Below are 121,896 nucleotides of genomic sequence, written 5' to 3'. Positions count from 1 at the left end.
GGTGCTCTCAACTGCCCTTCTGTTGTTGGGCAAAGTAGTTAGATCTTCTATCCAGGGATATCTGGCATGCCAGTGGGGCTTCTCACTATGGTCATCTGCAACTACATATGTAAGGCCATTTCTCACCACCTCTAACTCTCTTTCTTTGGCAAGGGTCATCTCTTTACCGCCTGGCTGGCAGTTTCCACAGCGGCAACCTCCACACCTTGGGTTACATGCAGCACCAATGCTGTCCCATTTCCACCATTTCAGAAATTCACAGGCAGTAGCTGCAGAACTGGACTCCTGAGTTTGGATAGATAATGGAGTTTTCTGATTTAGTGGGGAATGACTGGAGACAACAGAGGTAAGTTCTTCATACTTTACAGCAGCGGTTCTCATAGACCTTGCAAAATGTGTTCTGGATGTATGAGCTGATACGGCGATCTCTTCAAACAACTCAGGATGGGTACCAGCAACCGTCTTTCCTAGTGGTCCACCCCACAACACAAGGTCTCCTACAATGCGAATCTTCTGGGGAGCTAGCTGACCTTCCTTGTGACTTATCAAGAGGTGGATCTCTTTTGGCCTCACCAGTTCATTGAGGGGAACATCAGGGAAGAATTTTTGCAGTTGCTCCGCTGTTACATGTCTATGAACATCGGCAATGCTGTCCAGACCATAGCAGACCAATTGATGGGACTTGAGGGTACCTCTTGGAGTCCCGACCCGTATCTTCAACAGGTAACGCTTTGTCTTGACAAGAACTTTCATGCCTCCAACACCATGGACAACAAGTGTGATATCTTCACTCCTGAGGTTAAGTCGATTAGCTGCCTTGTGGGTAATATAATTAGTGTCTGAAGCAAGGTCAATTAAAGTGCCGATCTTCTGTCCATCATTAGCTTTAACCTCCAGCAGCATCATAATTACAGGCCACTCCATTAAGCCATTTTCCGCCAGAAGGCTTGATTGACTTCCTGCAGTATTGAAGGTCCTGGACACTGTATTAGAGAAAGCATCTCGACATTGTTGGGCAAGTTCAGGTGAGAGTTTTCTAAAGAATTCTTCCTGGGCCTCTGTATAGCTCCTTCTGTCTTCATTTCCCACTATACTGACTTTACTTTTTCCCCGGCCCGTGTTACCTCTAAACATTTCGTTACTGGGGCACAGATAATAATGGTGGTCTGAGGCTCGCTTACACTCTGGATTTTTGCATAGGAATGAAGTCTTGCAGTGATCATCACCATCATGAACTTCCAGACATTTCCTGCAAGCTCCCAGTCTTTTTACTGCATCCTTCTTCTCTGTAAGTTTAAGCATGCGAAACTTTTTGCAGAAATACAGCTTTTCTTTGTGCTTACTATCTCCACTGACAACACATCCTGAAGGATGGCTACTTGACTGGTTTAAAGTCCTAGTTCTAGCTTGCCTTGGCTCGATCCTGGTCTCTTTCCTTGATAGATCTTCATCCTTCAACTGGTCCAGTTGCTCATAAATAGTTTCCTGACCTTTGAGGAAAGCCAGAAGACTATCAAAGCGCTTGTCTGGCACTAAAGCGATGTTATTCTCAGCTGCATAGAGAAGCCACTCTTTCTTCAAGGCATCAGGAAGTTTGCTTTCGATTGACTTAGTCACTAATGGGTTCTTTATAGCACCAGTGTCACCAAGGTCACTCAGATCCTGAAGGGCTTTCTCCACAATTTGGATGAGTTCCACTATCTTCTTTGGTTGGTGACCTTTAACAGCTGGAAGCTTCTGGATCTCCTCTACTATCTCAATAGCAATGGCAGTTTGACATCCAAAGCGGTTCTCTAAAACACGGAAGATATCGTCTGCTGTATTATAAGACATGAAGCGAAAATCTCTCGTTATTCTGTCATCCAGGCTGTCAAGTAGCTGAAACTTTTTAACTTCTTTTGATCCAGTTGGATCCCCTTGTCTCTGAAGGGCTTCCCAATCTCTTCTCCAACGATGAAAGTCACGCTTAATGCCAGTAAACTTAGGAAGGGATGTTGGCTTCAGCTTAATGGCTGGTGTTGAGTAGCTACCAATAGCTGCAGCCCCCATTTTAACAGCATCTTCTTCAACCTTTGCTTGAATAAAATCAGCTTTCCTTGCAATTAACTTGAGAAGGACTTGCTCGAGGTCTCGTACACGGAACTGGAGGTCTTTCTGTTTTGGAGGAATCCAACACTTCCACTGTACATACAGCTCTTTTGCTATTTTAACAAGTCTTTCTAGATGGTTGAACAAGAAATCAAAGGCCTCTTTATTACCTTTTGATCCAAGGGATGACACCTGCCTTGCTTCCTCCTCTGCAGCCATTATTGCCATAGTTAGTTCCTCTTCTCCAAAATTAGTCCAAAGTGTATTTTGGATAAGATCTTTCAACTCCTTTAGTTTCGCCTCACACTCGCATGCAGTCTTTTCTATATCAGCCTTTTGCTGCTCAGTCAGCACAGAAACATCTTCATTTCCCTTTAATTCTGCAATATACCGGGCCTCTACATCATCATTGGCTTCTATGACTTTGTTGGCCTCAATTGTGAGTTTTTTGAAACTGTCTTTGAGCTCCTCTTCAGACAGCATTGAGCACATCCTTACAACATTGTTGACTAGACGAGAGAATTGGCGTTTTGCTGTGGTTCTACCTGCTTTAAGTTGCTCCAGAGACTTTGAGTCATCCATCTTTTCTTCAGCAGGATATAAGTAAAGCAAGTGATAATTTACACCTCTGTATTCAGAGTCTTAGCAGCTTTCTGTTCCAGGCCTAGTTGGTTTTGGTTCCCCTTCGAGGGAACTCGAGCTGCGTCGCCGAAGCTACGCTATGGGAACGCCCTCTGCGTGATTGCGTCTGAAGCACGTATGTCAAATCAGTCCAATGGTCAAGTGACACGTCATAGGCGGGTGACGTGGGAACCAGGAAGCTATAAAAAGAGCACCCAGCAAGCCAACTTCAGCTCTTTGTGCCTCAGCAAGCGAGTGTGTGTCATTATCATGTCTAAGTCCAAACAAAGTTTTAAGGAGTGTGCTTCCCCGTGTCCTCGTTTCATTACGAGCGAGGACTCGCATCATCTCTGTGTTATGTGCCTCGGGGCACAACACGCACGATCATCTCTTGAGAGGGGTGGTTGTGCACATTGTGATAGGATGCCGCTCCGTACGTTGCGCTCGCGGCTCGCACTCTTCGAGGAGGGTGGGGAGCCGCGTGTTCCCCACGGTTCTGGCCCCGCTGCTGCCGAGGCAGAGCGGAAGCTGCGATCGTGGGGATCACAACTAGATCTCGCGGACGAGCTTGAGACGGGTCTCCCCCTTTCTCAGCCTTCACCCGCGGGATCTAGTGCCCCGTCTCTGGATTCGGAAGCACGCGCTGCGGTTTCTTCCGCCCAGGGTGGGAGCCCAGATTTGCATTTATCGTCGTCCGAGGAAGTCGATATTATGTCTGTCGACGTGGTGGACGCTGAGGAGCCTTCTCATTCGTCCCCCGCGTTCGATGATTTGATGGAGGTTGTTACTAATGCCGTGGCTCGCCTAAAATTAGACTGGCCGGCGGAGACTCAGAGCGCGCGTCCTCAGAGTATGTTAGATGAGCGCTTTTTAAAACAGAAACCTCAACCTTCGCGGCGCAACATGCCTTTCTTTCCTGATCTCCACAGCGAGCTGTCGAGATCATGGAAAGCTCCGTATTCAGCCCGTGTTCATACCCCTCACGCCACCATGTATTCCAACATTGTGGGGATGGGTGAGCACGGATATTTAACGATGCCCCGGGTGGAGCAGACGCTTGCGAGCTATCTCTCCCCCGCTGCGGCGTCATCATTAAAATCGCCTTCGCTTCCCACGAAACCGGTTAGGTTAACCTCATCTTTAGTGGGTAAAGCTTATAAGTCTGCAGGGCAGGCTGGGGCTTCACTGCATACCTTAGCTGTCTTACAGGCGTACCAAGCAGAACTGCTTAAAGATTTAGATGCCGAGGCGGGGGGTACATCTGATTTATTTAAATAGCTTCGTCGAGTCACTGATGTGTCACTCAGGGCGATTAAAGAAACTGCGAAAGCCGTGGGTAGATCGATGGGAGCTCTCGTAGCCACGGAACGCCATTTATGGCTTAATCTGTCCGAGCTTAAAACCTCAGATAGGGCTTTTCTCTTAGACGCGCCCGTTGCGCCCTCCGGTCTCTTCGGCGATGCCGTTAATACTGTCGTCGAGAGATTTGCGGAGGCTCGTAAGCAGTCGGCGGCGTTCGAACGCTATCTCCCCCGCCGTGCTCTTGATTATAGGGCTGCTGGGCGGGAGCAGCCATCGACATCATATAGAGCATCGCAAAAGCATAGTGTTGCCACTCGTGGTCCCCCTCAAAAACACTGGGGTTCGGGCGGTCGCGCTCAGACATCATCCAAGCAGAAAACAGACCTGAGGGCTGTTATTATGGCGAGGAAGGCGTCGGCTAAAAAGAAGTCCTGAGGGATGTAGTGTCATATTTCCGAGGGCAGCCCCCAATCGGGGAGAGCCGGCAGTCACCTCACAACACGGTGCCCGTCTCTCCTCGATGCCCTCGGGATGCCAGTGTGTTAACCCCGCCGCAGTGTGTGTTTCGGGGCACAGCGGCTTCATATTCTTGTGTGCCTCGTGCGCGGGGCACGCAACACCTCTCTCCGAGGAGGGAGGCATTAATATCACCCAGGTTGAACCCTGCCAGTTTGGTTCAGGGCACCGGGAAAAGTTTAAGCAGTACACAAAAAGCCAGTCTCGAGAGGCTGGTCCCCCTTATAGAAAATTTGGCAGCGTGGAAACTCCTGCCAAACGTGTCTCAGTGGGTTCTGCAAATAATAGAAAAGGGCTACAAAATTCAGTTTTGCAACCAGCCACCCCAATTCAACGGCGTGTTATCTACCATAGTGGGTGCTGGGCAGACTCTAACAATGGAACAAGAAGTAAAAACTCTCTTGTGCAAGGAAGCCATAGAATGTGTTCCTCCTCACAACAGGGAGTCAGGGTTTTACAGCCGCTATTTCATAGTTCCAAAGAAAGACGGGGGGTTACGTCCGATTTTAGATCTACGTCATCTGAACCGGTCTGTTGCAAAACTAAAGTTCAAGATGTGAACTATAAAGCAGATCGTCACACAAATCAGATCCGAGGACTGGTTTGTGACGATAGATCTAAAAGACGCGTATTTTCACATATCTATCCTCCCGCAACACAGGAGATTCCTGAGGTTCGCCTTCGGGGGCGTGGCTTACCAATATCGGGTTCTCCCTTTCGGTCTATCTCTGTCACCCCGTACATTTACAAAGTGCATGGATGCAGCGCTGGCTCCATTACGACTCCGGGGCATCCGTGTCTTAAACTACATAGACGATTGGCTAATTTTAGCCCAATCAGAGAGTATGGCAGCGCAGCATCGAGATGCTGTGCTGACCCACATGAGAGAACTGGGGTTAAGGCTAAATGCAAAGAAAAGCATGCTCTCTCCAGTACAGAGGACAGCTTTTCTTGGCGTTATATGGGATTCAACGACAATGCAGGCACATCTGTCCCCTGCTCGTGTGGAATCCATTCTTTTGGCTGTAGGCAGAGTGAAGTTAGGCCAGTCACACACTGTAAAACAATTTTACCCCTTGGGCTGCTTCACATGAGACCGCTACAGTGGTGGCTCAAAACCAAAGGGTTTTCCCCGAGGGGCAACCCGTTCCGTCTGATCAAGGTCACGCGCAGATGTCTTCGTGCCTTAGATCTTTGGAAGAGACCATGGTTTCTCTCCCAAGGACTGATGTTGGGGGCTCAGTTCCGTCGAGTTACGCTGACAACGGATGCTTCCCTCACAGGCTGGGGAGCAACTATGGGGAGCCATCTGGCTCATGGATTATGGGGGGCCAGACAGCTCAGCTGGCACATAAATTGCCTAGAGATGATGGCAGTGTTCTACGCCCTGAGATGTTTCATCCCTCACCTGCGGGGCCATCACGTGTTAGTCCGGACAGACAACACGTCGGTAGTCGCGTACATCAACCACCAGGGGGGTTTGCGTTCACGCCCTTTGTACAAATTGGCGCGGCATATCCTTCTGTGGACACAGGGGAAGTTGCTGTCCCTCAGAGCAGTGTACATTCCCGGGTGTCTGAATCAGGGAGCAGACGTCCTGTCGAGACAGGGGCTGAGGCCCGGGGAGTGGAGGCTCCACCCTCAGGTGGTGGAGTCCATCTGGACGAGATTTTACCAGGCGGAAGTGGATCTGTTTGCGTCCAGAGAGACGACACACTGTCCGCTATGGTTTTCTCTCACACATCCAGCACCGCTGGGTCTGGATGCCATGGTTCAGCCATGGCCGAGGCTACGGCTGTACGCTTTTCCCCCGATCGCTCTGCTCCCGGGAGTTCTGGAAAGGGTTCGTCGCAACAACGTCCGCTTGTTGCTGGTTGCCCCACTCTGGCCGAACCGAATATGGTTCTCGGACCTGGTGTCCCTCCTCGACGGCTCACCTTGGGAAATACCCGTCAGGAGGGATCTCCTCTCTCTGGCGGGTGGCTCGATTCTTCACCCCCGCCCAGAGTTATGGAAACTGTGGGTCTGGCCACTGAGGGGGCCAGACTCATAGAATCTGGTCTCTCAGCTGAGGCTGCTGAGACCATTCTTCACTCCAGAGCTCCCTCCACGAGGAAGCTTTATGCCTTTAAATGGAGAGTCTTTACTTCCTGGTGCAGCAAACACCTGCATGACCCTGTGAACTGCCCAATTGGTACAGTCTTGGAGTTTCTGCAGGAAAAGTTCACAGCAGGGTTATCTCCTTCTACACTGAAGGTGTATGTGGCGGCCATCTCGGCTTACCATGTTCCTTTGGTTGGGCAATCCCTTGGGAGAGACCCGCTGGTGGTTCGCTTCCTTCGTGGCACTCGGAGGCTGAGGCCTGTAGTCCGACCCAGGGTCCCAGCATGGGACCTGGCCGTTGTGCTGGAAGGTCTGTCCTTGGCTCCGTTTGAGCCCATTGAGACCGTTCCAGTCAAGTTTGTGGCACTTAAGACAGTACTTCTGTTGGCAGTCACTTCTCTGAGGAGAGTGGGTGACCTTCAGGCCCTGTCGGTTTCCCCTACGTGCCTTGAATTCGCACCGGGGATGGTTAAGGCTTTCTTGTACCCAAGGCCCAGCTATGTGCCTAAGGTACCGACTAATGTGTCACGACCTGTCGTACTTCAGGCCCTCTGTCCTCCCCCATTTAGGGATAGGAATCAGGAAAAGCTTAACTTGGTGTGTCCAGTGCGAGCACTGGATGCCTATGTTCACAGATCTTCTTTGTGGAGGAGATCTGAGCAACTGTTTGTGTGCTTTGGCTCGCCCAAGAAAGGCCTGCCGGTGACCAAGCAGACACTCAGTAAGTGGATAGTTGAGGCTATCTCTCTGGCTTATGAGACCACTGGACGGCCTTCACCCATCGCCGTCAGGGCTCATTCTACTCGGGGTATGGCAGCCTCCAAGGCCTTGTGGCTAGGGGCTTCAATGCAGGATGTCTGTGATGCGGCAGGCTGGTCCTCTCCGCTCACATTCGTTCGGTTTTACGAGTTAGATGTTGGTGCTACGCCTGGAGCCCAGGTGCTCATGTCTTAAGCTGTGCGCGTTTTTACACACAGACAGGCATTTGGTAGTATGGTGTTTTGGTACATCGTTCCCATAGCGTAGCTTCGGCGACGCAGCTCGAGTTCCCTCGAAGGGGAACGTCTCGGGTTACGAATGTAACCATTGTTCCCCGAGAAGGGAACGAGACGCTGCGTCTCCCTGCCATACTCCCTGCATCCCTGTCTCGCCTTGCTTCGGCACAATCTAGCTGAAGTTGGCTTGCTGGGTGCTCTTTTTATAGCTTCCTGGTTCCCACGTCACCCACCTATGACGTGTCACTTGACCATTGGACTGATTTGACATACGTGCTTCAGACGCAATCACGCAGAGGGCGTTCCCATAGCGTAGCTTCGGCGACGCAGCGTCTCGTTCCCTTCTCGGGGAACAATGGTTACATTCGTAACCCGAGACGTTTCTCTTATCCAAACCAGCAGCGGTTTTTCACTGTCAAGTGCTTCCTCACTGTTTGCAAGGTTAACAATATGCAGAATTCTTTCACTTGAAAAAGTCAGCCCACTACAAGAAGAATCCAACTAGGTTTCACTCATTGACCACACTTTTGCTCTCCTTTTCCCTTTTTTATTTGGAAATTCAATGCAGTGTTCATTCAGTCAACCAATTAGGTGAAAAACCTTTAAATACAGATACAAATATTATTATTTTTTAAAAACAAACAGACAAATACCATTTCATACAAACATGATTATACAGTGATCAAATGCTTAATTTTAAATTACCATAAAGCAGACCATTTAAATAACAGCAGATATTTGGCCACTTACACAGTAAATACATCTAAATTCTAAAGATTTAATACTTTAAACATTTGTCTTTTATACAAAACAATTTACTTTAGAAAGCTTAATACCTCAACCAAACAAATAATGTCCAAATGCACTTTAAGAATGACCCATAGAATAAAGATATAAAAGCTCACCGGCTACATCTTCATTGTTTGTAGTAGCTTAATTCTGCACAAAGGATCTTTAAATCCAAGAAATGGCAGGCTTGCAGTGCTTTGTTCTCAGTTAGTTCTGCTTTGTTTCTTGTTATCACTCAAAACTGCTACTCTAAAGCTACCTCTGCGTCTGCCCTGCTAATTAGTGAATCAACTTCACCTGGTGCATGCTGGCTGATGCATTCGAACTGGTGCATTCTAACTAGTGCAATCTGGCTGAGAGGGGGCGCCAGTAGCTTGCCAGAACAGTGTTTCCATCAGACCCAATCAGAGGACCCATGGATATGGAGGAACTGTCATGAAAATCCAGAGATCTGCCGATCCTCTGATGATAACCCAGAAAACAGGGCTGAGAGAGAGAGAAATAATATAAGATCCTCAAATATTTGTTTGAAGATTTGAAAACTGAATTTATTCAACATAGAAAATATATATTTAGTCAATAACAAACAAATGAAATGATAAATATTACATATATTATTTATTTGTTGCAGTGGAACATTATAATGAAAATAATTTCAATATGAATTACTTTACTTCAGAAACATTATATGGGTTTATAAACTCACCGCTGAGCAGTAATTGTTGGCCTGAATACAAAGATGAACAGAACAGTGCAGATAAACTTTAGTGGAGTTTGAGTTGAAGACAAACATCCTGAAGGAGAAACGGCTGGATGTTGAGACACCATTCTGAAGAAGTTTCACTGTGTTATCATGTGGATTTGGACACCTGAGGATAAGGAGGATTATTTATTTAACCCTTTAAATGTCTTTAAAGACGTTACAGCAAACACAAAGAAATGTTTGTCTCTTACTCTCCAGTGATGAGATCCCAGCGCAGACTGTAATCTGGATCATTCACAGGTGTAGCCCAACATGTGTCAATCACTGTCACCAACTGTCGACTGTCAACCCCATCAACACGAACCTCAACAAAAATCTCCTGGTTGAGTTCTGCATCCACACTACCATTGAAGGGCCGAGAAAACCCAACATCATGATATGGGATCATTCGGACCTGATACATCCCTTGACCAACAAGATTCTTGTTCACACGACTGCACAAACAACAACATAGATCAGCGATATAGTTATCTTATATAATGATTGACTTTTATTAACTGTATGTAGCAGAGTAGTAATGCAGTCTGACCTCTCCAGTGGGTTGATTTCTATCATAGAAAGTGTTTGGGTTTGGGGGTAAACACAGCTGAAAGATATCTGCAGAATTCTCTCTCTGCTAATGAGACCTTCAGATGACCCTGGGGCTCCCAAAATAAAGTTCTCATAGATGATATGAGTGCCATTGGTCTGTGGGTCAGAAACATTTTTTAGGACAGAAACTGACCTCATTTTTGTTCACTCCGATTATCCTATAGAACCCCTCCCTCTCCAATTCTATCTTCAGTCTAACATAAGGATACATAAGGATATCTTGTGCCACCTGGCTGACGTCTCACACAGCCAACTAAGGTTTGTGGTGGAGTTGACTGCATGTCAGGAGAGGACCGAACTTGAGTTTGAACAGCTTTGTCTAGATACCACCCAACAAGCTCCCCTCGCCAGCCCAAGCCATGGCTAACCAACTGCTCACAAAGTTGACAGAACTTGACATTAGAGGTGGTGGCCGAACAGCAGTTCTTAGGGTGGACATATGATCCACAGCCTCAGTATGAGTGCAAGCATTCTAGATCTTCAGGTTAGCCCATTTGTGGCTTATTACTGGCCAATCTATCACCCTACAAGTTTTGGAGAAAGTAATAATAGATAAACTGCTTTGATCTCTGCCACCCTGAGTACACCAGAAGGCAGTGGGGATGCATAATCCAGAATCACTTAGTAAGTTGGTGCAGAGGGTGGAATTGGTGGAGGTGGCTCAGGCACGAGGTGTCCCAGTTTGATTGTTATTGGCAGCAACATTCCAAAGGATCATGGACATGGTGCGACATCCACACTGAGTTTATGCCAAAGCCTATATCGATAAGGTGGTTATTCACTCAGAACATTGGGAGGCCCACCTGGAATGGCTGAAGAAAGTCCTGATGGAACTACAGAGAGCAAGCCAACCCAAAGATGTGTCACCTGGGCCTGTCAGAAGCACAGTACCTGGGTTGTAGGATTGGTAGAGGGATCACCAGGCCACAAGAACAAAAAGTAGAAGCAGTAAAGTAGTTCAGCACAGCTACCATCAAGTCCCTGGTACGTGCCTTTCTCTAGTTGGCGGGCTTTTACAGTTGCTTCATTCCTAACTTCTCCTCTAGCCTGTCCCATCACAGACCCGACCAAAAAGGCCTGTTGGAGAAGTTACACTGAACCGAAGATACAGAGTGTACTTTCCACCTACTTAAGGTGGTATTCACCACTTTGCCAGTTCTGCATGTCCATGATTACAGCTTTCCCTTTATTTTACAGACAGATGCATCCAACATAGAAGTAGTCATGCTTTCCCAAATCCAGGAAGGAGAAGAGCATCCCATTGTCTATATCAGCCACAAGCTCTCCCCTGCTGAGTCACAGTATGCTGCAGTGGAAAAGGAAGGCTTGCCATTAACTCTTTCCCCGCCATTGACGAGATATCTCGTCAATTAAGAGAAAACGCTTCCCCGCCAATGACGAGATTTTCCGTCTTTCCGCAATACCTTTCCGCAACTACCGGAAGTATTGCTCTATGGCAAGCTGCTGCATGTCCGTGTCTGTTTTAAAGATGGCTCTGAATGGGATCTCTATGAAAAGTCCGTCACAAAAATGGAATTATCTCTGCTTTTTGCTCAAAATGTGGTGTTTTTGCAGAAACCTACCCATATTCAAAAGCTGATTACAAAAGAACCACTGAAGGTAGGATGAAACGTTTTTTTTTTTGTTTGAAAGCAGAGGGTCTGTTCTTTCATTTGGTATATTGTATGTTTATATATTTAAAGAAAAACATTTTCTGGAAGTCATTAAATTTTGGTGAAAATCATGAAAAACGCTGGCGCTGGCTGGCAACTTTAAAAAAAAAACGCTGGCGGTGAAAGAGTTAAGTGGGCTGTCCTGGAGCTGAGGTATTATTTAAAGGAACGTAGCTTCACCGTGGTCACCAATCATGCTCCACTACAGTGGATTCCAATGCCTGGGAGACCAGGTGGTCCTTGGCACTCCAGGACTACCACTTTACAGTACAGCATTGAGGGGGGCAGCACACAGTAATGCGGAAAATGGTGCAGTGGCCAGGTCTGTGTCTCTATTGCCCCCCTCCTTAGCGTTGTCATGGAAGCAAAAATGACCCAATTACCAGGAGGTGAAGTGTGAGAATATGAGCCACCTGATGGCCATCAAGAAGAGATGATATAACAAGAGGGAAGCTTAAGGGGAGCTAGATCTCCCAATGCCAAACTAACAGTTTTGCTGGTCCTTTTCTCCTGTGGGCTCCAGTGAATATTAAAAGACCCATGATGCAGTTCTGCAGCAAGTTTGCACATATTCATCAGTTCTACTACAACAGCTCATTGGACTCCTGCACTAATTTCTATCTTTTGTCACTGAATAAAAGCCCATTCCGGGTAATTTTACTGCAAGTTGTGTCTTATCCTCTTTTCTCCTGCCACATTTGAAAAATAGAAAATGATAAAAAATAATACAATTTGTTCAATTTCATTTATAAAAGTTATTCAGGTATAGTTTGAGTGTATTTGAACACTATGTAGATATTGAGTCTTACCACAAGATTTGTACCACAGGTGTGTCCATTGTTATCAAATCTAAACTCCACTCGGCCGTTCTGGATGATTCCTCTGCAGCTGGGATCATTGAGGTGCAGGCCATCAGCTGAAAAACCAGCTTCAAAGAGCTGACAGCGAGATACAGATATAGATCCTGTACTGCTTTCACAGGTTTCAAAACAATCTGAGAGATATAAACATATTTACAGCATTAGGAAATAAAGAAAAGGGTTATACTGTATTTCAGAAATTGTAAAGGGAAGATTCAAACCAAAAGAGTCAGGATCAGATCTGGTTTGGTTCTCATTGCAGAAACAGCCGTAAACACCGTTCATCTCTCCACACCATTCATCTTCAGTACAGTTCAGTGCAGAACACGGATCAGTCGAAGCTGAGAGGAGAATGTAGACAGTTGATTTATTTGTTTGTTTTTAACACATTTTTATTTACTAAATTTAACTAAATATACAAAATAAAATTATGACTAGAGTCCCGATTTAGATGTAATATAAAATGTTGGAGAAATTTTGACTTTTAATTCATTTCATATATGAAATATGTCAGTGGTGTTTGTCTTCTCTTCTACTTGTCAGTGCTGTTTATAATGTTGAGTCTATCTAACAGTTTGTGATGTTTGATCTCATCCACAGTGCTTTATAATACTGTATATAATCATTCTGTGCAAAATCTAAACAGGTTCACTACTTTAGTTTTTGGCGCAGATAAGCTCACATGATCCGCTCTGTGCTATCGCGCTGGACCAGACCTTTGTGTGCATGCTAAAGTGTTTTAGAAACTGTAAAAATTCAACATATTATTTTCCTCAGTCTTTTTTTAAATTGCAATTTGTAAAAAAAGATCTTATTCTTGTTATAGGTTCATCTGTCATGAATATCAATTACAGTGTTCAATATGCACAATATTTTTGCAACTTAAATGAGGCTCAGCGGAGCTCTTTGACTGGCGTTGTGTTTGTACTGAAACTCATATGTAGGGGTCCATTTTGATTTTGGGGCAGACTGACACAAATAAATAAATGCACCGGAAACACTGCATTTCATGGATGCTCTGTTGCTCCCACTTTATGATGTCCCAGGAGTAGGTAGCGCAAATATAATGACACGCCTATAATCCCACCCAATCCAAGGCGGTACTCAACTCAATGGAAAAGCAAAGCGAGCCCAAGTAAGGTGAGATGAGTCGAGCAGCATGGACCGATCAAGACAATGGAAAGCGGCTTATTATAATATAATTTTACTTGGATCTTTATAAAATTATTATATCACAAATGTACTACACTTTTATTCAAATATGAAAAAAACAGAAATGTTATGTATATGAGAGCTCATGAAGGAAGCACTAAATTACTTTACCAGTGGTTGTGAAGATTGGAGAAATGAATTCAGTGGGTGGCTTTGTTGTCTGTGTTGTAGAGGTAACTGTGGTATATACATTTGTTTTTTATTTAATATAAATGTCAGTTATTTAAAACAAATCAGAAAAGTAAAACTTTAAGGTATATATGAGTAAATTATCTACCTGCACAGTAAGCTGAGCAGTCCATTGGTTTGACAAACTCATAAACGTAGTAGTTTCCTGGACAGGCTTTCACTTGTATGGGATGAGATTCATAACCACAGCAGCTGTCCCATGTGGTCAAACAAACATGTCGTGTGACCACTCCATCTTCCGGCTGTGGATGAGGATCTTTGAGTGACAGAGGACTTGATGTTCCACACCTACCATACATAGCACATGATTCTGGCATCTGAGCGCTCTGACCATTGATGAAAAGTCTGTACCAGCCGTTCCAGTCGATATTATAATCACACCTGTAACTATAGTATCCATGGTAATCATTATAGAGATAATAATAGGTGGCTCTCCAGGGTTCATCCAGACTGGTGTAGCTGTCACAGGGGTCAACACTTGAGGTGCTGGAAGAAACTATTAGGAAAATAAAAGTAATATTGCATTGTATATATTGCAGATTAAAAGCAAGATAATCAATATCAATTATTTTTAACATGACTGCTAAGGTTGTTGTTATATAGAAATCACTCCTACAACGCTATTTATTATAAACATGATGTCTATAAGCAGAATAAATGTACCTGCGCAATATACAGGGAGTGGGATCACAACATTTGGTCTGGTGAATTTGTAGACATAATAATCTCCAGGACAAGCTTTGACTTGGATTGGGTTTGATGTGTAATGACTGCACTGATCATACAGAGAGCCGTAGACTTCACGAGTAACAACTCCATCTTCTACTCCAGGACGAGAACCAGCAAGCCACAGAGAACTGAAACCTCCACATGTCATATAAGGAGCACACCAGTCAGGCATCTGAGCACTAGATCCAATGATGAAGAGTCGATACCAGCCTTCCCATATTACACGAGTGTCATCACTTTCAGTTATGTATCCATGCATATTAAAGTCATTGAGTTTGGTCCTCCAGTAGTTGTCCAGTATGTTGTAGTTTGAGCATGGATCACCTGAGATCAAAATATGGGGATGTTTTTAATGAAGACTTTTGATCTAGTTTTTTTTAATATTACTTTATGGCATATATACTAAAGTCTTCAAAGCAACAGTTCTCCCAAAATTAAAAATATAACATGATTCCCTCACCTTAATGCTATCCTACAGTAGGTGTTTATAACTATGTTCAGTCGAACACATTTGAAGTTATATTAAATAATATCCTGACTCTTGTAATGTCATTAAATAAAATACATTGTTTGAAGCCCATCCATCATTTTAAAACTGAATCCATAATGCATTTGTGAGAACAACATTTTGTATTTTGAGCATATTTAGTGATCGATATGTTTTTATTTAAATAAAAATGGTGGCATGTTGGCCCCACATCGGTACGTAAGCCGATTATTGCTTTTGCTTCATAAGATAATAAACCCACTGGAGTTGTATGGATAAAATTTTCTGATGATGGATGGGCTTAAAAATTGGTACAATTTAATGGCATTTCAATGCCAGGAAGAGCCAGGATATGATTTAATATAACTTTAAATGTAGATGGCTAAAGAAAAAAAAAGAATGGTATATACATGACATTAGGTGGGTAAATGATGGGATAATTTTCATTTTATGAACTGAAATAAACAAAATCACAAGAAATAATTTCTTGATTTTAACATCAGATACATTCCCTAGTTGTAACAACTTGATAAACTGACATGTTAACATGACATTCCCCACCTAAATGACAGCGAATGGTAGGCTTGTCTCGGACGCTGAATGCCGGCCCTTAGATTATTTTTTCACGACTCTGAAAACATATCGGGGAGTCCCTAACTCGAGGGACCCAGCGGAAACGTTTACGGATCCCTCGGCCCGAAGGGGGCCACGTGAAAAATTCCTGAAAAATGCTGATGGAACGGCAGGTCAGGGGTAATTCGGGTCTTCGCCACAGGGTGGCACATGACCTCCAGGGATCAGCTTAGACGACAACGTCATTTAAGTGGTGGCCATCCTTCTTGGCTCGCTTTTGGAAAGGGGGGCCTATAGTAGTGGCGTAGCACCTCCAGGGGGCACCTTACCTCCCCCACATCCACCGAGCGCATATCCTCCCCCTTGGTGTGCTTTTACAAGGGGGGTTGTCCAGCTCCCGCTGGGTGCTTTAACGTCAGCCTAGCCTCCCACTGGCTGCCTTCCTCTCCCACGGAAGGCCTATTTATCCTCAGACCGACTACATGCCGAAAGCAACCTAAATGATGAACTGTCATCCCCTGACTGCGTACGACCTCCCGTGGAAGGCCTGTTCATCCAACTGACCGCTTATCTACAGTTGGCTGCCAAAACAACGCCCTGGCATCCCCCTGACCTCATACGGCCAAAATAGGCTACAGTCGGGATGCACAACAACAGCAGACAGGATGATTTTTTTATTTGTATCCCAAATGTAACTTATTTGACATGGTTGATTAGGTTGTCATTGTACATCCCAACTGTAATGTATTTGACATGAACAAACTAGGCTGTTGTTGAACATGCAGATTGTAACTTATTCAATGCAAATTATCTAGGCTGTAGATGGAAAGTGTGTTATTTCATCATAATTCATAAGTCCAATCTTATTTTTTTGGTTGTACACATACAGGAAGTCATGTCTGACATAATAATGTAATTTACATATGTTAAACTTCACAGAAAGTTGTGTCTCGCAGCCCTAGACTTCAGAGGCGGAAACACAAAAGCGGCCCCACGTCTGCCCTATTTCAGACAGGGAAGGTCGCAGAAATGCAGGACTTGGGGCCCCAAGGCCGAGCATGCTGAATCTTGAGGTCCTGCAACCAGACAAGTGGGGGATGGGTAGGTCGTCAGGGACTATGGAATGTAGGCTGTCAGGGGGATAAATAGGCCGTCCGCGGGTGTGAGGAAGACAACGGTGAAGTTATGTGGTCAGAGGGAGGTTAAGGCGCTCCATGTATGAGATGAACAAAAATAAGCAGTCAGGGGGATGAATAGACTGTCCGTGGGTGCGAGGAAGACTACGGTGAAGTTAGGTGCTCAGGGGGAGGTTTAGGCCCTCCGTGTACTAGATGAAGAAAAATAAACATCCAGGGGGATGAATAGGGGGGTCAGGGGGAGGATATGGCACTCCCTGGACGAGTCAAAGAAGGTAGGTGGTCAGGGGGCTAATGTAGGCTTCCCGCGGGAGAAACGGGTGTACGGAATGACGTGAGCTTCTCTAGAGGCATCCGTTCAGCTCCTTTGCAGGAAAACCATCAATATCGATGGGCTGGGGACATACACAAAAGGTATACAATCCATCCCCCTGTGATGTAACCATGCTATAAGTTAAAATAGTTCAAGCTTAAAAATAATTCTCTGTAATCCAATATAACCACTCAAATTATAAATCATTAATATATGCAATTCAATTCAATTAAATTTTATTTATATAGCGCTTTTCACAAAAGTCAATTGTTTCAAAGCAGCTTTACATAAATAGAAGCAGTGAAAAGAACAGAAAACGACAGATAGCACAACAAAATACATGATAGCATGAGCAGTTAAATTTGCTGCGGCTATGACTCAATATTATAATTGCACGTATTACTAAAGCAACGTATAGAAGAGGAAGCTAGGTAAAGCCCAAAAAGGCTGCCTCCCCGGGGTGAAAAACCCCCTAGGAGAAAAAAAACCCCGGGCTTTTATCCAAGGAAAAATAAGTCCTAGGAGGGAAAAACCCTTGGGAGAACGGAAATGGAGATTTAGTGGAGATTAAGCGGTTCTGCCGGTGATCGTTGGTCAGGTATCAGCTGGGCATAACGTTGAAGGACAGCCAGTAGATCGGAGGTGTGCCGACTTTCACATCTACCGGGACTGGGTCTGTTTGTCCCGTCCTCGGGTCGAGGACGAGACAGGGAGAGAAAAACAAAATCGTATTAGCGTAGCGGCCGTTCATATGTATTGAAGTGTCACACAGTGATGTGGTTTAACTCAGCTTAGTTCCAGACAGACTAAATATTGCGGCATAATTATGTTATCCACAGTTGAGGATTTAGCAAATTGGGGGCCCAATGCGAGGGTATATATGGTAAATAAGGGTCACCTTCCGATCTTTAAGAGAAAATGAAACCTGACGACCCGTTTGACTAAGGCCTAAAGCCCCACTGTCGTCGTTAATGCAGGTTCAGTGGCAAACGGGTCTATATTGTATACCATTTACAGGACCAGGAGAAAACGCCAAAAACATCGCAACCCGACCATACGTGTTAACCCGTTTGACTAAGGCCGGAAGCCCCACTGTCGTCGTTAATGCAGGTTCAGTGGCAAACGGGTCTGTATGGCATACTATTCATAAGACTTACGATAGCGCCAAAATCGCAACCCGACCATACGTGCCAACCCGTTTGACTAAGGCTGGAGGCCCCACTGTCGTCGTTAATGCAGGTTCAGTGGCAAACGGGTCTGTATGGCATACTATTCACAAGACACACGAAAGCGCGAAAAACACAACCCGACCATACATACCAACCTGTTTGACTAAGGCTGGAGGCCCCACTGTCGTCGTTAATGCAGGTTCAGTGGCAAACGGGTCTGTATGGCATACTATTCATAAGACTTACGATAGCGCCAAAATCGCAACCCGACCATACGTGCCAACCCGTTTGACTAAGGCTGGAGGCCCCACTGTCGTCGTTAATGCAGGTTCAGTGGCAAACGGGTATGTATGGCATACTATTCACAAGACACACGAAAGCGCGAAAAACGCAACCCGACCATACATACCAACCCGTTTGACTAAGGCTGGAGGCCCCACTGTCGTCGTTAATGCAGGTTCAGTGGCAAACGGGTCTGTATGGCATACTATTCACAAGACACACGAAAGCACCAAAATCGCAACCCGACCATACGTGCCAAACCGTTTGACTAAGGCCGGAAGCCCCACTGTCGTCGTTAATGCAGGTTCAGTGGCAAACGGTGGCAAACTATTTAATGCAATTCATTTTAAGTGTTCATGCAGAAAAGGTTTTTATTTATTTATTTGGTTGGTCTGTGTTATGACCGTGAGTGCTTTGTTCCGTGAAAATAACTATTGCGAGTTAAGAACCTTTACTAGACAAATTATGCGAATGCTTTGTTGAAGAGAAAAGTTTTAAGTCTAGATTTAAAACGATCGACTGTGTCTGATTCTCGGACATCGGTTGGTAAATCATTCCAGAGCTTAGGGGCTAAGTAGGAAAAGGATCTTCCACTTTTAGACACTTTTGATAGTCTAGGGATAATCAATAGGCCAGAATTTTGCGACCGTAGTGTGCGTGATGGATTGTATTCTGATAGTAATTCTCTAAGATATGAGGGTGCTAAGCCATTTAAAGCTTTGTAGGTGATTAGTGATATTTTAAATTGGATGCAATATTTAACTGGTAGCCAGTGTAAAGATGCCAGAATTGGGCTTATGTGGTCATACTTCTTAGATCGAGTAAGTACCCTTGCAGAAGCGTTTTGAACTAGCTGAAGCTTGTTGACCTGATTTGAATGGCATCCCCCGAGTAGCGAGTTACAATAGTCTATTCTAGAGGTCATAAAAGCATGAATAAGCTTCTCTGCGTCAGATGTAGACAGTATATGGCGTATTTTTGAGATATTTCTAAGATGGAAGAATGCTGTGCGGCAGACGTTGGCGATATGACTATCAAAGGATAAGTTGCTGTCGAACATCACACCTAAGTTCCTAACCGTGGAAGATGGCACCACAGTACAGCCATCTATGTGCAATTTGTAATCTGACATATTATGTTTGTAGCGATTTGGTTCAATAATAAGTACCTCTGTCTTATTGGAGTTGAGCTTAAGAAAGTTATGTGCCATCCAGTCACTAACATCGCTAATGCAGTCTTTTAGCCTAGAAAACGTGTGTGTTTCGCTGGGATGCGAGGAGATGTAAAGCTGGGTATCATCCGCATACCAGTGAAAACTTATGTTATGTTTCCTGATAATGTCTCCTAGGGGTAACATGTATAACGAGAACAGGATAGGACCTAAAACTGATCCCTGCGGTACACCGTATTTAACCAGGGAGTGATATGAATCTTCCTCATTTACATAAACAAAGTGATAGCGATTGGTTAGATATGACCTAAACCAGGCTAGCGCCTGACCACTGATACCAACATAGTTTTCTAGTCTATTGAGTAGGATTCTGTGGTCTATTGTGTCAAATGCTGCACTAAGGTCTAGTAATATAAGAATTGAGATTTCACCACGATCGGATGTTAATAGGAGGTCATTTGTAACTCTAAGCAACGCTGTCTCTGTGCTATGGTGGGGCCTGAATCCTGATTGGAACTTTTCATATGTACTATTATTTGTCAAGAATGTGCGTAACTGGCTTGCCACTACCTTTTCTAATATTTTCGAAAGAAAAGGGAGATTTGAGATTGGTCTAAAGTTATTAAGTTCTCCTTGGTCAAGCTGTGGTTTTTTAATCAGCGGTTTAATAACTGCTAGTTTGAAAGCTGTTGGAACGTATCCTATTTCTAGCGATGAGTTAAAGATATTTAGAACCGGGGTTGACACTACAGGGAATACTTCTTTAAGTAGTTTTGTTGGAACGGGGTCTAATATACAGGACGATGATTTGGATGATGTGACTAGTTTAGAGAGCTCATCTATTGTAGTAGGTTTAAATGAATCAAGATGTTCGTATGGTAGTCTAGTGTTAAGTGAACTAATGGGTAGAGTGGTGGCTGCCTGGGTAGCTACGATGTTTTCCCTAATAGCCGAAATTTTGTTAGAAAAGAAGTTCATGAAGTCGTTACTATTGTGTTGAAGTTTACTATTGGTTTCTGTTTGTTCTTTGTTTCTAGTCAGTTTCGCAACTGTGCTAAAGAGGAAACGAGGGTTATTATGATTCTCATTTATAAGCTTGCTAAGATATGTAGATCTGGCGGTTTTAATAGCCTGTCTGTAGTGTTTAACACTCTGTTTCCATGCTGCGCGCCATACTTCTAACTTTGTGCTTCTATAATTTCTTTCCATTTTTCTAGCTGCCTTTTTAAGGGCTGCTGTGTGATGGTCATACCATGGAGCTGGCGGTTTTTCTTTGAATCTCTTTTTTCGAATGGGAGCAACGGCATCCAATGTGTTAGAACAGACATTGTTTAGGTTTTCTATTTCAATATCTAGATCGTCACAGTTATCTGCTACATGTTTCATTTGGGACAGGTCTGGAAGAGTGCTAATAAGGCTATCTTTAGTGGTGGAAATTATTGTTCTGGCTAGTCGGTAGCATGTTGTAGATTGAGTGATCCTATCTAGAAGTACAGTGTATGACACAAGGTAATGGTCAGAAACTGCATCACTCTGAGGTGATATTTCGACGTCATTAATTTTGAGTCCGAGTGACAGAATTAAGTCTAATGTGTGATTACGAGTATGCGTGGGCCCTGACACGTTTTGTCTAAAATTGAGAGAATTTAGAACATCTATAAACGCACGTCCTAATGCGTCTTTTGGGTTGTCCACATGGACATTAAAATCACCAACAATAAGAGCTTTATCTACAGTGACTACAAGCTCAGATAGGAAATCTGCTATTTCATTAAGGAAATCTGCATGGTGGCCTGGTGGTCTATAGATTGTCGCTAAAGCAAAAGAAAGCTGTTTGTGGTTACGATCAGTTATATTTAACAACATTACTTCAAATGATTTAAATTTTAGCTCAGATTTTTGGTTTACTTTAAACATTGTGTTGTATATTGTAGCTACACCACCCCCTCTCCCCTTTAATCGAGGTTCGTGTTTATAATAATAGTCTTGTGGGGTGGATTCATTTAAACTAATGTAGTCGTCTGCTTTAAGCCAGGTTTCTGTTAAACAGAGTACATCTAAGTTTTGGTCTGTAATTATTTCATTGACAATAGGTTCTTTATTGGTAAGCGATCTAATGTTAAGAAGGCCGAATTTTAAGATTCGAGATTCATCTGTTAATGTATTGTTTTCTAATTTTATTTGAATCAGATTTGTACCAGATGTAACAAGCGGTGCCCTGTATTTATTTGTTCGGGGAACAGATACAGTTGAAATGTGCTGATATTTCGGTAAGATTGACTCGAAGTGCTGGGATATAAGTGGTCTTGACATATCACGACAGTTAACAGATGGACGGTTAAGCCGATCCGTCTGTTTCCTGACCTGGGCCCTGGATAGTCAGACTATATCAGAATTAAGACTATTGATCAGATTTTTAGTGAGTATAGCACTTCCTTCCGATGACGGATGAAGGCCATCTCGGGTTAGGAGAAATGGTCTTCCCCAGAAATGCTTCCAATTGTCTATAAACCCTACGTTATGCTGAGGGCACCACTTTGACATCCATCCATTGAGAGACACTAATCTACTATGTGTTTCATCTCCCCGGTAGGCGGGGAGGGGACCAGAGCATATTACATTGTCTGACATTGTTTTTGCAATTTCACACATCTCCTTAATATTATCTTTGGTGATTTCCGACTGGCGGAGCCTAGTGTCATTCGTGCCGGCGTGAATAACAATCTTAGAAAACTTCCGCTTAGCATTAGCCAGCACTTTAAGTTTGGATCTAATGTCAGACGTTCTGGCTCCCGGTATACAGTCGACTATGGTGTTTGGTGCCTCAATGTTAGTGTTCCTGAGTATAGAATCTCCAATGACCAGGGCACTTTTAAAAGGTGTTTCAGCTGGTATACTCCTTAGGGGATCGAATCTGTTAGAAATTGTCGTTACGTTATGGGTCTTAGAAGGACGCCTTATATGACTATGCCGCCTAACAGTCACCCAGTTTGACCGCCGACTTGACTCTGATGACAGAACCGAGCCATGTGTATTTTGATAAACACTATGCGCGCTCGATACAGTATTTGTAATATTTATATTAGCATCTGATGTCGGAACCGAGCCATTAGTCTTTTCGCTCGATAGATTATTTGCGACAGTAACATTAGCGGTTTTGCTATCCTCAACTAGCGTTCGGATGTGCGATTCTAGTTCAGCAACCTTCTCAGTTAACCTTAATACTTCAATACACTTAGTGCATGTAAACCCCTCTATGCTAACAGCAGAGGCTAAACTATACATGTGGCAAGTAGTACATGTTACAATAACAAGCGGAGTCTTACCGCTTTCATGCTGGGCGATGGCGTCTTCGTTTACCCGAACGCTGTCCCTGGAGCTGCATCGCGTGGGGTGTTCGGTTGTGACACGCCTCGGTCGCCTGCGAACGTCTGGGGCCAGGGTGATGTTTGGCTTGCTGAATCTGCGAAGGCCAGGCAGCGGTTCCTCCACAGCTTCCCGATCGCTTTCATGTCGTTCACGGTCCGTGAAGCTGCATCGCGTGGAATGCATGTTTGTTGCTCGCTTGTGGACGTCGGAAGGCAGGGTGAAGTGGGCGCTGTACCTCGCCTTGGATCTGCTAAAACCGGGAAACAACTCCTCCACAGCTTCCCGCTCAGGTGAGGATAGGTCAGAAAAGCATATATCAGATGAATCCGCCATTAGATCGGAAAATGCTAGCTTCAGCCTCCACCATATGCTAACACTGGGTGTTTATTAGTGATAAATAGTTTCACGTGGTAGTACTGCTCAATAATCGTCACGGTAAAGTATTCCTATGTAAAACTAATAAGTTATATTATATAAATAGGAATAAGATGGTTAAAAAAAGCTTTTAGATGATGAACTTGACGGAGCTACGATGCACGATCTGTTCAGCGTGATTCATATGCCTACCATTTAGAATCAGGGTAAGTTAAGAAGACGTAGATTTTTATGCATTATTCAACACCTGATTTTAGTTTATTTTTACCTGAAAAGGTTACAGACTGCAGCTTTAATAACCTTATAATGGATACCTACTCATGGTGAAGCTGGATCCAAGACTCATAGCTGGAGTTATTGTGGAAATTGTCTGTGATATAGTGCTGACATCTAAATAAATAAAAAATATTAAGATCTCACATACTTAAGTTATTTTAAATAATTTGACTTTGAAGAAAATCTGTACCTGTGCAGTATCCTGAACACCAGTATTGTGGATTTATGAGCTCATAGACATAGTAATTTCCTGGACAGGCTTTTACTCTGATGGGACCTAGCTTGTAATCACAACAATCACCACTCCAATAATTTGCTCCACAGACCTCACGGGTCACCACCCCATCTTCTATCTGAGGATGAGGATCACTGAGTGACAAACTTATGACTGTGTTACAGCTAAATGCATTAACACAACTCTCTGTCATTTGGATGTTCATCCCATAATGATAAAGTCTGTACCAGCCATTCCATGAGAAAGATTCATCACAAATGTTTAATCCACTTTCAGTTGTTGCTCTCCAGGGACGATCCAGAGACTCATAGTTGTAACAGGGATCATTGATGATGCTGCTGAAAGCAACTGACATGAAGAAAAGAGTTTTTAAAACCACTGCTATACTGTATGTACACGAAAAAGCAATTTAGAGTTTTGTAAATTAGGTTATTAAAATGTTATGAAAATGGTGTTACATTTAAAAAAAAAATTTTATTACATTTAATTATGACAATGAATTACTGTAGTCATCTTATTACTGTGTAGGTGTGCCACACACATTCTGAAAAGTGAAGCAAACCATTGCCCCCAGGTGGCTGGCTGCAGCATATGTCTAGCTCCACCCTCTCCATGTAAATGAAAGGGATGTGAGCCAAGCATAAAAACACTTCATATAAATCTCCCCAGAATAGTTTATTTTTTAAGTTGTTATCACGTTTATGATTATTTAAAGGTGCAGTGTGTAATTTTTAGAAGCATCTGACAGGAATGCAAAATAATATACAAAACTATATTATCAGAGGTGTACAAAGACCTTTCTTAATGAACTGTTATGTTTTTATTACCGTAGAATGAGATGTCTTTATCAACATACAAAGAGGGTCCCCTTATGTGGAAGTCGCCATTTTGTGCCGCCATGTTTCTACAGAAGCCCTTAACGGACAAACTTTTTTTTACTAAGTGGTCTCTGTTAATTACATGTTTTTCCAGTGGAGGGTACCATAGCTTATCTATGCGTTTTAACACGAGGGGTGAGCAGTGGACTGAGCCGTTGGTTGCAATTCACAACCTCACCACTGGATGCCATTAAAATTTACACACTGCACCTTTAAGTATTCATTTTTCAAATAAGTTTAAGTTTTAGTTTGATGCTGGGGTGATGACGATTTGTGTGTTTGTGATCGAATCAAACTTGAATATGGACAGGACTTTAATACCATGTCACGATCACTACTCTGGCTCCAAATGAAGTGATCAAAACAAAATGTCATCAGCCATTTTTGGGAAATTCTGGCAGAATTGTTTTAGTCTATGGAGACATGAAATCCATCTTTTTAAGCCAATTTAATAAACTAAACATAACAAGCAAAAATTAAACTGTACTATACATGTAGCCTTAAGTCGTCACTGTGATGACATATACCAAGTTTTGCATCAATACATTAACATTTAGCCAGGTTCAAAAATGTAAAGGCTCTTGGCAAGCACACCAATTAATTTGTTGATGTAAATGAGAACAGGTCAGTGTATGCAAAATCTTTAAAAAACTTTTTGTCTTGTGTTTCTCTAGATGATACATACCACATTTCCTGCAAATATGATTCTATAGGAGGAGTAAGAAAAAGTAGGCTTTTCAAACAATTCAAATTGGTGAGAAAATTTATAGAAAATGTCATCATATGGTGCAATCTAATCATCAAGTTTCAGAAAAACACTAGTACAGTATGTCTTGTAAAGAAACACGTATTTTGCATCATCTATGGCAAACGTACCACTTCAGGCAATGTGCCAGACAGGACAAAGAGGTTTAGCTAGACCGCACAAAAATATAACTTAAACATGTTAACAAATTAACAAGCAAAGTTAAATAAACTCTTATCATAGCACCCAAAATGTACAAGATAAGCTGGTCACTGTGTAGTGATAAGCACTTTAGCAATGTTTCATGTCATAGTATAATTTTTCTTTAAGAGTAAGAAAAGACCACAAGTTAGAACTTCACCTGCACAGTATGAAGGTCTGTAGATTGAAACATCTGGGGTGACGAGTTTATAGACATAATAATCTCCTGGACAAGCTTTGACTTGGATGGGGTTGGCGGTGGAGATGCCACACCGCTTGGAGTACAACACTTCAGCTCCCAGGACCTCACGCGTCACCACTCCATCCTCAAGTCGTGGATGAGAGCCGTTGAGATACAGTCCAATTTCACCACCACATCCCATATAACTCACACACCATTCAGACATCTGAGCATTTTCCCCATTTAAATACAGTCGATACCAGCCGTTCCACTCAACAGTAGTGTCATCATGGTCACGATCCTGGGGTGGGTTCAGCCGTATGTCTCTCCAATATTCATCAATAGTGTTATAGTTAAAGCACGGGTCAGAGCTGAGCGTTGATGTTTCTATGACAGAAGTTAGGGTAAATGTTAAAGTTTCTTCTAACATTTGGGGGAAATAGATTAAAATTAAATAAAAAAATAACAATTAGCACTTTTGTATGCAAAGAAAGCATGTAAATGCAGGAATTATCTATAGCAGAAAGGGTCAAAAGCAGATGAGATGAAAAACAATTTTACTTAAGTTGTACAAAAAGCATGTGCAAATAACATGATCACATGAATAACAGTCATGATACTGTACAGACATGGACAAATTAGTTCGCTTACGAAAATTAACCATGGTTTTACTACCAAAAAAACATGCATTACTGTAGTAAAACCATGGTTACCACAAAATAGCCTACAGTAAATTTTGCTAATAGTAATCAATACACAAAAAACATGGTTAATTTTCATAAGGGTTGGTACCCTTCCAAACAAGAATCCACTTAAAAATATATTTGCAATACTGACAAAAATGATTAGCATCCATCATTAGATTTAACTTAAAAATGTAAAAATCAACAGAACATTTTAAATAACAAAAAGTCATAGACAAAAATGCTTGGTACCCTAACCCAGTGGTTTTCAAACTGGGGGCCGGGGCCCCCAGGGGGGCCGCGAGATGGTGCCAGGGGGCCCCAGTTTTATGACATTTTAACAAATACATTCATTTATCATGAATTATGTGTAATTAAACCAAAAAAATAATAAGCCAACTAACAAACAGCACTACTAGGTATAATTTATATGTTTTGTTTAATTAAAATATTACATTTTAAAACGGTTTTTGTCATAAATTTTCTTTCGGGGGGCCGCGAAAAAATGCACTGTACACAAGGGGGGCCGCATGCTGAAAAAGTTTGGGAACCACTGCCCTAACCCGTTATATTTAATTATTGCACAATAATTCGAAGCAATCAATGCTAAATGAGCTCTCAGCGAGACACCTGCACCTGTCAACAGCTATTTTTTCTCCCCAAACTGCTTCAGCTGTCTTGGGTTTTAAGGATGCCTTCTCCATTGCTTTTCTATTCGTAACTTTTTAAGGCTAAGCATGTTAAAAGTCTAAATGTGATAAGTGTTCACCTGTATTTATACAATCCAAAGAAGTGATAGGCCTAATCCAAAGTCCATGAAATGTAACATGAATGGAAAATCCACAACCAAAACTCCACACTTCAGCAGCTTGGCTAAGCTAAGCTAAACATATGCTCATGCTGCCTCCTTTTATGGCTAGATCCTTATTCAGACCAGGTAAAAAAAGACATCCACACATTAAACACTCGAATAAAATGGAACAGACAACATGTAAAGCTTATTAAAACTCAAATATACTGAGTGGTTAAAACTAGGGTGACCATACGGGCCATTCTTCCCGGACTCATCCCGTCCAGGATTTTGTGTTCGTCTTCCGGAAGTCGTATTTGTCGACCGCATACGTCATAGACGATTATTATTATTATTACAGAAAAGCATTACAGAAACTACGATTGTATATCTTATGTTTTTAACTGAATGGCGTATGCGGTCAACAAATACGACTTCCGGCAGACGCACCGAAATATGCGTCCGGGAAGAATGGCACGTATGGTCACCCTAGTTAAAACTGTGTGACAGCGTTAAAAGGGTACCAACAAATCACATCTGTAATGTTTCTCCTTGTTTTCACTTCACAAAGTGTAAGTTTTTCATTTTTGGGTGAATTATTTCTTAAATAAAAATATGTCACATGTGAGCTCATAAAAGAAGCAGTACAATACTTTACCAGTGATTGTGATGGGCGTAGTAATTGACTCTATGTGCGGAGTCTCTGTGGTGATGCCTGTGACTTCTGTGATCAAAAACATTTATTATCAATGGCAATTATTTTCAAACAGAAAATGAGAAATTAGTTAATTATTTTTTTTACCTGCACAGTAAGCAGAAATGCCTATTGGTCTGACAAACTCATAAACGTAGTAATTTCCTGGACAGGCTTTGACTTGTATGGGATGAAATTTTATACCACAGCAGTCATCCCATGCAGACATACAGACAAATCGTGTGACCACTCCATCTTCCAGCTTTGGGTGAGGATCTTTCAGCCACAGTGGGCAATAAGTGCCACAATTCCACTGAGTAACACACGTCTCTGACATCTGAGCACTCTGACCATTGATGAAAAGTCTGTACCAGCCGTTCCAGTTGACATAATAATCAGACATGGTTTGGTTGCTGAAGTAATAGTTGTAATTATCAATGGATCTCCAGGGTTCATCCACACTGGTGTAGCTGTCACAGGGGTCGACACTTGGAGTTTTGAACGCAACTATTATGAAAAGCAAAAGGGGTGCATTAATAAATAGAGATGCTTTCAAAAATGATGCCATATTCTTTCTTAATTATTGGCATGGTATTGTTAAAGGTTTTGGCTATTGGCTATATGACTAACTATGATATCTGTCTGACCTGATATCATTGTATCATTGATAACACAGTTTCTTGACATACCTTTGCAAGGTCATGTCTGCAAATCAGTTCATGATAATCATGTAAAGCCAATAAGCAATATGAAGTACCTGCACAATATACAGGGTCTGCAATTGATACATTTGGTCTGGTGAGTTTGTAGACATAATAATCTCCAGGACAAGCTTTGACTTGGATTGGGTTTGATGTGAAACGACTGCACTTGTCAAAATAAGAGCCGTAGATGTCACGAGTAACAACTCCATCTTCTACTCCAGGATGAGAACCACCAAGCCAAAGAGAAGTATAACCCCCACATGCCATGGAAGAAACACACCAGTCGGGCATCTGAGCACTCAATCCATTGATGAAGAGTCGATACCATCCGTCCCATTTTACCATAGTGTCATCATGTCCAAATGTAAATCCATACCAATACCAGTAATGTAGTGTGCTCCTCCAGTTGTTGTCCAGTATGTTGTAGTTTGAGCATGGGTCACCTGAGATTCAAATAAAGTTATATTTTAAAGAGGTGTGCCACTGCATGTCAGGATAATTGGCATGTACAGGGCAGTCGTGGGCTAATGGTTATAGAGTCGAGCTTTTAACCTAAAAGTAGCTGGTTTGAGTCTCACTGGGATGGGTCACAGTCTGGGTAAATCACATCACGGTAGCACTTTATTTTACAGTATGTGTACTTACCTTGTACATATATGGTAAACAGACAAATGTATGATACTTACTTTTGAGTATCTATTATGTAACTAGAAAAGTACTGGGTAATACCAGATACACACTTATCGTGTAGATATCCTTCAACTAACAAGAAACACGACTGTACTTACAAATTAATAGACAATATAAGTATTTAGAACTTACAGGTATATGTGGATTAATGACAGGTACTTATAATGTACATGTACATATGTGATTACTTATAACAAACACTACTGTACTTACAAATTCGGTTTCAGCAGTAACAACATAAACAAGCGGCTGTCGCGGTCCGCACGTAACTTCCGGTAAACTCCGCTAAGAATAAATAACAACAAAGTTCTTTAAACGTAGTTTATTTATATAACAAGCAAAAAACAACACATAGATTACCTAGGACACCAAAACATTTGTTATTTTCGACGAGGCATTCGTTCAAGAGATTTTAGTAACTAGTCAGACCATTAAAAAAAACGAAACCGGAAGTAAGGTTCGGATCCAGATGTGTATCATGCGTCCGATGAAACCGTCTATATAAATGACAAGTGTGTAGTACTTACAGGTCAGTGTCAGTTAAGTATATGATAACTAATAACAAACATTACTGATGTGCCATTTTTGTACTTAATATCTTATATTGTACTCTTTAAACCCAAGCATTTAATACCGTACGCATTACCTACTGGGTACATTCACTAGTAGGTCCATAGTAACTGGCTGTAAAATAAAGAGCTGCATTTTACACAGTTATTAAACAAGACCTACCACCTAAGTTAAAGCATAGTATAAATATACCCCTGTGACTTATATTAACTAGTAAGACAATAAAATAAGATGCATTGCTGCGGATAATTTATATTGTACATTAATTTGTAAGTACAGTAGTGTTTCTTGTTATTTACTGTATACCTATACTATAAGTATGTATCTGGTATTACCCTGTACTTATTTAGAGTAAGAAAATAACTACCAAGTATGTACCACTGGTAAGTACAGTAATGATACCATTTAATTACCATTTACATACTTAAAAGTAAGTACCACACATTTGTCTGTAAGTACAACATATTTACAATATATGTACAAGGTAAGTACACATACTGTAAAATAAAGTGCTACCCACATCACTTTTATATTTCAAACAAAGTATTGAAAAGCATTTAAAAATAAATAATTTCTTAGCCCTTTATGTATGTTGGCTAAATTGTCTGATCTTGGTGTGAGATAACAAATCACGTGTTCCATTCGCTTCCACCGAAGTTGAATCACTTTGCTTCCATCAGATAGATCCTTCACAGCCTTGGCTATCCCAAGATTCAAGTGTATATTTCGCAAATGAACGGTCCTTGTTTTAGTATAATAAATTATATTTTAATGAGGTGAAGTAATATTATTGCTGCAATACTGTGCATGTAGGTGACGCTTCGTGGACTTTAGAGGCTGCGGCCTTCGAATTAGGATGCACCCAGTCATGTGAGGTGCTTACACATAGGAAACTGATTGAGACATGTAACAAGAACTGACAATGACATTACGATAAACACATTCTGGAAAACAATTAATATAACAGGCAAAGAACTAAAATAGGACAGGACAATAACACATATCATCTGCAGATGTGATGCTTGCTTTGTGAATCAACAACACACACAAAAAAGAAAGATAATATTTAAACTTGCATAGTGGTGCCTGTGCCGACTCGTTGATGCATCGCAGCAGAGGGTTAATGCTTCATCTACGCATGTATGTCTATGGTCTACACTTTATACATAAAATAGTAACACTGAACTCTTGCACTCATATCAGCTTAGCTGATTAAAATGGGAGCTGTTGAAAAGTTATGTTGCAGTGTTGTTTAATTTGCTTGCAGTGTTTATAGACCATTGAAATAAATTTATTTAAATTCAATTCCTTTATTTTAGAGAAATGTAAATAGTTTTGAACTTCAGACAGAAAAAGGCTGTCTTTAATCCAAAGGTCATTTAATCTGTAAGAGTTAAATCGAATAACGAATACCTACTCAAAGTGAAGCTGGATCCAGTAATCATAGCTGGTGTTGTTGTGGAAATCGTCTGTGATATAGTGCTGATGTCTAAAGAAAACATGTCACTTAGGTGATGACTCAATAATTTTTAAACACTTGACAAGAAGACTTAAAAGAAAAGCTTTACCTGTTTACCTGTATCCTGAACAATAGTATAGACCTGAATTGTATGGATTCACAAGTTCATAGACGTAGTAATTTCCTGGACAGGCTTTAACTCTGATGGGTTCGTACTCTACATCACAGCAACTACCCATATAATTAGCCGCACAGACCTCACGGGTCACCACCCCATCTTCTATCTGAGGGTGAGAACCATTGAGCCACAGACCGAAGCCTGCATTACATCTGAATGGATCAACACAGCTCTCTGGCATTTGGATGTTCATCCCATAATGTTAAAGTCTGTACCAGCCATTCCAGTAGAAATCGCTGTCACAAAGCCTCAAATCACTTTCAGTTGTTGCTCTCCAGGGACGATCCAGAGACTCATAGTTGTAACAGGGATCATCAATGATGCTGCTGAAGTCAACTATCATGAAGAAAAGAGGTGTTAGTAAAAGCACCGTTAGAGGATTGATGACAAGGTGGTGACAGAAAAAAACAGCACCTCACCTGGTCAACAGAAACAAAAATAAGAGAATCGGCCCCCTTGTGTACGGTACATTCCTTCGCCCGCCCCCCCCCCCAATTTATGACTAAAAAACTGTTCTAAAATGTAACATTTTAATGAAACAAAACATATTAAGTTATACAAAGTAGTGCTGTTGGTTAGTAGCCTTTTTTTAGGTTTAATTAAACAGAATTCATGATAAATTAATGTATTTTATAAAATGTCATAAAACTGAGGCCCCCCTGGCACCATCTTGCGGCCCCCCTGGGGGCCCCGGACCCCAGTTTCAGAACCACTTCACTAGACGACCTGTTTTAGCCGCACTGCCAACTGCAAATGAATGCATTTTAGAACAATGCAAAAACATTAAATGAGCCAGTAGTGGAGAAATAATAACTTTTAAGAAATAATGTTTTTTTGAGTAACAATCCAATATGTCCTCCTTGCTGAAGTGTGACATGATTTGCGTCACGTGTGATGGATCGCTTATAAACCAATAGGGAGTCGGAATGGTATATACTTCTCATCCAAACACGCTACTTTCTTGGCAATTTAGACACATTGACTTCTGTCAAATGCTAAAGAAGTATTTTGCTGTCCATTGATTCTGGGTTAAACATGTGACATTAATCTACGTGCTTAATTTTTAGCTCTTCATGTCAATGCACTGACATAAAGTAAAAAAAGCAAAACTTGGTTTTACAAGTAAATTTAACCTACTATTTTAAGTTTTGACTTAAAAAAGTTGACATAACTTATATAAACAAGTTGAAATGTTCTAACTTATTTTTTTAAGTTAAAGTAATATAAAAATATATGTTGATTTGACAAAAAATGCTACATTTTTTACAGTGTGGGTGTTTCTCAAACGGGAGGATGCGTCCTGCATATCTCGGCTGCCATTGTCATCATCGAAAGACATCTCAAGTCGAAGGATGCTTCTAAGGCAACCTCTTTTGATGGACGCATGAATTGTATCCTTAATAGCCTCAAATCACTCTCAATTCTATGCACACGTTGCAAAAACATTGCAAGAAACGAATCAATTTGGGCATACGGCCAAAAACTATATAATAAATATTAAAAAAATATTTTATATTAATGTTACATTTTGCAAATATATTTAGTTTTTTTACTTTCATACATTAACAAATATTTCAAAATGTATTGCTGGGGCAACAAATACATTTCTAATTTTACAACCCATATGACAAAAAATCATCCAGTTCATTATGACTTTTACTGTAAGGCAAAATTATGTTTTTAGACACATTTATGTTATAATGAAAAACACCCTATGCAACAGTAAAATTATGAGAGTATGTTACCATCTATTGGATTTGTATTTGTATTGCATCAAATTAGTCATTTTGGAGCAAAAGTTTCTCTTAAAAGACATTTAATACAAATGAAAACTCATGAAAGTGTTTAGCAGCGCAAAAGGTCATAGGTTCGAACCCAGGGAACACACGTTAAAAAACACTTTTTTAGGCTTACTTCTTTAATGGAATCTTCCTGATTTAATCATGTAAAATTAATGCTTTTCTTTACATATAAATATATACTGTACCACATTATAATGAGCAAGTAAGAAGAGACTGGCATTAGCACAGTTGAGTGAATTAACACACATCCTGATTTTCCTTGTGTCACCTACAGTCTAAACACAAGCAGCACTCTTCTGAATGATGGTAACTACAAAACTCTTTAAATATCAAAGGTACATGCACATTAAACTTTTAAAAAAGTGTTTATTTCTAGTTAAGTTTCAAATTTTACTTTTCAAATCCCGTCCCATGCAAAGCATGAACTACAAGTCCAATGCCTAGTTAGTTATATCTACCAAAAACATTATAATGTAGGTTGAACACAAACTTATTAAGTTAATTTCCTTCTTACAAAGTTGAATTTAAATTATTCCGATTACTCACAATTCTATTTTATTTAAACTCAAATTGTGTTTAATAAACAAGAATACATTTTTTATATAGTTTAGTGATTTTATTTCGTTAAATCTACTAAGAAACATAACCATTTTTACAGTGTACGTGATGTACAGAGCCGTGTCATGGGAATGTGTCCAGTTAAAATTCTTATCTGCACTTGCAGCAATGTTTGCTATGTCTTTCAGTACTGAAATGTTCGCTGTACTTTGGAATTTGTTCCTAGAAAGATTTTAACAAGAAGAATTTTTTTTCAGTACTGCACTTATTTATTTTTATCCGTTCCGTGTGTAACCTCAGTTTCTAAGTATACCAAAAACAGACAATGTTGTAAAATCAGAGACTGTGAGTCCATAAAAATATCCATGTTTTATACTCTTTACAAGTAATAGTCTGTAGTAACAGAAAGCAAGGGATCATTAAAAAGAAGTAAATGTTATTACAGTAAAGATTATATGAAGTAGAAGATTGATTACAGTACCTGATGTTTCTCCATTGATAATTCCACCTGTTAAACACAAATATAACCACAATGATTTAATGTCTGGAAATGCTAGTCCCTTCACATTTATTATTACAGTGTCTTTCTACATCACAACACTGGGTCTTCAGTTGTGTATTTAAAGATGTGTTAAACACTCACCACAAATCAACAACAGCAGACACACAGACAATGAGATTAAAATCCTCATTGTGACAAACCTGCAACTCCTGCACCTGCACACAAATGATGTACATATACTGCACATATATATTAAATGCATCAAAGGCTTTGAACCGGCTCACGTAACGAAAACAAAAACCAGAAACTTTTGATGTTTTGCAAGGAACAGAAACTAAAATATATATATGTTCTGGAACAGAAACGTTTATTTAAAATAATGGTAACCGGATAATGCCGTTATTTTTTTAGTTCTTCGACAAGATTTCTGTGCAATTCTTAATGAAGTTCACTTCCGGTCGTCGTTGAGTCATCAGAGAAATAAAAAACTTCCACCAGCAAGTAGCTTAAGCCCAAGTCTCTAATGCTCAATCATAAGAGGTCAATATTGTAGGCAACCAAGTGTCTCAAGATGTTTGTTTTTTACTAATTAGTGGTGTAACGCAGTTGATCCGTGATCCATACAGATCACGACCCACGGTTCGAATTTTTTTGTTCTAACCGGTTTAGGAACATTAATTTTAGGGTTGTTAAAATACTGTTTCTGTTCAGAATGAACCAATTGGGAAAAAATTCTGGTTCAAAGCCCTGAATGTGTCTAAACATGTTTTTATGTATTTAAATTTTAATTATTTGCTATATATTTTAATATTTAAATAAAATATTTACAAAAAAATTATTCTTAACATTACCTGAGATTAAATGTTACCGCAGAGCAAATTCAAGGATTTTCTGTCCTCCATGTGCAGTTGAAGTGCTTTACTGGAACCAGAAGTCGTCTCTTTATCATACTGTAAACTAGTTTGTCTTCACGTGACATGAAAACATTTGTTTACTTGAACACTTTGCTTCCTCATTCACTTGCTTTTTGCATGAATAGATTTGAAAAGATGGACTGATGACAGTTAAATTATGAAGTTAAGTTTATATCAGTTTTTAGCAATGAAGGCTATCGGGCTACATTACCTTAAGGCTCCACCAGACGGGACGAATTTAAAATCGTCGGCCGATTTTCCAACTCTGAGAGACCCCACACACGGCGATAAAACATCGCGGGTCTAACAGTTTTGGTCGTACAGTTAGTGGTGCGCCGCCACATGGCAAAATCAACACATCACACACGAACCGATTTGACTCCCGAGCAGTCCCAGGTCAGACGGTAAATCTCGCAAAATCTCTCGAGATCAAACGTGATTTCAGAGTAAACAATCATGGCGGACGAAGAGGATGCTGTGGCGATAGTTTGCAGTTTGTTTTTATCCGAAAAAAAAAACGTTCTCAAAAGAAAAGGCGATGGTCAAAGAAGTGGAGACAAGACAACGCGAGCATGGACTATACTTGCTTCATCATGATATGGAGGTGAGTTGTTGTGACCCGTGATTTTGTTTACATGACACCGGTACATCCTCGCTTCCTCGTCACCTCGCTTTCTGATTGGCTACACGTCACAGTCCACAGGCTGCATGCTCGTTTGTCCCCGGGAGACACCACACACGAGAAGAAATCGGGCCAAAAAAATCCAACATGTTGGATATCCCCGATTTGAGATCGGAGCGGTCCCGAGGTGCTTCCGAGTAGACGTGAGCAGTCTAAACACACCACACACGGCAAGAATATCTGATCAGTTTATTTTACGATTATCGGAGCATCCTTAAGATTGTCGGAAGGGGTGAATCGGGGCTAAAATCGGCCTAATTATCCTGCCGTGTGAACCAGGCATTAGGCGCTGTTTCCCAGACATGGATTAATTCAGGTTAGGGAATTTCAGTAGTTTACCTTACAAAAAACAATACTGCATGTGCATCTTCAGAAAAAACAAGGCCATTGATAAGATGTCAGTTCAAGGTGTTTTTAAAACTAAGGCATCTCAAATATGCATTTTAGTCTGGGACTAGGATAAGCCCTTCCAGGAAACCACCCCATAATGACATAATTTTATCATATCTTTAATAATAAAAAAACATTATTTTAAAGCAGCTTTACAGGTAATGGTCCAATGAACGAGCCAAAGATGCATGTTTTTGCTAAATGTCACCAAGCCAAATATGGGACCCTGACTGATTATCGAAGTTTGATTTCAGTCATTGATTTCACTTAAATTGTTTATCTTCTGCATGATCTTACTCAGTCTATATTAAAGATATCAATGTTATATTTTTCACAGAATATCTTGTATCTAGGATTTTATGTTTGATCTATCTATCAATGTTTTTCAAATTGTTTTTAAACACAAAGTACTATACAAAAATTATGTTGCATTTAAGATTTATAATTGTTTATAATTTGTAATCATTCATTTATCAGACATCTATAGAAACTTTTTTATTTAAAGAAATACATACTGCATATTCTGCCATATGTTCACTATTTAGGGATTTTCCACTTTATCAACATTCTAATACTGTCAAAAGTTTCATGCACTTTTCATGCACAATTCTTTTTTTAACATTCACTGCACAAATACAGAGTAACAATCATAAACACAGTAAATAATACTAATATTTTTTAACCTTACATTCACCTTACATCTATGGCATCTTGAATACAGAGTGCATTATCTATTAATGTTAAATTACATTTCTTTACTGAATATTTTAATAAAAGGCAGTATAAACTTTGATATCTCAAACATCACTCTTAAATTATTTTTGTGCATTGTTTTATAATTAGTCAAAGCTATTTGAAAGATTTGTTGACTAATCTGTTTTGCGTGTATCTCACTGGAAAGAGTGCAATGCTATTTAAACAACACCGCCTTTATATTTTAAACATTTTTTAAATGCTTAAATATAGTTCACATAATCTGTTATTTAAAAATATGTGATTTATGAATATGCTGGAGGCTATTTTTATTGCTGCATTATATCTTATAAAGTTGAACTTAATCAGCAAATGCACAGAAAGAAAATATTTTTTTTTAAGATATCGTAGCTGATGAGAAGAACAAAACAAGAAGGAAACAAATATACAGTTATTTTTAGAAACTTGTGCTTATCAGTGACTGAAAATAGGGTTTAACTGGTTAGTCAACATTTCTCATGTCCAAGTACATGACAGTGCCAGAATATTTTCTTTGCAACAATAACTTCTCCACTTACTAATCTTTTATTATTTAGTATTACAAAAATATCACCACATCAATTCATCAGTTAGAATAGATTTGCATAAACTGATATTATAATACACATATTTATCTTTCACAGAACTTCAGCAAAATCTTTTGAGATTTTCTGTTTTTGCATGAAGTCAATTAACATGAGTCTGATGATCTTTATTCCTGCAATTCATCTTTAAAAAAACTATAAGGTTATTTTTTGTAAAATAATAATTATTATAATCCTTATAAGTCATTATCGATGAATATAAGCAATGAGCTTAGTTACAAAATAAAAAATCTAGACAGTTTTAATAAGGCAAGAATTTATTAAATGAGATTAGATGATATGCATATAAAAGTTTGTTCTGTATTTTGTAGAAATCTACTGAAGGAAGGGAAGAAAACTCAGAGAAACAAGCAACACCATCAGAGAACTACACAAACATGAAGCCACAGACGTCCCTATTTGATTTGAGATACCTGTGAGGAGGAAATATAATGTAACAGTGAAATGTTATTAATCCACAGATAAAATAAATAAAGAAAAAATCATCTGAAATCTTCACCTGTGTTTCCATCAGACCCAATCAGAGGACCCATGGATATGGAGGAACTGGCATGGAAATCCAGAGACCTGCGGGACCTCTGATGATACCCAGATACACAGGACTGAGAGATAGATAGATAGATAGATAGATAGAGAGAGAGAGAGAGAGAGAGAGAGAGAGAGAGAGAGAGAGAGAGAGAGAGAGAGAGAGAGAGAGAGAGAGAGAGAGAGAAAACATTATCCATTTGTGGCTCACCATATTAAGAGCAAACATAAACATTACTACATAAAACAAGTAATGTTTAATGTTACATTTTTTTTCACTTTTATGTAATTTACTCAGCATCAGAAGCATTACAGTACATAAGTTCTGTTGAAGTTTATAAACTCACAGTTGTGCAGTTATTGTTTGCCAAACAAAGATGAACAGCACAGTGCAGGTAAACTTTAATGGAGTCTACGCTGAAGACAAACATCCTGAAGGAGAAACGGCTGGATGTTGAGACACCGTTCTGAAGAATCTTCACTGTGTTATCATGTGGATTTGGACACCTGAGGATAAGGAGGATTATTTATTTAACCCTTTAAATGTCTTTAAAGACGTTACAGCAAACACAAAGAAATGTTTGTCTCTTACTCTCCAGTGATGAGATCCCAGCGCAGACTGTAATCTGGATCATTCACAGGTGTAGCCCAACATGTGTCAATCACTGTCACCAACTGTCGACTGTCAACCCCATCAACACGAACCTCAACAAAAATCTCCTGGTTGAGTTCTGCATCCACACTACCATTGAAGGGCTGAGAGAACCCAACGTCCTCATATGGGATCATTCGGACCTGATACATCCCTTGACCAGCAGGAAGGGTCTGGTGCACAACACTGGGAAAATAACAACATAGGATCAGTTATAATGCGATATAGTCGTGTGTCATTCTTCTACACTAACCCTTAAGGATTATTAGAAACACCATACTAATACTGTGTTTGACCCCTTTCTCCTTCAGAACTGCTTTAATTCTACTGTATGTGGCATTGATTCAACAAGGTGCTGAAAGCATTCTTTAGAAATGTTGGCCCGTATTGATAGGATAGCATCTTGCAGTTGATGGAGATTTGTGGGATGCACATCCAGGGCACAAAGCTCCCGTTCCACCAGACCCCAAAGATTCTCTATTGTGTTGAGATCTGGTGACTGTGGGGGCCGTTTTAGTACAGTGAACTCATTGTCATATTTAAGAAACCAATTTGAAATTCAAGCTTTATGACATGGTGCATTATCCTACTGGAAGTAGCCATCAGAGGATGGGTACATGGTGCTCATAAAGGGATGGACATGGTCAGAAACAATGCTCAGGTAGGCTGTGGCATTTAAACAATGCCCAATTGGCACTAAGGGGCCTAAAGTGTGCCAAGAAAACATCCCCCACACCATTACACCCCCACCACCAGCCTGCACAGTGGTAACAAGACATGATGGATCCATGTTCTCATTCTGTTTATGCAAAATTCTGACTCTATTATCTGAATGTCTCAACAGAAATCGAGACTCATCTGACCAGGCAACATTTTTCCAGTCTTCAACTGTCCAATTTTAGTGAGCTTGTGCAAATTGTAGCCTCTTTTTCCTATTTGTAGTGGAGATGAGTGGTACCCGGTGGGGTCTTCTGCTGTTGTAGCCCATCCGCCTCAAGGTTGTGCGTTTTGTGGCTTCACAAATGCTCTGCTGCATACCTCGGTTGTAACGAGTGGTTATTTCAGTCAAAGTTGCTCTTCTATTGACTTAAATCACTCTGACCTCTAGCATCAACAAGGCATTTTCGCCCACAGGACTGCCGCACACTGGATGTCTTCGCCTCTTCACAGCATTCTTTGTAAACCCTAGAAATGGTTGTGCGTGAAAATCCCAGTAACTGAGCAGATTGTGAAATACTCAAACCGGCCCGTCTGACACCAACAACCATGCCACGCTGAAAAACTTTCCCATTCTGACATTCAGTTTGGAGTTCAGGAGATTGTCTTGACCCGGACCACACCCCTAAATGCATTGAAGCAACTGCCATGTGATTGGTTGATTAGATAATTCCATTAATGAGAAATTGAACAGGTGTTCCTAATAATTCTTTAGGTGAATACTGACTGTCTTTTATATGTCTAGCCAGTAGATATAGAGTCTCACCTCTCCAGTGGGTTGATTTCTATCATAGAAAGTGTTTGGGTTTGGGGGTAAGCACAGCTGAAAGATAACTTCAGATTTCTCTCTCTGCTGATGATGTCTCCAGATGATTGTTGTCCACTCAGAATAAAGTTCTCATAGATGATATGAGTGCCATTGGCCTGTGGAACACAAACATAATTATTAATACAAATCAATCAAAAAATAATTTTAATATTAAAAATATGAAGCAATGTATGGTGGTTTTATATATTTAATATATCATTTAATATACACTGATCTATGAATATGCAAATTCACCAGTGATTGTGTACATAGATGCAACATTCTGCATATCCAGACACATAGCTGATGGTTTTACAATGCACACCTGAGTTGCATGTTTGCAGCATATTTTTTTGGCGCTCATGTTAATATATTAGAGCATTTACACTGTGCATGGGAGCAGGACACAATACTGAATTGGAAGTAGAGCTTTACCAATTAGATTTTCACCACAGATGCTAAACATGTAATTTTAACAACTAGAGGTCGCTACACAACAAAAAAATGGTGGCAGCTTAATGTTGAAGTCAGTCTTCACTGTCAATATGCATCAATCCAAGAGGAATCACAAATCATGTTTATGAATGATCTATTGAAATAAAGTTTTATAACTGTTACATTATAATGCAAGCTACACATTTAATGTGTTGTCCTTAACTTGACACATCTCTGTGCTATTTTTGAAACAACACACTTTGTGTTGTTTTAACAGATCTTGTGTTGTCCCTTATTTATTTGAACACAAATAAAACATGATGGGTAAAATAGAATAAAACAAAACTATATGTAAAAAAGTACACATTCTTTTATAGAGTGTACTTTTGTATTTTGTGAACTTTCATGTATGTATTATTACTGCAGGTTCTATTGATTCTATTGATATTGATGGGCACAAACTATTCGTATCGTGATATGAATTTGCAGGTCAAAGAACTTTGCTACGGAGCGACCTGCAAATTATTGTGGCACGTGCGTTTTCAGCCTGACTCATTCACATGCACCTGAATAGAAGTCAACGGGACGAAAAGTCTAGTTTGATGTCATACATCTATCAATCTGTGCAATACCACATGAAGTAGTTTTGGATATTTTAAAAATCATATATGGTGTGTTTTTAATAAATCATAAAGTATTTTAATAAAACTGTTTTAACATAAGACAAATGTTGTAATTATTGTGTAAGGTTAGCTTTAAGACACCCCCAGTTCCCAAACACCAAAAAACAACCTTGACCACACCATTACCCTTGAACGTTTTGGTAAAATATGACCACTGATTATAATTCACAAACAATTTGTCCAGAAGTGCCTAGTAAGTTTTAGATCAATGCTGGAAAACCTGCTTTCATAATCAGATGGCATCTGCAGTGTTTCAAAAATCTAACTCACCTTCATTCAAAACATTGATACCACGATTTAAAAATAATGGAAATCACTAACAAATGTTAATAAAACAATAAGCCCCAAGAAGCAGTGGGTTACCAGTGCATTTTATAACAGCTAAGGGGCGTTGTTAGGAATGACGCGAAGTGGACTTAGATCTGGATATCGCCATTAATTGTGCAATTGTAGACAAATTAAAAATATGATTAAAGACTCTGGTGTTTATTTTCATAAATCAGTACGCAGCAACAGTGGCACAGTGATACTTATGTAATGTGGTCTGAACCGTGGGGTTACCGGGGTATTTTATCACGGCTTATTACACGGCTCTCTGGAATGCTTGATTCTGATTGGTCAGTTGAGACATTTGCAGGTTCGTTCTTTTCAAATAATAACCACTCCAAATGTAATAACGCATAGCCGGTACTACTTGTACGATTAAAATCGCTCCGCGCCAATAAAGATTACTGTTTGGCGCCATCTTGTGACAAACACTGGACAACCACAATTAAGAATGGAAAAAGTTTGACATTCATTTTAACATACGGAAAAAAACAAAACATTTAAACAGTGGATAGAAGAACGAACAACGACAAGACACAGAGAGCTTACTGAGACTGAACTTGACAAAATAGAGCATGACAGCTACGAAGCCAACACACAAAAAATACAGAATGGGCTTTAAAACTTCTCAAAGACTGGCTAAAAGAGAAAAAAATGGAGACAGACAAGTATGAAGCAGAGGATCTTGATAAGGTATTACGATCATTTTATGCATCTGTGCAAAGTTTCGCGGAAGGATAAAATTTTTAATTTAAAACAAATATGCCAATAAAATGTTTCAAATTCATATTCATGTCCAGTTTTTTTCTTATGTGGCAAGTAGCCGTGTAATAAGCGGGATAATGTAGAGGCAGCCGGTAGTTATCGGGAAATAAGCCCCGACAGTGTGATACAAGACCCTTACTTAGAACGCATTTCAACCAATCAGAATTAAGCACCAGAACGGGCTGTTTTATAATTTGAAATAATCTGTATAAATGTATTAATTAATTAATAAAATCACCCATCACTACAGCAGCCCAGTCTCACGAAATTTCGTTATATAGTCACGTATTTTTTTTATTCTTTTTTCGTGCTATTATCACGAAATTTCGTGTTTTTTCGTGATCGTATAACGAATTCCTGTTTTCGTGTGATTATCACGTATTGGTTACTCAACTGTTTTGTCCTATTTTCTTACCATTGTCGCTTCGGTTTAGGGTTAGATTTACATAAAATGACATCCCTAACCAAACCCAACTCTAACCCCAACGCCAGGCGACATATAAAAAAATAAATCAGAAAAAATAGTATAAACCAATATATAAAGTGACTTTCTAATGCAAGCACCAAATCTAACCCTAAACCGAAGCGACAATGGTTTAAAAATAGGAAAAAGCAGTTGAGTAACCAATACGTGATAATCACACGAAAACAGGAATTCGTTATACGATCACGAAAAAAGACGAAATTTCGTGATAATAGCACGAAAAAAGAATCAAAAAAATACGTGACTATATCACGAAACTTTGTGAGACTGGGTAGCTATAGATATTGAGTCATACCACAAGATTTGTACCACAGGTGTGTCCATTGTTATCAAAACTAAACTCCACTCGGCCGTTCTGGATGATTCCTCTGCAGCTGGGATCATTGAGATGTAGGTCACTTGCTGAAAAACCAGCTTCAAAGAGCTGACAGCGAGATAAAGATATTGATCCTGTACTGCTTTCACAGGTTTCAAAGAAATCTGAGAGATAAAAACAGATTGTCAGCATTAATAAATAAAGTTGTTTTTATCAAAACTGTTGAGAAATGATTCTAACCAAAAGAGTCAGGATCAGATCTGGTTTGGTTGTCTTTGCAGAAACAGCCGTAAACACCGCTCCTCTCTCCACAATATTCATCTTCAGTACAGTTGAGTGATGGACACGGATCAGTAGGAGCTGAGAGGAGAACAGAGGCAGAAAGATGATGTCACACAGGTTCTGGGTCCCCTGAATTAGCATAGTTTATATTCCCACAACTTAAAAAAAAAATGCTTGGCTGGTTTAGATGTTGCCCAGTTTGGTTTTAGCTAGTTTAGCAAACTGGTTTCAGAGGGACTTTGGCCACTTTTTAGATGCTCAAGCTGGCCTTAACTGGACACCAGCTGACCCACCAGATCAAATCAGCTAACACCAGCTTTACCAGACTAGGAGGACCAGATAAGACCAAACAACCAGCTAAGAAGTAACCAAAACCACTCTAAAACCAGCCTACTAATCCATCTTAAACCAGACTGCCAGATTTGACAGGTTTGGGCTGTTTTGCTCCTGAGATATGACTGGCTTACGTTGCTATTCGGTTCATGATTACTAGTAAAGATATTTAATATTAAGATATATAATATTTCCTTTATAGTGTTATGATCCTGAGATATCACTATAATACTTTCTCAAGTCTGTGATTGCAAGGATGTGAAGTTGCCTGAATATAGGGATCAGACAAACATTTAATATCAATGGGACTTGTTTTCAAACAGAAAAGTTAAAGTGAAAAGAAGTAAATTCTCTACCTGCACAGTAAGCAGCACAGACCATTGGTTTGACAAACTCATAAACGTAGTAGTTTCCTGGACAGGCTTTGACTTGTATGGCATGAGATTCAGTACGACAGCAGCCGTCCCATGAGGACAAACAGACATATCGTCTGACCACTCCATCTTCCAGCTGTGGATGAGGATCTTTGAGGAACATTGGGGCATAAGTGCCACACATCCCTCGACTTACACACGACTCCGGCATATGAGCACTCTGACCATTGAGGAAAAGTCTGTACCAGCCGTTCCAATCGACATTATAATCACACATGCCATTGTAGTAGTTGTAGTAGTTGTAATAGTTATTTACAGAATTATCAATGGCTCTCCAGGGTTCATCCAGACTGGTGTAGCTGTAACACGGGTCGACACTTGGAGTGCTGAAAGCAACTATTATAAAAAAAAGTGCATTAATAAATGTAGACTGGATGCAGATTACATTAATTCAGGACTGCACACCCCCGAACTCCTTACATGCAAAAATCGTTTATGTGCAATAACATTATGAGCACATTATTTCATTTAGATGCAATATAGCCAATATTACTAATGGGATATACTACATTCACGTAAATATGCACCTCAACTATTCCTAATTTTATATATTTTCATGTAGTGTAAATTAAGATTCTGTTCGTAAAATATGAACGTGAGTGTATAGATGAAAATATTTATCTACTTTATTCCTACAGGTATTGAGTCTGGTCCCTGAGTGCACCATAATTTCATTGTATGCCATGACAATTATTTTAATCTCAACATATAACATCTATAGCAAGTCTGCTAAATTGTTACATATATATTATGCCTACAACAAAATTAATTATAAAACATAAAGAAGTTAAACAGGATGAATGTACCTGCACAATAGCTAGGCAGTGGGATCGCTAGATTTGGTCTGGTGAATTTGTAGACATAAGAATTTCCAGGACAAGCTTTGACCTGGATTGGGTTTGATGTGTAATAATTGCACTCATAATAATAAGAGCCGTGGACATCACGAGTAACAACTCCATCTTCGACTTTAGGGTGAGAACCAGCAAGCCACAGAGAACTGAAACCTCCACATGTCATGACATTAACACACCACTCGGGCATCTGAGCACTCGATCCATTGAGGAAGAGTCGATACCAGCCGTCCCATTTTACACGAGTGTCATCATGTCCATTTATATATCCAAACATATTCAGTACATTGTGTGTGTTTCTCCAGTTGTTGTCCAGTATTTTGTAGTTTGAGCATGGATCACCTGAGATTAAAATGAAGTAATATTTAAATAAGAGATCCAACTTGTATTGTATGTATCATGCATTGTAAAAAAATATTTGCCGTCTTAATTTTTTTTTAAATCAACTCAGATTTACAAGTCATTTTAACTTACTATTATTTATCTTGACTAGAGATTGGTTGTTTTTTATTAAGAAATGTCAACATGCCAATCTTGCTTTAAAGTGACTTGACTGCATGAAACAACAACAGCATTGGTTTGTTTTCACTTAAAAAAAATGTATCATCATTAGCTGAGAAGAAAGTTAGGACACCCCATGCCCTAATAGCTAATGTCCCCCCTTTGGCTAAAATAACCTCAGTGAGATGTTTCTTGTAGCCATTTACCAGTATATATACTGTATCTAAATATAAATCTATAAACATGATATATTGTGGAGACCCACTCATGGTGATGCTGGATCCAGTAATCATAGCTGTAGTTGTTGTGGAGTCTGTCTGAGAGACGGTGCTGACATCTGAAGAAAATATGAAATTTTAAGATATCACTGCAATTTTAAGAAAACACTTGAAAGAGTTAGACAATGGAAAAAGTCGTACCTGTGCAGTATCCAGCACAGAAGTCTAATGGTTTTACAAGTTCATAGACATAGTAATTTCCTGGACAGGCTTTAATTCTGATTGGTTCTGACTTCACATCACAGCAGGAACTATACCACAAATTCCCCCCACAGACCTCACGGGTCACCACCCCATCTTCTATCTGAGGATGAGGACCACTGAGTGACAGACTAATGACCGTGTTACAACTGTATGCATAAACACAGCTCTCTGGCATTTGGATGTTCATCCCATAATGATAAAGTCTGTACCAGCCGTTCCAGGAGAAATCACCATCACAAATGTACAATCCACCTACAGATGTTGCTCTCCAGGGACGATCCAGAGACTCATAGTTGTAACAGGGATCATTGTTGATGCTGCTGAAAGCAACTGACATGAAGAAAAGATATGTTACTTATAATTAGTGCATTTATTAGTATTAATCATTATTAGTACGCCACGTGTGAATGTAAAAAAGAGTCAAAACTTTACCTGCGCAGTATGAAGGCTTGTTGAGTGACACATTTGGTGTTACAAGTTTATAAACATAATAATCTCCTGGACAGGCTTTGACTTGGATGGGGTTGGAGCTGTAGTGACCACACCGGTATTCCCACAAATTACCTCCAATAACCTCACGGGTCACCACTCCATCCTCAAGCCGTGGATGAGAACCACTGAGATACAGTGCAGTTTCACCACCACATCCCATTAAACTCACACACCATTCAGACATCTGAGCACTTTCTCCATTTAAATACAGTCGATACCAGCCGTTCCACTCAACAAGACTGTCATCGTGGTCACGATCCTGGGGTGGGTTTAGCCGTATGTCTCTCCAATATTCATCAATGATGTTATAATCATAGCACGGGTCAGAGCTGACTGTTGTAGATACTGAGAGAAAAGAGTGTAATGTAAAAAGTACAAAAATATGTAATGACATACACTTATTCACTAAATAAGTAATAAATACAACTATACCCTAGTCTAGTGTGTCTATTATACCATATAAAATATTATTCTATGTTTTTACAACTTTGATGATAAATCTATCACTCATATATGTATTTTTTTACAGAACAATGAGGAAGACAAGGCCAAAAACGCAGATCATGGGAAAGATAAAAATATTGAAACTTACTGCTTAAAAGTGCTGTTTGTAAATTTTAGTGGTGAGATTGCAAATTGCACCCAACGACTTAGTCTATAGCTCACCCCTCCTTTTCAAAACGCATAGAGAAGCTACGATAGCCACCACAGGACAAACTTGTCGTCGTCTGAGACAACGTAGTGATGAAACACGTTCTGTAGAGCGTTTTGTTCGTGTAGGGCTGCTGTAGAAACATGACGGTGCAAAATGGCACATTCAATCTAAAGAAAGCTTATTTTAAAAAAGATCAGTGGCGGCCGTTGACTTTTTTTTGAGGGCTAACGACAGGAAGCTTGTCACAACATGTATTTAGCCCATTATGTGTGTGGCTCGTCATGTGTGTTCGTTGCTTCATGTGAATCATGTACATCATGGGTCATGTCAAAATACAAGCCTGCTGCACACATCGAAAGGGTTTATGATAAAAGAGACGCTCACATTTGCTAGATACTCACATGTCATGTGTAATCAGAGTTTAGTGTTAAGTTAGTGTCTTGCGCGTATTTTGTCAAAAGTGAGCGTCTCTTTTATCATAAACCTTTTAACTAATAAACCTCAAATGAGAGCTAAAACTCCTTTCACAGCTTTGCAAGTGCGCTCTGCCTCAAGATGTATGCGTCCTGTGCTGACACATACCAACAAACACAACCTATATACTGTAAGTTTAAAATGCTTAACTCTTTCCCTGCCATTGACGAGCTATTTTGTCAATTAAGAGAAAACATTTGCATAAAAAACATGTTTCTGAAGAATTTTATGTTAATCTGCAATACCGCGATTATCCATTAGACGGATCCAAGCCAAAACGTTATTTACTCATTTTAAACTCTATGTATGTTTTGTTAATTATTCTGAACCTGATCTCTAAAAAAATTCTTAACAAAAATGCAACTATTTCATCATTTTGCAAAAAATAATAATAATAATAATAATGAAAAATACCCATACTGTATTTGAGAGTTTATAAGCAGAAAAAAAATATGTAGATAGGATGAATTTTTTTCTTAAAAATGTTTCATTTCGTTTGTTTGTTAAAGTTTTTGTTCTTTCATTTGACATTTTTTTATGTTTTTATATTTTTAAAAGAGAATTTTACTGGAAGGCATATTGTGAAACTTTTGGGAAAATCACAAAAAATGCTGGTGGGCAACTTTTCAAAAATGGGCTCCAGGGAATGACTTAATATGAGTTTATTCTTGTTTGTTGGGAACGCAAATTAAGCTTGAAAAGCAGAATGAAGATTTACTATATACCATCAATGAAACCACAATCTAAATATTAGGTAAAGTTAGGTACATGTAAGTAAGTGATGAAGTTGGTTGTGATATTGGGCTGACTGCCAAGTTTAAAGAAGAAATGTGAGAATCTGTGAGTGATGAAAGCAGTCTCACCCCTCCACCCCTGCAGCAATATAAGTTAAACGTTTCAGTGACTGTTGATCATATCTTGAAAGAATTTTAAACCATTATAGCCCAGAGATGTTTTTGCTATTTTTAGCATCTTGTAACTAACAAACTTATTCACACCATGATTCTGTGTTTATGAAGAGGTTATAATATAAAGCTAATTATGCTTAGACAAAAACATTCCTAATATAATTTTAAAATGATTCTATATAATTTCATATCACTATATTGTTTCGAATTAAGGTCCTCCATCCACATATAACAACCCTTAAAAAAGTAACAACACTGAAATAATGTGTTACTACGGTAAAAAAAGAAATAAATACAAAAATATAAATTTATAGTTTTTACAAATAATTCTCAACAAAATATGACAGAGTTACTGATTGTAACCTTATTTAAACAAGAATGTTGACATTTAGGAAAGAGAACAAGGAAACAAAAGATGAAGTGAATGTCACAAAGTAGAAGATTGATGATAGTACCTGATGTTTGTCCACTGATCATTTCACCTGTTAAGCAGAAAATATATTCACATTTACATTTAAGCACATTAAGCAGATATTTTCATCCAAAGCGTGGATGAAAATATATGTATTATTGTCTTAAGGAGGCAATAATGCAGAAGTGCTGTACTTACATATAAATTAATAAGCTTTGAACAAAAGTTTTTTATGTAATTCTTTTCTTATACATACATAAATGAAATAGTATTATTCTCAAGTATAAACAGATTATGTATTTAAAGATGTGTAAAACACTCACCATAAATCAACAACAGCAGGCAGACAGACAATGAGATTAAAAATCTCATTGTGACAAACCTGTACTTAAAACACATCATACACAAAATGTATAAACTGTATCGGTATATAGAATTTTTAGAAGATATTTTTACTGCACATTTGTAAATAGAAATGTAATGCAATATCATAACAGTATTTTCTTTAACAAACTAATAGTTTTTACCTAATAATAGGTAAAATATAGACCTTTAAAATATTTTTAAAAATGGGCTAAAATATGGAGAATTTGTTACCTGAGATGAAGAGCTACTGCAGAGGAAAAGTAAGATTCTCTTTTCAGAAGTTGAAACGGGTTGTTTTAGTTGTTTAGTTAGTCTGGGTCTTTAATCATTTGTTAGGGGCGGAGCACTGGAACCAAAAACTTAACAATACTTTAAATATTTTTTCTGCAGGTGAGAAAGATGTGTCATTTAAAGAGTTTGCTTCCTCATGTTTAGTCTTTAAATAAACAATTGTGAATGCTAATGAAATGAATGAAGGCAATTAAATAAATGATGAAGTTGTTTCCACATAAACTTCCACATTCTTTACCATGTATGGAGTATTTGAACTGTTTACAGTATGAACCTACAATAACCCGTAAAAATTCCTAATAGCTTTCTTGAATGCAAAGCAGCTTTATAGAAAATGGCGGCCCCTTAAAACATCACAATGAAGAAGCCAAAGATGAAAAAATGCTTTAGCCAGAAGACTGGCAATGAGAAGAAGAAACGTTTGTTGTAACTTTGTGTAGTTAAAGTTCATGGAGTACGATTATCATTTCAAAGCAAAACGAAAATGTGGTTACAACAAAAGAAATAATTAAAATGCTGCACAACAGCTTTAAAAAAAGTTCATGACCTGAAGTTTGTGCTCCAGTTATTAGTCAATGTAGTTTTACGGGCAGGTAATCGATGAAGCTGGCTGATCAAGATTCCTTTAGACTTACTCATGACTCATCACTGTGACAGAATAATTGCTTTTTATTTTTAATTGTCCTTAGACAAATGTTTTTTTTATCCAAACACTGACATATATTAGAGAGACTCCTTAGTTACAGTCTGAACTCATTTTACCAAAAGGCAATTGTCAAGTAAATATTTCACCCAATATCTTTCATGTGAGTAATAAATCATTTTATGACAGTATTATGAAATAAATATGATGCTGTTTTCGGACTGTTGAATGAATGCAAGAGTGGACTTTATTGGTGGAAATTGTATTTACTATTTACTATATTTAATGATCATAAAAAATTTAAATCTGATTAAACTATATTAAGGACTGAAAGAGAAAAAAAATTAGACAAACATTTAGAGTTAACATGATAGTATTTTAAGGGTAAAAGAAACTTAAATCAAAATATTCATTAACATCATGACTTTCAAAATCAGTGAGTTTATATGAAGATATAAAACCTTTATGAGAAGGACTCCATTAATGATATATATTGATCAATTATTTTCTCTATGTCAGGGACAGGAGACAGATAAACACAAATGCAAGCAATGTTGGAGGTAAACAGAAAACACTTTAATAATTAGACAAAAACAAAGGCCCACGAGGAAGCAAACAACAGTAAACAGGATATATAGACACAAGACAGATTTAACACTTGACTTGACTTGACTTGACTTGATTTGACTTGGACACTAGACTTCAACAGGCAAAACAAAACGGACGAGCACAGGACAAGAAACACAAGGGCTTTAAATAAGGGAGTAAATCAAGAGGGGACCCGGTAATACAATCAAAACCAATGAGAATTACAAGGGAGCGGGGTAAAAGAGACGAGACAAGAAAAACACGTGGCCAGATATCAACAAGCAATGGCCACGTGTTCCCACACATAACATGATACTGTCAGAACCCTGTCAATTTAAACTAGACACTAAAACAAGAGAACAATCTGACAGGATCCTGACAGTCTATAGGTGAAAAGAGGTAAATAATATCATACAGGTTTTTGATAACATTCTGACACAATACAAAATACAATCCTTTTTTTTCAACATTTCAACGTTGTTTTGCCTTCACTAAAATACCAGACGCTCCTCAGGGAAACACACAAGACAAGAACAACATCACAGATAAAAACAAGACTAGATAACAAACTCAACCCCAAAAAATAAAACTATAGTGAGACCAAGGGAAAACAAAAGATTAAATAAAACAAAAACTAAACTAGACAAACATAAGTCCAGGGGGGTACACAAGACAATCAGTCCACAGGGGTGCAGCACGTGGACGCAGTTGGGGCAGTGCAAAGTGCGCTGACTTCGGTAGCGCCGAACACGCAGGCTCCGGCTAAGGCTGGGTCGAAAGCTGAGGCTGGCTCCGGATGAGTTCACAGGGACTCTTAAACTGGGGGTCTTCTTCCTCCGCTTAGTTTTTCAGTTTACAATGTCTGTCATCTAAATAGGGATTAGACATAGCGCCAGTGCAACAGGCTTTAAAAGGGGACGAGAGATAAGACTCTCATTGGTTTATTGCACGTTACGCCCAAAACACACCCATTACTCATTAGGAAAATATGGACAACCCTTTTCGACCGTGCGCTTGGCACACAAACCATTTTCCAGTCATTAAATTAGCAGAAGTGGCATCGGACACGCCCATTTATAATGTGCACCGTGCGCTTTAGACAATGCGCTTAGATCGTTTAAATAGGGCCCATGATCTTTCTTTTGAAGTAATGGATTCATTCAGGTATTCACCATTATTACACTTTACTCTGAGTCCTGCAGATGCATTACTCAAAAATATAGCATTATTTATTCACAATGTAAACAAACAATCTAAATTATTATATTTGATCTGTTTATTTAATCTTCTGCTAACCTCAGCAACAAGTTTGGCAACAATGTAAAGAAATACATAACGTAATGAGAAGTCCCCTGTTGTTTTGTTGTAACTAGAGCATCAGAATAACTTCATGTCAAAATGAACAGGAGAAATATGCGGTTACAGGAAACAAAAGCAGATAAAATGCTACTAAGAAACTTCAAAGTCAAGTTTCCAAACTGAACTTTGTGCTTCAAGGTAAATAATAAATGAAGTTTACAGGTAATTTGTTGAAGCTGGTTGATCAAGATTCCTCCAGACTTACACGACTCTGTACATCACTGACAGACTATTTGCTTTTTAAGTTTGCATCGACAAATTTTTTTGTAGCTTTTATCCAACCGTTGACATACTGACAGTGACTTTTATAAATAGACAAAATGTCTATAAAACTGTTTGTTTATTTGTTATTTAAATCTGAAACTAAAATGAATGATATTGTATAAGTTTCCCTACATCAGATTGAGTGTTATAACATTACAAAATCATTATTTTACTCGCTATGTAAATAATATTTTAACCATTTTAACATTATTGTTTAAAAATGAAAGATGAAGAAGATGTCTGTCTTGTGTCAGTAGCATCGCCATGAAAAATAATAAAACCACAGATTGTACAGAAGTAATAATGACTACACGATGATCAGTATTAATAATGTTCTTTATACCCAAAAAAGAAAAGATTTAAAGACAAAACTACAGAAACCTCCAGGTAGTTATGATGCAGAAAAACTCATAAGATATCAAACAGACTCTTTTAAGATCTTCTGCATGATTTAAACAAACATGAGTCTGATGCTCTTTATTCCGGTACTTCATCTGAAGGTTAATGCATTATAAAATGATTAAAATCTTACTCCATACACATGTTATTACTATTGATTATAATAGCTTAGTTACAAAATAAAGAAAACTTTAGAAAGTTATGATCAGAATCACATTAATCAAAATGAGATTAAATGATATGTTAATGTTGTTCATGTTTTCTGGAAGTCTACTGAAGGAAGGTGAAAAAACTCATGAGAGAAACAAACAACACCATCAGAGAAGTACACAGACACGAAGCCCCAGACTTCCTTATTTGATTTGAGATATCTGTAAAGAAGAAATATAATGTTACACAGTGAAATGTTATTGATCCACAAGTAAAATAAATCAGAAAATCATCTGAAATATTCACCTGTTTCTCCATCAGACCCGATCAGAGGACCCATGGATATGGAGGAACTGTCATGGAAATCCAGAGACCTGCGGGCCCTTCGCTGATATCCAGAGACACAGGACTGAGAGAGAGAGAGAGAGAGAGAGAGAGAGAGAGAGAGAGAGAGAGAGAGAGAGAGAGAGAGATTATACAATCAAATTAATGTTTACCAGAGAAACATTATAATCAATCTAATATTTATACTCAAAAACTAAACTACTCAGCATCAGAAACATTACAGTACATAAGTTCTGCTAAAGTTTATAAACTCACAGTTGTGCAGTTATTGTTGGCCAGACAAAGATGAACAGCACAGTGCAGGTAAACTTTAGTGGAGTCTGAGCTGAAGACAAACATCCTGAAGGAGAAACGGCTGGATGTTGAGACACCGTTCTGAAGAATCTTCACTGTGTTATCATGTGGATTTGGACACCTGAGGATAAGGAGGATTATTTATTAAACCCTTTAAATGTCTTTAAACACATTACAGAAAACACAAAGAAATATTTGTCTCTTACTCTCCAGTGATGAGATCCCAGCGCAGACTGTAATCTGGATCATTCACAGGTGTAGCCCAACATGTGTCAATCACTGTCACCAACTGTCGACTGTCAACCCCATCAACACGAACCTCAACAAAAATCTCCTGGTTGAGTTCTGCATCCACACTACCATTGAAGGGCCGAGAAAACCCAACATCATGATATGGGATCATTCGGACCTGATACATCCCATGACCAGCAGGAAGGGTCTTGTACACAACACTGGGAAAATAACAACATAGATCGGTTATAATGCGATATAGTCGTGTTTCATTCTTCTATATTGATTGTCTTTTATATGTGTAGCAAAGTAGAGTCTCACCTCTCCAGTGGGTTGATTTCAATCATAGAAAGTGTTTGGATTTGTGGGTAAGCACAGCTGAAAGATATCTGCAGATTTCTCTCTCTGCTGATGACGTCTCCAGATGACTGACGTCCACTCAGAATAAAGTTCTCATAGATGATATCAGTGCCATTGGCCTGTGGATTACAAACATTTACATTTAGATATTAATACAAATAAATCAACTATAATAAACATGTAATCAAATAAAACACACAGTGGTAAACTGTGTATAGTTATTATAGTAGTACTGAATATAATTGGGCTGAGGGGGATGGCAACAAAATCTAGCTGTTTCACACAACGTGTAAATGATTCACAATAGCGGTTTTTAAACTTGAAATACTAACTGCAACATAATTAAAAAAAAAATTCATTTTATTAAAAACTTGCAAAATATTATATTATACTTGTTATATTTCTTCCACTTTTATCTACTTACAGTATATATAGTCAACTGAATTAAAGTAATATCTACAATAGCTTTCATAAATGCTTTGTTTTACATTTAATTTAGTAAATAATTTACTTTACTCAACAGGAAGTCAATAATTCAGATTACTGAGGATAAGTCTTAACAGATTGGTGTCTTTATTAATGTAAGCCTGTCTGTGAAAACATGGTGAAAACCCAGCTAAAGTCTTTTATTTTGAGATGTTTTCTATTTTAAAGTGATTCGCTGAGCTCCAAATGATTCACTGAGCTCCGAGAGATTCGCTAAGCTTTGAGTGATTCACTGAGCTTGCTAAAATCACCCATCCCTACTGTACAGATATTGGCCCTCATTTATCAAAAGTACGTACACCAAATTTCCAGCGTACACCTGGCGTACACCCAAAACCACGGTGACTTTTAGATTTATCAATATGGACGTTGGCGTACGGCACGCTCAAATCCTACGCCTGCTCAGGAGGTGGTGTACGCACATTTTGAGTTAGTGCAGAAATGCGCAAACACTTCCTAACACCACAAAACGCACTGACAAACTAAAATATATGATATATTATGACCCACTGTAAAAAAAAAAACATAATACTTACAAACTTCAGTGTTTATTTTTATGCAACATGGACTTCAATGTTTAATTTGAGAGACTTTACCAAAGCATTTGATTTGTATGCATATGTATTCCTTCAGTTGAGAGCCTGGGCGCTTTACCTGACGTTTCAGGGCAAAGCATGTGAGCAGAGCGGAGCATTGAGCGGTGCGGTAATATTACCATCAAAGCGCCTTTCTAAAAAGTCCGCTCGCTCAGCACCGCTCGTTGAACCCAGAACGCCCTTTGATAATTTGCTAGTTCGAGAATCTGTAAAAACGTCTAGCAATAAGTTGTGGAATTCAAGCCTTATACATAAATGTAAAGTAAAAATCAAAGTTAAGGTTGGACAGGAAGAAAACATTAAAAGGAAGTGCGGAGAGACTGTAAAAGTTAGCATATATTCATCCTGGAATCTGAAGCGGCACATTGCAAGAAAGCACAAGGATGTGCTACGAAAACATGGTAATAATGCATCAAATGGTAAGCTAGTTACATACCATTCGATGATAAATAAATAGCTACACATGAATAGGTAAAGTAAAATGTTTGTGTTGAATGGAGCCATAAATCCGATCATGATGACATGCGGACAAAATCATGGCCACGAATTATCTTTTATGCTACATATGGACACTTCTTTTTCTTATTTAGTTTAAAGTATGGCCATAAATATAAAATTCGTTCCCAATATTCAACAGTTTGTTCCTTGGAATTAATTATTATAATATTTCGTAATTACTATTACAATTATTATTACTTCAAATCATGAATTAGTCTAGTAAAACATGTGGATGTCGTGGAAACAAATTGTTAATTTGAATTATATCCGGAGCTCCGTATCAAACTGGATCTTAGCTAACAAATAACTGTATGTAAATACAGAAAAACACACTACAAAAGTTACTACATCATTTTAAAATATTATTTTAAAAAAACTTAACCGAACCATTAAGCAGACATATAATTTAGATGTAGGCAACATTAAATAATAATAATAATAATAATAATAAATCATTATTCTTCTAAATATCAATTAAGCGTCATTAATAATAAAAATAATAATACAAATATTACAAAACGTCATGCAATTATTAATGTGTTTTTAATCCCGCTCTTTAAACTCCCAAATAAAACAATTTTGTTTCTTTCCACTTCCCTGGTTTCTCGTCTTTGCCGTCTTCCATGTGTCAATGTCGTAAAATGAGGGCGTGGGGGAGGTGGAGACTTGAATTTATATGGGCGTGTTATTCTAATGACGATCGTTTTCAGCCGCCGCATTTATGAAGGGCAGATATTGCGTACACCTGAATTTCAGAGGTACGCACAGCTTCATAAATCAGGCGGTGAGACGAGTGTAAGCATAATCTTACGCCAACATATACGCCCGTTTCTACGCAAGAATGATAAATAAGGGCCATTGAGTCTTACCATAAGATTTGTACCACAGTTGTGTCCATTGTTATCAAAACTAAACTCCACTCGGCCGTTCTGGATGGTTCCTCTGCATCTGGGATCATTGAGATGCAGGTCGCTTGCTGGAAAACCAGCTTCAAAGAGTTGACAGCGAGATATAGATATATTTCCTGTACTGCTCTCACAGGTTTCAGTGATATCTGAAAGATAAAAAATGATCGTCAGCATTAGAAAATAAAGTTTTATATTAGAACTGTTGAGAAATGATTCTAACCAAAAGAGTCAGGATCAGATCTGGTTTGGTTGTTTTTGCAGAAACAGCCGTAAACACCGCTCAACTCTCCACAATATTCATCTTCAGTACAGTTGAGTGAAGCACACGGATCAGTGGGAACTGAGAGGAGAACAAATATGAGATGAGAGAGATGGATTTATACAACACACAGATACAGTCTTACATTCTGAGTCCTATTCATTTGTCAATAATAAAGTTTAAGGTAGGAAAGAAATCCCAGAAAGTGCATATGAGTAAATTGTTTACCTGCACAGTAAGCAGCACAGTACAGTGGTTTGACAAACTCATAAACGTAGTAATTTCCTGGACAGGCTTTGACTTGTATGGGATGAGATTCATAACCACAGCAGTTGTTCCATTCAGACATACAGACGTGTCGTCTGACCACTCCATCTTCCAGCTGTGGATGAGCTCCATTGAGTGACAGTGGGTAATAAGTGCCACACATCCCATACGAAACACATGATTCTGGCATCTGAGCACTCTGACCATTGAGGAAAAGTCTGTACCAGCCGTTCCAGTTGACGTTATAATCGCAAGGGCTAAAGTAGTTGTTGTAGGGTTCATAATAATTGTAGTAGTTATATACAGAATTATCAGTGGATCTCCAGGACTGATCCAGACTGGTGTAGCTGTAACAGGGGTCGACACTTGGAGTGCTATAAACAACTATTATGAGTAAACATAGAGAGAGTGCATTAATAAATGTAGATTATACTGGATACACATATAAAATTGCTTTCAGAAAAATAATACATGTAGGCTACAGAATCTTTAATAAAGTCATAAAGTCTATAAACACATTGAATGTACCTGCACAATATGTAGGGAGTGGGATCTCTAGATTTGGTCTGGTGAATTTATAAACATAATAATCTCCAGGACAAGCTTTGACTTGGATTGGGTTTGATGTGAAACGACTGCACTGTTCATAATAAGAGCCGTAGACTTCACGAGTAACAACTCCATCTTCTACTCCAGGATGAGAACCAGCAAGCCACAGAGAACTATAACCTCCACATGTCATATAAGGAACACACCAGTCAGGTATTTGAGCGCTTGATCCATTCAGGAAGAGTCGATACCAGCCATGCCATTTTTCAGTGGTGTCATCATGTCCAGTTATATATCCATACCAATACCAGTAATCCTGTGTGTCTCTCCAGTAGTCGTCCAGTATGTCATAGCTTAAGCATGGATCACCTGAGATCAAAATAAAGTTATATTTTAACAAGAGACTTGATGTCACCGAGCAATTGGCATATCATAAATTTTATTAAAAAAAAACTATAATAAAAAAAACTAAATTAGATATTTTCATAGTTATTACTCAGTTAAATTGATTGTCTGATATGTGTCTGGAAGCTCAGCAGAGCTGCAGAGAAAACCTCTCACATCAATTCATTAATGCATGTCACTGCTCAGCAATTTCAAATACAACACATTAACTTTTTTAGCTGTCAATAAACTCAAACAAGCTCAGAACAGAAGGGTGTGATGTACTACGGCGGCTTGTCTCACAAAGACGTGTGTTTGCCTGAATGTGGCTGCACAGACCAAATTGGCGTATTACATCAAAGTAATATTAGAGTGATTTGAGAACAATGTCAAGTCAAAACTAGCCTGCATAAGGTGTATATTACACATGCTTTTTATTGAAACCTACCCGGAGTGGTGGTGGATCCAGTAAATATAGCTGGAGTTGTGGAAATCACCTCTGAAGTAGTGTTAAGATCTAAAGAGAAAAAGTAATTATAGACAAGACTACAATAACTTTGAAGTATTTGAAAAAGTGGGAAATGTTATACCTGTGCAGTATCCTGAACACCAGTTTATTGGTTTCACAAGTTCATAGACATAGTAATCTCCTGGACAGGCTTTAACTCTGATGGGTTTTGATTTGTACTCACAGCAACCACCCCAATAACTTGACCCACAGACCTCACGGATCACCACCCCATCTTCTATCTGAGGATGAGGACCATTGAGTGACAAACCGAGGTCTGTATTACAGCTGTATCCATTAACACAGCTCTCTGCCAATTGGATGTTCATCCCATAATGATAAAGTCTGTACCAGCCATTCCAGGAGTTAGAGTCATCACAAATGTACAATCCACTTTCAGTTGTTGCTCTCCAGGGACGATCCAGAGACTCATAGTTGTAACAGGGATCATTGATGATGCTGCTGAATGCAACTGACATGAAGAAAAGCACCATTAGAATAATTAGGATTCATTTATATTATAAATACACATAAAACACACAGAACACATGCTGTGTGTTGAAGTGATACTCATTATTTGTTTGAAACATAAAGTTAACTGACAAATTTCCTAGTCTGTACTCTACTTCCTTGACAAATTCAGAATATCTTTCACTGTGCTTCACTTTAAATCTTTTAATGCACATTTAACTCCTCATATTAGTAAAAAAAATTATATATATATATATATATATATATATATATATATATATATATATATATAAACATCACAAGAGTTAGATCTTTACCTGCACAGTATGAAGGCATTGACAGTGACACATTTGGTGTGACGAGTTCATAGACATAATAATCTCCTGGACAGGCTTTGACTTGAATGGGGCTGGATCTGAACTGACCACACTGGTTGTAGTACCACATATAATTTCCCACAACCTCACGGGTCACCACTCCATCTTCAGGTCTTGGATGAGAACCATTGAGATACAGTCCAGCATAACCACCACATCCGATATTATTCACACACCATTCAGACATCTGAGCACTTGTTCCATTCAAATACAGTCGATACCAGCCGTTCCACTGAACAGTAGTGTCATCATGATCATAGTACTGGTATGAGCTTTGGTGTATGTCTCTCCAATAGTCATCAATAGCGTTGTAATTATTGCACGGGTCAGAGCTGACTGTTGTAGATACTGAGAACAGAATGAAAGTCATGAGAGGGTAGACATTCACTGACTCTTGAAAGTGACCACAAACAAAGGGGTTTACTAAGACTTCTAAACATTTAAAATATCTAAAATTATCTTTATTTGCATGTTTTCTGAGAGATCGTTGCTTTAATAATTCACAAAAAAATGCTGTTTTTAAAATGAATTATAAAGATTAAAAATTAATCGATTAAAAAACATAATTTAAAAGGTCTAACATACATATTAATGCAGAGTTTTATTGTAGGCTAAATAAACAGCATTCAGATCGTTTAACCCCGATCTCAGCGAGACATGTCATTTGACGTGGGTGTGGATGGCGGCTAGCCCTTCACAGCCTTACGCGAACTGGAAACAAACTTTAAACAATTTTTTCACAGCACGTAATATGTATGAACATGAATGTAAAAATATCCTGCAACTGTTTCTGCCATGAACTTCTCTCGGCGTCTTATAGTGACATCATGTGGTAAACATTGAGGTAGGAGGAAAGATATTTAACTTCATTATATCCAAAATTCGAATCGTCTGGAACGCAGCATATTGATACCTCCCAGACAACTCTGATTTTTGTATTTTTTACCTCAATCCGGAAATTATGTCTAAAACCCAGAACGTTTGTTATTAAACACTTTAAGGGCTCTATCATACTCCCACTGCATTGCAAGTGTCTTTTGCTAGTTTCAACACGGCACATTTATAATTTCCGTTTAGCGCCACATTGTTTAAGTAGCAAATGCATTTGCACCCATGGGCTTTCTGGTTTGAAAATGAGGTGTGTTCGGGCGCATTGTTGGCGCATTGCTATTTTGTTTTTGCTATATAATGAGCGCGTAAGTAATATGCGACTATAAACATGCATTTGCTTATCACATGGATGAGCAGCAGCACATAAACGTTTAAAAAAATGAAAAATCTAAGGATTAAAATGTTAAAGATTATTATTGAGTCTCTTGGACATAAATGAAGATTGACTATGATACATTAGAAGGGGTTAAAAGCAGCTTCACCTGTAAATAAATGTTTTGCATTAATCAAATGAAAATCTATTGCATCTATTTTTAAATGTTTTTTTTAATGCTACCCACCGATTTATTGTATATGATGACTTTTTACTTGTGGATATGATGAAATGTAATGCTTTTCAAAGCACTCAAGGGACTGTTCGAGTGTTGAAGGCTCTCCAAACGTTTGAAAATTCTTTGGGCTCTATCATACACCCGAAGCAATGCAGCGCAATGCGTGTCTTTTGCTAGTTTCAACCCAGCGCAATGATCATTTTCACGTTAAGCGCCACGTTGTTTAAATAGCAAATGCATTTGCGCCCATTTTTGCGCCCATGGGCATTCTGATCCAGGGCTGGGTTTCCCGATAACGATTGAACTTAAGAGTGCTTTCTACGAGCTACTTAACAAACATTCATTGTTCCTTTACGTGCGTTTCCCAAAGATGCACGTATAGCCATTGTTCGCAGCTGGGTTTTTAGTGCCACTTACGAGTCGCTTTCCGCTTGTCAAGTGCTGAAATGTCACCAATAGAATGATTCGAATTTGTAGCAGAAGCTTGTTTAGGCTAATGATCTTTAGCCGATGTGCACTAATATTTTTAATATTATTATTCATTATTGTTCAATGACTTGTTTTATGAAATGTTTTAATAATTTGTGCATAATGAAATATTCTATTCCGTATTTAGTTAGGTCCCACCGCGAAATGCCTTCTGCCTTTTATATTATAGTTTAGATAATTATTATTATTATTTGTTTTTATTATCTATGTTTATTTATTATTATGGATTATTGCATTGTACTGTAATTTATTTGGTTTCTTTAATTAGATGCCATTTCCCTTCAAATTTTTTTTAGATGAATTATAGCAGCAATCGGTAGGAACCATTTATCAATTTGCTAGTACCAACTTTTACCAAAATACAAAAAATACTTTTACCAACTTGTACCAAATACGTTTTTCTTGTTTATTAATTTATGTTTAGTCGTTTAAATTTGATTTCCCATTTGATTTTTTTTAATATATTATATTATATATTTAATATAAAATAAACAAAGAAGAACCCAATAAATAAATATAGCATACATTTAAAACATTACATTATCGTCATTGCAGGAGTGCAATATGCTGGTTGTCCTGCAGGTGCAGGTGACCTTGTAGCTCTGTTGTCTTACGATGCACTTATGAATTAACGATTACTCCAGAGCACTCATAGATCTACGATGATTTTCAAGTGCTACTTAAGTTACAAAGCTTTTGGGAAACGGCCCGTAATTCTAAGATGATTCGTACGATCGTTTTTATGATCTACTTAGCCTTACGATGCTTTTGGGAAACCCGGCCCAGGGCTGGACTGGCATACCGGGCACTTGGGGGCCGGTTGATATAATATGATTTTTAATTGGCCAACGACCGGCCCATTAAGAAGGAACAGAGGCCCATTGGTTCATTTTCCATACTGACACTGGGTTGGCCCAATCATCTCTTAACAAGCTCCACCCCTTCCAAGTATCATACACACTATCATACATCTCACACTATTTTTGTATGACCAGCCCATAACACTAGTAATTCACGCAACGCGGCCCGTTGCTTTCTTTCTTTCTGTTTTTAAGTAATTCATTAAAGGTAGATTCCGAAGCCGCCGCCAGGCGCCGCCATTTGCGCCAATTAGAAGTTCAGCCGCAGCCAGCCAATTATTTCCTAAGCCAAATTGAGCTGCCAGCTGATAAAGTTTGGCTGAGCCGGCTAGAATTATTTGTATCATATAATAATTCTATCACATAGAGACATACACACACAAAATATATAAACAATACACAAGATCTATTTTCAGACTGGTTTCATAACAGCACAGTCTTGTGCTCGCTCGTTGCTATAATACACAGAGGCCGTTTCTAAATCCAAAGGTTGCAGCCTACGGAGGTCGCATATGCAGGCTGCAAACGTCATCAAGCCTGGTTTATTTAAGTTAACTGAGCATTACATTCACAAGCCATACGCATATTACATCAATTTACGATTAACTAAGAATAAGAATACGTCTTGATGACGTATGCAGCGTAAAAATGCGATCTCTGGATGCTGTAGTCTTCGGATTGGGAAACGGCCAAAGACTCACAGTGAATTGACGACCAATTAAAATTGCTCGTTTTCCGTAAAGAATAAGCGATGCATTTTTTTCTCGCACTGAGGTGAAATGGTGGAAAGAAGCAAGCAAGGTAATTTTGATCTTACTTCTCACATACTTTCCTAATTCCTACATACTTTTTTTTACTTAGACCTACCCAGACTTTTGTTAAATCTTCAGGGCACGGTTGTACAAACATCTGAATCAAAGATTAATGTTATTCTGGAACGGAGAGATTTATAGCACTGAACTTGATATTACTGCAGTAACAAAACACCGTTTCCACATTGCTAATTCACGACACATGCTTCAGTATACATTGAAGTAAAATGTGCAAAACTTTGTCCAAAATAATACTGATAACCGTGTGTGTTTATATTACAGTTTTTCTCAGTCTCATTTTCTCATTGCTTGGAAAGATTGAGATCTAGTTAATCAGTATAACACAGACATCTGTAGACATGTAGAGGCAGCTTCAGCCATCTGCAGCTTTGAAAAGTTTGGCGGCTGCAGCAGGCATTAAGGTTTTTGCTGATCCGGCTAGCCAGCCAATAACTTCATCAGCCAGCCATTATTCTCAAAACAAATGGCTTTGGGCTCTAATTAATGGCGCTAAAAGACGTGGTTGCAATGTACTGCATTTTCCAAAAAAAGTTAACGTAAGATGTTTTTTTTTTTTCGGACAGACCGGCCCAGGAGACACCTAATCAGCAGCCCATTTTTTATTTGACATTTGGCTAGCCCAATCACAACTTTTCGGGCTTTTTTATGAAGCATGCAGCGTCAGTGTGCATCTGTCAAAATAAGGGACGACTGAGAACCGAGCTGACACTGTTGTTAGATATCCTCTTAATAAAACGCAGTCAAAAACACAAGTGCTAGACCAATGACTGTTTGCAAAATGACAGTGATTACACTGCAATAAAATACAGTGTGGGCAGAATTATCAGGTAACGACATAAACTCTTGATAACAGTTTTTATCAAACATATTTTACTCATTTCAAACCAAATTAATCTTAATAACTACCATTCATTTTGTAAATAAAGCATTTATAAGTAATACATTATTGTTAATGATGGCTGGCTGGAGAAAAAAGCACCTTATATTCAAGTGTGCAAAATTATGAGAATATTAATTATTTTCTTTTACATTTGAAATGGGCCAAAAAAAGTTTAACACACACACACTGGGAATTCATTATTTGATGTCCATAAGAAAGATGCCATGCATGGAAATTGCTAAATTGAGGTTTAGACAAGAAATCCTGATTCGGGCAGTAAGGTCATAAAATAGGATGAAAGGAAAATACAGTATATATACAAAAAGGAATGTTAGTTATTAGAATTACTATGGTTTGGAATTGGTAAAAGGTTTTCAGAAAAAAAAACGTGATCAAAACATTCTGCACACACTATAACGGGACTCGTGGCTCTGCCGTGAGACTGTGACTTGATTGTAACGTTTATCAGGTCTCAGTGTTATCATAAGGTGGTCAGAATGGTTAGTTTAAACATTGTGCTCACTCACTGTCTAAGACAATTAGCAGATTTTTAAAACCTGCAAAGCCTTTTACATTTTTATAATGTCATGTGTCAGCTCTTATAGTTTTCTACTTAATCATTATGGAGTTGGTAGTCAAGATTGCACAAAGATTTGTGATCCTATGTAGTGGGCCGGTCTGGGCCAAAATGCCAGGGCCAATTTTTCGTCCCAGATCGACCCTGTTCTGATCTAAAAACGAAGTGTGTTCAGGCACATTGTTGACGCGTTGCTATTTTGAGGCAACTAAAATAGACTACGCCATTGACCTACAAAAACAATATGTTTTTGGCTTTTAAAGGTTTTAATACAAAAAAATTTAAGTTTCAATAAAAATTTAAACAACTGTAAGGGTTTTTGTCTTGTTTTCTGTTTGTTTTTGTTATTAGGACTTTTATTCTGACACCCTGTTCTGTTCAGGCTTTTATTTTAAAATATCATCATGCCATGCTTCACTTCCCACTTCCTGTTTGTCTAGCATAAAGCCACTTCCTTTTGATCATATCACTGCTGATTATTACTTAGCCTGTCTGTATCTATACGTTTATCTGTTTTACCTGTATCTTGTTCTTTGTCTGCCTGTTTTTGACCCGAGCCTGATATCTGGATATAGATTGTTTTCTGCCTGCCCTGACCTTTTGCCTGTTTATTGGATTACGTTTTGGATTGCCCGTTACTGGATGTGTTTGCCTGCCCTTTTGGGATTTACTTCAATAAACCTCTTTTGCACATGGATTCATCTCTCCTTCGCTTTCTTTAAAGCACCCACGTTACAACAACACAATTTTTAACATCAATCTTAAACTGGGCGTCTTCTTCCTCCGCTTAGTTTTTTTAGTTTACAAAGTCCGTCATCTAAATATGGATTAGACATAGCGCCAGTGAAACTGGCTTTTAAAGGGGATGAGAGATAAGACTCTCATTGGTTTATTGCACGTTATGCCCAAAACACACCCAATACTCATTAGGAGAATATAAACAACCCTTTTAAAGTGTACGCTCGGCGTACAAACCATTTTCCCGTCATTAAATTAGCAAAAGCGGCATCAGACACGCCCGTTTGGACTGTGCACCATGTGCTTTAGACAATGCGCTCAGATCATTAAAATAGGGCCCTAAATGTTTCAATCAGTGGCGTAGCGTCTGGGCATGCAGGGTATGCACGTGCAAATGGGCCCGGGCCAATAGGGGGCCCGCCCCAGCTTTAAATTAACTGTTACAGTGTAATTATACATTTAAGTACTAAGTAATAATCATTAATAACATGTACTTACTATAGGGTTGGGGTTAGGATTAGGGTTTGGTTTAGGGTTAGTTGCATGTAATTATGCATAATTAACTGTTATTACTATAATAATTACATGTAACATGTGTAATAAAGACACCGTAAAATAAAGTGTTACCCATTTTTTTTTCAATTTTTTTTTTATTTGTGGCTGCAATAAATATATTTTTGTATGCATATCATGTGTAGTGATTTCTAATTTCTCCATAATGTCTAATTTCTCCGTCATTTCTTGTTTGCAGGGCTGGACTGGGACAAAAAATTGGCCCTGGCATTTTGGCCCACACCGGCCCACTACATAGGATCACAAATCTTTGTGAAATCTTGACTACTTACTCCATATAATGATTAAGTAGAAAAGTATAAGAGCTGACATGTGACATTACAAAAATGTAAGCGCTGTAAAAGGCTTTGCAAGTTTAAAAAATCTTAGCCAGTGAGGGTGCAATGTTTAAACTAACCATTCTGACCACCTTATGATAACACTGAGACCTGATAAATGTTACAATGAAGTCGCAGTCTCACGGCAGAGCCAAGAGTCCCATAACAGTGTGTGCAGAATATTTGATCACTTTTGAGCACCTTTTACCAATTCCAAACAACAGTAATTTTAACAACTAACATTCGTTTTTGTGTATATTTTTCTTTTCATCCTATTTTATGACCTTGCTGCCCGAATCAGGATTTCTTGTCTAATGCTCACACCTCAATTTTGCAATTTCCATGCATGGCATCTTTCTTATGGACATCAAATAATGAATTTCCAGTGTGTGTGTTAAACCTTTTTTTAATCCATTTTAAATGTAAAAGAAAATGTGCCTACCTGAATATAAGGTGCCTTTTTCTCCAGCCAGCCATCATTAACAATAATGTAAAACTTATAAATGCTTTATTTACATAATTACTGGTAGTTATTAAGATTAATTTGCTTTAGAATTAGTAAATATGTTTGATAAAAACTGTGATCAAAAGTTTGATGTAGCTACCTAATAATTCTGCCCACAGTACTGTATTTTATTGCAATGTAATCACTGTCATTTTGCAAACAGCCATCGGTCTACCACTTGTGTTTTTGACTGCGTTTTTATCAAGAGGATATCTAACGAAAGCAGTTCTGCTTACCGCACGTCAATTTGCTTCTCATGCACACTGACGCTGCGTGCTTCATAAAACAGCCCGAAAAGTTGTGATTGGGTTAGCCAAATGTCAAATAAAAAAGAACCAATGGGCTGTTGATTAGGTGTCTCCTGGGCCGGGCTTTCAGAAAAAAATCTTACGCTAACCTTTTTGGTAAAATGCAGTACATTGCGACCGCGCCTTTTAGCGCCATTAATGAATTATGTGAAAACAGAAACAAAGAAAGAAAGCAACGGGCCGAAAAAAATCATATAGGCTATCCACCGGCCCCCAAGTGCGTCGGCCCAACGGGCATTTGCCCGATATGCCAGATTACCAGTCCAGCCCTGCTTGTTTGCGTTTATTATTTTTTTACACTCCGCGGCTGCCGTAGACTACTACGCCATCATTTTTTTCCATGACGCATTGCCGCGAAAAAAAAAAAGAAAACACAGTGTGAGAGGTTAATATAGCGGCAATCTACATGAACATTAAGGATGGACAAATATAAACATAAAACTGGGGCCTTAAAGAGAAAAGAGAAGGCAGAGAAGTTAGTCACGCGTCAAAAACTACCCATTTCGTTTTTCTTTATTTAAATCTACCCTTTAAAGTAAAAAAAGTAAAGTACAAATATTTGACTACATTATTAAAAGTATATGTTGTTAACAGACCTGCGCGCCACAGTTAACGGGCAAGGTTGGGGGGGGGGGCTTTGGCTTAAGGAGACCCGTAGATTTTTTTTGCCAATAGGCCCGGGACTGACTTGCTACGCCACTGGTTTCAATGTTACGAAGTCAATTGTTACATTAAAGTTTTAATGCTAATTTATTCAAACATTATTTCTGGTTTTGAGGTGGGAAATATATGAACAACATTCAATGGTCGTGACTCGTGTTCATTGAATGTTAATTCACGGCAATCTTGCTTTAACTCTGAAACACTGGGTGAATGAAAGATAGACCTACTAAAAATAATAAATATATAAAAATAATGTATAAACTTGTTTGTATTTATAAAATTAAGCTTGGCAAACAGAACTGCATTTTATGTTTAATAATGAAACCAAAGTAATAATAACACTCAAATATTAAATTCAAATATTTGGATTATTATTTTTATTATTTATATATAATTTAATCTCACTGTATTTTAAAATGTTTTAATCAACTAATAATTTATACAATTAATGACTCATTGACTTTTGTTTCAGTTTAAATTTGAAGAAAAAACTTGAAATAAATAATTTGTTGCTGTAAAATTAAAATGCAAAATTAAAAGCAAAAACAACAAAAATTTAATTTTGTCCAGTTACAGTAAATAAGAATGTTTATTAGTCTTTTGAAACAAAACTCTGTTTTGGACTGGTAAAAAATAACAAAGTTTAATTTCAAATGGAAAATCAACAACACTTTTTCAAAAATAATATTTTTTAACATAATATATATTTTTAAGAATGTTTCATATTTGAAACCCCATTTAAACAATTTGTATTGTATTGACAATGGTTAGCAAGGAAACAAAATATGAAATAAATGTCATTACAGTAAAGATTATATAAAGTGTAGAAATTTGATTACAGTACCTGTTGTTTGTTCAGTTGTTGTTCCTTCTCTGATTAATCCATCTGTTGATTATTGATTATTTCACCGTTAAAATATAACAAGGTTTAATTTTAAATGGAAAATCAACAATACTTTTTTTTAATTATATTTGAACAATATTTTTTAAAGAATGATTAATATGATTGTTAATAACCCCCTTTAAACAACATTTCTTTGACTAGCAAAGGAGAGCACGTAAATGTCATTACAGTAAAGATTATATTAAGTGTAGAAGATTGATCACAGTACCTGTCCATTGTCCATTGATTATTTCACCTGTTGAATACAAAATATGTGTAATGATCATAAGTTATAATATTTGAAAATAATACTTTACATGTTTTAATCATTTTCAAACACAAGACAGATTAATCAGTTGTGTATATAAAGATGTGTTAAACACTCACCGTTAAACAGCACCAGTAGACACACAGACAATGAGATTAAAAACCTCATTGTGACAAACCTGCACCTGCACACACATCATGTTTGTATATTTAATACACTGTTTAAAGAAATTTATTTTACACCGATTCATTAAAAATAATAAAGTAAAAATGATGAGAATTAAATTAACCTGTGATGAAAAGCTACTGCAGAGCAAAATCACTGAGTCTCTCTTCAACAGATGAAGCAGAACAGTGACGTGACAGGTGTTCAAATCTGTGTTTTATACATAAATCTGGGTGGAGATTTACTGGAACCATAGACAATCACTCAACAATACTTTAAATACTTTCACTTCATAAGACAAAGACTTTTGTTATTTAAAGTTTGCTTCCTTGTTCTTTGTCTTGGCATGAATAAAGGTGATTGAATAAATAAATAAGGTACTAATTCCTACACAAACACACAAATATTTACCATTGAAGGTTATCAGGCTTACTTTGTTTGTCATTATAAACCTGTAATAACCTATGTAGAGTTAAAGCACATCTATTTAATTATCTCTTTTAATTTTATAAAAGCTTTCAATCTTGTAAATAAGTATTGTTTTAAAGAAACGTTATAGGAAATCTAACCACACATGTCAGCACCGCAGGCGTCCACACAGACACAAACAACTCACATAAACTCTTCATCATCATCATGCTGTCTGTCAGAAGATATGATTTAGGTCTGATTAAAATGACAATAAAGCGACTCTGAAACTGATCCCTTCAATCCTCAAGTGAACAAAGCAAATGCAGAGGAAATCATGTATGCATTTACCAAATGTTAACTGTTACTAAATAATGTTTTTATTAAAAAAATATATTTAAAAATTTTCTGCCTATATTATGTGATTAATCAGTAAGGTCTTGTTAATGATCTGCAGAAACATCATTTTTCTTATGAAGTAATCATTCAGGATTCTGATCTTGAAAAGTAACTAACCCCACATTCAATGATATTCACCATTATTACCCTTTATTACTCTGTTTGTGTCTTTCACTTTCTAAAAGTCAGTTTTTTTATGATCAATTGCTAATATGATACACATGAAATGTAAATGTACCAATCTAATACCTAACAAATAAAATGTGTCAGAAACTGATTTAGCCTCTTATTAATATTGATACATAAGTTACTTGAAACTACAACAAACTGCTTTATGAAATCCATTTCTTTATGTACGCTCATTCGAGTTGTTTGTGCAGCTGTGTGTGTTTTGTGCATGCATTATTCAAAAATATAACATTATTTATTCACAAATATTTAGCAGATATATAAATATACTATATAGTTGCATGTTTCTTTACAAACAATCTTTTAAATGTTGTATTTAATCTGCTTTGGTTTAACCTCAACAACAAGTTTGGCAACAATGTAAAGGACATAAAGAAACAAGTCCCTGTTGTTTACTTGTAACTATAGCATCAGAATTCAATTGTGATGTACATTATGTTTTCTTTGCTTGTGTGGTTAAAGTTCATGGTTAATTGTGGTTTCAAATGAACAGAAAAAAAAATATGTGCTTACTTCAAGAAACAAAAGCAGATAAAAATGCTGCTAAGCAACTTCAATGTAAAGTTCCCAAACTGCAGTTTTTGCTGCCAGTTAAACAATAAATGAAGTTTACAGGTAATTGTTGAAACTAGTTGATCAAGATTCCTCCAGACTTACACGACTCTATACAGCATTGTGACAAACTATTTGCTTTTTAAGTTTGCACTGAAACATATCTGTTTTGTAGATTTTACCCAACCATTGACAGACTGACAGACACTTCTTGGTTTTATCAAAATCCATTTTGATGTTAAATCATAAATAATTTGTATCCAAAGCAAATGTCAAAAATCTGACCCAATATTTTTAAAAAGCAATAAATGTGAATATGAATAATACAAATATGAATCTAATGAAAACTTTTATTTATTGATTGAAAGAGGGATTTTCTGAGATAAATAGTGCTGTGTTCAAAATATTGATATGACGGTATATCGTCATGACAATGCATACATCGATACAGCACCTTCTGTATCAATTCGGATGCACTTTTGAAAGTAGCGTGACGAATTGCTGTTGATCCGTGATCCATATGGAAAGGACGCATGTGACTCGCGGAGTACGTAGAGTGAAAGGTAGAGGGTATAGACGGATTCAGTAGTAAAAACATAAACAAGCAGCTTTCGTGGTCATCACGTAACTTCCGGTAAACTCCATTAAGAATCAATAACAACAAAGTACTTGTTATATAAATAACGCAGTTTATTTATATAACAAGCAAAATAAACAACAAACAGATTACCTATGAAACCAAAACATTTGCTATTTTTCAGGTATTTGTTCAGTTTAGCAACTAGTTGAAAAAAAATGAAACCAGAAGTAAAGTTCGGACCAGACGCATATCGCGTTACGTGCGTCTGATGAAATCGTCTATACTTTCACTTTCTGTGTCCGTTTTGTGGGCGGACGCGTCTGCACAACTTGCACCGATTGCGTCACAGCAGCTGTCCCAATTCAAAGGATGCTTAGGCCCTGTTCCAAATGGCACACTCTGGACTTGTGGTCCTCTTCAGAGTCCACACTTTGATGACATCATGGAGTTCAGACTTCAGGGACCCTTGATGCGAGTCCACGTGGGTGCACCAGAGTCGTATTTTGGGACAGACTCGAGCGTCACGCCGGAAATAGGTAGAGAAGTTGCCCGTCAGTGTGAACTCCTCCCTTCTGTTGTCTGATTGGTCTGATTGGTCTGATTGCTCTTTCGCAAGGACTTTTGGGTAGGTAAAGTGCGCTTAGTCTGCTGCAGTGCGGGCTTCGCTGAAGACCGCATCTAGGGGGCAAAGGAGGCGCTAATGAGCACACTTCAAAGCGTAAAAATGACAGATGGGACACCCTACGGACTCGCAGACTAAGCGAGCACGCGCATTTTAAGGCCATGAGACTGAAAGTCCACATGAAGTGCACCATTTGGGAGAGGGCCTTAGAATGAAGCCTCAATATGCCTCCTTATTTCTCCGCGCTGGATAGAACGAATGGATCCTTAACAGCCGAGGATATCCCAAGATTCATTGCGCACCTGCAACGGCTGCATATAATGGATGGATATTTTAAAAGAAACAACTAAAACCTATATTAAATACAAGTGTATTAATCAGAAAAAAACATTTCTTGTCACTGTTTTAGTATTATAAGTTCTGTTTTTTGTTAATGTTATTCTGTTTATGTTGCATAAATTTCTAAGATTGATTAATTTGATATACTGTTGAATAGTTTAATCTACATCAATGTGTCATATTTTCTAAAATAAAATTTATATTTTTCTTATTCCATAATTATTTTAATAAGTCAGAAACGTCTCTGTGTCTTGCTGACAGGCGCGGTGTCCACGGGCAATTATGGGTCCTCCGTGCAGAGTATGCCAGGCATATGGGCCCATGAGTACGCTAGGGGGCTCCACCGTCATCACGTTTTTGATTTTTTATTGTACACATTTAATTATTAACACTGTAGCAACATGCAATGCTAATTAATATAAAACTATTGTAAATTATTTAGTTTTTAGCACAATAGAAACACTTGAAAAAACAGCGTGCAAGCATGACCGAGTACATGCAATGTTTTACATATTTGGCGGTTCTGGTGGTTTTTAATTTGATGTTTGGCATTTCAAGATAAGTTCTCACATGCCACTAAAAAGCGTTCATGCTGATCCGTGAACTGTATGTTTCATGAAAAATTAAGAATAACACATTTATTTGTGTAAATGCAAGAGGGGTTGCAACACAGTCTCACGGCAAGTCGTGTTATAGTAACGGAAATTTTTGATACATTTATTCGTGTTTGATGACATGAATTTCCGCTGTTTTTCGTGTCTCTGGAGACGAATGTCTTTTTCGTCCTTCCCAGCACGAAATTCTATCAATGGCTGTTCGTGTCTGTGACACGACTTTCTTTATCGTGTCATTTTATATTTTGTTTTCTCATTTCTATTTTTAAATCATTGTCGCTTGGGGTTAGGGTTAGATACGGGGTTTGCATTAGGATGTAATTTTTTGCATTGATTTCTACATGTTTTTCATCCGCTTTTAAAACTATTCTCGCCTGGAGTTGGGGTTAGAGTTGGGATTTGGGTTAGGAAGTCGCAAAAAGTGATTCTAACCCTAACCCCAAGCGACAATGGTCAAAAAATAGAAAAGAACGATGAGAAAACAAAATATAAAATGACACGATAAAGAAAGTCGTGTCACAGACACGAACAGCCATTGATAGAAATTCGTGCTGGGAAGGACGAAAAAAATACATTCGTCTCCAGAGACACGAAAAACAGCGGAAATTTGTGTCATCAAACACGAATAAATTAATCAAAATTTTCGTTACTATAACACGATTTGCCGTGAGACTGGGTTGCAAGAGGACAGCAAGGGCTTAATTTAAGAAAATATTAGGATAGCGACTGCCGACAACTATTGGATTTCTAAGAAGGACTGCAATTTTCTGCAATTGTGGATTCATTTTCAAAGTGAAAGTGTTTAATTTTTATTCAGGTTTGCAAAGGAGTTTGCCCAAAATAGTAAACTTAGTGCAACTATTATAAACGCTATATCAGATTGATTTCAACATGTGTCCTAATAGAGAATGTCTGTTTTATATTAATGTTTCAGTATTGTTGTGGTTAAATATTGTTGTAATGTTAAGACTGGGTAGCATGGGTAGGTTAAGAATACAGTTTTTCTAACCAGTTGAACAACATTCTTTAAAATGAAAGTAGAAGAAGATTTATCTCACGCAAATGATTGTCTGTAGCATCACCATGGAAAATAACAAAACCACACATTGTACAGAAGTGTATAAGAATATTATTATTGTAATGTTCTGCTTCGGTGCGAAGCAAGGTCACGCCCACAGCTACGTGTACGTAGATGTGAGAGCGCCCCTGCACTTGTACGGAAGTAAATAAACATACGGTGTGTGTTCGTATTCCAATGTCTGATGGCGTGTTTGTCATATAACAACATACAAAGATACATCATTACAATGGCGACGAGAGATTAAACGCAATCTAATCGTGCATTTCAAGACATCAAGATATCTTTCGGCTGATAAGTGAGTAAACAAGTGATCTAACAACAGTCATGCAGTCTGTACTGAGTAATACAGCCATCCTGCCGTTCGACACAGAAACTGACCCCAGTTCGTTAGGAACTCGGTGGCACAAGTGGATGCAGCGGTTCGAGAATTATCTCATTGCTATGAATATCACTAATGATGCAAGACAAAAAGCGCTGATGTTACACCTCGCCGGTGAACGCGTGCATGATATCTACGACACGTTCGCATCAGACACCGATGGTTATGCTGCAACAAAAACGAAACTAGATGGGTATTTTTCCCCTAAAAAGAACACACAGTTTCTAGTATACCAATTCAGAAAAGCTGTACAACAACCTGGTGAAAATCTAGACACATATCAAACAAGACTAAGAATGCTTGCAAAAGACTGTGAGTTTTCCGATGTTGATCGTGAGATAAAAGCACAGTTAATACAAAGCTGCACTTCATCAAGGCTGCGCAGAAAAGCACTCAGAGAACCTGACCTGTCTTTAGAGGCTCTTCTTGATCATGGCAGAACTCTAGAAATTTCTGAACAACAAGCAACAGGCATTGAACAACACGCAGCGGCGGCTGTGAATGCATTGCAGCATACAGGCAAAGCAACAAAGCAGCAAAGTCATTTCAAAACGACATACAGACGAACATCCAATACTCAATGCAGAAATTGTGGGGGAAATTATCCACATCAAGATGTCTGTCCTGCCAAAGGAAAAGAATGCAGAGCATGCAGAAAACCAAACCACTTTGCAAAAATGTGTCGTTCCAGCTCTAAGGCCCCTAATGAACACAGCACAAGGAGCAGCTCAAGGAAATACAGTGAGCATCCACGTAAGCAATACAACAACATGACCAGAGTCAAACAAGTTACCGCAACATGTGCCAGCCACATGCACACTGATTCATCAAGCAGCGATGACGCGTATGTATTCGTTTTAAACACCACTACATGTCAGCAACAGCCTCAGACGCACATAACAATACATGGAACTAAAGTCAAAGTTCTGATTGACTCTGGAGCTGCGGTAAACATTATCAGCAAAGCAGTGTTTAACACACTCACACCCAAGCCTCTGCTTAAACCAGCAACAATTAAAATCTTTGCTTATGGCTCTGATACAGCTCTGCCCATCACTGGATCTTTTCAATGCAATGTTCAAACTTCACATAAGACTGTGGAGGCAAAGTTCTACGTCCTCGAAAATGATGGACACACTCTCTTAAGCTATGGAACTGCACAAGAACTTGAACTCATTAACATAATCAGTACCACCAGTTTCACAAAAGGTAAATCCACAGTAGCTGAGGAACTAGTTGACTCACACCCACAACTATTTGAAGGAATTGGGAAACTCAAAAACTTCCAGGTGAAACTTCACATCAATCCAGACGTTCAGCCGACATGTCAACCACACAGACGAGTGCCGTTTCACATTCGACAGAAAGTAGAAGCAGAGCTACAAAAGCTAGCAGATGATGACATCATAGAAACAGTAACAGGTCCAACTCCATGGGTATCTCCAATCGTAACTCCACCCAAACCAAAAGACCCCAATAAAGTCAGGATATGTGTCGACATGCGGCAGGCAAATACAGCCATACAACGCGAACGTCACATAACGCCAACTATTGATGATGTGATTCAGGAATTGAATGGTGCAAAATTCTTTTCAAAACTTGACCTCAGAGCTGGATATCATCAATTAGAACTGCACCCAGACAGCCGATACATTACTACATTCACCACACCTGGGACTAAGAAGGTACAAACGCCTAAATTTTGGCATTTCCTCTGCAGCGGAAGTGTTTCAGAACGCCATAGCTCAAACTCTACAAGGCATCAGTGGCGTTAAAAACCTCAGTGACGACATCATTGTTTTCGGCATATCACAGGACGCACATGATGAAGACCTAAAAGCTGTGTTTCAAAGGTTAAAGGACAGTGGTCTTACACTTAACCGTGAAAAATGTGAATTCAATAAGCATAGACTTGAGTTCTTTGGATTTATCTTCTCCGCTGATGGTATCTCTGCCGACCCCAAAAAAGTCACAGCTATACAACAAGCAAGTGAGCCTAAAGACGCAGGAGAAATTCGAAGCCTACTCGGAATGGCAAACTACTGTTCTCGGTTTATTAAAGACTTCTCCACTATCACAGCGCCTCTCCGAGACCTGACTAAAAAAGGCACACAGTGGAGCTGGACTGACACACATCGCAATGCCCTACAGCAACTTAAAGATGCCCTGGCCAACGCCACCACCATGTCTTACTTTGACCCATCTAAAGACACTGAACTTGCTGTGGATGCTAGCCCAGTAGGCCTCGGGGCCATCCTGTCACAAACACAGAACGGACAGAGATGCATCATAGCATATGCCAGTCGTGCACTCAGTGACGTCGAAACACGCTACTCCCAGACTGAACGCGAAGCTTTAGCCATTGTATGGAGCTGCGAGCACTTCCATTTGTACCTTTACGGTCATCCTTTTACTCCGACTCTGATTACCGACCATAAGCCACTGGAGTTAATTTGGAACAACCCCAGATCAAAGCCCCCAGCCAGAATCGAAAGGTGGGGTCTGAGACTTCAGCCGTACAATCTTACCATTCAGTACAAAAAAGGCACAGACAATCCAGCGGATTTTATGTCCAGACACCCTGTCCCTCTCGATACAGAGCACAACACGAGAGCATCTAAAGTGGCTGAGGAATATGTAAACTTCATGGCTCTGCAAGCCACACCAAAAGCCATGACACTGGATGAGATCAAGACTGAAACGAAGAACGATTCTGTACTACAACAGGTCTGTGTACATGTAAGAAACAACACATGGCACAAAAGCACATGTGACATGACCACCGCCTTGAAACATTACAAAAACATCAGCTCTGAGCTCACTGTGTCACCAGGTGATGACCTCATACTCAGAGGTTCTAGAATAATAATACCCACAGCATTGCAGCAAAGAGTATTACAGCTCGCCCATGAAAGCCATCAGGGCATCGCCAAAACCAAAAGTCTGCTGAGAGAGAAGGTATGGTTCCCTTATATAGACCATAAAGTTGAAACCATGATCACAAACTGCATTGCGTGTCAAGCTAACACACCAGTCACTAATGTTGAACCACTTCAGATGTCCGCCCTGCCAGAAGCACCTTGGCATGATGTGAGCGCAGACTTTTATGGACCTCTACCATCGGGCGAGTATGTATTAGTCATTGTTGATGATTACACGCGGTATCCTGTCATCAAAATTCTTCACTCCACTTCAGCCAATACAGTGATTCCGGCCATTGATGATGTTTTTTCCATGTTTGGAATACCCAGGGTCCTCAAAACTGACAACGGCCCACCGTTCAATAGCAAAATGTTTTCTCAGTTTGCTGAACATCTTGGATTTCACCATCGGAAAATAACCCCTCTCTGGCCACAAGCAAATGCCACAGCTGAACGATTCATGCGCACTCTAGGCAAAGCTATTCGTACTGCACACATTCAAGGCATCCCTTGGAAGCAACAGCTTAATGTGTTCCTTCGTGAGTACAGATCTACACCTCACAGTACAACGGGGACTTCACCTGCAGAGCTGATCTTTCAAAGGAAGATGCAAACAAAAATACCTTTACCCCTACCAATCACCATTGCTGCTGACACTGACATCCGCAAAAGAGACAAAATGGCAAAGGACAAAATGAAAGCTCTGTCGGACGCACGAAGACATGCCACACACTCTGCCATTGAACCTGGAGATTCGGTTATATGTCGTCAGCAGAAACACAACAAACTAACAACACCATACAATGTAAAACCACTTGTGGTCACTAAGGTCAAAGGCACCATGGTAACCGCAGAAAGGAATGGACATTCTGTCACGAGGAATTGCTCTTTCTTTAAAAAACTTAAGCAGGGCACCCCAGATCCATTGCTGGAACTAGGATTTGAAAACGAGATGGAAGAAACTAACACACGTAACATCTCCCCGAGATATCCTACTAGATCCAATCGCAGACCTCCTGTCCGCCTCTCTGATTACGTTTAGATGTTCTGAGTAGTAAAAGTGAACATCCTTTGACTGTTTCTTGTTCTAAAGAGTATGCAATACAGTGACTATTCATACACTTTGTTTTAGAGTGTTACTGAAAACCCCATTTCAGCAGTAAGTTCCATATAGTCCACAAAGCTTAAATGAAACAGTATTTGCTGGTGTAACAGACGTACAGTGTTTTAAGTTCTGTTATGTCTGGTATTCTTCAGGCCCTGTTGAAGGCCCGAAACCTGTTTTGAATATAAGTAAACAACTGCAGTATTGATTTTGCAACAAATGTATATTGTTCTAATGTCTTTGCCGAACATGTTAATCTGGAAAAAAAAGACTTTAAAAAAAAAAAAAAAAGAGTGATGTAATGTTCTGCTTCGGTGCGAAGCAAGGTCACGCCCACAGCTACGTGTACGTAGATGTGAGAGCGCCCCTGCACTTGTACGGAAGTAAATAAACATACGGTGTGTGTTCGTATTCCAATGTCTGATGGCGTGTTTGTCATATAACAACATACAAAGATACATCATTACAATTATGTTCTTCTTTTTACCCCAAATTAAAGATTAAAATACAAAACTATAGAAATTTTCAGGCGGTTATAATGCAAAAAACTGATAAGAGATCAAAGATCTTCATCTACAGCATACAGACATTTTTAAGATATTTTATTTTCACATGATTTAACATAAGTCTGATGCTCTTTATTCCTGTACTTCATCTGAAGCTTTATTCATTAAAAAATAATTCATCTTGTTTCATATACATGTCATTATTATTGATTATATGGAAACCTAGTTACAAAAATAAAAAAAACTGCAACTTTTAAAACGCTATATGATCAGTGTCACATTAAATAAAAATAGATCAGATGATGTGCAATGTAAAATGTTGCCCACTTTTGAAGAAATCTACTGAAGGAAGGCGAGAAAACTCCCTGACCGTGTAGTTGGCATACACAGGGCAGTCTTGGCCTAATGCTTAGACAGTCGAGATTGCTTTGTGCGAGTGTGTTTTTAAACAAAAGTTATGGACCAGTTGATTCATTGTGATGGTTTTAAAGATACCTGTCGTTCCTCATTCCATTAGATAGAACTTTAGTCTTGCATCACTGAAATAAGTGCCTGAGGCATTGCAAACATGACCGTCAAATGGCACAAGACTTTGATTTAAACAGACCTGTACCTGCCCTGAACCATCTGCATTCCTGTGCTTACTGATAGTAATCAAAGAATATTGGCAGAGCTGTTTATCCAATACAGTGGGGGTTAAAGGTGGTCTTCTGAATGTATCATGGGTTTTGTCACATGTTTAAGGAAAGGGGATAAAATAATATGTTTGGGGGTCTTCTTGCTCTTCTTTTTCTTGCGCTCATCCGCTTTGGGCTGGTCTCCATGAGCTCTGTTCATTCTCTATGCTTTTCTTCTTTACTTGAGCTCTGGGGTTTAGGCCATTAGGCCAAGCTTCCAGTTCTCAGTGCTGTGTCTCTTTCTTATAAACTTTCTCTGTTCTCTTTAATATCAGGTAATATCTCGTATTATATATACATGTATTATTTACCATTTCATGCATTTATAGTGTAACCATTTGGTTTAGTTTGATTGAATGTTAATACTTAAACACTACATATTGAAATATATATTTATATTCTAGCAATGCTCTCCCACATATTTTGCTATCATAACTGCGCCTATTTCCATCATTGGTATAAGTTGCAGAAGAATGATAACTGACAAGAAATACACAGTTTTACACCATCTTGCTGTTAACATTTCTCAGTAATTTCGGCGTCCCTACAGACTAAACCACTGTAGTGAATCCTCCTTTATCCTTTATAAAAATATGCAGTGCACTGCTCTTTTCTAGGGTCAATAAAATAAAGGCAGTGCGGTCCACCTCACGTTTTTAACGTGTGATCGGCCCCTTACATTGCAACCAGTTGTTTCAAATAGCCTACTCAAATCTGTAGTTTCTAAAGTACTCTTCTGGCAATCAAATGAACTTCTTACGCATTCAGATGCTTGGTTTGAACTTTATTTTTCACAATATATTTTTTTAACCCAATAAAGTATTTTTAAAGGAAAGATAATAATCAACAATCAAACTAAATCTTATCATTACATTAGAAAGAATAATTTCAAATTAAGCAATAAAACAAGTGTAGTGCTCTTCCTTCATTAGTTTTATAGAAAACATAATTAGATATCAGATATGACGAAGCAAATGTTAAGCTATAGAAACTTTTAAGATTAGAATTTTTGCATTGTGGAGACGTCCTAGAAGATGGTGCAGGCTCTCAGGAGTGAAACCAAAAGTATCATCAAACAACCAGTCAGACCAGGAGCTCCGGACACTCACACTAATTCTGGAGCCTATTTGTCTGTGAATAGGATTCAGTGCATGATCAAGTTACAAAACACAAATAAAACAGTCCTCATATTTCTGTAAATGAAGTGTTAAGGATATTAAAGCAAATGTTTACCTGCATTTCCATCAGACCAGACGAAAGGACCCATGGATATAGAAGAACTGTCATAGAAGTCCAGAGACCTGCCGACCCTCTGGTGATATCCAGAAGCACAGTGCTAAAAGATTGAACATGTGAAATATTCAATATTTTGATTATTATCTGATGTAACAAGAACCAACCAATAAAAGCACACATTGTATAGTATTAAAATTATTTAAACGCATTAGTATTAGTATTAATTGGTGCATAATATACTACGTTTTACATAACCTATTTTTTTCTTCAAAAGACAATTGTATTTTAGGGGGGAAAATGGAAGATCGTTTAATCTTCTCATGTTAACGTGATGGATAATGTGAACCGAACAGCTGTAAACTTTGTAAGCTTTACATCACCAGACTTTTTTATTTGCTTCTAGCGCCCTCTAGTGACGTAACACGCGCCTCCCCAACTGCAGGAAATGTACATTCAAAATATCAACGGTTTCTCTTCTCGCGAGTGATGGCGATTAAACCTGAGGAGACTTTTACGCGTTTTTACAGTTTAGTGTTTATAACCTGAACGTGTGCATTTATATTGCGGTAAGTAACCATTTTCATTACTTTAATCATTATGAGTGCTTTTTTAGGAGATGAACTTTACAAAATGTTGACCCACAATCAGATGTTGCAGTTTTCTTAGGTATGTTTAAGGGATTTTCGTCCTAATATATGCGAGTTAGTCCAGACTATTATTTATTTTATTTGTATAACTTAAGGTATTTTGCCAAATTTATAGTAGATACTAGCACTAATCCAAGAATGTTTGCGACACATAGGCAACATTAAAGTATTCTGTGTTCTGTAAATTACTTTTTGTAAACCTACCGCTGAGCAGTAATTGTTGGCCAGAAGACAAAGATGAACAGCACAGTGCAGGTAAACTTTAGTGGAGTTTGAGTTGAAGATGAACATCCTGAAGGAGAAACGGCTGGATGTTGAGACACCATTCTGAAGAAGCTTCACTGTGTTATCATGTGGATTTGGACACCTGAGGATAAGGAGGATTATTTATATAACCCTTTAAATGTCTTTAAACACGTTACAGCAAACACAAAGAAATGTTTGTCTCTTACTCTCCAGTGATGAGATCCCAGCGCAGACTGTAATCTGGATCATTCACAGGTGTAGCCCAACATGTGTCAATCACTGTCACCAACTGTCGACTGTCAACCCCATCAACACGAACCTCAACAAAAATCTCCTGGTTGAGTTCTGCATCCACACTACCATTGAAGGGCTGAGAGAACCCAACGTCCTCATATGGGATCATTCGGACCTGATACATCCCTTGACCAGAAGGAAGGTTCTTGTGATAAACGCTGGGAAAATAACAACATAAATCAGGTAAAATATAGGGATATAGTCGTGTATTATTCTTGTAAATTGATTTTTTATATATGTGTGTAGCAAATTAGAAGGTCTCACCTCTCCAGTGGGTTCATTTCTATCATAGAAAGTGTTTGGGTTTGGGGGTAAACACAGCTGAAAGATATCTGTAGAATTCTCTCCCTGCTGATGAGACCTTCAGATGACCCTGGTGCTCCCAAAATAAAGTTCTCGTAGGTGATATGAGTGCCATTGGCCTGTGGATCACAAACATATAGTTCAGAATTCATAGTTGAACATCCTCTTATTAGAGACTTGCAAGAACATTAAGTTTGGTAGTTTTTGATGATAGCTGATGGACACAATCATAAACATCATCTGTCACCTTCTGGGCAATAAAGGCTGTATTTCTTTCACTGCCTTTTATTGCTTATTAATTCCAAATTCTGATTATCTTAATACTTTGCTTCATCTAATAATTTTGTATAATCATATTTTTATTTGTAAAAGCCATTTGTGTTTTTAATTATGTTAAGTTGTCCAGAAGGGGTCACTCTTGTGCAATTATCAAATATACTGTTGGTAGGAACCTTCCTTTTTAGTTTTTGACTGAGGCTACTGTATGCTGTTACCATCAAGCAAACCAAACATGGTGAATTAAATCAATACTCTGAGCATTTAAATTGATGACTGGACATTGAGTCCAGCCACCCTCAGCTGCTTTATGTATAGACCTAGCTGCTTTACATTTAATCAAAAAACTGTCCTAAAAAACTGTGTTTACACTACGTTATCTAAAGTTCATAATTAGTTAAGCAAGATTAAGTGGATTATTGGAGAAACTGTGAATAGATCAAATTTACATCTAATATCAGCTGCAGCTACGATAAAAGGACAATGCAGATCTGTGGATTAGACATGCACTTTTTTTTCAGAGCGGACCATCTAACAGCCCAAGGAAAGACATCGGAACTGTTTGACAAACGAAGGCAGAGAGCATTTTGTTTAATAATGGCGCCCAACGTGCAGAGGTATGTTTAGTAATGCTATTTATTGTTAAATGCACACCATAGTCTGTAAAAAGATAGACTAATGCTGAGTCCCAATTCGCCTACTTATACTACTTTTGAGTGTGTAGCAAAAGAGTATGCACATTCTGGGACATACTTCGATGACGTCATGCAACGTGAACAAAAACGTGGTTGCCTAGTTACGCACACCACGACTGTTAACAATATTTCATTCATTCTTATAACTTATGTCCAATTTAATTTTATTTACTATTCCCATCTTTTTTCTCATCGCTTTTTTTCCACAATACATTTTACAATGTGTTCTACCAAGTTGAGGCTTGAAGCAGAGCGTCATTAGACCCAAACGCAGGTCGTTTGGGAGGCGGGTGGTTCTGACGTTCATGTCAAAGTGTGTAACGAAATCTACTTATTTTAAAGTCAAAATATTTAAAGTTTATAGTAACTATTGTTTAACGTATTAAATACTTAATTTTATACTTATGTATATGGGCCATTCTACCGAATTCGTGCAAATTGCTGTCCCGGAACCAAAAAACTAATTTAAAAAGCATTAACCTAGGAAAATTTTTGATAATAAAAAAATATAAGCAAATAGCAATCAAAACCCAAAGTAATATTTGAGGTAGCTGCAGGCTTTATATATAAAATATCATCATTTATATGGTGCTTTCAATTGAGAGGTGGTTGTCCCAAACCCCAAGGTCTGAATTTCACCATAGAAAAAAAATATGAAATATTTTTTTTATAATTTTTTATACTTTTTTAAAGAAGTATCATTTTGAATACTTTTGTAAATTAAAACCAAAAATATATTTATTGGATATTTTCAGTAAAAAACATGAATAATCATGTAAAAAAAACACTGTCCCGCATTTTCACGTCACTACCGAAACATTGCATAGTTTGGTCAATATTATAATACTGCTTTAAGCCACTCCCCTTTTTGGTTGTGACGTGATTGTTTCGGTAGTGACAAAATGACACTTGTTTCTTTATTTTAATAAATAAATAGAAACTTTCAAGTGCACATATATTCTTTTTCAGTACAAATAATTTGTCAGTCATATTTCTGTAATGTTGTATGTGATTTGACTAGGACTACAAACTAAGATAAATGAAGGCTATATGATTCTACCTCTGGTCTCTAGGAAAACTTTCTGCGCTAATTTAGCGGGACTTGATTGATTGCTTTATATAATTGATATAACAGAAAGCACTTATCAGTATCATAGTAAATTGACATGTCATTGTTAAGTATAGACAGGAGAGGCTCACACTAATAATGTAAATGTAAATATCTTTGGTTAATTTGTAGAGATAGCTACAGAGAGAGAGGAATTGCCAATATGCATAGACGGAAAGATGAAAGTAGAGCGGACAGACTGAGAAAAAACATACAAACATTGAGGGAGGACCCAGAAAGGTACCAAGAATACTTAAAAAAAGGAAAGATAACAAAATCAGAAACGCAGGGAAGAAGGGATGCTGAAAAGTATCAAAGAATTATCTGACAGGGAGCAAAGAAATGTCAGAAAAGAATGGAGGAAAAGAAAGGACAAACCCAGGAAGATGGTTAAAAGACAGTTCTGTGTGTATAGTTCTTTTTAGGGATCGACCCATATGGATTTTTTTTTTTTGTGCCAATGCCGATACCGATACAGGCTGCCGATTTTCTGGAGCCGATACTGCTTTTGCTCACTCAGTTTACATTATAAATGTCTCAATTTAAAAAAGTAACATTTATTGAACTTAAAAACCTATATTTAACAAATAGTAAAAACAGGTGATGGTTCTATGGAACCATGAACTGCACTCTCCACAATGATGAGAAACTATCAGCAAAGGATATTGATTTCTAGCACTTTACTACTACAAATATATATAAATAAAAAAATTATATAGAAATAAAAACCCGCTTTGTCCAGTTATGATCAGCTGTTAGGCTGAGCTTTCAATGTTGTCACGGAAAGGTTGTTTGTTTTAAGTCACATGACCTGCAATCGCTTGTGGCTTCCAGCACTCTGTCTGTAAATAATGCCAGTGATAATGTCGGTGAACACAGCAGCCACATATTGGCCAATATACACATAAACACATAAAATATACACGATACACATAAAACTGTGCTGTATGTTTTGACTTCATAATGCCAATCATGTTTGACTGATTAATGATTTTTTTTACACAAAATATGGACATCCAATATGGATGTCACTACCGAAACATTACTGTCACGACCGAAACAAATAATGTTCTAGAAAAATAAAATAGGTTTTGTTATCAGAAAAGATGACATAATTTTATTTAGTTAGATAAAAATTTAAACTAATGAATCCTTGAATTTCAAATCTGTATCAGTGCATTCATGGCAATTACAGAGAAATATTGCTTTCAAAATGCATTTCATTTGATAAACCACTCTTATAGTTTTGTTAAAATTATATTTCCAATCAATATAACCTACACTGTTAGATGTCGCTGTAGATTTAGCAGCACTGTACTGTAAAAATCCACAGTACTATACTGTATGTGTACATTACAGTACAGTACTGCAGTTCATAATGCATTCTGGGTAAATTTGTTTGAGCGGGAAAATTTTACAGTATATTTTGGTCTTGATGTAACCTTGCTGTAGCCATTGCTGTAATGTGCCAGGTGTACTTGCAATAATCAGAGAAAGTGCGCCAACGTCAAATCACACAGAGGGAGAGAGAGCACAACTCCTGGCTGCAGCTGAAGGAGGACGATTGATTTCTGTCAGTTCGGTAAGTTTGAAATATTTCTGTTTCATGAAAACTTAATTTTTAGTTTAAGAATGTTGTCAATAGTTTGTCACAATATTGTTTTAAACGTGCAATGAGAGAGAAAAACGGTCGCCAACAAAGTTTCAATCTCCCTCAGAAAGTAAGCTAACGTTACACACAGATGTCTACCGCTGCTTTAACTCGCTTTACACCTTTTTTTAATGAATATAGGGTTGTTTTAACTAAATTATGACGGTTTGGTGAGTTTATATTGTGTTGAAAGTGTGGTGACAATGAAACTATTTTTAACGAAATGGACAAAGACAACCCGCCAGCGCGGTCTTGCGGTCCCAGCATAACGGTCGTTTATCTCGGCGTTTCATCCGTTCAGTTAGCGTCAGAGAAAAGTATTAAGTTCGACTGTTTGGCAAGGCTGACTCGTGGTTGTAAACAGATAGGACTTGACTCCCCGTACACAGCATAGTAAGTTACCGAACTACTCAACAGAAGTGAAAACAAGAAACCTCATATTTAACTGGATACATGCATCGAACTCATCGCAGCTTTAACTTCGACCAAATATCATTCAGACCTGGGCTCATCTTAATATCAGATGAACGAAAGGGATTGCCGCGCTTATTGTTGTTGTTATTATATTAACGTTACGGTATATCAGCAAAAGCAGAGAATATCTTCTCTAAAGCGTTTTACACGCCCAGTAAGTTGTCCAATACATTTTTATGGCATATTGTTTCCACCACTTCAGATGCATTACACGCTGTATATAAGTTTCCAAAACACATCAAATCAATGCACGAAAAGAGAATGGGCTCCGCATTTACGTACCTTTGTCTTCTCGTCTCTGTCATCTGATCCTTCAACTCTGGATGTAAAATAGTCCATTATAACATCGTGTAGGAAACTGGCATAACCAGGATTGCTCAGATTTAGGCGATCATGTTTATCTTTAAAGTGAGCAGCTAGCTACTAACTTGTTAAAAAACTTTGCGTGAAATAGCGTGTTACACCGCAGCCGTCCGGGTAAAACATTAAAGGGACAGTCTTTTTACCTTGTCACTATAAATCGCTATTTTCTGCAGTAAACGAGACATTTTCAGAGATTTTCTGTAGACAAGATGTTATAGAATAATAATTAAAAAAGACTTATTTAGATATTTATATATAATATAACAACTATATATATATTTGTTTTACAACTGACTTAACACTTACAGTAATGTTTTATTTGTTAGCATAGCATGATATTAGATTTAAACACTTAATACATTTTTAAATCAATCACTTTGTCTCTGCACAATGAACATTATCAAATATTATTAATGTTGTAAAATATATTGTTCATTGTTAGTTCATATTAGCTAAGGCATTACCAAATGTTAAGGAATAAACTCTTATAGTAAAGTGTTACTAAGTTTTCTTTTACCATTTCCTTCACAATGTCTACTTATTTCTATGGCTAACAGATTTTGTAACATTTGTCTTTTTTACAGTCTTACCATTGCTTGTAAGTCGGATTGGGTAAGATGGATCATCTTTAAAGGCACCAGGCAAGTACATGATGTACAGTTACAAGTCATGTATTTTTTTGACTGCAATATTAAATGCTTTCACGTCACATGTAAAAGTACACAGGAATGTGCTGATCACTTTTTATTTGTAGTTTACATGAGTGTCATTGCACTTTTCAGGAGTTAAGGCAGATGTGGAGGCACAACGGGTGACACCAGACACACACCAGGCACATTGTTCGGTAAGTTTGCACTTTACCACTACAGTTTCTTTAAATACCCATGTATACACTCATTCACAATTCCCACACACAACACTGTAACACGACCATACACAACATGTACACAATTGTCTTAGTTTGCCATGTAGAAATATACAAACAGAAATATTCAGACTTTGGTTATAAGAAATTTAATTTAATAATTGTATTTATTTAGCAGAGGTGTCCCTGGACTTTATTGACAAAAGATTTTGTTTTCAGAATAAAAAGTTGTGTCCAAATCAGTAACAATTGTACTTTCTGTTCAGGACATTCAATCATGACATGATCCATGTGGATGCTGTCCATTGAGGAAAGAGTTTGTTCAGCGGTAAGTGAATCTTCTGTATTTTAATGTAATTAGGTGTGGAACAGTAGAATAAGAGCAAAAGGTTTCAGAATAGGAGTAAATTCAAGGCTGAGTTTAGTTTTTTTAAGAATCTTTTTCTATCTTATATTTGTTGACTTAATGTTTATGATATTTCTAACAGGTTTCTGGATAGAATTAATTCCAAAGATGGGAAAAAGTGCACATCCAGACAAGGAGCAAGCAAATAGACAAGGAACTTGGTGCAGAGAAAAGCTGTGGCCATTAACCCCCATGTGAACAGCTTCATGCAGTCCCTGATTGAGTTCGAATGGACGACTTCAAAGTAAAGGCCACTGTGGTCTGTCTGCCACAGTTTAATGCATTTATTTTTAGTGTTAAATGAAATTCAAGTAGAATATTTAAAACTATGGGCCAGTGTTCTTTTTACCACAGTGAAATGTTACCTTTTAGTCGATGATGGACTTTAAACTGAAAACTTCAAACTATGGAACAGTGTTCTATTTGCCAGAGTTAAATATGTTACAGCAGGGGTCTCCAAACTTGTTTATACTTGTTGATTTTATTTTATGTTACTTGATTATATGTTTATTATTGTTTAAAATCTTGTTTTAAATATGTTTTGTTTCGATTAAATGTTTTTTAAATAAAATTTTGATACAAACATTGCTTGGATTGCCTTTTAATTCATTATGTCATGTCAAGGATAGCATTTTTACCATATTAATAACTATAGATTTAAACCTAAATCTCTAGCTATTTTATATAATATTATTGTATTAACTGTAATAAGTAATAAATAGTATTTATGGGTCAATATAGACATTACAGTAAATTACTGTAAAAATAGACTACTGTAATAAAATATTGTAAAATTACAGTACAGTACTGCTTTGTAACTATACAGTACTAGTTTGTGTACTGTAAAATGGTATTACAGTACAGTACTGTAAAACCAAAATACAGTAACTTACTGGCAACCGTGCTGCCAGTACCGTACTGTAAAAATACAGGGAAATCGTTAACAGTGTAGCCTGACTACGTCAGACTTTGTACTTTTGCTAAATTTCATTACGCTTCTGTACTCAGTCTGAGATACCTCCCATTCAAACCGTTTTCCTCAGGTTTCAAAACAACCGGCGAATCAATGAACAGAGGGCGGGCTGAGAGCCGTGACGTAGACGCTAAGCGCCGAATGTACGGTTGTAGTTTGTAGTGGACATGGAGGCACAGAAAGCTAAGGTGCGTTCCATTCGACCGTAAGTGGACTGCGAAGTGGACTTCACAGGGTATTCCGCCATCTTAAGTGAGATTCCAATCCGAAGGGAGCGAACATGTTCAGTTCGAAGGGCACTGCGCACGGCATAGGGAATCAGGGAACATCGATACATCACTTCACAGGAAGTGGAGAGCGATAATCACCCAACTGTCATTGCGCGCATCACGTGATCACCCGTCGGAACGGTCAGACCGCTATGCAATTATATGACAAGCGTTTAAAAACACATATATACACATAGTTAACCAAAGTTTAAAGTTTACTTTCATATTTGCATGACAGTTACAGCAGGGCTTCAATTCTGTTAATAGTCAAGTAATAGCAGCAATAGTCAATTAAAGTGTATAATAAACATACGTTTTTCATTACGTAGTACTCAATGTTTTTTTTATTGTATAGTGTACATATTTGAAATGTGATAGTAAATAAAAATTTAAATATGAATGTAGTCCTATATATATTTATGTTATATCAATCTGCGCGACCCCGTCGTTGACTTTCTTTGATGACGTTTGCAGGCCGTTCCAAATGAGCGGTTATTGTCCGTGAAGTCCACTTCAACTGATATACCGTGCTCAGGGAGTAGGGAGCAGTGAACACTCCGCAGGGACCCTGTCGAATGGAACGCACCTCTATTTGCTCTGTTGTGGAGAACCGGCACTTGCCAACTTAATCCCGAACAAGAAAAGTGTTTGTTAAACATTTTGAATGGAGATTATGTTGTTGCCCTACTCCCGACAGGTTTTGGGAAAAGTTTAATTTATCAACTATTATCGATCGTCAGCGAGAAACTGTGTGCAGCACAGCTTGACGTGCACAACAATCGATATCATGGAAGGAAATTTCATTGTTCACAGTTAATGGTGGAGGACGCGTGGGCAAACATTCTTTGGTGACGTTCCTGATTAACCAGAAAAAAAGGTAGGAAGAGTTAATTTACATATGGTTATGGCTGTCTGGTGGAAGAGTTTGAGAGGAGAGAGGGGCGTTCCTCCACTTAGACGTGAGTGGAAAGACACCGTAAGGATAGTGTTCAACTAGCTCTGGCCCGATTTACTTTACATAATCTGCATAAGTCGTTCATAGCCATGTTAACTTCGGTATTTCGTTCGATGGGTTTGTTTTCACATCATGCGTGTGTTTTACAGCAGAAATTTGATGCGGCTGAGCTGGCGCATAACGCACATCATATCCAAACGTTATGTGATTGGCTTACGTTTAGACCAATGATTTTAAACTTCAGACAAGCCCCTCCCATGAGAAGGAAAACGATTGTCAATTATGCCCAGCCAGACTCTGTCTATGAAGCGAAGCAAAATAGCAGAGGATGGTTCTACCAGGCTAAATATAACCATGAAACTGTCTTTAAAAAAAATAAAAAATATATTTAGAAGGTTAATGTACAGAAAATCAGAATAGGCTATTAAAAACCTATTTTTTATATCAAATGTTGTTGTGTTTCGGTAGTGACACATTTTGGGAGAGAGAAAACATTTCGAAACTGTATAAAAACATGCTAAGAAACTAAAGTGTCCAATCAGTAGATTAGTGTTCCTTAGATGTTCTACTATGTTTATGGCTACAAAGCTTTCAGGAAAAAACACACTTTTTTCAAGAAGTTTTGAAGTGTCAATTTGCACCAATTCGGTAGAATGGCCCATATATATATATATATATATATATATATATATATATTAGGGCCGGGACTCGATTAAAAAAATTAATCTAATTAATTAGAGGCTTTGTAATTAATTAATCTAAATTAATCGCATTTTAATCTCATATAAATATTTGACCTGAGAACATTAAGAAGTAATTTTTACATGGATTTTTATGAATAATGACTGAATACATAAGCTTAACAAAATATTGTTTATTTTTGTTCAACCATGTCGTTGTACCCGGAGTCGGGCTAATGTCCACCCTAGCTGCTGTATGTTTTGCATTGAGATTATACTTGAGGCTCGATGTGCTGCGGTGATATGTGAATTCCTTGTTCCATATCTTACACACAACCATGCTCTTATCGACGCTTACCAGTGATGCGCGGGTCAATGTATAAACAACCCGCTCGCAACTCGGACCGCAACGAAAAATATATATATATTATACCCGACCCGCTTCCTGGCCCGCATTTCTTAAAGTAGTTTGTTTAATATTGCAGGGTTCGGGACTTCTCAGGTTTTGACTGTCTGTGTTCTGGTACCTATGTGCGCGGATGCCCCACCTCGCGTATAAAAACAACAAAACATAATATACTATATATAAAATATATAAAAATGTGCATAATATATTTTTTAAGTTGCACATCGTTTATAGGTTTCTTAAGTGGGATTCGGATGTGAAAAGCGCTGCATAATGTACGCGCCTTTAGTGTTACCATTGAAACTTAACTAAATTAAAAAAAATAAGAGGTGATATATAGCTTTAGCCTACATAAATGCTTATTGCTTTAATGTTGCGAGTTCCTCTTCAGCTTTTCTTGCTGTTATGTTTATAATAGTTCATTGTTCAGAGTTCATATTGATGATCTTATAGTCAATTTAAAAATGTTCTTACAAACTGACTCTATTCGTTTAACTTTTTTCCTTTACCTGCCGTCGCTGTTCTCTGTGCGTGTCCTCCGTCAAAGTAGCCTATTAAAATTAATATGAAGTTGATTTTTAAAAGTCTTAAGCACACCGCAAATCAAACGTGCTGCTACAGTATGCTCTAAATGCGCGTGTAAATTTAACTTCTGGGCACTGCCAGGCTGATTTTTTGAAAAGTAAGTGATATAGGCTACTCACTGCATGTTTTGGCATTCGGTAGCATATGCATCAATGAGATGCACGGTGTTGCTTTTAATGTTCTTTTTAATTTATATTCACAAAACCTAACAACAAAACATTGTTTATAATTACGAGACAAATTATTTGAAACGAAATTCGTTTTAAAGTAGCAAACAAAACTTAAATTAAACTCGTAATAAACTAATTAAATTGAAACAAAACAACATTACAACAATATTTAAACCCAACAATACTCAAACATTAACATATAACAGACATTAGGATACATGTTAAAATAATCTGTAGTTTGTTGGTAGATGTTTATTGGGCAAAACCTCCGTTGCAAACCTCCATTTACCAGAATAAATCATTTTTACTTTGAAATTGATGCGTTGTCACGTTAAAATCAGCTGTTCGTTTAGGTTCCGTCTACTTTTATTTACACTGCATCACAACCCCGGAGTTCTCGAACTAAAACAGGGTCTGCAGCATTTACGAATGACTCTATTAATAAGTGCGATTAAAATGCGTTAAAATGTTTAACGCGTTATTTTTTGTGTAATTAATTAATCTTAATTAACGCGTTAAAGTCCCGGCCCTAATATATATATATATATATATATATATATATATATATATATATATATATAAGCACACACATGAAAACCAACCTGATCTCACAGAAATGCGTGAAATGAACACGACCTCTTAACCACGAATTACGTGGTGGTGGCACGGATTGTGTTGAAATTGCGTGTCGGCAGCACGGAAACAAGACCCATACAAAGTCAATGAGGCTATTTTGTCGTGTGGGTGACACGGATTCCCTGGTTTAATAACGTCACACAGTGGGCGGCGGTAAAAGCTATTACGTTGGTCCTTAACTTAATATAAGCAGTGCTATTACGTTGGTCCTGAACATAAAATAAATATAGCCAATTTATTGCAGTGCTATTACGTTTGTCCTGAACATAATACATTCAAAGCATAGATTAAATCGTACTATACCATACGATTTTGCAGAAACGCTCGGGAATTCAGGTGCTGTAAATCCGGTGGACAGGACTCATCTCGTTATAGATCAAGATAATTTATAAAGATCTTTAAGGGTCGGAATATCAGATAGTTGACATAGTTCATATTTTTAATTAAAAAAGTAAAAACGAAATAAGAGGAATAGCATACATTATTGTTGTTGCGGTGTGTCACGTGACAATCATGACCCGTCGCCATGGACACAAGGGGTCGGATATTTAAAGTTAAATATTTTTAACTTCCGCGTGAAATGGTTAGTTTTAAAAATATATATATTCTAAGTAAACAACAACAGCCCAAGTTTAGTAAACATTTTTTTATTGAAACTATAAATAAATATTCTGCATCCATTAGGTGTGCCACTGTGGGTGGCTCCCGCACACCCGTGGCTACGCCCCTTCCGTGACCCAAATCTCGTTCGCACATCATCGCGATGTTTATCATCAATTTACAAACCTCGCCAGTCGCCACATCTTTGTGAGTATACCATTACATTTCTGTTTGTTCGATATTAAATTCAGTATGTGTTTTTTATTAATCCAGATTGGCTTCTAAATGTTGTCTGAATTGTATTGATCATCTATATTACATTCTTTTTGTTCACAATAAGTTCAACACAACACATAATCAAGTAGTGGGTGATTAGAGCGTGATTAAAAGTCACGTTATGTTACTTACCATTAACGTAACGTGACAGACCCTCGATCATTGTATTATATTCATATTTTTGGAATTAACTACCAATGTACTTCTACTGTGGTATTTTGTGTTTATAGTACACAAATCGTACCATGTTTCTACCGCAGTTAGTTTACTTCTACTGTGGTGTTTTGTAGTACAGTAACAGTACCCTGCTGAAAAAAACAGCATCAAACCACCATGGGAATTATGCTGGTCTATGCTGGTGGTCACTAGCAAATCAGCACCAAAACACAACATATTCTGGTCTTGTTGGTATGCTGTTTTTTTCAGCAGGGTAAACCTTATGCTTTTACCACAGTAGTTCAGCCTTTTTATACATAGTAAATAACAGTAACAACAACATCAAATGTATTAAAAGAATGGTGTACAATTCAGAAATCTTTAGACATTCAGATCCTTCTTTTTTGGTCAGTTTTATTCTGTTGCCGTTTTATTTATCTTATTATATAGTCTTATTATAGTGGGCAGATCTTGGGGTTTGTTGTAAATAGTTATACACATACAATGTTTAGTAAATAAAGAATAAAAAATCCAAAATTTGTAATTCACAATTTTTTTTGTCTTGCAGTTTCTTCACATACATCTCATACTCCTCCATCTACACTCTTCACAACATTTAAACCAACGGCTCTTTTAACAGCCATCACTTGCAAAAGCTCTCCTAAAGCAGCTGATGGCGATTTACTTCTAATCACAGAACCGGCTTTACTGATGAAACACGCATGAGAATCGCAGACGATTTTTTTGCACAGTGAGTGAGTGAGTTGGAGAGTTAGTGAGGGACACACACACACACACACACACACACACACACACACACACATACACACTCTCTCTCTCTCTCTGTTTGTCCCTCTTTCAATTTGTTTTGCCTATTTCTATTTGCATTCTTCATTCTTTCAATATGGCATCTTCAGGTTTCGACCAGTTATGTCAGGAAGCTGCAACTATTTCAAAGCATCTTGAAATGAAAGCTGACAATGCTGAACTTGAAGCAGCTACCAGAGAGGCTGAAGAAATTCTACAAATGTTCAATCCTCCACTGGTAAAGTTAAATACATTTCAGTTTTCTTCTTCATTTGGTTAATTTTTTATTTACACTTAAGTTGCTTTAATAAATGTATATTTTTATCTGTTCATAGATTTCCAAGTCCTTACTTTCAGTCACTGTTAGCATTTTATTTTAACATGTTTATTTTTTTCAGCTGAAAAAGAAGACCAAACAAGCGATTTCCTGGACTCGACAGACACAGTGAACTTTGCACTGCATTTCAAAGGTAATATTGGTTATATAAGATATCCGTATATCCACAGAAATGGACTCAGGTCCGTAATAGTGCCAATGTACATAATATAGTTTTATAAAATTGATTGATTGTTGTCTTTTGTTACATCTGTAGCCAGCTTCTCAGCCGCAACACCGAGAACCAGAGTTGAGGTCAATGTACTGCTGAGAAAAGTGCAAGATCTGTTTAACCAAAAATATAGTAAGCATATGTTCAAACACTTTTTAAGTCTTGATAACCTAATATACCTTCATGTTTTCATGGCATTATTATCAAATCAATAACTTATTTGTGTCCATCAACCATGAGATTATGACACATTACCGACTGTTTACAGCCTGTACACTGGATATTAACAGGATGGGAGAGTCACAATTGTCCAACTGTGTTACAATGTGTAACATGTACATGCATGTGTTTGCCCGTGTCTTTCAGAGGATGCCAGAGGTACTGGAAGGCTCCCCTGGTAAATCAAGGCATGACAGTTAAAGTTGCAGGACTGCCCAACAGCCTCAAAAAACCATCCTATTATGGAAGGAAGCAGTTGGAGGCCATTTTGCAAGCTGCTGAGGAGATTTCATTTGAAATCAGTAAGTGAGATTAACAGTGGTTTTGTTTCTCCAGCTCAGTTTCGGCAGATCATTTGGCTCTTTGCAAAGTGGGAAAAATAAGTTAACTAAACAATAATACGGGCCTACATTTGAGTCTTTGTATAGTGCAGCAGTGGTTGGGTTAATTTTTGACCCATAACGAGTAAATATTGGATAGGTCAAATGCTGGATTGTTGTTTTGCAACCATGGGGTAATAAAAACCCAGGAGTTGGGTTAAAACAACCCAGCATTGGGCCAATGTTAACCCAGTGGTGTTCTGTCCAATATTTACACAACATGCATAAAAAAAGAACCCAGACATTTTTATAGTGTGGGCCACTATATTTCTCCATGTCCCCTCACCCCAACCAGTCGAGGCAAATGGCTGCCCATTCTGAACAATGGTTCTGCTCGAGGTTGCTGCATATTAAAAGGAAGTTGCCACTCCACTCTCAGAAAAAAAAGGTATAAAAGTTGTACCTTTTTGTCACTGGTACACTACCTTTTAAAAAGGTGCTAAAATGTACCATTTAGGTACAGATATGTACCTATGAGGTACAAGCATGTAGCTTGGCGGTATCAATGTATACCTTTTATGTACAAAAGTGTACTTTTTGAAAAGGTACTGCCCCAATGTCAACTTTTGTATCTTCATGTACCTTTTTCTGAGAGTTTGTAGCCTAATAATATAAAGAGTACAGTTTGTGCTAGACCTACTCTGTTTGAAAAGTGCTGTGAGGTAACTTTGTTATGAATTGGCACTTTAAAAATTAAATGTAATTCAATTGAAACAGATTACGGTTATAGATTCTGTATGTGTCTATGACAGTTTGTAAGGGATGTAACACTATTTCTCAGTTGCAGTTTCCTCATTACAGTGGACACATTTTCTAAAAAGGCCCCTCTCCAGAATATCCTATAGCTGTTTAGTTGAATTTGACGAGTGATTGTGATGGCCCTTGGCAACAGTTGAATTTTATCTATAAAATAATATTTCTTCATTAATACTGCTGTGTGATGCAGAAAGACCAGTTATTTGTTATGCTTCTAAGTGTTTCTTTTTTCCCTATACATGAATTAGATGCAGCACAATGCAACTCCACTGACAAAGCAGAAGGAATGTTAGAGGCGATGGACGCAGAAGGTACGCTGAGTTGTTTTTATTTTATCTTTAAATAAATATATAACATTAAACTTAAGAAGCATAGTTTACTAGATATGTAATTTTGGTCATTACACTGTACATTTCACCGCTGTATACATTATTAAAACAATAATCAAATCAAAAGATGAAATCTGTGTGTGATCGTTTAATATCTTCAAATCAACAGACACAGCAGATGTTGCCCAGAAATTTTAGAGGGCATGTGTGAAAATGGTATTTCTTTTCATTGTAATACATTTTGAATGGTATTGCTTAAGTTCAAGCTTAATTAAAACTACTCTTCTGAAAAGTCTGCCATTGACATTGGACACAAAGAGAAAAGCTCACTTGTATGGAAATTACAATTTATATATACAATATTTCTTCAGGTGACATTTAACATCTTTTATAGACCATTTTGCAAGATGTAAACAACACTGGTCCAGAAGCACTTCCTGTATCAGTTTCTTAACACAACATAAACGTTGGGATAAAATACAACCAAAAGGACATATAAAACTTATCTTAAAAAACTTTTTGATTGTTTTCTTTATGTGTGAAATAAAGAAAACAGTCACAAACTGAAACAGGAAGTGTTTCTGGACCACTGTTGTTTACATCTTGCAAAATGGTCTATATGTTTGGTATTCTGATATTTTACACTTTGAATTGGCTGTTGATATTAAGATGCAAACCATGAATGGTACTGTATCTGTATTTAACCTACAATTTACTAATTAACTATTGACAGTATAAATGTTGACACATTGCATTATGAATTAGATTCAAACGTTGTATTAAGAAAGTTGTTATTATGTTTTATGTTCTACAGAGCTGGAAGAACAGTCCTCAGAAACAGCCACCGCTGTAGCTATCGTGATGACTGCAGATTAAGGTATCTTTTCAAATTGTGCTGATTTTTATGTCCCATTGAGAATAATAAGCTCTTCCTCAAAGTAGACTAGGCCAAGTAGACCTGGTTTGGTAGCTTCAACAGATTACAATACTTTAACAAGAACAGATATTGGAATAGAACCAGAGACCAATCCACTACACAGTGACACATTGTGACAAATCAGCCTCCAATTCTTTCATTTAGGATCTAACAGCATTAAACTAGATTCACTTTGTAAGTCTTTCAAGGTGCAGTTTCCAGGCAGAACGTGCAGAATACATTAACAGAGTTCTGTACATACATCTTTGACCTAATGTATAAAAACATCTTAAAGGGTGTTGTCCAGGACATTGTCTTAAATTACAAACAGAGCACACCAAAAATTGCTTTTAAAATGATGTTCCTGTGTACAAGCCTATGAATGGCTAGAACAGGCCAACCAGTGGCGGCTCGTGACTGCACTTCCGAGGATGCGCTAATTCATAATAAGTGTTCGGATTGTCACGTGTGTGGTTACCTTTTCCAAAATATGTGTCATGCGTGTGGAGAGATCCTGTGTGCATCACGTGTTTTGTCAAAATATGTGCCTGCTGGAGACGCGTCAAAACCGTTTATGATAAAAGAGACACTCGCGTTCCCTAAATACACGCAAGACACTCCCTTAACAGTAAACTCTGATTACGCATGAGATTGTGCTAATATCTGGCACACGCGAGCGTCTCCGTTCCAGTTCAAGGCAGCAGGCACTTATTTTGGTATGACACGTGATGCACACACGATCTCTCAAAGCGCAGAACACATATTTTGAAATGACGAACCACACACATGACAAGCTACGTGCATGTTATGACGAACTTCGCATCGTGAGCTTCAAAAAAAAGAAGTCACCAGCCGCCACTGAGGCCAACCTACGACTGTATGAGTTATGGCATTACAGTTAGTAATGCTAAAGCTGAAGAATAAAGTGGTGGTGAGATTTTTTAAAATTGAGTTACACTTCTGAATCATGTTTGATTTACATACATTTCTGAAATGGAAAACCCAAAGTTTTCCTTGTTTCTGCTTTCTGAAATTTGCCTCAGGAATTCTTCTTTGTTGACCTGTTTGTATCTTATGATTGAGTGTCAGCAATACCCACATTTTAATTTGACAATAGTTACAAATGGATAAACTGCCTTTGAAATGTTACTTAAAATATGCTCATGAGTATTAATTTCAACTAACTGGCTTGACTTAAATATATTTGTTTTGATAGATGGAGGCCATTTGTGCTGTGTCTGCCGCTTCCTTTTCGATGACAGGAAGAAGAATGCTTCAGAGAAGTGGTGTTTATGGTCACAGTGCACAGTGTGCCAATCATGGTCACACACTGCATGTCAAGACACCATGCAAACAGCCTGTAGCGCTGCATCAGTGATAGGAAATATGCTAGTTACACAAGATGTTTTATGTTTTAACTTTGAGTTGTTTTTATTTTGTTCATGACCCCATCCCTACAAACACACACACATATTTTTTTTATTTTTATGTATTAGGTGCAATTTAATTTTTTTCATGCAAATGTATTGTAATGATTACACTTATAAGAATAAAACAGATTTTTAATTCACTCTAATTTTTATTTATTGTTGTCATTTGTTGGCACCATAAGTGTGGTCCCTTTACCTGGGACATATGGGGACCAATTAATATCTATTGTACTGAATTTAGGCCACAGGTTGTAAATGATAAGTAGCCTATTGTTTCATCTTTTATCAATGGTTCGGTATGGTTGGGTGTTGGCAAGGACCTCACCATACTTTTCAATACAGTGAGTCAAAGATCGATTTCATGTTATGGTTAAATACTTTACATAACTTTTACAACTTTTTCGCAGTCTTGTTGTCACTGAGAGGTATTTGGCAAATTTGATATCGAAAAGTGGGTTTATGTCAGAGCAGTAGTGATACCTGTGGATACTTTGATATACAACTGAACAGTACAATTTAAATATAATGGTTGCTATGAACGATGATGAGGATGATGATGTTATGTGTATCTGCTTTATCAAAGTGATTTTCCTCCATCATACAGATGAAGTTGAAGCAAATCTCTATTAACACATTTAATGTTATTAAAAGAACCATCATGACAGAAATATATATTTATAAATGAATTTGGAAATAATACAAAAAAAAATAAAAAATGAGACCAGAAACACATCATGAGTTAAAAAACTGGCTATGCTCAGTTGTAAGGACTTTTTAAATGATTAAGTAATTTCACATTATGTGTCATTTTGTGTTTTAAATTAAAGTGACAACACAAGTAACAAAATTTGGTGTTCCAATAATAAAACTGATTGTGTTGTTTTAACACATCTGTTTTTAAAGTGTATTTATTACTGTACAGTATGCTGTAGCATTCATTAAGAAAGTTTTAAATAATATAAACTGTATACTACACTTTACTATAGTATGGGTATTTACTATAAATTACTTTAGTACTTTTTATGTGGGCAGAATTTTTATGACTGGACTGACACCTGATCCACATACATTCACGATATAGTTTGCATACTGCTCAGGCCTGTCTTTCTGCTTACAAAGAAGGAACATGAAACAATACATAGGCTTCCTATACTGTATTTGGCACACATAGCTAAAATGTTTCTCAGTGACAGTGACAGGTTTGGAAGGAGGGGAATGGTACTCTAATGGATAAACTAAATAGGCCTGTTTGCCATTTTTAGTTGAGTTCAAAAGAAAACATTTAAACAAAATAAATAGGCTACAAAAGGTGCAAGAGAGCATACATTATGTACATTATGTAGCAAACATTGTGTATAATGTTTGCTAATCTGGGTTTTGACAACCAATAGGCCTAATAATCATCTACTAGCCTACAATCGTAGATGACTACCCATCAGACTATGTTCTTATTTATTAATGGTACCTGAATGTTTTTAATTTAATTATAGCAGCATTAACATAAATAGATAAGCCTATGCATAAAAGCCCAAACAGAAATGCACAGTTTGTGTGTGTGGCCAACACCAGGTATTCATCAAGGTATGGGGTCTGTTTACACAGCCAGAAACAAACAAACAGCTTTATTTTATCTAAATCTAACCTTATTGAGCTCTCAAAGTCTCTGAAACTACACCTGAGATGGCTTGTGTACTTGAAATGAGAACATGAAAAGTTTGTTGTAGAGCTAAGCCTAATACATCGTTAGAAAGGTCTTGACCTGCAGAATAAGATATGTCAGTATAAAGAATCTACATGGCTCCTGCTTTGAAATACGGACCTTTGAAACATCACTTTGGTGCATTTTTGAAGGCTTATAATAAGGCAACAAAAGGGGCTATAGACATGGGACAAACTCTTAATGAGAGATCTTGGCCTCAGTTATAATGTCAATGTAGTCAACAACTTGGGACACTGTTAAATATGGTTAAAATTAATTTAAACCTATTTAACAATTAAATATTTAAAAATCTGATTGTATAAGTGTGTTAACAATACCCCTAAACACCTTACTGTACTCTCAACTCACTATTTACAACCTCCAATTATAAGAAAAACACAAATGTTTAAAAAAAACTACAATTCCCTCCATGTGTGTAATGCAGCTTGATACAAATTAGCATTAAAATTGTAGTTTTTCTAGTTTGCAAAGTAGGGCTGTAAAAACATATATCTACTGAATATATAAACACCTAGTTCAGACAAACTATTAATTATGCTGCATCTAGATGATCTACGTTAAGAAAATGTAAAAAAAGTTTTTTTTTTTTTAGATATTTTAGCAGAAACAGTGTTTTTTTGCTAGATGGGATACAGCTACGCAATTTAGGGTTATGTTTGGGGTAGAATTCGGATGGAAACAGCGGATCTGTCTAGATGTGATGCAACTTGTCTTAAATCGCGTGAAATGTTTGGTTTGGGGTTAGGTTTTGGGGATAGGATTTGGATAATAACAGCGCTCATCCGCGAGATTTTGCTGTTGCTGTATCCCTTCTAGCCACAACGCCGAAACAGCAGAACACGCAAACCCCGCCTTCAACACAATGCATTTCCGTAGCCTTCTGCTACCAAAAAACGAATTTCTCAAAATCGAGAATGAGAAATTGTTGAAAATTATCATATTGTTGAGTTATCAAATTTTGTTTTCTGTAGGAAAATGTTAAATGTCATTTAAAAAGAAAACACGTCATGCAGGCTACGTTTCAGTGATAGCAGCCTCATAGCAACCACCATAGCAACGAACTATATAATACTAAAGGTAATATAATGGGAAGAAAAAAGTATTAATCCACATCAACTTAGTTCGGGAGAATTTTAAGACAATATAATGGTTATGTAAGAACCTACTGTATGTGGCAGTCTTGTGGATTATGACTGTAAAATCATTGTATAAGTCATTTATTAAGTTCATCACTATTCATTGACCTCTAAAGTGTGCTGTGACAATAGCTGAAATCATGACTATAACTCATTGTGGAAAACATTTTATTTTTTTTACAAACTTTTACAGTATTTGTTTCAAAGGATTCAAGATTCAATACTTTGTCATTTTAACTTAGCTCACAAAAACAAAACACCTTACACACATTGACCACATTTTTACATTACAGTAAATAAGTAACATCACAATGGTAAACACACAATTTTGTCCTCACACAGACTAGTGTGAATATGTGTGCTTAAAAACAGTACCTACGCTTTAAAATAAATCAGACCTAGTAAAACATCATGTTTGCACAAGTAAGGCGAACATTATATTACACCACCATAAAGGTTTCTATGATATGCTGCAACATATACTATACATTTTACATCTTTCTTTTTACAGAATACAATATCAGACTAGAAATTAACAAAAAATCTGTAGTGCTAGTTATCATATTTATCCACATTTTCATCATTATCACTCTTATCATTGTATACCAGTGTCTGTATGCTTGGCATGGGGAGGGCCTGACACAAGTGGGGGTTGTCTGCAGGAACAATGTCCGATAGATGTGGGTGAAACATCACAATGGCTTGATGTAGTTTTCTTTCCAGCTGTTGGAGGTGTTGAATGAGAGCAGCTTTTGCACCAGGCTGCTCAGTGTCTTTGATGTTAGAGCCCAAATGTTAGAGGCCTGCTGCTGATGGGGTGTTCAGTTAGGGGCCAGTCACACCAAAAGCGCTTTAAACGCTTGCAAAAAAAGAGCAGTGCGACGTGGCTTTTCATATTGCTAAGCAACCACCGAGTCAGCTGTCTTGTCAATCAAATATTGAAGCGTGAGCGCTCTTTTGCTGTTAACCGTCATATTAGCAGAAACTTTAAAAAGAGGGCGCTTGCTCTGACCTTGTTTGAGGGTGAGAGGTGCACAAACACGCAGGAGAGAGTGAGCCAGTGGAGTCCGGTTTTTCAAAGCAACTGTAAACTTCACTCACCACAACGTAAGGCCCGGCTCTCCCCTCATTTGATTGGACAATGGAAAGACCCGAATGACGTCGGGCTCTTCTCCGCTCTCAGCGCTCCTTCAAAAACGCGTGCGCGGCAGGCGGCAAAAAAACGCGAGGCGCTCGGCGCACATAAACAGCGCGTAAACGCGCCCTGCCTATAGAATATCATTCAAAAAAGGCGCCTGCAACTGCCATAAACGCTTTTGGTGTGACTGGCCCCTTAGACCACTTGGCCACTTTTCCTCAGCTGCCCGAGTCTTCATATGTAAGGCATCAATCCCTCGCCTTTTTAGACTCCTCGAAACATCATCTTCTTCAATCTAGAAGACAAAAGAAAACAAAATGCTATGTTATGTTACCAGGTGGTTTCTAATATGATTTGCAGGTAGTTCGTTTGTCAGATGGTTACTAGAGTGACTGCTGTGTGGTTACTAGGGTTAAGTAACTATACTTACAGTGTCATTAAAGCAGAAGTAGACATGCCAAGAGGGATCACATGATTCCTGAAAATCAATTGGCTACCTGCTTGGAGAGTCTAATGGCAATGGCCTGCCCATCTGAAGCAAAGCTAGGAAACACACATGCAAAATGTATTAATTTTCATTATAGTCCTTTTTAAGTTCAAACCTATAATGTCATATTGTATCTACTTATCCACTTTTAGCACTATACCTGGATATATTCTTCTCAGGTGGAGGACGACTGCTCTCTCCCTTGATTCAGTTCTAGCCTTACAGTTGGACTCTGAGCTCACGGTCCACATCTTTAAGGGTAGACTGGAAGTTTGAATCAGACTCTTGCCATCTTCTCCCAATACGGTATTTTTCCTCAATGTTCAGCAGAGTCCTCAATTCTACAATGGTTAGCAAATAATTTGTATTAAACGTTATGTACACACTTGATCAGAGAACAGTAACAGACAGATTACTGTTTCACCCTTTTTGTGTGACTCACGAGTCCCATATCTACACATTACAAAAAGTACAGCACAAAAGTTAAGTAGCTAGCAAGCAGAAAGCATTACCGTGGTACACCCAACCAAACATATGTTACAAGTAAGGCCTTGGTGGTAATAGATTACTAATTACACCACATGAAAATTTGCAATAATACTGCAATACTTTAATTTATAACCACCGGTGACAGTTTCCTTCAAAACTATGCCATTACTATAATCACACGTTGAAGCACATCAGCAACACCGTTTTTCAATATTTTACTACAGAGCTATTCAGATCTTACCCTGGAGGGCCAGAGTACTGCATAGTTAAGCTCCAACCCTGATCAAACACACCTGAGCAAGCTAATCAAGGGTTTCATGATCACTAGAAAATCACAGGTAGTTAATGGTACATGAACTCTGTAGTGCTCCAGGCCTCCAGGGTAAGATTTGAATAGCCCTGTTTTACTATGTTCTTACCACAACTTAGACGAATTATACATACCTCTTTTTTCAATGCGTGCACTTTTAGTCTTTGTACAGCGCCTTGTGAATGTATTAGCGTTTAGCCTAGCCCCATTCATCCATATGGCTCCAAACAGGGATGAATTTAGAAGCCACCAAACACTTCCATGTATTTACAGTGGTGTCCAAGTATGGTGGCACAAAATAAAACTTTTGTTTGGAGCCATAGAAATGAATGGGGCTAGGCTAAATGCCAACACATTCACGGAGTGCTTAACAAAGACTAAAAGTGCATGCATTGAATAAAGATAGGTATGTATTAATTCATCTAAGTTGAGCTAAGAACATAGTAAAATATTGAAAAACGGTGGTGTTTTCCTTTAAAGACGTCTGTAATTACCAAAGTCTTACATAAAAACATTAAACTCTTACTTGAACTTGTAGAACTGAATCAGTCTGATGATGTAGTCCCTTTTCCATCTACAGACAGTGTCTGAAGAAAAGACGACATTACTACCACTCTAATAAAGTCAGTAATTTCATGTTACTTCTTAACATGATTATATTTTATTACTGTACACGGAAGGGTAAGTATTACATTTGCAATATTCTTTGTTAATAGTATTCATGACATTCTTACAGTATTTAAGACTTTAACTTCAGTTCCTTACTTATTGATTTCTGTTGGGCTAGCTTTTTTCCATCTCTCCATGTCTCCTTCAGAAATCAACACTATACAACAACAATAACAGAAAACAAGACACACATCAATCCTAAATACTCTAGTGCAAAATGCACTTATAAATGGAATGTAATATTCTCCCATCTACAACTAATTATTACCTGCTTCTTATGTGCATTGTTTACCTGGTGCCTCTCTGATGAGATATCTTCTTGAGCAATATTTTCTCTGCTTTGTCTACTCTTTGCAGGAGCTGCACCTCTGAAAAGACAGTTTAATCTACTTATAGTATGCTTACCATTTTTTGTGTGATCGACTTCACTCCAGAAAATATAAAAATGTATAAACAGTGAACCACCAGCACAGAATTTTGAAAGGTTATACAGCAGTAGACACACCTAGGTCAGTTGATTTCCTCCGTCAAGGCGGACATCAGTCAGTAGGTCAAGGCGATGAGATGGAGTCATCTCCTTTGTGACTCTGGCAAATCTTTGGAGGAAAGACCACAGCCTTTTCATTCCTTCCCCGTCTGTGAGCCCAAACCCATCAAGCCATCTGGTACTGTACTTGATCTATGATTAAAGCAAAGTGGTAAAATATCACATAATGTACACAAAGCATGACCCTACTGCTTATAGTGATCTTATGGTATTTTATCTTCTAATTTGTAAAAATAGCAAAGCTGTTCTTTTTATTACTTTATATTAATGTTATTATTATACAAATTAGGTAATATGCATAAAAAGAAACAAAGGAAACCAATTTGGTTATAACAATCCTCTGCTTATAGTGATTAGTTTGACCCAGACAGATTTGACATAAACAGTTTCCACTGGATTGTCTTACACATTGCATCTGAAACAAGTTTAGACAAACGTCAGGTTGGAAAAATGTTAGATTAAAGATTATTTTAGGCATTTCTGGCTAATTTCAGCTTTGCAGTGCATAGACAGGACAAATTGAGGCCAAACAGGGAGTGAATGATGTGTGTTATATATCCTGATATCCCTATAAAGTCAATTAATTACCTGGCGGGGCAATTTGTGTCCATAAACATGAAATGCTGGTACGGCCAAGGCAATGTTGTGTGATATGCCCTCCCCTGATTTCTGATTAAACATAGTATGACATAAATAAGTTAAAGGTTTTTTCTTAAAAACAATAATTCAGTTTTACACAAAAAAAGGGTACTTACCTGCAAATGTGAGGCAACAACACAGGCAATGTAACAGACTACTCGCAGGTGTATGTTCTTTTTCTCACATCTTTGAAGTAGTGCATCAATGACATACAGGGGATAGGCTAATCTATTTCAACACAAAAATGTGAATGACAAAACATAACTGTGGAAATGCATCATCACAGTCTGTGAAAAAAGACCATTATAATACAAAGAACTTTTCAATTGGTAAATGCATGTGTACAAATAAATACCTCTTGATGGTCGATGGTCGACTTACGGTCGAATGGAACGCACCTTGAGTGAGTTGGAGAGTGAGTGAGTGAGTGAGTAGGAGAGCTTTTGCAAGTGATGGCTGTTAAAAGAGCCGTTGGTTTAAATGTTGTGAAGAGTGTAGATGGAGGAGTATGAGATGTATGTGAAGAAACTGCAAGACAAAAAAAATTGTGAATTACAAATTTTGGATTTTTTTTTATTCTTTATTTACTAAACATTGTATGTGTATAACTATTTACAACAAACCCCAAGATCCGCCCACTATCATAAGACTATATAATAAGATAAATAAATAAATAAAACGGCCATAGAATAAAACTGACCAAAAAAAAGAAGGATCTGAATGTCTAAAGATTTCTGAATTGTACATCAAATGTATTAAAAGCATGGTGTTGTTGTTACTGTTTTTTACTATGTATAAAAATGCTGAGCTACTGTGGTAAAAGCATAAGGTTTACTGTTACTGTACTACAAAATACCACAGTAGAAGTAGACTAACTGCGGTAAAAACATGGTACGATTTGTGTACTATAAACACAAAATACCACAGTAGAAGTACATTGGTAGTTAATTCCAAAAATATGAATATAATACAATGATCGAGGGTCTGTCACGTTACGTTAATGGTGAGTAACATAACGTGACTTTTAATCACGCTCTAATCACCCACTACTTGATTATGTGTTGTGTTGAACTTATTGTGAACAAAAAGAATGTAATATAGATGATCAATACAATTCAGACAACATTTAGAAGCCGATCTGGATTAATAAAAAACACATAATGAATTTAATATCGAACAAACAGAAATTTAATGGTATACTCACAAAGATGTGGCGACTGGCGAGGTTTGTAAATTGACGATAAACATCGCGATGATGTGCGAACGAGATTTGGGTCACGGAAGGGGCGTAGCCACGGGTGTGCGGGAGCCACCCACAGTGGCACACCTAATGGATGCAGAATATTTATTTATAGTTTCAATAAAAAAAATGTTTACTAAACTTGGGCTGTTGTTGTTTACTTAGAATATATATATATTTAAAATTAACCATTTCACGCGGAAGTTAAAAATATTTAACTTTAAATATCCGACCCCTTGTGTCCATGGCGACGGGTCATGATTGTCACGTGACACACCGCAACAACAATAATGTATGATATTCCTCTTATTTCGTTTTTACTTTTTTAATTAAAAATATGAACTACGTCAACTATCTGATATTCCGACCCTTAAAGATCTTTATAAATTATCTTGATCTATAACGAGATGAGTCCTGTCCACCGGATTTACAGCACCTGAATTCCCGAGCGTTTCTGCAAAATCGTATGGTATAGTACGATTTAATCTATGCTTTGAATGTATTATGCTCATGACAAACGTAATAGCGCTGCAATAAATTGGCTATATTTATTTTATGTTCAGGACCAACGTATAGCACTGCTTATATTAAGTTAAATACCAACGTAATAGCTTTTACCGCCGCCCACTGTGTGACGTTATTAAACCAGGGAATCCGTGTCACCCACACGACAAAATAGCCTCATTGACTTTGTATGGGTCTTGTTTCCGTGCTGCCGACACGCAATTTCAACACAATCCGTGCCACCACCACGTAATTCGTGGTTAAGAGGTCGTGTTCATTTCACGCATTTCTGTGAGATCAGGTTGATGAAAACAGTACACTAGACTAAACAAGACATAAAAAACAAAGACTAGAGGAAGCAAGGGAGCAGGGAAAAATGACAACACCCAATGACAAGAGAATACAAGGGAGTCACAAAAAGTCACAAGACACGGGAAAAACGTGGTCTAATATGACAATACCAAAACCACATTCTCCCACACAAAACATTGTACTGTTAGGACCCTGCCATACAAAACTAGATATAATTACCAACAAGATTATGGCAGAGTCCTAACACAATGACATTTAAATCCAATTACTTTGTACATTGTAAACAACTCAAATTTACCAGTCATTTCAATTAACTATTATTCATATATTATTTAAATAAATAAATATATTTAAGATATGTCAGACCACATTATTTTTCGATCAAGGCAACAGTAACATTTAAGTTAGTGTAGGACTAAGCTTGTCTGGGAAACCACGACATAAAATTCCTTTTTTGTTGTTTTAACAACTCATCTCTTGTCAAGATAAATAACAGTAGGTTGAAATGACTTGTAAATCTGAGTTGATTCAACAAAAAATAAGGCACCAAAGATTATTTTACAGTGTATAAACTGATGATTGTTTGGAGATTACATTTTTTAAGAAATTTATATAATTAGCCATCCTAGATTTTAAATATTTTTTTGTTTGTTATTCATCATATTATATTTATATGAGTATATTTATGTTACGATTTTGTGTGTTTTATTTGTTCTTCAAATTTGAAACTAAAATTAATACTGTATGCTGACGTTTCTCTTTATCAGACTGAGTGCTATAACAATACAAGAACCCTTTTTCCCCTTTACAGATATAATTCTTCTAACCAGTTGAACAACGTTCTTTAAAAATGAAAATAGAAGAAGTTTTATCTCACGCAAATGATTGTCAGTATCATAACCATGGGAAATAACAAAAACACAGATTGTACAGAAGTAATGATGACTACACTATGATCAATATTATTCATGTTCTTCTTTTTACCTATCGATTGAAAGACAAACCTATAAAAACCTACAGGCTTCTATGACACAAAAAAACTCATGAGAGATCAAAGCTAACTGTCAATCTTTCAGAAGCAAACTTCAGATCTTCAACTACAGCATACAGACTAAATTCTGCTGGGTTATTTTTAACCCAATGCTGGGTAAATATCGGACAGAACACATGTTGGGTTATAAATAAACCTATGCTGGGTGGTTGTTTCCTGTACTTCATCTGAAGGTTAATGCATTATAAAATAATTCATCTTATTTCATTTACATGTTAATACACTCTAAAAATGGCTGGGGTTTTTTCACAGGGTTGGGTTACAATTTACCCAATGGGGGTTGTTTGTTTTAACCCAACTGCTGGGTTATTATACCCAATGGTTGCATCACAACTGCCTCAACCATGAAGAGAATCCAGACATTGATCAACACCTGCCTAAGATGAATATTAGGCATCAGATGGCCAGTTATCATCAGTAACAGGGAACTGTGGAGAGAACCAGACAGCAGCCTGTAGAAAAATAAATCCTCCAAAGAAGGTGGCGCTGGATTGGCCATTTCCTCCGTAAATCCGCAAACAGCATCACCAGACAGGCGCTCACCTGGAATCCCCAAGGCAAGGGAAAAAGAGGCCGACCTCGAAATACCTGGTGACGTGACTTGGAGGCAGAATCCAAGAAAATGGGACTGTCATGGGGACAACTGGAGAAAATGGCCCAGGACCGGAACTTGACGGCCTATTTCCCAGACGGGACTAGAGGCAAATGATGATGATGATTGATTTAATGGAAACCTAGTTACAAAGTAAAGACACCTTTAAAAATCTATATGATCAATGTTACATTAATTAAAATGAGATCAGTTGATGTGCATGTAAAATGTTGCCCATCTATAAAGTGTAGGACAGGTGGACAAGTTTTGGTTTTGGAGCTGGACCATAAAACAATAAAAAACACATTCTGTGTCTATTTTTGAGAGACGTGTTGTCTCTCTCCACAGGGGTCAAGGATACCCAGGAACTGATCTGTATTTCACCCCCTCTCTCTTCTCCTTTAAGGTTTTGGTTACTGGAAATATACTAAACACATGTAACATTGGATATATCATATGTTGTGATGCTACAAAGGTTTCATCTTCATGTTTGGTTTCGTTTTAAAGGTGATGGTGCGATGGTTAAAAAGGTCTAATTTCTATAATTCTAAGAGAAAGTGTATCAAAGTTTAAAACTTAAAGACATAATCTGTACTCCTGCGAGGGGTGTCACATCATGAGAAGATCTACAGTAGATTACAGATGGTTAACAGTCCCATTTGGTGCTCCTCTTCAGGTCATGAGAACCGACCAACCAAATCCTGTTTTGAGATTTTATTATTCTTTGTCTCATTCTGTGTATATAAGGTGGCTTGGCAAGAGACTCTGGGAAGTATTCTTTAGCAAGAATCTTCCCCACACTTTGGGTGTGTGTATTCAGACATCATGGAAGAAATCTTTAACAAGAATCTTCCTACACCATTTTAGGTGTATTATATTCATGATAGAAGTACTCTATAGCCAGAGTGTCTATTGCCAGGTATGACTTTGTAACTTTTGCAACTGTTGATCATTTTAATTGGAATTGAATCATATTCTGTATTATATGATATTCTTTAATCTGGAACCTGCCTGGTATAATAAATTGTTATAATTGATTCATTTTAATTCTTCAGAAATTGTATTGATTTATTTTAATTCTTTCAGAAATTATTATTTCCAGTAGATTAGAATGAGTCTGGTAATACCGCAAGATTATTCTGTCAGGATATGATCACACTGGTGTTTTGATGGTCGAATGGAGCATGGGGCACATTCATTAAAACTCTCAGATTTATGTCTATCACCTGCATTAGCAAGTTGCATGAGCGTTAAACTAAAGTAACTATTTTTATGATCGGAGCAAGCATGGAGCGGCCAGACATAAAAATATTAGTTTTCCCGGCAACCTCTGACTAAGATCAGACTGACAATTTTGTGCCCGTGAGATGTACGCAACGGCCGGCGTATACTCTGTGCGATACCGGGTCCCTAATGAACGAATAACTAAGACTATGGGAATTTATAAATAATCAAATATCTAAATTATGATCAACAGATAATTGGAATAATGCACTCAATTTTTACTTTATTAAATTGGAGTCAGATTATAATTTAAATACAGAGGTCAAAAGAATTTTAATTAATCCTGATATGGAATTATTCTTCTAGAAGCGCTGAGGAAGGAACGAATACTAGACCCCTTCACCCACTCCACTTGTATCTGTCGTTGGGCTTGTGGGTGGTACCTTACAAAAGAAATCTACTGAAGGAAGGCGAGAAAAATACTTGACAGTGTATTTGGCATATACAGAGCGGGCGTGGCCAATTCTTAGAGAGTCAAGCTTGTTTTGTGTGTGCATGTTTTTTTAAACAAAGGTTATGGTACAGTTGATTCATTGTGATTTTAGCACATGATTTTCAAGATACCTGTCCTTCCCCATTCCAGTAGATAGGACTTTATTTCTTGCATGACTAAAATAACTGCCTGGAGGCATTAGAATCATGGCCCTAGGGGCGGGGCACACCAAAGCTTTTTTACGCGACTGAAAACACCAGGAGGAAGCTGAATGACAGCTGTTTTTTCAACTTGTATTTGTGTATTTGTATATGTGTTACTGCGTGCTGTAACCCAAATTGCCCCTCGGGGATAATAAAGTGTACTCTCGATGCTCACCTGCGCCGGCTTTCAGCGCGAAACAAAAAAAAACACTTGCTGCTGGCTTATTTGAAAAATGCAGAGCTTCCATTGGAAACAATTGAACATGCGCCAGCCATGGGCGTAAAAACTTTGGTGTGCCCTTCCCCTTAGAATGACACGGCATCTTTGTTTAAAGCTCACGTAACACACGCTGTTTCTGCATTTCTGATATTAATCTGGAGTACCTATGGAGTAGTATGACATCCTTTATATCTCTGAAGAGTCTTTAGTTTAATCAGATTTATAAAAGAAAGATTAGCTTTACCGAATCTTTCCGATAACGTACGAAAAAATGAAGAAGGAGGAGTTATAACACGGGAGGAGCGAGTACGAGTCATGCAACACTATACAACACTGTTTTAACTTATGATTCACTACATGTTCGTGTCATTTATATAATATACACGCGCCTATTTCCAACATAATACAGAAGTCTTACTTACCGCGTGTAACTCGTCATGAAAATCCACCGCATCAAACACACACACGCAAAACTCCGCTGCTAATCCGGATAATAAACTATATCCATTGTTTCCATAAGGCTGGATGTCTTCTCCTTACATCCAAAAACACACTTCTTGTTGTGCCATTGTTGACTTTTGAAATTAAACAAAGCTGAGTGGCGTGATAAGCTGTTAGCAAGCTCTAGCGTCTCCCGCTGACTGACGGCTGGGCGGGGTTTTCCGGGGGAAGTTTTCCGGCGGAAGCCCATATAAAGAAGTGATACGTATCGAAAACCCCTGAAACGTCAGTTAGAACCGTAATCGAAAAAAATTAGCCGAAACTTGTACGAACCCTGGCGAAGTGCATTCGGCACAGAAATACTCTGAAACACGCCCAACTGCATTTTTGACACTTTGCCTACATTTAGCATGAGGAAACAACTCTATAACTGTGTTAATAAGTCAGAATGCTTGAAATACCATTAAACCCCCCCTTTAAACATTCTTACTACTAAGTCTAAACTGACTTTGCTACATGTAGGAAACTGATTGAGACTTTAATTAAATGAACAGAGATACAAGAAATGGCAAAACAACAAATGAGACAAGCACACTACAAGCAAAAATAACCAATAAAAGACAATGGAAACATGAGGGCTATATATACAGACAATGGACCAATGAGAACATAACAGAAAACAAGGAAACTAGAGAAAACCATGACAGTGAAAAATATCAAAATAAAAGACCTTAACACAAGACAAGACAGAACCCTTACAAATAAGCAGGACAATAACACATCTCACCTGCAGATGTGATGGTTGCCTTGCGAATCAACCACACAAAAAAGCACAATAACATAAAATCTTACAGAGTCTTACCTGTTGAAATATAGTAGCGGGTCAATGCAGCATCTACTGTATGTATGTCTTTGGTCTACCCCGCATACAGTACATACTATAGTGCAACACTGAACTCTTGCAGTATCAGCTTGGCTTATTTTAATGGGAGCTGTTTAATAGTTGTGTTGCAGTGTTGTTTAATTTGCTTGCAGTGTGTATAGAGTATTAAAGTTTAAAAACCTCCACAAACTGATAGTGACTGCTTCATGTAAAAGCTTTGAACATCAGGCAGACAAAAGCCACCTTAAATTACATGTAAGATAACCTTCCAATAGATAAATACTTAATTAAGGTTAAGTTGGATAAATGTAATTTATTTATTATGACTCAACTTGTATACTTAAATGTTCTGATTTATTTGTATGATTGCAATATTTGGCTTGATGTTTACATCTGTTGGAAATTTTGTGTCAAAAGCCCACTTAGAAATACCCTTACTGATGAAAATGCAGATTTGTCAAATACTTATTTTCCCCACTGTAAATGTAAATATCAATTTGCAGGGCTCTCAAGTGTTACCGCATTCACTGTGAGACACGCGCATTTTAGCCAGTACGCTAAGAAGTAAGAAATAACTTTTACCCCTATATACAAATAATGGAAGATTCGCAGGCATACGCAGGAACCAGAAGTTCATAACTTTCTCAAGTTTTTAGATGTGCTCAACTTTATACACCGCTGCAAGAACCAAGACACATATGACATCAAAGTACTGCAAAAACTATTTGAAAAATCATACAAAGGATTAAATTTTTTTTACTCGCTCTCGCGCTACTCTGATGTCACACACACAGAGACGGCAAATTCTGCTTGTATGTGAACAGTATGTACATTGAGCAGCACTGTTCAGTTGTCTTGTTTGAGGACAGACAACTTTTATTAGACTTACCAATTGCTAGAATTCCTATTGTGCTTGTCAGTTATGAACAATAGTTAAAATTAAAACCTAAAAGAATTGGGTGAGGCCGAGGTGCCACTGCTGCAAATATCTAATTGTCCCTGCCCTAAACTTGAGAGCACTGCAATTTGTATCATTCATTCTGGAACTTTTAAAAATTTTATTTTTAAAATTGTCACAGTGCACAGTTACAGCCAACAGGTTATAGACTAAATGTGACAAGAATTAAATCATTCTTTTGTAACAAACAGCTTTTTATAACAACTTTTGCCAAGCTGCGTTACGTAAAACGCACAAGGGGTTCATTTGAAGAAGGAGATAAGTAGCAGAGGTAAAAAAAAACACTGATCATCAATAATAAGTCATGGATCAACTACCTTTTATGCCTAGTTGCAGGAAAAACAGAGTGAAACAACAGAACACCATTCAAATATGCAGACAGCGCTGCGCCCAAAAAAAACAAAAAAACAAACAAAAAACATAACTAGCGTAGGTGTCAGTAGGCTGACGCATTTAGCGTCTTGTTTTATAAATGCAACACACAATTACTTTGACAACACCAAATACACACAGACATTTCATTTCCCTTAATTTTTCCCTTGTGTCCCCAGTCCGAATAATTGACCTAAAAGTCCAAACTAAAGAAACCTCCAAGTCCTTTCCAGGATAGAAATACAGTTATTTTTACCTTCCAAATCGGAAAGCAAAATAACGCGAATAATCCACAGTCCGGAATACCAGCAAAAAATATAATTCCACGAACAGCCCGAAAAAAAGGATAAACGGAAAAACCGGCGATCGCCAAATACTGTGGTATACCACGACGAAAAATACAAAAAAACGAAATAGATCTCACCGGATCCGTAGCCTTTGGAGTTCACGTAATCCACAAAGTCGGAAAGTTTGAGACCCGTACGTCCTCTTGCGGGAGACGCACGCTCCAGCAAACAGTGTATGGGGTTTCCTTTTTAATACTTTTGCGATCTGGTCTCCCCCATCAAAGCCGACACTATTGTTTTTTGAACAGTAATCAATAAGGAGACTAAATAACAGATACTTAATAATTGTAGCTGCAGCAAACAATACTGGCGCCACGTATGCAACCCAAACACCGCCTGCCAAATCTCCCTCTCTTTTTTTAACCCACCCAGCGCACCTGTCTAAATAAACTTGGATGCGTGGTGATAGGAGAGGGGGGCAACAGATGCCTTAAAGGGACCAACCCCAATTTCACCCAAACACAGTGGAACTTAAATATATTACACAGGCTTACAAAATTTATTATACATCAACCATGTATATAATAATGTAATTTTCTGTGCAACAAAAACCCTTTTAACCTTGTTTTTTAAAGTAACTCTTAAATTAATGTGACGGTGTCACACTTTTTTTCTCTAACTAAAATATTGGAATCTGAACCAGGAATCAATAAAAACCGGATTCGTTAAGCGGATTTGGTATCGGAATCGAAATTGCTAAAATTAGAACGATACCCAACCCTACTGAGGACAGGTGGCAGCAATCAGATAGGTTGCTGGCATACGTGCTGAGAAAAACAGCTTCAGATGGAGAAGTTATAGGATTTAGAAATCTGCTGGAGGCGCTCTAATGTGAGAATATGGATTCCCAGAAGGCACAGAAGGGAACAAAAACATGACTGAATTTGTATCAGCAACACTGACTGCGTTTACATGCAGCCAATAACCCGTTCAAATCCGGAATATTAGCAATAACCCAGTCGCGCACGTCCATGTAAACACCGGCAAAAACCCGAATATGCTCATATTCCTGTTTTTAAAATCCCGAATATTACCCCTGGGTTACCTCTTTTCTAACCCGAAATTTTGGTCATGTAAACGCGCATCGGGATATTCCCATCAAAAGGAACATTGATTTTTGTACTGCGCATGTTCTATTCGCAAGGAATCTTGGTCTTCTGAGTAGAGAAACTTCTTGTATGCGCCAAAAAACCCGCACGGAGTAGAGGTAAGCATGGCGAGAGAGATGCGCCACACTTTTAGAGCGAGGAGGAAACCAATTGCAACAACCGCGTTTTTCACGTTAAATTAATATATAGCTCTTCTTGTTTTTCAAAGCATACATGTATAATAAAGGCCAAATAGATTGTCAATAGTTATGAGAGTAACTTGTTTTTTTTTTGTGTGTGTGAATTTGAATTAAAAATGTAATACTATGCTATTCATATTTCGTTAAATACAGTGAATGTGTGAAAAAGTTAAAGATGACAGAATAACTGTAGCGTCGTCTGCATCTTGATGCAGTTTCTAAGATTAAAATTACTTTAATTTAGCTGATCGACACAAATACAAAGCGGCATAATATAACTGATTGCTTACCAGCATTAAAACCACTTAAAATAAAAACCTTAGGTTTTTTCTTTGTATACAGCGTCCGCTCCGTTATAAGGATGTTGCAATAACGCCGGTGGCTTTATTATTAACTGACTGAATACTTATACCTGACATTTAGATATTAAAGTTTATCATCAACAGTACCTGCGTGAAACATTATAAACATTGATGATCATCTCGACTGTTTCTGCACGTTCTCAGTCCGCTTAATTAACGGCTTTTCGTTCTATCCGCGTGAAGTAAACATTTTTGTTCTGTACTTTTTTACTTGCATGTATTTCTACATATTTTCGTCCAAGTAACACTCAGGATATAATGTAAGTTATTATAGATAGCATATAAGCTTGTTCTGAAAGGATGACAATTATAAAAATTATCCATCCAGCTTAATTTAGCCAAAATAATGATTTATTCGTTTTCATACTTTATAGATGTTAATTTATCTACTAATATATTATTGAAAATGCCATAAATAAATATTCATTGCCTTCTGTAAGCTATTGCATTCGTTTTGTACATTTATAGTTGCATGAATACTGTCTAATTTTAATTTCTTTAAGACACTGTTGTGTTCTGTATTTACCGATGCTCTGTAAATATGCACTTAAAAAACCTTCTTGTTAAAAAATCGTTCTTCAATTAATTTTTTTTTCACAAGTATATTTAGCTAAAGGCTATTATAGCTTGTTAATCTTTTTCTCATAAAAGGAAAGACATGTAACTTAGCCTACCCTGCTTCTACATCGGTGCAGCTTGTTCTGGATTTAAATAATAATTTTATTTTAGTAAATGAAGACGGTAAAACCGCATTGCGCAATAGTGAGCCACGCAAAATCACCGCATTTACCTTTTAATCACAGTTTACATCGGGATATTGCCAATTACATGTATACAGGGGTAACTCTCTCTGCTCACGCATGTAAACGGATTATTCCGAATGTTTCAGAAACCCGAAACCCGACCTTAACCTGATCATAACCCGAATATTTACAGCATGTAAACGTAGTCACTGAAAGAAATTCTCAATCTCCTAGAAGATTTATACTTGGGCATAGAGCGCGTGCAGAGATCATCGCGAGTCCAAAAGCGACTCCATGATCGATTGTGGTAAACAGGGCATGAAATTAACACCCGACCACGCGCCAAATGCGGGTGGATTTTGCAATTGGCGGGTAACACTGTCAATCTACCAGCCACATTGGCGGGTAGCCAATGCGAATCAGTGATGCGCGGGTCATTGTATAAACAACCCACTCCCGACAGACATTTTCAACTAACCCAACTCGACCGACTGACCGCGTCCTGAATATCATTAAAATATTTTTGGATGACTCGTAACCGGCACCCGCTCATTTCTTATCAACCTGCGCATATCACCGATGCAAATTGAGTGATTCATTGAGAGGATGCGACTGCTGTTTCGCAACGTTCATGCGATTGGAAAGAAGATGAGGCACTACACGTTTGGATGTGCGAGTAAGTATTAAATTGTTGGTGAGATGGGATGAGAATGCAATGCTGACATATACTGCTGTACATTCACAGTTGCACAGATGTGTAGTGCTGCTGTGACGGATCAGAACTTTTGATGTGTAAACTTTAGAGAGAGTTGCGCTTAATATGCCTTATACTGTAGTACATTAACATACATTTTGCGAATATAGTAATGAAAAACAACGTATGTGCGGCGTTTATGTGCGCAGTTTGTGCCCCCTCTGTCTCTGTGTGCGTGCGCGGGTTTAAGGGGACTCAATAGGGCACATCAGAGAGACGCATTCCTAAAAGCATGCGTACATAAAATCGTTCTGCTCTTGACAGGGCACATATAAACAAAATGATCTCAACAGTATTCATTTTCTAATAAAACATTTCTTTATGTCTTAAGTGTATGTATAGAGAGTCAAAAACCAGTCTGTGCTGGTCTTAAAGAGACAGTAACCTCAATTAACCTACTTAAGTCTGTGTCATTAATGTTAATCAAACAACCTAAGACAAAGAGAAATTCACTTTTGTAGCTCTGAAAAAAGTATATTTAATTCATACAATAAAGACAGTGTTATAATTTACTATTCGGGCAAAAAAAACAACTGGCTGGTAAAAACTCTCTGTGGCAGGTGGATTTCTAAATCCACCTGCCACAGTGGCTGGTGATCAAAAAAGTTAACTTCAGGCCCTGGTGGTAAAGTTTCTGCATTTTTGGATGAAACAGCAAATCTTGCAAAAAGCTTGGGCTAAAGGACTTGCATTTTAATTGGAGTCACGTTTAGGGTGGCCATTCGTGCCAGATGACATATGCGGTCGACCAACGCGACTTCCGGAGAACAAACCCAAAAACATGTTCAGGACGTGTCCGGCGGAACTGGCACGAATGGCCACCCTAGTCACGTTGCACTGGATCATGACTATTTTAAGGAGCAGATCACACAGTACGCATTTATGGCAGGGTGAGGTGCCTTTTTTGGATAGTTTTCTATGGGCAGTTTGCAATATATTCGCTGTTTATGTGCGACAAACACCTCTCTGCGTGCTTAAAGTCAAGTCTGACCAGAAAAGCACCCAATGTCATTCGCGTTCTTTCCATTCCAATTGAATGAGAGTGCACAGCTTTTTTTGTAAGGTGAATTAAATAAAGGGAGTGTGGTCTGGCTCGTGTTTTTAACTGTTTTTAAGGGCCAGGTATTCCTTTTTCCACGTCCGCTTCGGCTTTGACAGCTTTCAAAATATACTCACCATGGCCGTGTTTGACACGTATGCAATACAAATAATATCTCATTCAAATTATTACTCTACCAGGCCGTCAGGGAAGCACTGATTTGTGACATTTACAGTACATTAAAAAATTAAATGAATAGCCGACACAATAAAACAAAGGTTATTTATCAAACATTATGGTGACAAAAATGCTCCACAGCTGTTTGTTCCTGGAAGAAGTGAAAATGAAAGAAGACGATCGATGTGCAATTGATGTCTGTATTGCAATTGAGTGGCAATATTTTCTCACGTACACTGTGGTTTGCGCGTACAGTGCGCATGGACGACCTCGGATTCTCCTGATGACGAAAATGACATCATGCGGACGGTGTAAGGACACCGACATCCCTAATATCCCTTCTGCTTTAATGTATAATTGACCCCTTACATTGCAACCGGTACTTTTAAATATTCAGATCAGTCGTTTCGGTAGCACTTTATTTTACAGTACGTGTATTTACCTTGTACATATATGGTAAATAAGTTGTACTTACCCGCAAATGTGTGGAACTTACTTTTAGGTATCTACATGGTAATTCATTTGTATCATTACTGTACTTACTAGTGGTACATACTTGGTAGTTATTATGTAACTTTAGATAAGTACTGGGTAATAACAGATACATACATAGTGTATGTATACTGTAACTTACCAGAAACACTACTGTACTTACAAATTGTATATACATGATAAGTGTGTGGTACCTGTAGGCCAGTGTAAGCTAATGACCGGCACATATGGTGTATGTATACTGTAACTAACAAGAAACACTACTGTACTTACAAATAAGTGTGTGGTAAGTTATACTTATACCATACTTATACCATACGTATATTATAACTAAGAACAAACATTACTGATATGCCATTTTGGTACTCAGTATATTTGTCCTTTTAACCAAGCATTAAATAACCGTATGCATTAACTACTGGTTACATTCAGTAGTACATCCATGGTACCTGCATGGATACAGGACTGTAAAGTAAAGTGTTGCTTTTTACACAGTTATTACATAGGACCTACCACCTAAGATATAGCATCATATACATGTCACTGTGAGGCAAACCCAACTATTGACTATAATACGCATTAACTACTGGGTACATTCAGTAGTACATCCATGGTACCTGCATGGATACAGGACTGTAAAATAAAGTGTTGCTTTTTAAACAGTTATTACATAGGACCTACCACCTAAGATATAGCATCATATACATGTCACTGTGAGGCAAACCCAACTATTGACTATAATACGCATTAACTACTGGGTACATTCACTAGTACATCCATGGTAACTGCATGGAAACAGGACTGTAAAATAAAGTGTTGCTTTTTAAACAGTTATTACATAGGACCTACCACCTAAGATATAGCATCATATACATGTCACTGTGAGGCAAACCCAACTATTGACTATAATACGCATTAACTACTGGGTACATTCACTAGTACATCCATGGTAACTGCATGGATACAGGACTGTAAAATAAAGTGTTGCTTTTTACACAGTTATTACATAGGACCTACCACCTAAGATATAGCATCATATACATGTCACTGTGAGGCAAACCCAACTATTGACTATAATACGCATTAACTACTGGGTACATTCACTAGTACATCCATGGTACCTGCATGGATACAGGACTGTAAAATAAAGTGTTGCTTTTTACACAGTTATTACATAGGACCTACCACCTAAGATATAGCATCATATACATGTCACTGTGAGGCAAACCCAACTATTGACTATCATATGTATTAACTACTGGGTACATTCACTAGTACATCCATGGTAACTGCATGGAAACAGGACTGTAAAATAAAGTGTTGCTTTTTACACAGTTATTACATAGGACCTACCACCTAAGATATAGCATCATATACATGTCACTGTGAGGCAAACCCAACCATTGACTATAATACGCATTAACTACTGGATACATTCACTAGTACATCCATGGTACCTGCATGGATACAGGACTGTAAAATAAAGTGTTGCTTTTTAAACAGTTATTACATAGGACCTACCACCTAAGATATAGCATCATATACATGTCACTGTGAGGCGAACACAACTATTGACAATAATACGCATTAACTACTGGGTACATTCACTAGTACATCCATGGTACCTGCAT

General features: G+C 37.9%; 4 protein-coding genes and 5 long non-coding RNA genes across 12 annotated transcripts; 2 read left to right on the top strand and 7 right to left on the bottom strand.

The window, feature by feature from the left end:
- Positions 1-8,753: 8,753 nt before the first annotated feature.
- On the bottom strand, positions 8,754-31,438 carry LOC135757647 (uncharacterized). Its single transcript, XM_073814158.1, has 16 exons — positions 31,371-31,438; positions 28,747-29,136; positions 28,098-28,496; positions 27,954-28,019; positions 25,802-26,209; positions 23,773-24,165; positions 23,625-23,696; positions 14,366-14,755; positions 13,791-14,198; positions 13,625-13,690; positions 12,523-12,642; positions 12,251-12,435; positions 9,707-9,864; positions 9,369-9,611; positions 9,121-9,283; positions 8,754-8,900 (listed from the first exon to the last, which is right to left on the bottom strand). The coding sequence occupies exons 1-16, from the start codon at positions 31,396-31,398 to the stop codon at positions 8,754-8,756; spliced, it is 3,636 nt and encodes a 1,211-aa protein (XP_073670259.1). The 5' UTR covers positions 31,399-31,438.
- A 99-nt stretch (positions 31,439-31,537) lies between these two features.
- LOC135757657 (uncharacterized) lies at positions 31,538-35,391 on the bottom strand. Its single transcript, XR_012336836.1, has 4 exons — positions 35,304-35,391; positions 34,594-34,667; positions 34,432-34,458; positions 31,538-31,926 (listed from the first exon to the last, which is right to left on the bottom strand). It is a non-coding gene; the product is annotated as an uncharacterized lncRNA (long non-coding RNA).
- Positions 35,392-37,084: 1,693 nt separating this feature from the next.
- LOC135743119 (uncharacterized) lies at positions 37,085-50,008 on the bottom strand. 2 transcript variants are annotated; one of them, XM_065260675.2, is made up of 15 exons: positions 49,912-49,984; positions 49,638-49,701; positions 49,358-49,384; positions 46,806-47,210; positions 46,311-46,703; positions 46,157-46,228; positions 45,343-45,732; positions 44,459-44,872; positions 43,728-43,847; positions 43,467-43,651; positions 40,436-40,593; positions 38,893-39,138; positions 38,648-38,807; positions 38,275-38,377; positions 37,085-38,188 (listed from the first exon to the last, which is right to left on the bottom strand). In XM_065260675.2, the coding sequence occupies exons 2-15, from the start codon at positions 49,684-49,686 to the stop codon at positions 38,091-38,093; spliced, it is 2,820 nt and encodes a 939-aa protein (XP_065116747.1). In that variant the 5' UTR covers positions 49,687-49,701; positions 49,912-49,984; the 3' UTR covers positions 37,085-38,090. The 2 variants fall into 2 exon arrangements, with proteins under 2 accessions (XP_065116747.1, XP_065116745.1); XM_065260673.2 differs by having other exon boundaries at positions 37,087-38,188; positions 49,638-49,696; positions 49,912-50,008.
- A 2,452-nt stretch (positions 50,009-52,460) lies between these two features.
- On the bottom strand, positions 52,461-69,621 carry LOC135743118 (uncharacterized). The gene is made up of 16 exons (XM_065260672.2): positions 69,533-69,621; positions 69,363-69,427; positions 69,205-69,231; positions 68,937-68,978; positions 59,848-60,255; positions 59,142-59,531; positions 59,000-59,068; positions 58,147-58,536; positions 57,580-58,002; positions 57,313-57,432; positions 57,054-57,238; positions 54,566-54,723; positions 54,220-54,465; positions 53,975-54,134; positions 53,681-53,783; positions 52,461-53,595 (listed from the first exon to the last, which is right to left on the bottom strand). The coding sequence occupies exons 2-16, from the start codon at positions 69,409-69,411 to the stop codon at positions 53,495-53,497; spliced, it is 2,871 nt and encodes a 956-aa protein (XP_065116744.1). The 5' UTR covers positions 69,412-69,427; positions 69,533-69,621; the 3' UTR covers positions 52,461-53,494.
- A 10,954-nt stretch (positions 69,622-80,575) lies between these two features.
- On the bottom strand, positions 80,576-82,673 carry LOC135757648 (uromodulin-like). Its single transcript, XM_073816207.1, has 5 exons — positions 82,468-82,673; positions 82,116-82,361; positions 81,868-82,030; positions 81,014-81,116; positions 80,576-80,911 (listed from the first exon to the last, which is right to left on the bottom strand). The coding sequence occupies exons 1-5, from the start codon at positions 82,656-82,658 to the stop codon at positions 80,904-80,906; spliced, it is 711 nt and encodes a 236-aa protein (XP_073672308.1). The 5' UTR covers positions 82,659-82,673; the 3' UTR covers positions 80,576-80,903.
- Positions 82,674-85,862: 3,189 nt separating this feature from the next.
- On the top strand, positions 85,863-87,912 carry LOC141282978 (uncharacterized). The gene is made up of 3 exons (XR_012337914.1): positions 85,863-86,167; positions 87,658-87,714; positions 87,856-87,912. It is a non-coding gene; the product is annotated as an uncharacterized lncRNA (long non-coding RNA).
- LOC135743092 (uncharacterized) lies at positions 87,912-88,927 on the top strand. The gene is made up of 2 exons (XR_010530480.2): positions 87,912-88,266; positions 88,427-88,927. It is a non-coding gene; the product is annotated as an uncharacterized lncRNA (long non-coding RNA).
- A 13,568-nt stretch (positions 88,928-102,495) lies between these two features.
- Positions 102,496-105,334, bottom strand: LOC135743113 (uncharacterized). The gene is made up of 4 exons (XR_010530481.2): positions 105,242-105,334; positions 104,077-104,257; positions 103,860-103,972; positions 102,496-103,724 (listed from the first exon to the last, which is right to left on the bottom strand). It is a non-coding gene; the product is annotated as an uncharacterized lncRNA (long non-coding RNA).
- Positions 105,335-105,488: 154 nt separating this feature from the next.
- On the bottom strand, positions 105,489-107,851 carry LOC135743078 (uncharacterized). 3 transcript variants are annotated; one of them, XR_010530476.1, is made up of 7 exons: positions 107,775-107,851; positions 106,926-107,098; positions 106,687-106,798; positions 106,520-106,600; positions 105,890-106,063; positions 105,653-105,752; positions 105,489-105,541 (listed from the first exon to the last, which is right to left on the bottom strand). It is a non-coding gene; the product is annotated as an uncharacterized lncRNA (long non-coding RNA). The 3 variants fall into 3 exon arrangements; XR_010530474.2 differs by having other exon boundaries at positions 106,926-107,845; XR_010530475.2 differs by having other exon boundaries at positions 105,677-105,752; positions 106,926-107,845.
- Positions 107,852-121,896: the final 14,045 nt, after the last annotated feature.

The sequence above is a fragment of the Paramisgurnus dabryanus genome, chromosome 1, assembly GCF_030506205.2.
Source record: "Paramisgurnus dabryanus chromosome 1, PD_genome_1.1, whole genome shotgun sequence".
In the NCBI taxonomy this organism is placed as follows: domain Eukaryota; kingdom Metazoa; phylum Chordata; class Actinopteri; order Cypriniformes; family Cobitidae; genus Paramisgurnus; species Paramisgurnus dabryanus.
The sequence above is the reverse complement of the archived record's forward strand: the minus strand, read 5'-3'. Positions and strand labels throughout refer to the sequence as shown.

Excerpts from the sequence above, each read along its gene's own strand:
- LOC135757648 (XM_073816207.1), bottom strand. The coding sequence starts at position 82,658 with ATGAATTCTGAACTATATGTTTGTGATCCACAGGCCAATGGCACTCAT. Across the intron at positions 82,362-82,467 it reads GAAATGAACCCACTGGAGAG|CGTTTATCACAAGAACCTTC; the intron begins GTGAGACCTTCT and ends TTATTTTCCCAG. Across the intron at positions 81,117-81,867 it reads CCAACAATTACTGCTCAGCG|CACTGTGCTTCTGGATATCA; the intron begins GTAGGTTTACAA and ends TCAATCTTTTAG.
- LOC135743119 (XM_065260673.2), bottom strand. The coding sequence starts at position 49,686 with ATGAGATTTTTAATCTCATTGTCTGTCTGCCTGCTGTTGTTGATTTAT. Across the intron at positions 46,704-46,805 it reads CAAGCCTTCATACTGCGCAG|TTGCTTTCAGCAGCATCAAC; the intron begins GTAAAGTTTTGA and ends TCTTCATGTCAG. Across the intron at positions 43,848-44,458 it reads CTGTGCTGCTTACTGTGCAG|CTCCTACTGATCCGTGTCCA; the intron begins GTAGAGAATTTA and ends TTCTCCTCTCAG.
- LOC135757647 (XM_073814158.1), bottom strand. The coding sequence starts at position 31,398 with ATGATTACTGGATCCAGCTTCACTTTGA. Across the intron at positions 29,137-31,370 it reads TGGATCCAGCTTCACTTTGA|GTGACCCATGCTCAAACTAC; the intron begins GTAGGTATTCGT and ends TTTGAATCTCAG. Across the intron at positions 9,865-12,250 it reads CCTGTGGTACAAATCTTGTG|ACCAATGGCACTCATATCAT; the intron begins GTAAGACTCAAT and ends TCTGACCCACAG.
- LOC135743118 (XM_065260672.2), bottom strand. The coding sequence starts at position 69,411 with ATGAGGTTTTTAATCTCATTGTCTGTGTGTCTACTGGTGCTGTTTAAC. Across the intron at positions 59,532-59,847 it reads AATGCCTTCATACTGTGCAG|TTGCATTCAGCAGCATCATC; the intron begins GTAAAGATCTAA and ends TCTTCATGTCAG. Across the intron at positions 53,784-53,974 it reads CCAACAATAACTGCACAACT|TCCTGTGTCTCTGGATATCA; the intron begins GTGAGTTTATAA and ends TCTCTCTCTCAG.